The following is a 144,179-nucleotide window of genomic DNA, read 5'->3' as shown; positions in this document are numbered from 1 at the left end:
CTTTGTCATCTCCCATTTCTATAAACTCTAAGGTGGTAAAATGTTATTCTTCAAGAATGTGAGCAAATACATTCTTTTTTTTAGTGTCCCCAACTTCTGACTAGGAAACACCACTATATCCAGTGTTGCATAACTAAAATTAATTTAAAAGTGAAAGCATTCAAACTAGATTTGAGCATACATTTGAAATATGAACCCAACTATTATAATTAATATGAATGAAACACTACATGTTATAATGCCATATTTTTCATATATAAATCATAGAATTACAAGAAGCAACAAAAATAAATGTACATTAATAGCCATAAACTAGAACCCCTTAAAGTAGGTTTTTAATATAATAAAATTATTTAGCATGTCAAATATATATATTCATCCTTAAGAGTTTAGAACTTATCTAGTAATAGAGGCCAACTAAATATAGGCTCTCCATGTTCCACATAGCCACAGATCTGGTGGTTGATAAGCTTGTTGGGTACCAGAATAACAATTTAATTGACCTGCTTCAACATTTAATTTGTCAAACCAAGGTGACGTAAGATTTGAGGCGCAACACATGAAATGCCAAAGATTTTGGGCTTAACTTATGCACATCCTACTTCTAATCTACTGACTAAATTATGCAGAATCAACAAGAAATAAATCACAAAGAAAACTTTTCAACAAAATGACACCATGCCACTTTGGATATTGGATTCATTCAAGAAAAATATCAAACAAAGACTTCGATAAAAAAATAAAGCATGCCTTGCAGTTAAACTCAAAATGAAATCAAAGAACAAAATTATATCCCTGTGATCAAATTCCAATGCTTAAGAAAACAAAAAGGATTGATATTCTATCGTACTCTTAAGCCTGCTTCTTGTACTAGAAAAATCTTATTCGTGCATTGGAATAGTTGCATTCCTATACTAGAAGGAACTTGTTCGTGCACCAGAATACTTTGTTCCTGTACTTAGCACACTCTATTCCTATACTAGGAAAAATTCATGCTTGATGACCCTTCATTCATAAATGGATGTGCTATAACCAGTAAGAAATAAATTAACAATTGAAGAAGGAAAAATTTAACTTGAGCATCAGCGAAAAGAATCCAAAATCAAATGCAAGCTTCTAGTAAAAGACAAATTGTAAAGATTCAAGGAAATTCCAATACTGACAAGAATGACAAACTCTTGGATTGTAAGAAGAAATATCTATTTAAAAGATCCAAATTCAAATCCTTTTTGAATGTCTTTCACAGTGCGACATATACTCTACATAAGTACAAATTTAATCTAATCACATGAAGCCTCTAAATTTGGAAAAGTATTATTAATGATTCCTATACTTAGTATTGCTTAATTCACATTCATTGAAAGGACATTGTTATAACTTAAGGTTATAAATAGAGAAACCATCACACAGTTAAAAATTATTTTTCAACCAGAGTGCATTCACCATAAAAGGAAATAAACCTTCAAACAAATATTAAAGCATCAGAACCTGCAACCCCGACTAACTTTCAGAAATGATTCAAGAAAACTCTCTCAGAAAAGAAAAGGCATATTGCGATGCTAGGGGAAAAGAATGAAAATACTTGAACTGAAATAAAACCCACTTAATGCACACAAAGACTCTTGAGATATGAGACCACGCATAAAGAAAATACACCCACAAGAACTTAATAAGCCTATGTAATCAATATCCAAGGAAATCATTAAAAGGAACCAAGAATCATATATAAAAGGCTTAATTTAATTGTAAAATAGGGGTTAGGGTAGCATGATTTAGAATAAAGGTAGGGAAAAAGAAGACAATTATGGAAACCAACATCCCCCCAACCTCATTCCGTTGTGTGTCCTCACACAACCACTAACCTCTGCAAAAAACAAAATTGAAAATCCCTTCCTTCACTTCTGAATCTGGATGTTGATCCTTGATCCTTTTACTTTCACCTTCTTGACACGGGCTCTCTTCATGCGGTTAACCAATTTCCTCATACAAATTTTCAAATGAGCTGCATGGGATTTCCATTTCTTCATGTGTCTTTTCCATTCGGACACTGTCTCCATCAACTCTCCATTTCTGCCTTTTAATGCAGTATTTTGTTCTAATATATATCTATTTAAAACTTCTAGTTCATATATTAGCTGCTTCAACTCCTAAATTTGACTTATTCACTCATCAGAGACATAATCCCTCTCTTTGTCTTCTTCTTGCACTGTTGATTTTTGACCACTTATTCATGGGGAACATCGTCGTTTTATCCTTTCTTCTACAGCTCCTGTGTTTCAGGACTTAGAGCATTATTATCCTCGTATTTCTCTATTGTCTTCTCTTTTGTCACCTCTTGCCTTATTTCTGGTCCATGAGTCACATTTTTCTTCTTAGCTTTCTTTATCAGAGACGACAGAGGAATATCATCTTCTTCTTCATTATATCCTAGACTAAAAATTGAAACACCCATAGCTTCCATATATGCTAACATTGGAAGATTATTCTACACTGTTAAATTCTTTGCAAGAGTTTCTGTATGAGGGTTTTCTGGAGAGGCACACCCCTAAGAGCCTTAAATTACCTTGACTATGGTAGTCATCGTAAATGTCTCTTTAGTTTATGAAGCATGATGTATCTTCAAAAGACTTTATGTAAACCTACGAGAAGGCCTTGCCTTCTCAACGTTACTATGTTCCTTCTTTATTGATTTATGCTTCTTGGACTAGGTTTACCAGTCTTCAATTTCCCATGCTTTCAACCTTTTGAAGTTGTCTATTTCTCCTCTTGTCGCTGGATAAACCTCAGTTTAACAACCCTCTTACTCTCTTTCTTTGATTTATTCTTACCATGAGGTCCTTTTACAGTTCTTTTACCTTAAAACGATTTCAAAAATTCTTTACACATAGTACCACTATCTAGTCTTTTCAACTCTTTTGAACACTCTTAGAAATTTTTTCTAAACTCTTCAGTAGAAAATAAGGGAAATTAATCAGCTTACCTAATTCAAAATTCAACATAATCCAAATATGATATAGATAATTGAAAGAGTACATTCCTTCGCAGGTAAGGAATTTATGAAGGATATATAGCAAATGTCACCATTTTTCAATCACCGCATTCCTCTCCACTCCAATCTTCCAATCCATGGCATAGTCATCTTCAATTAAAAAGTGACACCATGCACCCTTTTCTAGTTCGCCTTTCTTAAACCACTTCTCCCCTGTAGTTGGTAGCTCTGTGACTTGAGAATTACAATGTTTTGTCACCTGAAACTCTAGAAAGCCCATAGTGGCCATCCTTCCATCAAAATTTTATGGGAATTCTTGAGGCATAGAAGAATCAGAGCCTTCAAACTTGAGTAATAAGGGAAGAAAACATGTTTCCTGCAACAAAGGCAAGCTACCCTCATACTAAATTGTCCTTCTAATTCTTTCCCGGACCAGGGTTCGATTTGAACTGCTTCCATGATGCTCAAGGATCGTTATTACTCCCAATCTCCTCTAAAATCTAAAGAAAATCCTTCTCAACATATAATCTATGAAATTCAGAGGGTGCACCTACGATCTCTACATCTACCAATAATTCAAAATGCATGCATCATCTCCTTAATTCATGATCCACAATGTCCTGTCCATGTGCACCGTTCATTAAAACAACTTCCATCCTATCAGTACAACAATTCGATTGGATAGGTCATGAATTGGCATAATTTCCAAGGCAAGCTGGTGATGATGGTTAGAGGCGGTGGCTGCAATAGTTAAGATTTCAAGAAATGAATGCATAGTTCACACATGATGATGGCCAAATCATTTTAAAAGGTAACAAGGCTCGGATATAATTAATAGATAGTGAAGTGACCTTTTACACATGTACCCGACCCTTATCATGACTTTAATTGGAGATGGTAGTGCTTGTTATAGTGAGGTTATCTAGGCCTATAATATTCCTGCACTTTAAACATTCATTCCTTTTAGGCTATGATAATAATGTCATTTAAAACATGAATACAAAGGTCATGGATTTCACAAATAGCCATAATATATTTAAATAAAAATTGAACTTGATCTAATGAAGCTCATCATTATAATAGAATTCTTGTACTACAACAGGGTTCTTGCTCTTGAATAAGGCTTCCTGTACTAGAATACTAATATTCCAGCACTAGAATGCTATAGTTCATGTACTGCGATTCTAGTACTACATCAAAGGATTCTTTCACTTATGATAAAACAATCTTAATCAAATTATCTTCGTTATAACAAGCTGGATTTACAAATAAATTGAAGAATTAAAGGAGTTTCTTTTATCACCAACTTTTAGGTGTCATTATGTTTCTTAATCTGATCATGTAAGGTCTTAAGATATTTTATCAAATCCTACAAAAATTCACGAGGTAAAAAAATAAGCGTGAAAAGGGAATTTAGAAAGGGAAGGAAAATTATTAGGGGCACTTAGAATTAGATAAACCAACTAGGGGGATATAAGAAAAAGGGAATAGGAAAAAAACATTCAGGGATAAGAGGGAAAATAGAAATCGAGACAAGAAGCTTATGAAGAATAGGAGGGATATTCCAATCTAGGAAAAAAAAGAGAACTAGAGGGAAAATTAAGAAAAGGGAATAAGAAGAAAGGCATAGTATTTACCTTAGACAAATGTCTCTACCAAATATTTTTGTATCCCAAATAAATTAACTACAGTGGGAGTTTTGTGTCACTTTTACAAGATTTTCCATGTCCTTTGCCCTAAACTTGGGTAAGGGCTTGGTTCTTCTAGTCATTCTGTTGCCACCAAAAAACCTCATAGAAACATGCTTCTTCTCAATGACAATCAACATTTAAAATAATCAAGTAACATCCCATTTTATTCAAAATATTGATCCACCTGCGAACATGCTGGTTTTTAGGTAGACCCTTCCATGACTATGTGAGTATGCTTATTTTCACAGTCACAGGTTTAATTTTTTATTTTTCAATTTGTTAGTTTATGTTTTCTTTTTCCTTGGAAAAGAGAAAATAAAACTCACAGTAGGTTGGTACCACCACCTTCCATCTTCAATTCTGGTTGTTGCTGGACTTATTGTATGAAGTTTTTTTTAGTGGTGGGCTGAAAGGATATTTTAAGTCTATCACCATTTATAAGGAAAACTGATTCCTGTCCATCAATGGCCTTAGTTTCCACTTTTCCATTTTCAAAGACCTTAACTACTTCATATGGCCCCATCCAGGGTGTACAAAATTTCCACTTAAAATCTTTAAACTTGGAATCATAAAGGAGTATCCAATTACTTGGTTGGAACTGCCTCTTTTTATTCAACGTGTCATGACATTTGCTACATTGTTGCTGCGTTAATATATTATTTTTAACATCATCCCTCATGATTTCATCAAGTTCATTCAACTGTAAAAGACGTTGTTCTTGTGCTTCCGAGAGATCCAACCCCAACTGGATTGTAATCCTAAAAATTTTAATATGGAATTGAATTGGTAGGAGGACCTGCTTATCATACACTAGCTCATAAGGTGTGTTGGGCTGTGAATACGACCACTTTTTAAACACTTATTTTATCCATTTTTACTCTTCTTTATCATGTTATTTATTATAATTTATTATATAAATCCATTTTATAATGATTTATGCTCTTATGGATGAATATTATTTATTCTCCTCTATTTCTAATAAATCGATGATTATGCACGATTTTATCAATGATAGTTTTAATAAATTGGTTGTAACATTATTCACCATTTTTAGCCTCCAATACAATTTCCAGATTGAAGATTTGATCATTAAATATTCCAACTCAGAAATTCGCTGGAATAAGAAGTGACAGTTTTGCAGTTGAGATTTTGGGAAAATGAAGAAGTATCTGGAAAATCGGGAACATGGGTTTTGTCCAGAATGGACCAAATTAACTTTTTAAAGAACAGTTTGCCCAAATTCGACTTGCACTAAGAGAAACACAGGGTTCTTTGAACATGATTTTCTCAGATTTGTTGTGTGGCCATTTTCCAAATCTCAGCTGCAAAGCCAAATTCGCCTTGCTCTTGTTGAAATATAGATTGAAATATATTTTCTTGTTGATCAATTGGTTAGAAACAATCCAAATTTGTAATAGAAATCATGTTGTAATTATCGTTGTTGTAACTGCTCTCTCATCTCTCTATTTAAATGAAAACAGAGATCAGAGATAAGGAGGGAGAATTGAGGATTCAGAATGGGAGATTCAAGAATGATGATGGATTATTCATGATGGGATATGATAGAATAGGAGGAAAATGAGATTGTTGCATTACCATTGTAATTCTCAAAGCTTTTGCTGTTGTAATGATTTCACAATTTGATGATTAATATATGATTTGGGAGTTGTTGTTCGTTCGCCTTATATGAAGTAGCCCATAGCATCCGCTGGCGGCTAAGGGCCCAACCTTTGGTGGATTACACTGCTGCTGTATATTATAGCTTTACAATTGTTGTCGTGTGATGGTTTGATTTAATTCCTATTCCTTTGAATTGCATTACTTTATATTTTCATGTTTTTACAGCGTGTTGTTATAGTATTTTATGAAATTGTTTTATTGCACAAGTTCAGATTGAATCACGTGGCTATTCTTTTCCATCATAACAGAGATTATTATCCTCTCCAACATATATTGTTATGTTTTTCATTTTAAATGTAAAGCTTCGTTGTTCATTTTAGTCTTTGATATTCATTATAGATTGTTGGTTATTTGATTCCATTAATTAGAGTTTGCTGTTTAGATTTATTAAATAGGATTCGTTGTTTAATTCCTTTGATTACATTTTGTTGCCTATTTACTTTGCTATTCATTTCTGATCAATTGCAAAGAGTTTGCTTTTAAAGAGTTTTCCTAGTTTACTTTCAATAGCACCTTTAGTTCAATTTCTATTTCCTTTTAATTGCTTTAAAGCAGGACTGCCAACTGTAGAGAACGTTGGTTATTGCTTCCTTGTTCCCAAATTGATTGTCTTGTTCTAGTTTGATTTCAATTGCATAAATCTCTAGAAAAATGAGTTATTTCTACTATATCCTTGATTGATGGTTGTTTGAGTGAATGATTTAGTTCAAAACATTTCAGTTTCTTACTATTCCAATTATATTTTGTTTCCAGCATTCATTTACTTTGGATTTTAAACACTATACTGCAAAACATTACTCTTGAGTAAATAGCCGCCTCAGACTAAGTACACTCTTGAAATAAAAAGTCGTCCCTGGGTTGACAATTAATGTGAAGATAATTAGGAGTTAAAAAGACACCTTTTTATCACTCAACATTTTGGCGTCGTTACCGGGGAGAGTGTAGCTAGTTTTAAAGAGTAGTGTGCATGTGATGAGTGCCCGTTATGAAAGAACTAGGTATTAAAAACGAAAGGTAAGAACCTGCGTAAGGAGCATGTAGAAGCTCTGCTCCCCTGCCTGCTTTCCAACAGAATCGTTAACAAACTTAGGGTAAATGTTTGAATTTTTGTGTGAATGATTAAAAAAAAAATAGAAACTTTGAAAAACAAATCTCATGATTTCACTTAAGTGGTGATGTAAGCACCACCCATTTCACTAACCAATTGACAGGAACATTTGAAGAAGGAGCCTCAAATAAATACATGAAGAACATCTTCTATTATGGTAAGAAATGGCTCACATTTCTACTTTTGAATTTCCTATCAAAGATCTAGGAGGAGTGACACAAATGCACATAATTCCCCCATCTTCTCTACCAAATTTTCATGGTTTAGCAAATGAATATCGAGATACATTCTTATTTGAGTTCGAACTAATTTGTAGAGGATATGATTATTGTACTGATAATCAAAGGTTGAAAGTGTTTCCTCTTGCTCTAAAAGGAGTAGCTCTCCAATGGTTCATGAGCCTAGGTGGGAACTGAATTCAAACATTGGAGGACATGAAGAACATATTCTTGAAGAAGTACCAAGACTATTGCAAGGCCAATGAAGATATTTTTGATATGATACAAGGGGAAGATGAAAGCTTGGAGGAATATGTACATCAATTTCAATATAACCTTCAAAAATAAAAACATAAGCATTTGGAAAAAGAAATTTTAAAAACACTCCTACTCAAAGGAATCAAAGATGAATTTTTAGAACTCTTAAATCTGATAGGAAAAGGTGATGTTTTTCAGTTGTCATATGATGATGTTTGTGAATTGTGCATAAGGTATTCAAGAGGAATCTCCAAGGCTGGTAAGAATTCTAGAGATGTTTATTCCTTCTTTTCCAAATCTACTATAAGAACAAGAGACATAAGAGCTGAAATCAATGCTTTATTTGAAAATTTTAAAGTTAATTTTACTAGCTCTCTAAATTCAAAATTGGATGTTTTGTAGGTTCAGAAAAATCAAGAATTTGATGAAGTGTTTTTCCCTCATGACCGAAAGGAGCATCTCATAAATAGTTGTTCTTCCTTATCTAGGATGGAAGTAGCATATCAAAGATATGAGGAAACTGCAACAAGATCAAAACCATGGAAATCATGGCCTACATGTATGGTTCAAAACACTTCTTCTCCATTCTCTTACTTGCATAATCCATTATGGAATACTCACATGTTAGAGCAGCCATGTCAATCTAAATATAACCACCACCAATCTTCTCTATAAGTTTGGCATGGTTCACCTTATGATTACATGACTAATCTCCCCTCATCTTGTAGTACAAACATATTCTCCATATTCTCCACCAGCTCTTCCACAACATCCTGCTTGCATATCAAAATCATTCACTCAACCCAATCAACCACATCATCACAATTCTCCATTCCCTACACATTTTCCTGCTCAACTCATTCCACACCCTCACCACAATAAATCAGTACAACATGCTTACAATGTTGAACTACAAAATTTAGCCACCCTTCCCACCCATTATGTCTCACATGCACCATTAGAGAAAACTTACAATGAGATTCAGAATGTTTCAAATTAAAAAATTGTAGAAGCTATGGAAGAAAATGAGGTTTCTTTTAGTTTGCATCAACAAACTGTTTTAAAAGCTCAAAAACTTCATGATATGATGGATATGGGAAATCAAGAAAGTAACGGATACATTGAAGATTGGTTTCACTCCATCATTTGTTCGCAACATCACTCTATGCTTCGACAATTTTTGGCACCATCTTTTCAAGGGAAGTTGGCTTCTCATACCCTAATGTTCATTAATATGCATTTTTCAAATTTGGGTACATGCATACATGAAGCCCTATTTCTAAAATGGTTCCACTGGAAGTACTCATATACATAGTCATATTCATTTTTCAAATTAAAATAGGTTAGTATAGAAAATAAAATAAATAAGGGAATAAATAAATGCATTTTGTTTTTTATGTAAAACTAGTTGTTTTTTGTTACAACACGCTATCGAAATCAACATCGGTGATAAATTTTTTTTAATTCATTTGTGTATGTAGATGAATTATAATAGAAATAATATTTCTACAAACACTCATATTCACTTTTTTCACCAATTTGAAAAAATGCTTGAATATCATATTTTTTTGGCTTGGGGGCTTGATGAAATTTCTAGAAAAACAGTCGGGAAAGTCATGTTTTGAGGGAAAAAGAGGGAATATTTTTAAAACCTATTTCTATCCTAATTAGCCCCCAATGTCTAATTTCCAACCCAATTTGAATCACTCAATTTTGATTTGAAACGAAAAAGTTAGAACCAAAACATTGACTAGGTGTCTCGCGAACAGCTCAGGAACAAAGTTGGGACAATCAGTTCTTGGAGGCCTAAATGACCATATTTTTAAAACATTCTTCTATGGTAGATTCCCCTATGAATATAATTTACAAGGAAATTATAATCACTCAGTTTCAATATTGTATGGGGAAGTTATGATAAAAATATTGATTGTCTGTCGTAAATCAGCACCCTTAAAACTCTTCTTTCCGGCTGTTCCTTAGAGTATTTGACCTATCAGTTCTTTTTTATTCAAAATCTATTTCTATTGGAGATACAGCTTTGAATTAGATCTCATCTAGCTTTGGAATCACTCAATTTGGACGAAAAACAAAGAAGTTGTGATTAAAACATTGTTGGCTAGTATGGTCGACCACTGCTCTCCCACAGGTGATAAATAAATTTTACTTTGTTATTTTATCTGTGGATTTGTTCTACAGAGTAACTACTTGTTAGTTTTTTACATAATTCATGGATTAGCGGAGCCTGCACATCTCTCTTTCTCCATGATTTAATTTTTTATTGCAGGTAGAAACTTGTTTTTTGCAGGTCCTAGGAGAAAAAGAAGGTCAATTTATGGACGAGCGATTCTTTAGAGAAATTTTAGTGAAACAAGGGCATTCCATCCAGTTCATTACCCAACAGATTCATGACAAGAAGAAATGAACAATTGGTTTCCACTTGAAGTTTCATGTCATGTCTTTGATGCCAAAACATTTTTCAAAGAGATCATTTTTTACATAATATCATAGCTGTTGTAATTTAATTTATTTATTTACATACTGTTTTTAAATAAAATGTTGTTTCTTTTCTGATCTTTCTTATATTTTGTGTTTCAGGTGTTGCTTCATTTAAACTATAATCCATCCTTAGCATCAATACAGTGAACAGCTAATTCATTCTTTGCGTGCTTTCATTTTATGCTTGTGGATTTTGTTGTTCCTTTTCTAAAGGGACAACATTTGTGTGCACTTTTGTTGTTTCTGCTGTTCCTTTTCCAAAGGGACAACATTTTCGTTTTTCCATTCCTTTTTCAAAAGAACAACACCTTTTTTGTCAACTGTTCCTTTCCCATGGTTCATTTTGTTGTTCCTTTTCCACGGTTCATTTTTCTGTTCCTTTTTCACGTTTTGCTATTCCTTTTCGAAATGGAACAACACTTCTGCACTTTCACGTTTTGCTATTTCTTTTCGAAATGGAACAACACTTTTACATTTTGTTGTTCCTTTTCGAGTGGAACAACACTTCTGTACTTTCACGTTTTGCTATTCCTTTTCGAAATGGAACAACACTTCTGCACTTTCACGTCTTGTTGTTCATTTTCGAAATGGAACAACACTTCTGCACTTTCACGTTTCGCTATTCCTTTTCGAAATGGAACAACACTTCTGCACTTTCACATTTTGTTGTTCCTTTTCAAATGGAACAACACTTCTGCACTTTCATGTTTTGTTATTCCTTTTCAAAATGGAACAAAACTTCTGCACTTTCACGTTTTGTTGTTCCTTTTCAAAATGGAACAACACTTCTGCACTTTCACGTTTTGTTGTTACTTTTCGAAATGGAACAACACTTCTGCACTTTCATATTTTTGTTATTCCTTTCTGAAAGAACAACACTTTCACTTTTTGCTGTTCCTTTTCAAAGGAACAACATTTTCGCATTTTTTTTGTTCCTCTTAAGGAACAACACTTTTTCACATGCATTTTTTCATTGTTCCCTACAGGGAACAACACTTTTTCGTGTGTATTTTTGCTTTTGGTGTGCATTTCCTTTGTTGTTCCCTACAAGGAACAACCCCTTTTTAGTGTTTTTACTATTCCTTAAGAAAACAACACTTTGGGAGTATTTTCGAGAGCGACACTTCCTTCCTCTTGTGGGATTATTCCTAATTCATCTCAACCATATTTTACTGATTCCCTTTCATGCATGAAGTACACTACTTTTATGAGGACAAGAATTATGGATTCTATTGAAGCAACTTAATATCATTCGTGTTATGATCTTTCACAGGATAGCTCCTTAATGATAGATTATTTTCAAAAGGGACACAATTATTTATATATTACTTTACTGCATTGTTTTCTATTGTACATGATATTGATTGATCATCTTAATACCATGCTAGTTCCACCCTCCTTGGTTATAATCTTCTCTGTCTGTAATAAATGAGATTATGGGTATATTTTTTTCTATTGACATGTTCACTTTCTTCCACCATCCCTACTCTGAAGAAGTATTGAGCCTCCCTCTTTTTATCATAAAAATGTGTAATAACAACAAAATTTTGTTCGCAGATGGAGGATAGGGGGTCTCATTACGAGCCAGCCTACGTTGTTCGTAAGGCTGTAACTAAGTGACATTCCCATTATGGCCACCACACCAGGGTTATGATCCATTGGATAGCCAAATTATCCTTGGAACAGGAGGTCTCATCACGAGCCGGCCTGATCACTTTTGCTAGATCCCAGTGAATGGCAGTGTGGTTATCTGGTTACCATGCCAACACACTGATCTCTTCTGTAGAAGAGCATTGTAACTCTCCATTTATAAATTGAGGATCCTGGCTCATATGAGTTAAAAAGTAACCCTGTCGAGGCTATGGACACCTACTGGCAGCAGAGGCTCTGCTTATGGTATTGAAGTTATATCTTATCGTCAATTATTACTATAATACCATTTGATTATTTTTTCTTTTTATCGGAGAAGTTATTTCCTTAATTTTTTTCCCCATTTCGAACCTTTATGCATGAGAAATTATTTTCTGATCAATCACATCAATTTTTAGCTAGAATACCATCAGCAAAGCATCTTTTTGGCATATTGCTGTACTTTTTCTTTTTTTGTATCACTTATCATCAATCCAAAGCATCCTATCTCTTATTCATAACTATCTTCACACACTCTGCTCTCATTATAACCATAACTCTCGTTGTCCTATCATTGATATGTGTACTCTACTTCATTCACTGTCGTATTGTTCATTCCTTTGCCTTGTCATCAACATAACACCTTTCATAGGCTTTATGGTCATGGAATCCCTTTTCCAATTGGAGGGGGGAATGTATGTATTATGGGATAGCATGCGATATGATTACTGCACTCTGCCATAACTTGTTGATTTTGACAAAATATTAGTATTGCATGTATGCAAAAGTTTTTTTGATTGAAATGTTCGCATGCACCATAATCTATTGCTATTCAAAACTAACACTATGGATTCAAGAACATTGTATGCAAAATAGTGATTTGTTTACAGGAGAACAACATGTATGGGGAGACACTCTATTCATAGCATGACCACACTATTGCAACTAAAGCGGTTTGAGCAATACGCGAATGTGAACAATTCTTCCAACATGATGTACTTTCCTGGATTCTACCTTTTACATCACTTTCAGCACCAACTCTATCTACATCAGCTTCAACAAATGCCAGTCCATATATGTCATTCTGGAGGTAAAACTTGAGGTAAAATAGCATAATTTTCTGATTTATTACAAATTTAGGAGAATTTAATGAAAATCCATTTTGAGCATTATTTATCATCCTTCATTCCACATCTTTACCACTTCCCATTTTTCAGCAGCATATTATCTTTCAGTTTTGGGGGAATATTGCTTTCATTCATTTCGTTCTTATGACCACGTCATTCATATTATTTATCATCCATTGCTATTCTTATTCATTCTCAACGCCTCCCTTATTCCATGTTGTTTTACACAAAGCATAGAATTCAACAGATGGTAGCAACCACCTCAATTTTTTCTACCATCGCATGAGGGCATGCTAATTTTTCAGAGAGGGGGAGGAATTGCTACGCATGATAGATGTTTTCTACTTTCTTTTTCATTTAAGGCATATAATTTCAGTAAAGAAATTGATTTCCATAATATTTTTAAAAACCATGAACTCAATTCTTGTGATTTTTGGAAAACACAGACGTATCATTAAAATATACAAACCCAGACAATTTCAAGTAATATTAGCTCGTAAAATTTCAGAAATCATGCACTATCACCTACAACCATTTTGTTTATATCTCATGATCCGTGCCACAAAATGATCTGATTTTTGGATCATAGAAGCATTAATATAGTAGAAATCTACTTTCCAAATTTCAGCAAAAGATGGTTTGTAAATGGTTAATGAAGGTTGATGTTACTTATATCATATTTTGTTGCAGCTTCATTGTTATGACTTCATCAAGATTGAAAAAATTGAATATTCATTAATTAAGGAAGAATTCATTTGTTCTATCCATTTCATGAGCGAGGATGAACAAATTTTTTATTGCTTGGTTAACACATGGGTTTTGTCTTTGGGTTGCACGAGAACATGCAATATATTCAGTTTTTGTTGCATGAGGACATGCAATATATTCGGTGTGGGGGTATGTTGGGCTGTGAATACGACCACTTTTTAAACATTTATTTTATCCATTTTTACTCTTCTTTATCATGTCATTTATTATAATTTATTATATAAATCTATTTTATAATGATTTATGCTCTTATGGATGAATATTATTTATTCTCCTTTATTTCTAATAAATTGATGATTATGCAAGATTTTATCAATGTTATTTTTAATAAATTGGTTGTAACAATTCGCAATTTTTAGCCTCCAATACAATTTCTAGATTGAAGATTTGATCATTAAATATTCCAACTCAGAAATTCGTTGGAAAGAGAAGTTACAGTTTTGCAGTTGACATTCTGGGCAAATGAAGAAGAATTTGGAAAATTCGGAACATGGGTTTTGTCCAGAACAGACCAAATTAACTTTACGAAAGAAAGGTTTGCCCAAATTCTTCCCGTAATAAGAGAAACATAGGGTTCTTTGAGCACTATTTTCTCAGATTTACTATGTGGCCATTTTCCAAATCTCAGCTGCAAAGCCAAATTCGCCTTGCTCTTGTTGAAAGATAGATGGAAATATATTTTCTTGTTGATCAATTGGTTAGAAACAATCTAATTTTGTAATAGAAATCATGTTGTAATTATCTCTATTGTAACTGCTCTATGATCTCTCTCTATTTAAATGAAAACAGAGATTAGAGATAAGGAGGGAGAACTGAGGATTCAAAATGGGAGATTCAAGAATGATGATGGATTATTCATGATGGGATAGGATAAAGTAGGAAGAAAATGAGGTTTTTGCATTACCATTGTAATTCTCAAAGCTTTTGTTGATGTAATGATTTCACAATTTGATGATTAATATATGATTTGGGAGTCACTATTCATTCGCCTTATATGAAGTAGCCCAGCAACATCTGCTGGTGGGTAAGGGCACAGCCTCTGGTGGATTACGCTGTTGTTGTGTATTATAGCTTTACAATTGTTTCCATGTGATGGTTTGATTTAATTCTTATTCGTTTGAATTGCATTACTTTATAGTTTTATGTTTTTACAGCATGTTGTTATAGTATTTTATGAATTTGTTTTATTGCACAAGTTGAGATTGAATCGCGTGGCTGTTATTTTCTATCATAACAGAGATTATTATCCTCTCCAACATATATTGTTATGTTGTTCATTTTAAATGTAAAGCTTCATTGTTCATTTCAAACTTTGATATTCGTTACAGATTGTTGGTTATTTGATTCCATTAATTAGAGTTTGTTGTTCAGATTTATTGAAGATGATTTGTTGTTTAATTCCTTTGATTACAGTTTGATGCCTATTTACTTTGTTGTTAATTTTTGATTAATTGCAAAGAGTTTGCTTTTAAAGAGTTTTCCTAGTTTACTTTCAATAGCAGCTTTAGTTCAATTTCTATTTCCTTTTAATTGCTTTAAAGCGGGACTGTCAACTGTAGAGAACGTTGGTTATTGCTTCCTTATTCCCATATTGATTGTCTTGTTCCAGTTTGATTTCAATTGCATCAATCTCTAGAGGAATGAGTTATTGCTACTGTATCCTTGATTGATGGTTGTTTGAGTGAATGATTTAGTTCAGAACATTTCAGCTTCTTACTGTTCCAATTAGATTTTGTTTCTAGCATTCATTTACTTTGGATTTTAAGCACTATACTGCAAAACATTACTCTTGAGTAAATAGCCACCTCAGACTGAGTACACTCTTGAAATAAAAGTCATCCCTGGGTTGACAATTAATGTGAAGATAATTAGGAGTTAAAAAGACACCTTTTTATTGCTCGACAAGGTGTATGAACCATACTATTTGTGCAGGTAGTTCTATAACCCCAAAATTCCTTTGGTAATCTATTTGCCCAATATTTCTTAAGAAGGTTAACTGTTTTGGTAAGAATGGACCCGATCACTTTATTATTAGATTCTACCTATCCATTTTCCTACGGGTGATACAATGTTGATTTCTTGTGTCGAATTTTGTATTTATCTATGATACCTTTTACCAGATTAGAAACAAACTCAGGCCCATTGTCAATAAAAATTTATCTCGGAACACCAAATCTAGTAAAAATATTATTAAATAAAAAATAAACAACAAATTTTTCAGTAGCAAAAGGAACAACTCTAGCTTCTACCCATTTTGTTACAAAATATATACTAACCAAGATATGTCTTTTGTTTAAATATGTTGGAGCTATAGTTCCTACAAAATAAATAGTCCATTATTCAAAGGGTTCTATCATGACTTTAGGACACAAAGGAATTTCATCGGCTTGACCAGGTTGGCCCATTCAATGACAACTGTCACAATGCTTGACATATTATTTGGTGTCCTTAAACAAGGAGGGCCAAAAATAGCCACTGTGAAGAATTTTATATCTTGTTCTTTTATCAACAAAATTCCCCCCACAAGGTTCATCATGGGAAACTTTCAAGATATCAACACATCTTCCTCTCTCACACATCTACGAATAATAAGATCAGGTCATGTGTAAAAGTGGTCTCCCTGAATCTATGAATATGAAGCCCTTTTCTGAATAATTTTCCACCTCTCTTGGGTGGATAGGTGAGGTGGTGTTTTACTTGTAACTAAATAATTTTTTATATCAACAAACCATGGAGAATTTTCTGACACAGAAAAAGGATGTTTGTTAGGAAATGAATCATCTACAGGGATTATTTCACCAGGATTATTTAATATAGAAATATAATTAGCTACAACATTTCATTTCCCTATCATATCAATTATTGTAACATTAAATTTCCATAGTAAAAGTAACCATCTAGTCACCCTACCACCAGTCAAAGGTTTGTTCATTAAAAATGACACAAGCCACAGATCTCTAAAATCCAAAGGTTTGTTCATTAAATATTTTATGGCAGAATGATCCATATGTATGAGCACTTCATAACCCATAATGTAGTGTCTAACTTTGTTAATAGAAAATATCACGACTAGAAACTCTTTCTCAATTACTGTTTAATTCAGTTCAATAGGCGAAAAGCTTTTACTAATGAAGTAGATGACATAGGATTGTTGGTTTTCTTCCTTTCCTAAGGCTGTGCCAATAGAAGTATCTATGGCATCAGAGGAAATATGGAATGGAAGGGACCAATTAGGTCCCCTCAAGACTGGTGCATGTACTAGATTTTCCTTCAACTGCTCAATATCCTATTGGCAAGCTTCACTCCAAGAGAAATTGTTATCCTTAGCTAATAATAGAAAAAGAGGGGTAGATATCCTAGAAAACATTTCATCGAATCTTTGGTAATAGTCCACATGTCCAAGGAATTATCTCACCTCCCTTTATGTTTTAGGTGTAGGAAGACATAAAATAACTTCTATTTTGGATGGGTCTACTTGGATAACATTGTTATATATAAGATGGCCAAGAACCACCCCCACATTGCACATCAATCTACATTTCTTATCACTCAGAGCAAGGCAAGATTCTTGGCATCGAAAAAACACTTTTTCTAAATTTTTAAGGGCTTCCTGAAAAGAATCACCAAATACTGAAAAATCATCCATGTAAACCTCTACACACTCGAGGTCAGCAAAAATAGCCAAGACTGCCCTTTGAAAGGTAGTTGGTGCATTAAAAAGTCCAAAAGGAAGCACTCAATAAGCGAATGTTCCCCATGGACAAGTAAAAGTGGTCTTGTCCTGATCCTCGAGTGCGATTCGTATTTAGTTAAACCATTAGAGTCATCTAAAATGAAAAGTACTTTTTGCCAAGAAGGGTATCTACCACCTGATCAATGAAGTGAGGGAGAAAATAATCCTTGAGAGTGGCTTTGTTTAATTCTCTATAATAAAAAAAAATATGTCATCTCCCATCTTTCTTTGGAACTATCTCCAATGGGGAGACCCAAAAACTATCAGATATAGGATAGATAGAACCAACATCTAAGAGATTTTGTAATTCTCCTTTAGAAATCTCTCTTAGTGCAGGGCTCATATGCTTTTGGTGTTGTCAAACATGTCAGGCTCCTTCCTGAATATAAATGTGATGAGTGCAAGTTTCAGGAGGGATGTTTTTCATGTCCTCGTAACTCCATGCAAATGCACCAAGATGGTATTGTAACAATCTCGCAAGCTACTCTTGTTGGGATAGGTCTAGGTTTGAGCTAATATATAAAGATTTTCCTAGACTAATCTCAACAAGAGTGGCTTTGGACTCAAGAACTCCAGTAGATGCTACTAAACTATGTAGTGGGAAAGGCTAGGGATCAGGGTTTTCCTGAAAATCTAGGCTAAATATTTGATAAAGTGAGTCAAAATTTGGCATTGGGTTGAGGTTATTTAAGAAATCTTGAGTCACACATTCCTCGGTCAAATTGTCATACTGATGAATCAAAGAAACAGATCGAGTCACCTGATCACTATTATCACAATCTAGACATAAGGTATCTCAGAGCTCCTAGATAGATGTAGTATGTGGGTACAAGGTGAATTTTTCCTAACATCTCCATGGGAAATATACATATCACCTTAGCGACATCCTATATAATAATTTGTCGTAGCAAGCCATGGTCATCCAAAAATAAAGGGATGTCCCCCAATAGGATTTTTTGGCTGTAGCACAATAAAATCCACGAGATATTCCCAAGAATCAATTGAGACAACCACATCATCCAACACACCATCTGGCTTGATTTTAGATCTATCAGCAAGTTCAAGCACAGTAGGGGTAGGACGGATGTGAACCAACCGAAGTTGTTCCATGGTCTGCCTAGTCATAACATTAATGGTTGCTCCCAGGTCTATCAATACATTGGGGACAAGGAAATCACCTATCTGAACATAAACAATTGGTTTATAGGATCAACATATTTCTCCATTTGAACACATATTGGCATTAACTTAGTTGCTCTTCTAGCAAACTGTGTAGTGTGAGGCTTTACTCTTTTCCTCCATGGGTTTTTAAGGCATAGTTCCTTAACAATTTTAGTACATATGGGGATCTCTTTAATAGCGTGAAGTAAAGGGACATTTATAAAAATAGTGCTAAGATCGGAAGCCAAGTTAGACTCAAGAGTGGGGTCATCTTCCTCCATAACGAGCCTCTCTGGAAAGGGAGGTTGGCTTGAAGAAGAAGGTAAGGGATATGAGTGTGTGGGAATAGGTTGAATGGTGACATCTTCCTTTGAATGATCATAGGTTTCCTCCTCACTTTTCTCCTTGATGATCACCATTGGTTGCTTTTGCTTTTTATTTTCTAGATTTATTACCCTTCCCTACCTTAGTTGATGTTCGTTAACCCCAACTAGCTTGGTTTGATAAATAGGGAAAGGAAGTGGTCCAATAGAATGGATCATTTGCAAAACTTTGTTAGTTGGGTTTGGTAATGGTTGTACAGGCAGTTGAGGTGGTCGAAAGGGTGGTGGTAATGGTAATGATGTCATAGCCTGAACCTTTTGAGGTAAGGCCGTTGATAATGTAGGCGACGCCATGGGCTAAGGTGCGTAAGAAGTGCGATATGACTGTGTTTGTGCAGGATATGAATAATGAAAGTGTGCTGGTCCCCTCCATCCTTGTTTCCAAAGAGGAGGTGATTTTCCATACTGAAAATGATGTCCGTGCATTATAACCAAAAAAACATGGTGCATGTTCATAAACCATACCTGTACCAACCCAAGACCATGACTTATATGCTCCCATACCATGTAATGGCTCAGGCTCGGGATGCTCTCCTTCAAATTTTGCTTTTAATCCTGGTATAGAAGGGCATTCTCCAGTAGGGTGTTTTCTTGTACATATCACACAATTATTAGCACTCTTACCATTCATGTAAAATATGCTTTTTTATACATTTTAGACAATAAATGGACAATGTCTCTTGCTCTTTTACTAATTTTTTCTAAAATTTTAAATAATATTTTTTTTACTAACAATATTCATAATATCATTTTTCATAGCATCCATTTTATTTTCCAAACCAATAATCATAACATATGTGGATCCAAATTTGTTATGTTATGTCCCTATACTACTAGTTTAGTCCCTTATTGTTATTAGTGCAACCCCCTTATTGCATTGTTGTGCCCCATAGAAGCCCACTATTGTTATTGTTGTGTCCTTACATTACTATCGTTATGTCAACTCTGATTATATTGTGACCCCTTAGACTCTTATATATAGAAAGGAGGTATTGTCATTTGTATCATCCAAGAATTGTTCATTTGTGTAATGTAAAGGAGGTTTCCCCCTCAAAGAAGCTGAATTTGAAGTCATTGATCTATCTTTTCTTCTATTTTGTGAGTTGGTTTCATAACATTTGGTATCAGAGCTTTGGATTCTAGGGTTTCACTGCTTCAACTAGGTCATCGTGGGATTTTCGCCATAACATCTTTTTATAGAAAGTTTTAGAAGCTTAAATTAAAACCCATTTGATTTGAAATATTTATAAACATTGTGTCTGGATTTCAAATCTTGGTTCACTACATTTTTGGAGATATAAGTTGAGGAATTTGGGGTTTTTGCAGGCTCCATAATTCCATCTCAAACAAGCTCATCATGGAATTTTCACTATAAATAGTTTCCTACGACATTTCAAAAGCTGAAATTAAAACCCATTTTAGCAGAAGTTGTTGTGAACTATGTGTACAAATTTCATATCTGTTGTCACTACATTTTTATAGATATGATCCAAGGAAGTTAGGGTTTTTGCAAGCTCTGAATTCTATCTCAAACAAGAGAACTTGGGGAAATCGTAAAAAAATTGGCTCTAAGAATCAGATTCAAATTTCGTAAAAAAAGAAAAGAAAAGGGATAGATTGTAATGTTTTGTGTATCATTTCAGAGCCTAAGGTCAAAACAAGGACACCTGGAGCTTTGTACAAGTTCTCTATACTAAACTAGTCTATAGTCAAGTCATTGTGGAAGATTGGGCATAACTCTTTCTTGAAAAATACAATCTTAATCATACATGTGGCATTGGAAAGAGGATTTAGAGGGATACCACAAGAAGACATTTTAAACCTTGGAGATATGAAATTACATATTTACAGTCATTTCAATATTGAGCTCCTAAAAGCAAGAAGAAGAATGATCCGAATCAAGAAAATAGAAACACCTAGTAAGAAAAATTGGAGGGATGATTTGAAGAATTGGATCGAAGCTAAGATAAATGGTTTTATCTATGGCATGGAAGAAGAATTGAAAGGAAACATGGAAGACTTGAAGAAATATATAAAAGGTTTGAAAGAAGGTTGGATAAAGTTGCTACAAGAAAGGCTTCCTAATGATGAAAAGGTAGTAGAGGAAACTCATGATGAGAAAAAAAGAAATGTTAATCATGATTTCATAAAATCTAATGTTGGATTGAATACCCACCATATTCCAAAGATATATATGGGGAAGTTTTATGGCAAGGATCCAGTAACTTGGATACTACAGATGGAGCAATATTTTGATCTACATAATGTGCAACCATTATAAAAGGTATGTATTGCATCTTTATATTTTGAACTGAATCAATTTGATGGTATAAATGGATTTCTTCTCATAAACCACTTTTCACCTGGTCAATTTGCATGGAGGAAATGATAACACATTGTGAGGAAATAAAGAGAAACACCTTATTTAGCCAATTTATAAATCTCAATCAAAAGGGTTCAATGGTAGAGCACATTGACGAGTTCCAAAAATTGAATATAAGGGTAAATGATATTCCAGAAAAGCATAGGATTGAAGTCTTAATAGGGACTTTAAAGAATAACAACCAACATTAGGTTCTCCTTTGTGAACTCGATTCATTGGAGAAGGAATTCAGATTGGCAAGAAAAATTGAAAGCAAAATTTTGGCAACAAGGAATCCTACCACTGAAAACTATAAAGATGGAAGTGTTGTTGCTCCTAACCATCCAAAACCTACAAGGTTGACACCACAAGAATTGGAAGAAAAAAGAGAAAAAGGGCTTTGTTATAGTTGTGATAGAAAATACACTAAAGGTCATAAGTAAGCTTTGAAGAAATTATTCTACATAAATTGTGAAGAGGAGGAAGAAAAGGATCAAGAAACATCAAAATAAGAGGATATACACCAGGAACCAACCCAAGAGATAGAAGAAATGAATATGACCTTATCTTGTAATGCATTGGTAGGAATTACCACTCCTCAAACTCTCAAGATAAGACATATCAAGAAGAAAAATGAATGATTTTCTTGTCTTGGTACTCAATTATCTCATAGCTCATCTTATCCTCTTCAATATAATGGAAAAATGAAGAGAGTGAAAAAATGTTTGGAAGGATATCTTCGTTTCTTTGTATCTGATAAACAAACACAATGGGCCATGGGGTTACCTCTCGCTGAATGGTGCTATAACAATTCCTTCCATACTGCAACAAACATGACCCCATTTATGACACTTTATGGATATCATACACCATCCATCACATCATCTTTAAGAGAAAATTCTAAGCTTCAAGCAGTGGAAGATCACATTGAGCATCAACAACAATTTCTCCAACTCTTAAGGGATAACCTCACTTTAGCGCGGAATTGAATGAAGCAACATGTAGATCAACATCGCAACGAAACATGTTTTGATGTAAGTAACTGCATGTTTTTACTGCTACAAACATACAAACAAATGTCCCTCAAGCAAGCTATGAAGGATAATAAACTATTACCAAAGTACTATGGTCCTTAGAAGATTTTGCAAAATATTGGTACTATGGCATACAAATTGGAGCTTCATGCATCTCCTTGAGTGCACCCAGTTTTCCATGCTTCATGCTTAAATGAGGTTATAAGTGACAAGCTCCAAGTTCAAACAATATTGTAGGAATTTTGATGAAGAAGGAAAACTCATATTGGAACCTTATGCAGTCACGGAAACAAGAACCTGATAGCTATTAAATTGATCAATTTTAGAGTATCTCATTAAGTGGAATAACCTACCTACTCAAGATTCCACATTGGAGGATGATAATTTTATGTTGAAGCATTCAAAGCTACTTAAGCATTGAGGACAACACTTTTTGAAGGAGAGGAGCATGTTAGGTCCCTATATTACTAGTGCATTCCCTTATTGTTATTAGTGCAACCCCCTTATTTTATTGTTGTGCCCCATAGAAGCGCACTATTGTTATTTTTGTGCCCTTACATTACTATTGTTATGTTGGATCTAATTATATTGGGACCCCTTAGACTCCTATATATAAAAAGAGGTCTTGTCATTTGTATCATCCAAGAATTGTTCATTGTGTAATGTAAAGGATGTGTCCCTCCTAAAGAGGATAATTTTGAAGTTTTTGATCTATCTTTTCTTCTATTTTGTGAGCTGGTTTCATAACAAGGTATTTATAGAATTACTTCATATTCCTCTATGAGATCTAGATTGATTCTATGAGAACTTCTTGCACAAGTCACAAATCTGATCAAAATTATTTTGAGCAATATCCCCTTGCCCTAGCAAGCTCAAGTTATTTCTAGCATCATCAGTAAGTCCTCGTAAAAACAAGGTTCTAATAGGATTTAGATCAAATTTATGTTTTGACCTTTGAAGGATATATAAAAATATTTCTAAATAATCTTCCAAGGCCTCTTCACCTTATGAAATAGTTAGAATATCATCTTGCATCTCCCTTGTTTTGCATTATTTCTCATATTTAGTTCAAAGAACTCTCTTCATCTATTCCCCAGAAGCCATAGTATTTCCTCCTAGTCGCATGAACTAGCGTAAAGCTGAATCCTTAAGAGTTGCCAGAAATAGTTTTAAGTTTTGGGCATATGAAGAATAATCATAACTCCTACGTAGTATATCAAATTAAAATAAAAAAGAATATAAATCTTCATGTACCTTACCATGGAAATGGGGAAGAACAGATGATGGAATATTCTTCATTTGAACTATTGCATCTGGATCCACAATTGGGAACCCAAAGGTGGACTGTTCCTCCATTGGCTAATTCTTACCAATCCCCTCAGCATGGTCCTCATTATCTGCCATTTTTCTTCCTCCGATGAGACCACTCCCAATAAAATGTGAAAGTTGACTATGGTTCAGATTGATCATTTAGGTCCCAGTAGTGTCCTTCTTTCCTCCCATCTGTTGTGAAACTCCCAAACTACTCGTCTATAGTCTAGATGAATAGTACCTGCGTGGTGGGTCTCTATATTCTTGGAGTCATTTCTTGCAATAGAAGGCCCAACATGATAATTTTTTTTTGATTTATTACAATTTCTTCCACCCTTATTGGGCTTTAGACCCCTACCTCTCCTAGCCATACATTTTAAAGAAAATCAACCAAAAATAACAAAAATGATTTTTTTTTTTTACGGAATAATTCAATCAAATGTTGTAGTAAGAGGAAAAAACAACACACAAATTAATTCGAATAGAATTCCTTCCAACAATAGAAGCACACTACGCTGGAAAAAATAAAATCAAACTTACCCCTATTGTAGAAAATCAAAAGTTTTACCAGATTTCTTTCAACGCCTCTCCGAGAACGACGCCAAAATGTTGGGTGCTAGAATTACAATTTAATTGAACTCCTTAAACACTTAATTTTTCAAACCATGGCTATGTAAGCGTCATGGCACAGTACAAGAAATTCCAAATATTTTGGTCTTAACTTCTACAAGTCCTACTTCTAATCTACTGCCTAAATTGTGTAGAATCAACAAGAAATAAATTGCAAAGAAAACCTTTCAACAAAACTACACCATGTCACTATGGGTACTAGAGTCATTCAAGAAAAATATGTTGAAAATTGGCAACAAGAAATTACTAAAAATAGAAGTGCTAAAAATAGCACTGCTAAAAATAGCAGTTTGGGCATCAGTGCTGGATTGGGCAACAGGGAATGAAAAATGGAAGTGCTAAAAATAGAAGTTCTATTTTTAGCAGTTCAATTGGGATTCCTACTTTTAGACAGGCCCTCGTCTAAAATAGGAAGTAAAATTTGAATTTCGTCTTACCAGTAGTTTGAATATTAATTAATTAATTCTCCATGAGTTAATTAGTTAAGGAAAATCAAACTTGAAGTCTTTGTGAGAACATGCAATAATTTCTCCACTAATTGGGGAATGTGTCCTCGATTTTCTCCACTGATTGAGGAATTAAGGATGAGTTCTATATTGAGAGGATTAGTTGACTTAGTTTAACTTAGTCCAGTTCAGTTAGATTAATTTAACAAATTGTTAAATTAATGAGATACAGTTTGTTGATGCTTGCATGCATGTGACAACTGTTATTTTCAGATAACTGTGTATTCACTCATGGATAACTTATGCATGTCAGTTCTGTCAGAGACCCAGTTGAGATCAGATGTGGGACATTGTACTATCAATTGGATGAATATTTTTCCTATAAAGGAAGCTCATCCATGATGAGGATTTATCTCCTTCAGGGTTGTGCAGTTAGATCAGAGTTTAGTGAGTGTTTGAAGAGGCCAATTCACACATGTGACATCACTGGACCCCAAGGAAACTGCACAAGGGAATGGGAGGCTTGGAGGGCAAAGGAGAAGGTTTGTGAGAAGCCTTTGACTGTCTATGAGTAGCAGAGGGATTGTATTGAGAGCTGGATAGCTTCCGAGCTAAGGCTTTGTGTAATCCGGACTATATTTCCACTTCTATGATAATACAAAGATGGGGTTTTAGGCAGGTGCTTTCCCCAGGTAAATTCTTCTGTGTTATGTGTAATTGATTCCTTCTTATCAGTTATATGTGTTCTTATTGATGTTGCTCATGTTTGATTAAACTTCTGCTAAATTGTTTGTAGAAGTAGATCAAGTGTTTTGCTTTAGTACATTACATTACCAGGTTGATCTATAGGTGGGAAATTTCTACATGGTATCAGAGCTAGCTGATTTGTAGAAAAAGTTCTACATAGTATCAAAGCTAGCTGATTTGTAGAAAAAATTCTACATGGTATCAGAGCTAGCTGATCTGTAGAAAAAGTTCTACATGGTATCAAAACTAGTTGATTTGTAGGAAAAATTATACAAAATATTAACAAAAAACTTTGAAAAAAAAATAAAGCATGCCTTGCAGTGAAACTCAAAATGAAATCAAAGAATAAAATTATGTCCTGTGATCAAATTTTAATGCTTAAGAAAATAGGAAGGAATGATATTATATCATACTCTTAAGTCTACTTCTTGTACTAGAAATATCTTATTCCTGCACTAGAACAATTGAATTCATGTACTAGAATGAACTCGTTCTTGCACCAGAATACTATGCTCATGTACTGGAACACTTTGTTCTTGTACTGGAAAGTTTTTTTCCAGTACTGGAACAGTTTGTTCCTGTACTGGAATGTTATGTTCTAGTACTTAAAACACTCTATCCCTATACTACGACCAATTCATGCTTGATGACCCTTCATTCATAAATGGATGTGCTATAACCAGTAAGCAAGAAATTAACAAATGCAGAAGGAAAACTTTAACTTGAGCATCAATGAAAATAATCCCAAATCGAATAAAAACTTCCAATAAAAGACAAACTGCAAAAAGTCAAGGAAATTCCAACACTTACATGAATAAAAAACTCTTGCATTGTAATAAGAAATCGCTATTTAAATCCAAACTCAAACCCTTTCTGAATGTCTTTCACAGTGCGACATATACTCTACATAAGCACAGATTTAATCTAATCATATGAAGCCTTTAAATTTGGAAAATTATTATTAATGATTCCTATACTTAGTAGTGTTTGATTCATGGTCATTCAAAGGACATCGTTATAACTTAAGGTTATATGCAGAAAAACCATCACATAGTTACAACTTATGTTTCAAGTAGTGTGTGCTCACCAAAAAAGGAAATAAAACTTCAAACAAATCTTAAAGCGTCATAACCTACAACCCCACTAACTTTCAGAAATGATTCAAGAAAACTATCTAAGAAAAGAACAAACATATTATGATGCTTCAGGAAAAGAATGAAAATAATTGAACTGAAATAACCCACTTCGCGCACACAAATATCCTTAGATTTGAGATCACACACAAACAAAATACACCCAAAATAACTTCATCAAACCTGCATGCTCAAGAATAAATAAATCGCCCTTCTTAACAAATGTTATTTTACCAAATCAGACCATCATAAAATGGGGAGAATGAGTTGGGTTGGTTGTGCTCTAGTGAACCGGCTCGTTTCCCTTTTTAACAAAAATCTGAGCTTAAATGAATGGATATATAATTATAAATGATAACGGGAACAATGGATAGAAACTTACATTAACTCCTTTTTATTCAAATATCTCTGCAAATATACATGACGAAATGATAGATCTAGCCCCAAAGGGTTAAGGCGATATAGTATCACAAAATTACACAAAATAATACTAAAGTTCCTTCATGGCATCGCCAATCGAACCTATTTAAGAACCCTAATTTATACATTATTATTCAACATTTGGCCGCAACATTGATCGACCTCCATCTTTGACATTTTCATAATGGTCCAAGCTCGATACATGCAGTGGAAAAAATCTCTAGCGATAGGTGCACGCCATTCCTATTAACAACTGTGATATTTTTGAAGGCAATCTGTAGTGTATCATCTAGTTGTCCATCTGGTGCAGGAACTATGGTGAGTACAGGAATATCAGATCCTGCACCAACCACCTTAAGTTCGATTAATGACAAATATTCATCAAGCCTTAAGGAAATGTAAAATAGATAAGTTACAAGGAAATACAAACCTAATTAACCTCTTTAATAATTAATAAGCATATGTAATCCATATCTAATAAAATCATTAAAAGGAACAAGGAATCATATGTAGAAAGGCTTAATTTAATTGTAAAACAAGGGTTAAGGTAGCATGATTTAGGATAAAGGTAGGGAAAAAGAAGAAAATTATGGCAACCAACAAATCTCAACTATAGGGTCACCCCTAAGCTAGGATGACAAATCCAAAGGAAATGGTAACCAAAGTTATCCATGCATCTATGGCCAAGTTTCCAACCCAACATTCATGTCGCACTATGCCTCGAGGTACCTCCCAGGCCATAAACTGACACTGTGTTCCCAGTAGAATTCCGTGGGTTCCAAGTCATAAAGAGGGCCAACAAAGCCTTAGAGCGGCCAACTCCCCGAGACAACACAAGGGCTCAGATTATAAACCATATGCATCCATATGGCATGGTTAACTTAATAGTTTCACCCTGGCGAGTCGAGAGTCCAACCCCAAGACTCACTAGCCATTAGTCAATCTCAAATTCCACCCCCACGAGCTCCCTTAACTAATTTCTAACCCCCTAAAGGATTAACTCTGTGAATAATTATCCAATACAAACTACGCCTTTATTTATATATACATGATCCTAACTCTCCATATGGCACTCTCTAGATCCCATTTGGGCCCTAGGTGCAACTTTCACCAAAAATACCCTAGCAATGCCTTTTTTCATAGACTTGATAACCCCCATACTCTTTATATAGATTGGACTCCATAGCCAACCTTATTTTATTAATATATAAGGATATGTGCATTTAGAATATTTACATCATTGCTTCTTTGCCCACTTAGCCAAAAACTACCATATCAACATCTATGCAACTACATGGGCACGTAGGCCAATAAGATATTTCCAGCTCAACAACCTAATATAAAATGTATATGTATTTACATCCTCAAAACAGGTGGGGGTATTACATTCCTCACCCCTTTATTTCATGCACTATCATCATTGCATCATATATACCAATATAAAAACATATACAATATTTTAGTCAAAATAGTGAGCATATTTTTCCATCATGGCTTCTTCTTTCTCCTAGGTCACATCCTCAGGACCGAGCATGGTCCATTGTACCTTTACCATGCATGCCTATGGCTCAATTTTGAAGCACCTTCACTTTACTGTCTAAAATCCACAGCGATTGAACCTAGAAATCTCCCTTGGGTTCTGCCTGAATTGTTTTCTAATCAATAACATGATTACTGTTAGGTACACATTTATTAAGCAACAAAACATGAAATATGTCATGTAGAGATGCAAGCAAAACAAACCTATATGCAACAAAGCCGATTTTGTCCAAAATCCTAAGTGGCCCATAATAACTTGTTGCCAACATGGCATAATTTCCTAGTTCTAACAAACTCTTTTTCACTTTTACTTTCAAAAATACATGATCCGTGACATTAAATTCCCTACTTATATTTTTCAGTCAACATAACATTTCCTCCTCTCTTGGGAAGCTTTTTAAATTCTTCTTTTTTTAATCATTTTGTCTTCCATGTATTCGAGCAATTCCGGACCCACCATAATTTTATCCATCGGGTTACACCAACTCACTGGAGTACTACTTTTTCTATCGTACAAATCCTCAAATAAGCTCATTTTTAATGATGTGTGGTACCTATTATTATACATAAATTCCACGATATCGAGGTAGTCCTCCCATTTGGAAGGTTCATACATTGCGTACATTCACAATATATCTTCCATTTTTTTTTACCCAATGATTCTACCCATCAAAATCAAGATGATATGTTGTCCTAATATTTAAATTGTTGTTGGGCCTCATAATTGTTATAATTTCCTTACCTATTTCCTAGTTCTTATAATATTTTTTTGAGTCTTTCTTGAATTTAGGACATGATAATCTATGTAACATGGATTTTATAAGTATTTAATGTATTTCTATTATCTTATTTCCTTTATGAACTGACTCGATCACAAAATCATTATTTACTCACGGTTGGATCCTTATTTTGAACAAGAATCTATTGATGAGATGACGCTTTATGATTTTCCTCGGATTGATCATAGAAGATAAGGTAGATTGATGTTGTTGATACCTTGTTTGGAGAAAATCAGTTAAGGACAAGCTTCTATGACGTTGGTCCAAAAATATTAATATTTTTTTTAACTTAAAATTACCATCTTGAAAATCTTCAGATTCTTAGGATTTCTCTTTATCAAAAATAGATTTCTAGTTCTATAGTCATAGTATAAACACTAGGAATTGATCCTTGAGAGAGGTTGTTCAACTATAATATTTTTGACATAAGTCACGAACTTGGGAGGACATTGATTGTAATTGATTCTCTATAATTCAATGAAAGCTTTTATTATCCATAGTCAATTTGTTGTGTTGATTTCTTTTACAAGATAGTTTGATTCCAATGATTTGGGCCCAATCCTAAAAGCAATGTTGTCTTCATTTGTATCATTAAAACCATGTTTTTTTCATTCACTTCAGTTATTCATTTTCTTAGTTGTTTTCAATTTATAATTTCCAGTTGTTTAAGTAATTGTCAAATTGCAGGTTTTGTTTTAAACAAGAATTACAATTGCTTATTGCAGAGTGGATTTACTTTAGCTAATTCTGTTTGAATTGTTGTTACTTTATTGTTCCTTCTTGGAGATCTTCATAGGAACATTATTTTCGTTGCTTAAATACCATTCTATAGTACTATTCTTTTGCTTTATATTTTTTGTTCTTTAGGTAACAACTCAATGTTTGATAGTCTTTCTTTGATGTTTCCTACAAAAAGTATTTAGGATGATTCTTTCAATGGTTTGTTTTGGTTAGAAGTAGAAGTTCTTAAAATTTTTATGGGTTGCCTACTTTATCATTGAAGTTTCATTTTATGTTAGGATAGTAATGATTAGTCATACCAGCATTTCTCTTGCATAAAATAGGTGGATAACCTTGAAATAGAAAGAGGAGACCTCGAGTTGACAATCTAATGTGTAGTAGCTATTTGGTCCTTTAGGAACAATTAATTGGCTTAACATTTTGGCATCGTTTTCCAGGAGATTGTCAAAGGGATTGTTGGTTGTCTCTCTCAGGGTTTGGTGTTAAAGGTGAAAGGTAAGAACCTGCACATGCACCCTAGTGAAAAACAAGGCTTGTGGCAGTGCCTGCCATTGGTTGATATGTTTAGGTTGTTTAATCTGTATGACTAGAAAGAAGCCTAGGGCTAGGAATTATGTAGATATAGATAAAAAATAAACTGAAAAATAAGAGGAACCAAGGTCAAGTCGGCCTTGGAATAAAAACCTTCATAGATGAAATCATTCATCGGTAGGTCCCCGGACAATATATGGGAATGGCTCTACTATTATTTCCCCTCGAGTAGTAGAGTCGTATGCTACATATAACATTGAGATTCATGATAAAAATTTAGAATTTGAAAAAACTTCCAAGATATATATTATAGGTATTTTAGTCCTTTTAGCAAGGGTTAGGGGCACTCTTGCAATCTAAGGGAAGGAAGATGTGAGACAAGTGAATCATATTCTCAACCTTCTGAGCAGAATCTCCTGTGACACCCATACTGGGAAGATGAACTTAAATTCCTAACTTGAGCAGTGCTATATGATCTATTTAAGGCCTATAACCCCAGTAGTATACTAATTGTTTTTCAGCTAGTACCCCTTGACTATGGGATTCTTGAAGGTTATTGGCAGATCTTTGATCAAATGGAAAAAAAAAGTAACATGGACAATAACCTTGACCATAGAATATGCCATTATTGATCAACATGCTAATGCACCAATCAAGGTTATCATGGATCAAAACCTCACAAATTTTCATGGGATGACCTTTGAATATTACGATGCATTTTTGTTTCAATTTGATGTTTTGTGGTGGGGATATGATTACATAACTAACTCCCAAAAATTAAAACTATTTCCCTCTACTTTAAAGGGAGAAGCATTACTATGATTTATTGGAATGAGGGGTAGTAATATCAATTCATGGGATAAAATGAAACAATACTTCCTTACTAAATACTAGGATTATTGTTGATCCAGAGATTTAAGGGAGGAAATATTCAAGATGACATCAAAAGAAGATGAAACCTTAGAAGAATATATTGAAAGATTTCAATACAATTTACAAAGATCACCATATACCACTTTACCTAGGGATGTGTTGAAAACTGCCTTAATTAGAGGTATGAAAGATGAGTTAATAGAAACACTCAATTTAATGGGGAGGGGTGATATTTCTGAAGTATAATATGATGATATTGTAAAAAAAATTATCAGATGTTCACATGGGAGTACACAGACTAAGCTTGGATCTCATGATCCTCTCAGCAAATCTAACAAAGTTGTAGGAAGAGTAGTTACACGTGCAAAGATTGGTAGTCTGTTAGAATATCTTAAGATTGATATCCTAAGTACACTGATGGAACAATTGGATGTTTTACAGGTCAAACAAAAATAGGCTAAGGTGGAGCAGACATTAGCCATTTTTTATCCTTGTTTTAGGAAAAAGTGCAGTAGTAAAGAATGTCCACTAGACAAAGTTGATATATGCACTATCTGTAGAAAATATCAGTCAATTGATCGTTGTCCCTCACTTCTTGGATTGAAAGTTGTATTCAATGAGTTTGATGAAGAACCAAATCCAACATATTTTGTGGCACAACGATGACAATGGAATAATCATTTTTTCTAGAAAATTTTCTCAACAACAGTTTCCTAGATTAACTTGGCAGGGCTAGCAACATTCTCGTACTTCCTGGCAGCCTCAGCCATACACTTTATCACCCTAGACAATCCAGTTATTTCCTATTATCTCTTGGCCAAATGAATAGTTTCATTCACCCTCATGGCAGTATTTCCCAAATAACGATACCCTCTGTAATGGATAAATAAACCTACCCAGGGGCCAATGTGGTCTCTGAGTTGGCAGGGCCCCAACAAATTGATCAATCAATCGATGGGAACGATGCCTCATCCACAACCACCATTACAACCCCCACTTCAACTACCTCCAAACACTCCACCTCCATTACATCCTCAACTACTTGCACAACCGAATATGAATCCGAATGATAGGTCTATGCAATTTTTAGAAATTATGGAAATCATAGACTATTGTCCTCCCTCTTTGTAATGTAATGAATTACATCTAAGATCTAGGAGGATGGTATCTCCAAAATATCTTCTGAATAATCAAGAGAAACTAGAAAATAAAAATATTTCTAAGGAGAATCCTTTAACAAAACACTCTCCTCCTACCGTAATTATTATTGAAATATAATAATCTAGTAAACTGATTAAACAACATGAATCTATTAAGATTACGAACATTTCTCCCGTGTTCCCTGAAATATTAGCCATTGTAAAATCACCTATATATATTGACTTTGATATCATAGGGGAACTACACAGTTTATGCATCAAAATCCCTCTCCTATAGGCTATCACAGAAATACTTATTTATGTTAAAACCCTCAAAGAGTTGCGTGTTATGAATACTAAAAGGAAAATAAAATATTCTCCTATAGTTCATGTTCTTTGGAAACTTTCTGATCTTATCCTAGGAAAACAAATACATCTTAAATATGATGATATTAAAAACCCTATAATCATCATCATGATTCAGGGGCATAACTTCCCAAACACTTTAGTGGACTTAGGAGTTGTTATAAATATTATAAAAATCGAAACTTGTGGCCTCCTTGGAATAACCATATTTAAACCGAACAAAAAGGAACCTTATTTATGTAGACTATTGGGAATACGTAATGAATTTTCTATTCCTTAATATTAAAATTAAGTTGGAAGGATAGCCTCTGATATTAGGCAGAGCATGGTTTGCCACTACAAATGAATATGTTGGGTGTCAAACTGGAAGCATGACCATTTCCAAGAGACCTACTATCAAGAATCTCATTATATATCCACCAACTAGACCTAGCATGGCCACTGAGAAGTCTAGATGGTTCACTCCTGAATATCAGGAACGTAATTTACTTTCTCCCCTCACTATTGATAAAGCTCTTATCTTTAAAAGACAAAACTGACGATGATATAATGAATGGCTTTATTAACCATCCTTCCACCATAGGAAACCCAACAATTGAGATTTTAAAAGTTGTGCTTGGAAATGAAGCTCAAGGAGATCCACTGGAGGATTTTAACAATGAGCATATACCCATGTCCACATTTCATAATAACATCCCCATTCAAATTTAACCTGGAAACACCTTCAATATTATTGCCAATTTTGATGACCTTCATTGTGAAACACTGATCCAAGTTCTTCAAAAATATAAACAAGCCTTTCCTTGGGAATATTCTTATATGAAGGGCATTGGTCCACAGTTTTTCACACACCATATATATGTTTAGAGATATGTCTAAGCCATTCACCAACCTCAAAGAATAGTAAATCCACACCTTAGGGACATAGTGAAATAGGAGCTTCAAAAGCTTATTGATGTTAATTTTATATAGCCTATTTGTGATATTCATTGGGTTTCACCACTGTTGGTAGTCCCTAAAAAGAACAAAAAATGGAGAATTTGTGTAGATTATAGATAACTAAACAAATCCCCATAGAAGGATCATTTTCATCTTCCATTCGTACACAAGTCTTTGATACTCTTGCTAGAAATAAATAATTTTCTTTCCTAGATGGATTTAGTGGGTATGACCAAATCCATATTTCTCCTTAAGACGAAGATAAACTAATTCCACATATCCATGGGGAACGTTTCATATAGAGTCTTACCATTTGGATTGTGCAATGAACCAACCACTTTTCAAAGGGAAATCTTGAGCATTTTTTATGATATAATTAATGAATGGCTTGAACTGTATATGGATGATTTCACCCCTTATAGTAATGACTTTGGTCAAGCTTTATATAATCTTGAAAATCCTCTTACATGATGTATAGCTACCAAGTTGTGCCTTAGTAATGAGAAATGCCACATGATGATGATAAAATGTGTAGTCCTGTGACACTTTATCTTTGTTGCAGGAATTCAAGTAGACCCATATAAGATCAAGGTAATTCTTAAACTCCCTACCCATCATATGCTAACAGAGGTATGCAGTTTCCTTGTTTATCTTGGTTACTATCACCATTTTATAGCGTATTTTTAAAAAAATCTAGCAGCCCTGTATGCGTTAACTAGACATTTGGAATTTAAGTGGATTGATAAATGTGATAGTAATATTAAATATCTGAAAAAAGTTGGCTTCAATAGTTCTGGTGTTACGGGTATAAAATTGGATTCTACTATTCCATATATCATCAAACACATTAGATACAGAGATAGGAGCAGTTCTAAGAAAAGAAGAGGAAACAAATCCCTATGAAATTTATTACATTAGAAAAAACCTCACACCTTTCAGAGTTGAACTATATTTTGAGAGAAAAAGAGTTTATAGTTGTCATTTACCCTGGTTAAAAATCCATGTAAAAATATATAAGACCACAATTGATGGGACACGTATTCCAACATGAATGGTGGTCAAAACATCCTAGTGGGTGTTAATTCGGTTTATAATGGCTATGGAAAATGCAGTGCTAAAGGATTTAGAAAGGCATGAGGCATTAATTGACATTTTATTTATGAAAGTAATGGAAATTAGGAGAAAAGGGAGGTAAAAGGTCACAGGTTGAATGTGAGGTGGAAAATGTACGAAAATAACGAAAAATGAAGAGAATAGAGGCCTCATTCATAAAGGCTTCTAAGGATCAATGCGTAGGCTTGGTCATTGTAACCTTTTTCCAGTTGAGTTTTGGAGCTCTCTTATTATTCTCTCTCTCATACCCTTGGATAGTTAGAGTTTTATTAGATCACTCTTGAAGGGTGTGACATACTTGGATTTTTGGAGGAAGAAGGCAAAGGAAGAGCAAGAAATCGTAAGAGGACATTGGGATCAACATCTACAATGGGATTTTCTTTTAGGTATTGAGTTGAATGTATGTTTTCCTGACTAGTTTTGGCATGCATGGCATATGCATGTGGATTTTTTGTCATGATCTATCACTGGCATGGAGGATTTTCTTAATTGACAGTGTATTGCCTAGCCTTGCCATTTCCTAGATGGCCATGGAGATTGTGGGTTTAATTCCTTGTTTTTTCTTGGTTGGTTCTCATGTTTCCTTAGCTTGGATTGAGTTACTAGTTCCTAGAGCCTTGGTTGGATAAATGCTCTCGAGACCTGTAACAACCTGGGTTGAGTTACTAGTCCCATAGCCTTGGTTGGAGAAACACCCTTGAGCCCTTGGTCAGTTGAGTTAGTAATCCTGGAGCTTTGGTTGGACAAATGCTCTAGAGCCCGACGAAATTTGTGGTTTGAGTTACTAGTCATGGGTCCTTGGTTGGAACAAACTATCTAGAGCCTTGGATGGCTGGGATATAGACCAATATGATGATGGTTTTGGTGATGTCTGACATGAGGTGGAATCATTGTTTGATGGGTTGATTTGGTTAGCCTCTAGAAGCTATGTATGGTCTTGGATTGATGTGTTTTATGAGATCCCACATTCATGCTTGGAATATGGCACGAGGGTGAATTCCTAAAGAGATATTTGGCTAAGCCATTCTACGGTTGGGTGGGGCATGGAAGTCCCATCCCGGGTTTGGATTTTGCACCATCAATATGAGGTTATTTATCCTTATATTTCTATGAGTGGTATACTAGATTATATGTGACTTATATGGGTGTGATTTCACTGGTATTTATGTTTCTATTTGGATGATTATGTATGTGTTTTATGACAATAGATATGTATGGCTCTCATATTGTTTTTACTTGTAAATTAATGGAAAATGTATCTATGACCTAATGGATGAAATGGAAGTTGATGTGTTGAGGCATCAATGCTACTTAGCGATCCTCAACTAAGCATGAGACCCCTATGCTCAGATTTATTATTACACCTGTATATTACATATTCGTGATATGTTTGACAAAATTCCTATCATGGCTAGTAGGGGTCTAGTCAAGGTCTTATATAATTAATTGAATTAGTACTTCTATTTCCATGTTATCTTACTTTTCTAAACATATCATTCAATTATGGGCAGTGACTTGGGCTCTGGGCCTAAAAATGTGCCTTAAATATCAAGGGCACTGGCCCAGAACTGAGAAAAATAGTCTCTAGACATTGGCTTGTAGGCCTATGAGAGAATCCAAAGGTCCCTGGACACTGACATGCTTATAGAATGGGAGCATCCATAGGTCAAGTGGTCCAAAATATTAGTGGGACCCAAGGGATGGTTGGCAGAAAGGTGAGTTTGGTTCCTGAGAGTCCTAATCCTAATGGTGAATGTCTGTCTGGTGTGTTTCCATCGATTCCACTTCCTTAAAATGACTTGGGAGGTTGAATCATATCATAGTGGCCTCTCGCGTGTTTACCCCAGCAGAATGGTTTCTTGGGTAGATGTGGGAGGAGGGTGTATAGAGTGGTATCAGAGCATGGTTCACCCCTTAGACTGGGTGGGTTGTGTGTTGGTCATGCATTCATGTTGGCTAGATATGTGTTTATTGTGCTTGTAGTGCATTTGCATGGTGTTGATCATGGTTGTAGTGATGTCACCATGTGAAGTTTAATGGTGTTTTTGTGGGATGTGTCATCATGAGTGTATGAGTGTATATATGAATGCATTGTCATGGTTATATTTATGCATGTATAGTAGGTCAAACATGCATTTTGAAATCATTGCATGAAATTAGGTCAATATGATGATATATGTATGTTATGATGCTAAGGTGTTGGCTGGGATAGAGCAAGAGATGTAGACCATTAAAGTGAAGTTGTAGCAGTGGACCTCAATGCAAGAGCATGTCGTCATAGAGGTTTGTATGTTAGGCATGAAAGTATGTAGGTTAATAACTATTATGTTCATTATCATTATGTGTATGTCTTTCATTCCATTGATGTTATGATTACCTACATGATAAATGCTAGTTGATTAGTGTAGTTATATGCACATGTGTTGGATAGTCATGAATGATAGTAACCTGTGGTGGTATGCATTTGTATTGTTGTTTTAGGTTAGATAACTTGATTATTAGGGTTATTACATTAAGATCTTGAAGTTATATGTATCATACTAAGTTGGATTGACCTATGCAAATGGTTAGGTATATGACATTCAGGGATGAGTTAATATGATGTGATATTATGTTGTACTAATCTAGATTGTGCAGATGTGATTATTATGTATGAATGATAATTGTTTATGAGTTTATGATGTGAACATGTTAGCTAGTGACTATTATGGATATCATGACCTTATTTATGTTTAAGTTGATTCATGCTAATCTGGATTGATTGTGCAGACAAGATAGCCTTCCTTGAGATACATTAAGGTATGATTTTGTTTACGCCATATATTTGGTGCTTGATTGTTTGATTATGTAATATACTTAATGTTTGAGTGTTTGATTATGTTGTCTAGTTGATTTATTTAACATGGTATGTTTCCAAGTTGGTTGAATGTTTGATGAATTTTATAATATGAGTATGTGTTCCAATGATATTGTTTTAAGGTTATTGTACTAGTACATATGTGTTGAGACAGTTGATATGTACTTCAGTGTAGTAGGTGATAAGTTTGTAGCATTATGTCTAATCAATATGAGTTGACTATGGATTATGACATGATTGTTAGTCTTGGTAAATGTTGATTTCAAATTAATAGATATGATTTTCTTGATATTTGGAATGTGTGGTTGACATATGTGAAGAATTGTAGGAAAAATGCTTGGTATTAGCATGACAAGGTAATAGTTGATGTGTTTATATAACTAACAGTTAGGTGATGTCACAACACATAGTAAGCCTCAATTCCAACAAAGTAAAAAGGTAGAAGAAAGGAATTGTGCAAGAATTCCTTTGTCTATGTTTGGAAACCATAATTCCAAATGAATGACTGCTTCGCATACAGGAAGTCATCTTAACCTTGATTTTGTTTGACATTATGTGGATAGGTGATATAGTCATGAACATCTATTTAACAAGTATATCAGTTAGTTTCTAGTTATGGATGGATTCGTCAAGGGAATTGGAGCCCATTGAGGGATGGAATGGACGTGTTAAGATACAAGGCAATGTGCTTGGAACAACAAGGTAAGGTAATTAGTATGTTGTTATGTTTATTTATGCACTGATAGTTATGCATTCATGGAAATATGATGCATGGGATTGCATGGCAAAGAGACTGCCATGAAATCTTGAAGAAGGCTCAGGTTGAGCTTTCCTTTAGAATCATTGGGAACCATGGGGATTTATTCATGGTCTGTATTGTTAGTCTTGTTCTTTTGGTATTTTATGCTTTTCTTGTGCTTGATTTGCAGTTTTGTTATGTCTAAGTGAATGATCATGCCATTTTGTTCTTAGTGTCGTATTGTTGTTGGTTTTCGATAGTTTTCTTCTTGTTTGCATATCTGTCTTGCCTTTATTGTTTTTAGAGTCTTGGGAATTGGTTGGGAAAGAGGAAAGTTAGTGGAGCTCGGAGAGAGCTAAAAGAAATCCAGTAAGGAATGTAAGACTCAGATGAAGCTAATGCATCTATAAAGCAAGTTGAAGGCAAGAGTATGAAAACGAGCTGGACTGGTTGGGTCCATTGGTGTAAATGGATGATGACATGACAACCATGGGAAATGTAATCAAGAAAGTTGAAGTAAATGGATCTAAGGTGTCAGATGCCTTAGCTATGTTGGAAAATGTTGTTCTCAATGTTTCACATGTGTTTCACTCATAAAGGGATTTCTCTTAACCTTGACCTTATGATATCTAGTAACTACATTGTGATCATGATTATGCTGATGTTTGTATATGTATACATGTAAGCATGTATGTATCTTGTGTCTGACAGGGTCACCATGGATCATGGTTGCTTAATGCTAATGTCAATATGTATATATATGTATGTATGTATGTCACTGTCTCACAAGTTTTCCAGGGATCATTATGTGGAGGAATGATTATTGACATAGGTGAATGGCATGAAGAGGTTATGGGTCCTATGACGAATCAATTGGGATGACTAGCCCTGATAAATCTATGAGGTTAGTATCATGTGGTTATGAGTTGATATTATTTGATTATATTATGTATATGTTATGGGCAGGCTATACTGAGGGATACATCAACAAAATTAAAGCGGTGTGGTTTGTGACATGTTGGGACATTGAGCATAGATAAGATACTGGAAGTAAGGTTGCTTGGTAGAGGCAATGTGGTTTTGGATGTGTGGTATTATTGTTGTGCATATGTTGTGTATGTTGTACATGTTTCATATGTGATGTTTTGTGCATGCGTTGTTGAGTATATATAGTTTTTTACATGTTGTTTATGCAATGATTATGTATAAGGTGGTACAAATAGTGTTGTGCGAATGTTGTATATGATGTCTTGGGTATAGATTGTGTTATGTACATGTTGGATATGCGGTATTGTGTACATATTGTATTGTGCGCATGATGGATATGCAATGTTGTGTGCATATGGTGTTGTATGCATGTTGGATATGAAGTGCTATGTACATGTTGTATGCAGTGTTGTGTGCATGATTGTACAAGTGGTGTTGTGAGCATGTGGTGTCATATACATGTTGTACATGTGGTGTTGTGTGCATGTGGTGATGTGTACATATTGTGCATGTGATGTTGTGTACATGTGGTGTCATGTAAATGTCATGCATGTGGAACTATGTACATGTGCTATTGTGTACATGTTGTATGGGTGGTACGATGTACATGTGATGTTGTGCAAACATTGTGTAGGTGGGGCTTTGTACAGGTGGTACTGTGTATGTGTTGTACATATGGTATTGGTGTACATGTGGTATTTTGTGCATGTCGCACGTGTTGTTTTGTGGGCATGCAGTACTATGTATGTGCATTGTGTATTCATGGTATTGTGACATGTGTATTCGTTATGTTGTACTATGTGTACATATATGTATAGTGTGGTGTTGTACATCAGGTATAGATGTATTGTGTTGTGTTGTATGCCAGATGTAGGCACATGTATTGTGTGGCATTGTACATCAGATATAGATGGATGTATTGTGTTGTACATCAGGTGTAGGTGTATGTATGTGTTTTGTTGTACACTAGGTGTAGATGTATGTATTACATGGTAGTGTATACTGGGTGTAGGCACATGTATTGTATTGTGTGGTACACTAGGTGTAGGAGAATGTGTTGTGTGTCAGGTGGAGATGCATGTATTACAAGTTATTGTATGTCATGTGTGGTTGTATGTGTGTGATGCACACTATGTGTATGTGGACATGGTTGATGAGAAGGAATTGGGTATTTTTTGGGTGTGGAAACTAATTTGGAGTGCGTACGGAATAAGGAAAAAAGGTAGAAGCTAAGTATTGTTTAAAGGATAAGTATCAATATTTTATTTCAGTTTATTATGCATGAGATTTATGCTTCTAGTCTATGATGACTAGATGTGATCTATGATTCTAGTTTGTGATGGGTACTTGTGATTTATGATCTTGATCTATCATGGTTTTCTTTTGAGCTAATCTAGTGTGATATCTTTATACATGATGATTTGGTCAAATATGCTAGTTTGACTTGTTGTGAAAGGAAGTAAACAAGATTACAAGTGTACCTTATTGATGAGCTACCAATGAGGTATGATTTGAAGTTGTTTCAATTTATTTTGAATCTAATGGAAATTGTGTGCTTGGTACAAGAAAGCATGAAATGCCCAGTTGGATGGTCAAAAATAGTGACAAGAATTAGCATCAACAACAAAATAAAGTGGAAAATGCAACAATATGTTGGTAGAACATTTCAGGATCAGGGTCATTGTGGCACACTGATACCTAATTCTGTGCATTAATTTCCATTAGCATGCTATGAATGGTATGGTGGTTTTATGGTAGGGATATGCTTTATTTTTGTATCTTCCAATGTGAGGAATCTTTGCAAAGTGATGGACTACCCAGATGGGGGTTTCAATGCAACTTCGAAGGTGTGTGACTGCACAGAAGGGGATGACCAGATTTCCCAAGGGCTTGTGTAGTAGAGAAGGGAAGGTTGGGAATATATTGGTTTTAGTCATTATCCTTAGTAGATGGAATCAAATTCACATTGGGAGTGCACCCTGGAATAATGAGTCAGTAACTGTCCACTGAGAGGACAAGTTGTGCAAGATTATAGTGTTGGACATTGGATGCAGATTTGACTTTGGAGTGGCCTCAGAACTTCTTAGGAAGGAGGTGAATCCTAGTATTACCTTGATGGTGGTGGTGTGAGCCTCTTGATTCCCTTGTTGTGCATGCGTGCATCATATCCTTTTATTCCTTGGTTGAGAAAATGTGCATATGTGTATATGTGTGTATTATTGTAAATATTGTATCAAGATAGATTTATAAAGCTCCATAGATAGTATGATTATTTGCTATGTTCAACAAATGTGTATGCATGTATATGTGGTTATTATTGTAAATACCATAATGAGTTGTGTTACAAAGATCTAATAAAAGATATGTTTTTCATGTGTTAGTATATGTTCATTTTAAGTACTGTAACGAGCTATGTTATAAAGCTCCATGGGAAGTATGTTTTGTTTTCAACAATCTTTTTTGTCATAGGTGTCATTGAGCACCGAGGATGATTTTCCCCCAAGGGGGAGGGTTCTGTAATAGCCCTAGTTACAAATCATTGTAAAAATCTATAAGATCATGGTTGATGGGACATGTATTCTAAGCTAAATGGTGGGAAAAACAACCTAGTGGGTGTTCATTCAGTTTATTATTGCTAAGGAAAATGGAAAAGGAATTGGAAAGGCATGAGGCATTAATTGGCATTTTATTTATGAAAATAATAGAAATTAGGAGAAAATGGAGTTGAAAGGTCACAAGTTGCATTTAAGGAGGGAAATGAAGGAAAATAATGGAAAATGAAGAAAATAGAGGCCTAATTCATAAAAAGGATTCCTAGGATCAATGGGTAGGCTTGGTCAATGTAACATTTTGTCAGTTTTGTTTTGGAGCTCTCTCATTATTCTCTCTGTCTCTCTCATACTCTTGGATACTTAGAGTTTTCTTTGAGCACTCTTGGAGGGTTTGGCATACTTGGATTTTTTAAGAAAGAAGGAAAAGGAGGAGCATGAAAGCACAAGATGACATCAGGATCAACAACTACAACGAGATTTATTTGCAGGTACCGAGTTGCATGTATGTTTCCTCAATAGTTTTGGCATGCATGGCATATGCATGTGTATTTTTGGTCATGATCTTTCACTGGCATGGAGGAATCCCTATATTGACAGTGGATTTCCTAGCCTTGCCATTTCCTAGAAATCCATGGATATTGTGGGTTTATTTATCTTTTTGTTGTCATGTTTACTTACCTTGGGTTGAGTTACTAGTTCCTGGAGCCTTAGTTGGGCAAATGCTTTGGACTCCTGTAATAGCTTGGGTTGAGTTACTAGTCCTGTAGCCTTGGTTAGACAAATGCTCTGGAGCCCTTGTTGGGTTGAGTTACTAGTCCTGGAGCCTTGGTTGGAAAAATTCTCTTGAGCTCGAAAACAGATGTGGGTTGACTTACTAGTATTGGAGTCTTGGTTGGAACAAATGCTCTGGATCCCTAGATGGCTCAGATAGAGACCGATCTGATGATGATTTTGGTTATTTCCTTCCGTGAGGTGGAATAATTGTTTGATGGTTGAGGTGGTTGGCCTCTAGAATCCCTCAATGGTTTTGGATTGATGTGTTTTATGAAATCCCACATTCATGCTTGGAATATGGCATGGGGGTGAATGTTTGAAGAGAGATTTGGCTCAGCAATTCTATGGTTAGGTGGAAGGTGGAAGTCCCATCCTGGGTTTAGATTTTGCATCATCAATATGAGGTTATTTCTCATTATATTTATACGAGAAGGGTATAAATACTATTATAAATAATGTTAAAAAATAGGTTATACAAAAAGTTGAGGAGGTTTCAAACAACCTTCCTCGTAACTAGTTAACTAACTCCAAACATAAAAGTGACTTGATGAGCAGAGGCGATGATAATGATTTGATGTCTTCTAGGTTTTCTTTTAAATCACATATTTCAACCATCGGTTTGACTTGAGGAGGTGCCCCAAACTGTGTTCTGACCTGTCCTGCGCAATTTGCATTTGTGAGAGGTGGCAGCATCTGCTAAGTTGAATGGAGTGAGCAGTTAAGGGTCATGACTTGGCTATGTGGCTTGACAAGGTATTGCCAATACACGTCCCAGTCAGTATTTGTTATCTTTGTGATTGCTTCCCTTTGGATTTGCACTCTTTCCTTCCATCTTTTATGTAAGTAATTTATATCAGGAAGTTCTTTCAGGTTTCCTTCCTTCACCAGGTTGATGGCAAAAAAAATGTGTTTTACCACCTTTACAATGTTATTTGACAACCTAGCTACTCTTGCCATTGCTAATTCAACTTGTTTGATCCTCGCATCCCAATTCGTGAATATAATGTCCTTATGTGTCTCTTCAATCTCAGACATATTAGATTTCCTTCCATCTTATGTTTCTCGCCACTCAATGAATTCTAAGATTCTTGTGTTTAGATCAGTAAATTTAGTCCTTTGGTCAATCACTTTATTCGTTAGCTGGTCACTGGTGATCAGATAAGGGGCGATATGTGACATATTCTAGCAAAACCATTCTTGCTATTTTAATAAGAGAGAATTTAGCTCTAATGCCTCTTTGATGAATTCCTCGACAATATGAACATCCTTATATCTTTCCATTGCTTGCTACAAGTCTTTGAGTTGCATGCTTTTGGCTGATATGTCTACTTCATGGCTTATCTTCAACAACTAAATGTTCTATTGCAATTGGGCTAGCTAATTAACAACCTGCCTATTCACACTTGCCTTCTCTGTTTCGAGTTGTTACTCGAGCTGGGAAATCTTCTCTTCCTTTTCCTTCAACAAAATAGATATCTTGGTAGATTTATCCATGGTGGCTATTGCATATGCCCCTATAAACTGTGACAATCTGGTCAAGTTTTCGGCTGGATTGGAAGGAATGTCCTTCCAGACTATGTCCATCGCTTCATTCCCAGGTTGGATTTCGGGTGTCTCTATCCTTCTTTTTTTTCTCTGTCTTCTTATTACAGCCTTGTACAGTGGGCTGTAGAACACATCTAGAGGAGGGATTTTAGTTACCTTTAAGACAATTTCTGATGTGGCAAAGCGAGAATGATTTCAGTTCGCTAAGACATTGTTGCTTACTCATCCATTAGTTTAGACTCTGTATTTTTCTGTAGAGGAGTTTGATACTCCATAGTTTCCTGGGTATCTATCATCTTAGGAGTGTTTTGTAGTTTTTTATTGAATTGGTCCCACTCCTATTCCAAACTACTTCTTTTGATCTCAGAACTGATATCTCTAGGTGGGTTGCTCCTACCTTACTTTTCGACTGACCTCTTGTTGGATTCAGATGTATTTTCGGTGTCTTGGGCCCTCCCTATATCCAGTGTTTTCCCTGTATCCATTTGAGACTCTATGTGAGAATTAGATTCATGTTTGTTGACATTCACATTGGGTGTAGGTTTGTCCTTGATTTTTAACAAATTCAGCGGAACTATTTCGAGCCTTTTGTTTCTGAACTCCTGAAAGCTTTAAAAATCTTCAGGACTCAAATTTGCCCTTGCCCCTTCAAACACGTGTTCGAAGGATTCAGCTCACTATAAAAGGTCTTAAAAATTATTAGCCTGATCAATATAAGGCTTGATATTTACTGCAGTAGTAATGTTATGTGCCATTTTGTTTGGATCAAATTGCCTTTTTGGCAAACTATAGAGCTTGAGGCTTTCTAGGCTTACTAACTCTTTGGTTGCATGGTTAAAATTTCTAATGAAAAGGAATCGAACCGAATAGGAAAATATGATCATAATAACTTCTTGCTTTCTTTTAGGACTTTGGTCAAGCCTTTTCCCATAGTTTGGTTGACTATTTCTCCTGCTAATAATTTATTAGAGACATACAAAGGGAGGACATGCAGGTCCAATGTACTACCAAAAACCCTGATGTATGTAAACCATTCTTCAACAAAATACTTGCCCACTACTAGAAGGTCTGTGATGGCTTCTTTGGAAAACCTGAGGGATTTCTTATTAAAGATTAATTGATGCAATGAGAAATAATGGCATGGAATATTTGATAGAAATGAGCTATGTAATGGGATTCCCAAATCTATTTATGGCTGAGATGGATAGAGTAGGGGTCTTGCAAGGTCCATTTCCAACCCATGATTAGAAATTTAGTGCAGAAACAGATGACCTCCATGATGTATGCACTGAAATAGAATGGAGGAAGGTTCTCTGCAGAGGAGGATATCTTCTGAGGATACTCGGTGATGAAAGTGGCTAGGTTATCAGATAGGATAGTGGCCTAATTCATAATGTGGGAATTGAAATAGGCATCAATCAAAGGAATTCATTCTATGGAAAACTTAGCATTATTAGGTAATCTGTATAGCCTACATAACATAGTAGCTACATAGTTGTAGGGGTTAGCCAAAGAGGCTATAGGATACATACCCGTTTTATCGAATTTGAACTTGTTCTCCAGTACCCTCCAACCTTGGATCATTTTGAATGGTTCTTTGTTCTTCTTTGCAAAGTTGTCAAGGTATGAGTTGTCATATATGTCTTGAGGGTCAAGTATATGGTACATTTGCTTCAGGTGTTCAACTTTGAATGAACCCATGAGTTCCATTCTCAAGTTTCTAAATTTCCTTCCTTCAATAGTGAGGTTTTCCACCACCCATATAATGACATCAGTATATGGGAGTATTTTCACTCTTGCTCCTATTTTGTGAAGGAAAGAACAGGTAGCGTCTTTGAATGGGACTCCCGAAGGTTTTATTGAGTTGGTTGTTTCCTTTATGAGAGTAACTTTGGGATGCTCATCCTCAAGCCTGTTGTATACGACCTCCCATGCTGTTGCTCCCCCATCAGCGTTGCAGACCATATAAGAGAATATAGGAGAAATTTCTGATAGCTTAGACTCCGTAATGCTCTCCCTTTTTTATTTCTTCATCACATTCCATAATGACATGTCTTTTGAAGCTCTCCTGAAATGGAAGAGATATATCAGCATAGACGATATAGGGAAATTAATGTTGAAAGCTCTCTGGAATTAATTTGAATCATGGGGGGATTTCAAATGAGATATTTAGCGCTAACTAGCCATAACTTGAAACATCATTACTTCTCCTCGGGCTGCTAAACATTAATTTCCCTATCAAACCGTCCATTAACACAATTACTTCCCATGCTTGGTGCTTTATTCATGCATCACAACTTTTAAATGATGTAATATAGCATGGCCTATCTATAATCCATAATGCGATTGTGATTATCACAATATCGCATTTCACGAATTGTTAAAGGATGGCACAATGGCAAGGCTTATTTATTTGTGATTTTTGTAAAGTGAGATTATGATTTTTCAAGGCATTTTGATGGGAATATCGTAGCGGCAAGTTTGATCGCATATTATAATTCGCGATTACTTAAAGGTGTTTACATGAAAAATGCAAAATGTGATTTGTGATAAGGATCCTAAACTTGGGTTGTTTTCTAAGAGTTTTCAAGGCAATTTCTTAGATTTAGGATTTATTTTTCAATGACTAAAAATTTAAAAGGGTCCCCATTTATATGTCTAATATTAGCTATTACTATATATAAATGGGGGGAGGGAGGGGGGTTGTTACATAGTACAACAAGCCCACTTAAGGATGTGAGCGGGACCATGAATTATTCTTCCATGTCAGTGTTGTGGATGGTGTGGCTTCAATTCCCATAGATGCTCAGTGTTAGGCCCTAGAGTTGGGCATGCCTTTAAGTGGGCATGCATCATGGAAATTATCTCTATCAGATCATTTGCGACATTTTGATCATAAATAAAGTGACGTTATGTGGATTCTAGTGAGTATTGAGTGGTGGGCCAATGCTTCGATGAAACCTAGATGCTGGCATAAAACCAAGAGGGTGGACAAGAGCATGTCTAGATGAGTGGCGAAAAACCAATTTTGGGTTCCACTTGGATTCATATGTTTTGAGACAATGATAACTTGGAGGCATAGGGACCAAAAGGGCATGGCATGACAAAGCACCCCAATTGAACACTTAGTTGGACCAAGCAAGGAGGAAACAAAGTAGAGTGGATCACACATTGACTTGGTGGTATGGGCGTAACAAGGGCATGGTAGGACCAAAGAGAACAACCCCAAAACTATGTTGGAATAAGTTTCCCAAGCATGGATGGGCCAAGAGAGGAAGTGCCATGTGTGGTTGAAACAAGCGAGGCTAGATTGAGTATGGAATGAGCCTTGCATTAGCAGTCATCGCAAACTAATGTAAATGGAGAGATGCTTGGTAGATGAGATGACACAACCAAAGGTGAAGGGTCACACATCCAATTCAACCAAGTCATATATATATCTATATATCTATATATATATCTATCTATCTATCTATATATATATATATATATATATATATATATATATATATATATATATATATATATATATATATATATATATATATATATATATATATATATATATATATATATATATATATCCGAGAGGGAGCACACGATGAAACAAAAAAAACACAAGTCAAAGGACTAGTGATATATCACAAGTTGCAAGGGTGAAGTAGGAGAAACTGAAATAAACAAGGAAAGGAAAAGTCAAATTAAGACATCACTAAGGAGCGAAGGGAATCTTAGTTGAGTCTATTCTAGGGCAGAAAAACCGAGTGAGTCGAGAATGGAACCGTAGGGTGTTGAAATAGGGTGGAGATGACTCAATAAGTTAGTTGGACTTGGTGGTAAGGTTTTTTTGTGGTATATAAAGTTCTATTTGGCTTGTTTGTTGTATTAAGGGTTGAGCCTTTGTCTCAGGATCCTCATGTAAAGAGTTTTTCATTGGTTAATAAAGAAGGAAGATTGAAGGGTTGCCTCAGAAAAATTGTGTAATTATGATGATGATGTTGTTGATGTGAATTCTTTACATTTGCTACTCATGACTATTTAACTGAAGTATTATGATATTAAGTTATAGTTGCACTATATTGAAGGGTTATGATATTTTGTTAAGTGACTGATAATATAGAGTTTATATATAAGTAAATTTGTTGTTAGGCATATTTCAGGTGGACTAACAATGTACTACACTAGACATTTTCAAAACTTGTTAATGTCAATGCTCCAGCAGTGACAATGTGCCAAAAAAATTACCTTGTAACCATGGAGATCCCCTTGGGTCATGATAGGTGGTATCAGAGTTACCATAGAAGAGGCAGTAAGATTACCTCCTCACAACATGTAGGTGGTATGGAATCCACCAAAGAAGAGACAGTAAGTGTAACTCTTCACTACATTGAGGTGATATCATAGCTACCACAAAGGCAATAGTGTCAAGGATAACAGCCATAACACATGTCGGTGGAATTGAAGAAGCACAACGAGAGGTTCATGCAAGGATCTAAGTAGGTGGGAAGGTTGTTGGTAGTTAGCGAAGAAAATAAGCCCAAGTCAATGGAAGATTGTAGGTTCAATTTCCTTTTTATCTTGTATGTTATTTGTCTGTTATTCATAGGTGTTATTATGCAGCAAAAATAATTCAATTATCATTCATCAGTTATCTTCAATAGCAACAGAAATAAAACATCACATAACACATATATCATATGTGGGATTGGAAACTCCCATGTAAATTAAGTATGCCCAATATACTTATAATTTTGTAAATCAATTGCTCAGAATAGTCTATAATTGTGCAACTGACAATACCTCAACTTGCACACTTCTGTACAACTCGTGCACCCACTATGCACTTCACCAACGCATTGTGCAACATTCTACACTATTCACCTGAGCTTCCAAAGTGTCGTGCAATGTTCTGCACACTTGGCCCAACTCTCCTTTAGAATCACCCAAGTTTGTCATTCAATCATAACTATTCTACCATTCAGTCATGCCTAGATCATTCGTTCAGAGGTGAACAACTCTATCACTCAGACATGCCAAGCCCTACCATTCAGATGCACCCAACTTGCCATTCAACACTTCCTAATCTTGTCATTTAGAAGTGCTCTGCATGTCATTTGGACACGCCTTGCTTGTCATTTACACATGCACAACCCATCATTATGATGCATCCTCAGCAGCGGCCTTAGGTCTGTGTGACCTGTAGGTCTGTTACAACAACCCATGACCATGCCCTACATGTTTGCCTTGTGATGTGCTCAAGAAACCCTAACTTTCACACTCAACTATAGTTCTAGTCCTACTCCTCGCACCTTGCCTTTAAGCTTTTACCCTTGCACATATCTCGCTCTGCATTCTGTTTCTTTCTACTCTTGATCTAGTTTGATGATGCCTCTCCCCATCCATGCTACTGCATATTTATATGGTTGTACAATGGCCATATCCACCCAACTGTCACATCCCTTCATGTATCCAAAGGTCGACCCAGTTTTATTTTTAAGTTGGCCTACCCAAGTTTAAAACATGTGCCCCGCCATATAAACTATATGTTGCTGCCTCCACACATCGTTTTGGTGGGTCATGGGTCGGCTCGCCCTCTCTTCCCACAACTCACCCACGTTCACCATGTCACTCATCTTTCCCATCTATGTTGCAATTCTGCATGGTCCACCTATCCACCATCGTTATGTCCACCCATCTCATCACACACTTGGGCACCTCTCTCGCCCATGTGCCCAACTTGGGTAGCCCAACATGCCCTCACACAATGACTCGCCTATCATGCCCGCTATGTATGTGTTACCGCCCATCACCTTTAAGCAACGAATTATCACACATAACCAAACATCCACCTCTGAGTCACCTTTAACTGAAAACGGGCACCCATTGTACATCTTGGGCGCACCCACACACCTTTAACTAAGATCGTTGATTTTTCGACTCTCTTGGGAATTCCCCAACACGACGCCCTGACATCCTCATGCACTCTAAAAATTTTGTGACCCTCAACAACACCATCTTAGCAAACTCCATCACTAAGACATATATGCATGTATTGGCACCAAGATAGCTCTGCTCATGACTATGGTCCGTTCCCTAATCTCATCTAACATTGCAAGAAAATCATGCACTGGATTGCCTTATGATGGTGATTATTTGGGTAGCTAATCTAACTGTTACATCCCCTCCACAATAATGCATGCATCTCACATCATCATGACTGTCATCACATCCTTCTTTCAGTGACATCCATCTCACCCCAAAGGTCTGCTCATCAAGTCATAGAGAGGACTCACTGTCATGAGCAGAAGACAATGAGCCTCATCCCCATGCTAGTCTAGAAGGAGGGAGGGGATGGGAAAGTTGAAGGCTCTCCATCCTCCTTCTCTAATAACGCAATCCATTTATCTGTATCTTCCTCCTCAAATGTATACATGTATGCTTCCCAACTCTCGTCGTGAGTCTCTAGTCTAGCATCTCTATTTTCTTCCATTGCCTCTATTATGCCTCTCAAATCTAGGATACTATTAGACAATGCCCTAATAATTTGTGCCTACTCCATTAGTTTTTTTCTCTACATTGGACAACTTCTCATAGAGTTCTTCATCCCCCTTAATTTCCTCCACATTCATCACTATCAATTTACACCCAACTATCATAGCTACCATGGTAGGTATCACCAATAGTTCATCCTCCTATCCATGATAAATATATAGCTTCTTCATATGTGGCACCATAGTAGCTTCATATTATTTCATAAATTCCATCCCCATAAGTGGTTCAGAGTCATACATCCACAAAATTGTGAAATTGATCTTCCCAGACCACTCACCAATGTGCACATCCACATTCTCTACAATGCCAATGAATTTATCTCGTGGAGAGTTCATTTCTTTAAGATGAGCTTAGGTTGGTGAAAACTTCAACACAACTTTCCTCGTAGCTTCCTTGCTAATGAAGTTATGAGTCTCACCACTATACACTATATTTAGTAGAGTGACTTGCACAACCTTCATGTCCACATACTCCAAATTATTCCTCTTCGGATCACACCTTGTGACAGCCTCCGTCACTACTACAACACCCAGTATCTTCATCATCCCAATCATTGGTTCCTCTTGTTTCTTCTTCAAATTGGCTTGTGTTGTTGCTGCCACTTTCGGTCTTCAAGGAAAATTATTCACCGGGTAGTCTTGTCTGCACAACCAACATTTTAGAGGCTTCCTCATTTTCGTCTTACCACTCAATCTTGAATTCTCCTCCTTTGTAGTTTTCTCTTTCAGTTTATTGAACTTATTTTTCTTTTGTTTAGTACCCTCATCATAATGTTCAATCAGCCTATCAACTGCAGCAAATGCCTCTTCCAGTGTCTTTATCTTTTTCCTCTTCAACTCACTGTGTGCCCAAGGTTTCAATCCTCTGATAAGTTGAAAACCCTTCCCCTTTCCACCATGTCAGGTAATTCCAAGATTGAACTCAAGAAATCCTACTGATATGCCTGTAGACTTCCTGTTTGCTTAACATACTTGATCTTTGTCCTCACATCCCAAGCCTCATGTTATGGGCTAAAGTGAGTCTACAAAATTTTCTTCATATCTTCCCAAGTAGAGATGTCATCAACATTGCCATGGGAAATTTGATCCAACTTTTGTCTCCACCACATCTTAGCATCCTTAGTGAGGAATTGAGAAACTACCTTTACCTTGTCCTCCTCATTAGGAATCCCAAAGTGCTCCAATTATTTCTCCATATCCCACAACAAATTTCCAAGTACTAGGTTTATGCTCCTCATCCCATAATAAGAATTAGGTTTCTTAACTTTCACATGAAAAGTCCCTCCAACTGGTCCCTCCGCAACTACCTTCTTTAAGATAGCAATCTCATTTTGAGCCTCCTCAAGAATTTTTGCAACTTCAAGATCTAGTACAAAACTTGACCTTTTGCAACTTCAAAGTTCTTGATTTCCTTCTTTGTTTGCTAATACTACCACTCGATGTGCTCATATCTTATCTTGAGGTTCTCATATGCTTCTTCCAACTTTGTGAATCCATCCCTAAGTTTAGGATTTTCATCTCTCAATGAAGCTATCTCTGAAGTCATTTCTTCAATATGGTCCAACACTTTATTCATGAAAATTGTCTCGGGATTCATGTTGGATTCACTTGTAACCTAAGGTTCTTCCACATTTTTTGCCATCAGGTTTCCCCTTGAATGTGTCATGAACGTATACAATCTTGTTCACCTTTTTCCCTGCAACCTGCCCCTGCCAAAATCCCTACTGTCGGACTGTGACCAACTACCCAGTGCCCAAGCTTCAATACCAACTTCAACCACTACCTATCATATTCCTTCTTCTTCTTCAATCAAAGCCTACTCTCTACAAAATGGGATTTGATACCAAATTTTACGCCCTTATCGTGGTGGTAGTATTTCAACAACATAGGTGGGTGCAGCACTGCCACACTTTTTTATTTTTACCGATACTAAAGTACTTGGACTATGCCAACTTCAACACTTAACCAATTTTATTCACAAGTGTTATTATGTAGTGGAAATAATTCAATTATCATCCATCAATTATCTTATATAGTGGCGGAAATAAAACATCACATACCATATATATCATATTTGGGTGGGAAACTCCCATGTAAATTGAGTCTACCCAATATACTTATAATTGTGTCATTCAATTGTATTAAATATTCTACAGTTGTGCATCCAGAAATACCTTGTCCTCCACACTTCTATACAACTCATGCACCCACCATGCACTGCACCAAATCATCGTGTAACATTTTTCACTCTTCACCCTAGTTGCCCAAGTGTCGTGCAATGTTTCTCACACTTGGCCCACACCTTGTTTAGCCTCACCCAAGTTTATTATTCAGTCATGCCCATGCTACAATTCAATCACACCTAGACCAGTCATTCATAGGTGCCCAACCCTACTGTTCAGATGTGCCCAACCCTTCCATTCAAATGTGCCCAACACCTCATTTAGCATTGTCTAGTCCCGCCATTTAGATGTGCTCTACCTATCGTTTGAACACGCCCCTCCTATTGTTCAAACATGCCTAACCCACCATTCAGACATGCCCTCTAAAGTGGTGTCAGGTTTGTCCGACTTGCGGCTCTATAATAGGGACCTTTTCCCATGCCCTACGGTGCACTCAAGAAACCCTAACTTCAGTGCTCAACTATACTTCCAGTCTTGTTCCTTACACTCTGCCTGTAATCTTTGTCCCTTGATCGTATCTTTGTCTACATTATGTTTCTCGCTATGCTTGATTGAGTTCGTTTATGCCCCTAACCATCCATGCCACTCCATATTTATATCGTTATGCGATGGCCATATCCACCTATTGTGGCCACCAACAACCCCCCTCCTTATTTAGTATCATCAATAACACTAGATAAGAGGGGACCCTCAGTAAAAAATTCAAAAAATTTAATTAAAACTCATGTATTATCCTCCTTAAGAAAATATCGCATCGTGCGAAGAAGATAGGACATTTCCTTGTGAGTAGAATGATAAATTGCGAGAATGTGACACGAAATCCATCGCATCACATGCATTAAGAAACGCTCATAAACGAAAACTTTAAGAAATCGCCGATGGCCGATATGCAACATCGCATATCGCAACATCGCAAAAACAACACATAACTATTTAACGAATTGCAACGAATTGCGATCTTGCGATAATGCGATAATGTGATCGGCGATCTTGCGATTGCGCGAAATAGCAACCTGCAATCTTGCGATCGATGTGATCGGCTAACCCTGCGATAACACATATTGATAAAATGCAATAACGCGATGATGCGATGCGAATCGCAGAGATCGTCCATCGTAGATTTTCCCCGGCTCAACATTCAAGAAAAATTGAATATGCGTGTTAATGAAAATTAATGAATGTATGCCAAGTGTTAATGAAAGACAATTTTGTGTTTTTCGAAGAGTTATTTCACAGCATGTGGCATGTTTTTGTACATCTGTAGAGCTCAAAGCTTTCTTGTCAATTTTTATTATCATTACGCTCTCCTTATGTGTGAACTACAAGAAGGAAAGACAGAAACAATATGAAGCAATGTGAAGGGAGCGATTAAGGAAAAAGGTAAAGCTCCAATGCTCGGAAGCAGAGAAGAAATGCCCTCATGAATGGATGCCGCATGCAACAGAGCCGTAAATTTCATAGCGCTACTGATTGCAGATCTATCAGTCAGAGCCATGGTTCAATGAATGGTTGAGCAATGCTGATATCAACAAGCGATTTAATGCTCAAGGGTAGAAGTTCACAAAAGCAGTATTTATGCAAAATTTTAAAGCTTATACCTAGTGAAGGAAAGGCGCTAAAGGCGAAAAACACACCAGAAAGGCTCGGATCAAAAAACGGAGGCAGTTTTCGATGCGCTATTAGCGCCTAGCGCTAATCGCGCATCGTTGAGAAAATTGCTCAAAAAGCAAAGTCCTTAACTACTTAGTCACTCGTAAGCCCTAAAATGCAAGAAAGCAAAGGCAGAGGCAATTTAAGAGTTAACCAAGTGGAATTTGGGTTATTACTGAGCATACACAGTAAATCCACATAGCCAGAGATGATTCTAAATCATATCTGCTATTTTGCTGGAAAGAATGGTGCCAACACTTACCATTTCTGTTTGTTTAGCTCAACTAAAAGCGGAAGACAGTGAGCCGACTCTACCTAGGCAAATATTGAATGCTCGCAACATTAAGGAGCAAATGCAGAAATAGTTAGATATTAGATTTAATTTTTAGAAATAATTTTGCTTAGAAAAAGGACGGTCATTTAAACCGTATCTTGAATATGTGTAATTAAGTTATTTAGCTAGTAGTATTTAAACCCTTCTCATCCATTTAGAGAAGGGTCCAGAAATTTACCAAAAACTTGTCCTCGGAACATGCAATTTTGCACCCTCCAAGGAGGTTTTGGTGAATGAATGAATCAAGATTTGTTGATGTTTGCATTTGATATCTGCTGCTGACGTTGCACTTCTGTACTCTTAGTAGATGTTAGAGCAAGGAGAAATAAATCATTATTGCTTGAAGCTTATGAGTAGGACCAGTCATAAATGGTACTTTTATCTCTTGACCATTTCAGCTTATATGTTAAAGTGATATACAGATTTTAGTTGTTTATATGTTATTGCATGAATGCTTGAGTTACCATCTGGCACTTTTGTATGGTGGAGCTATTTATTTATGTTTAATGTATGAATAGCTTATTATGCGATATGTTGTTCACAACTGTTTTGCCTAACTTCTTATGTGAAATAGTTCATCTTAATTGATTTCCTTTCTTATAATCGCTGAATGATCTTTATTACCAGTTGTTATATGAAATCTCTTTAGATCGCATAATAGAAGAGTTACATCTCGAGTTAGCATAGATTAGATGTGTTGTTTTTATTAGATTACCATAGCATAGAATTAGATTAAAGTTTGAATTAGAATAGCTTAGATAGTTAATGTTAGAACAGCAACATCCAATTCTACACACACACACCGATAGATTGAGAAACTGGTCCCATTATCCCCAGTCAGACCCGCTATAACAAACGAATAAGGCGCTTCCAACCAAGGTCTGGACCGGGCGGGTATCCCCCTTGTTGTCGACCCGATTTTCGGGGCTTCAACATATTTGGCACTAGAAGGAGGGCCTGAACTATGAATGGAAAGTAAATCGAAATCTGAATACCATTTTGAGAGTAAATCGCCCTCATCATCTCCCCCGACTTCCCCATTACATTTAAATCTAGAGTCAGAATTTGCTCGAGTATCAACCGCTGCTACACACCCTGATATTTCAAACCAATCTACTGTTGAACCTCCTGAAGTCGAATCCCTGATTCACAAACTTCAGCGATTTTCCATCTCCCCTCAGAGGTATGATAAATCTCAAGGCAGCGTGACTTTGCAGTACAACCCTGCTCATCCCCTGACCAGGTTAAAGAGTGAAAGGTTTGGCGTTAAGCCAACCGAATTACCTCTTCCCACCAGGAAAAGAGCAAGGAAATCACCACAAGAGTCTGACAGTGAGACTCTTTCATCCGCATCATACATCTCAAATACTTCACCGTGAAGTCAACCATCCACACCTCCACTCCAGATCATCGTTCATCCATCCACTGGAACTCCCACAACCCCTCTTCAATCACCTACGATCATAGTATCCTCATACTCCTAGCCATAGGCATCATCTTCTGCACTTTCCTCTGTTAGCAGTTCAACGATGGCCCAGTCTCCATGGAATAACCCCGGGGCAGTCTTAATGCCTACACCCTTGAGTCAAATACCGGCCCATCCTGAGAAATGGCTGCCCAAATTCAATCATGTGGCAGGTGTGCTAGCAGAAGAGTGCATAAATAACTTCATGCTTTCCATTAATCTCAATGGGGTTACTAATGAAGATGCTGTTGTTTGACTTTTTCCCTATACACTATAAGGGACAGCCGGGTCATGGTACTTTTCATTACCCTCCGGATCCATTACAAGTTGGGATATCTTCCAGGACCAATTCCTAACCAATTTTGGTGATGATAGATCAATGACAACGTTAATCAATGACCTATCCAATCTTAAAGTCGAAGCTAGAGATCCTATTAAGGATTTCAATTTACGGTTCAACAAAATTTTCAACAAAATTCCTACTGCTTCTCAGCCCAACGAAGAAGTACGATGCGAATGGTATATTACCGCTCTGCCATTGAACATAGCTATCTTCATGGATAGGGCAAATAAAACAACCTTAGTTGAAAACATGAAAGAGGCGATAGCAGTAGAAAAATGAATAATAGCCCTAGAAAAAAGATCTGCGATAGAGGAACGTAAGTCCAAAAAGGTCACCTTCAAGGAAGACTCCAAGAAAAAACAGCCAAAAGATCCTTTTGATTTAAAAGGATTGCAGAAAGTTCTAAAGACCATGTCCAATGAGATGGTCGAAATAAAAAAGCAAGTAGCGGAAACTTCTTCGAAAAAGCCCTACAGAGCTTTTAAAAGAGGTCCTTCAATGGATGCAAAGCCACCCAATGCCATTTCAAATGCTGAATCGAAGCAAGAGGAAGAGGAAATTGCCACTGAAGGGTAGACCGGTGATGAATAAGTTGTGGAATTACAAGGAATGTAGGACTTCATCCTCCCACAAGAGGAATATCAAGAAGTATTTCCAGTTAGCACACGAAGTAAAAATCAGCTTGATCCTCCCCAAACTACCTCTAAGCAAAAGAGCGCAAGCTCTACAACAAAAGATAAAGTCGCAACAAAGAAAACGACATCCAAAGTGACTCAAACTAGCCCAGTCCAAGCAGATGAAACGAGTCCACCAAAAAAACTGATAGTGTCGGATGAAATGGAGTACAATATTATTGATGACATGAAAAAGACTAGGGCTAATATCACCCTTTATGAACTGAGCAAATTGAAACATCAACAGAAGATAATGATGAAAGAATTACATGCCGTGCCAATTGCACCTTTGCCTGCCGCTGTACTTTCTCAAGCTTCCCACAACATGAGAAGACCTCCAATGAACACGATTAGTAAGATTGATCCAAATGACATCGCCTTGATTGGAGGAAGATTAAGATCTCACACTCCCCCGTTTCTCCTTACTTATGAAATCTTTAATAAAAATGTGCACACTTGTTTAGTAGATTCTGGTGCTTCATCAAATATTTTACCCAAATCTATATGTGCCAAATTAAATGTTCAACCACAGAAATCTGCAGTGCGCATAGTTCAGCTCGATCGGTCTCAAGTCGAAGTGATCGACGAACTAAATCAAGTAACCATGAGATTGTCATCCAACCCGAAAGTATGTTAGGTTATTGACATTCTAGTTGCTGACATCCTAGAATTCTATGGCTTAATCCTTAGCAGGGATTGGTTAGAGAAACTCCATGGATACTTCGCAACTGATTGGTCACACATGTGGCTGCCCTACAACGGTAAACCGAATCAAATAAAAGTTGAACGAGAGCTACACCAGAAGTACATAGAAACAGAGTTAGAGGGAGAAAATGAACTAGTAGCGTATAATAGCAGTATCATTGGCAATTACTCGGTAGATTCCTTCCTCGGCAATCTCAATGCTCATGCGTCACCTTATTTGTAAAATTTTGTTTTGTCCCAAGTTGCAAATTTTTCTCGAACTGATAGTTCGAAATGTATTAATTTTTTTGATAAACCTATAAATACATCTTTGTTTTGGAAATTATTTTTTGATGGCTCTAGACCTAACGAAGGAGTAGGAGCAGGATGCGTTCTGATTAGTCCAGAAGGAGAAAAGCTCATGCTCACATGCAGACTCGAATTGGGTTGCACAAACAATACAGCAGAATACGAGGCTTTGGTTCAAGGCCTGTACAAGGCAATCTAGTTAGATGTCAAGTATCTTCAAGTCTTTGGAGACACTGAGATTGTGGTTAAGCAGGTACGTAACACTATACATTGCTTATCAGGTCACTTAAAACACTATCAATCTTTAGTACAAGATCTGACTGAGCATTTCATAGCGTTTAATATTTCTTCAATCCCCAGACTCCAAAATGCAAGTGCAGACCTTTTGGCTAACGTAGCTTCTAAGCTTATTCCCTCCGAAGATTTTAGTCCAGATAGATTCTCAATAGAATTAATCTTTAGACCTTCCATTCCTGAAAACATCACAAATTGGAGAGTATTCAATGATGATCCAGATATCGTAAATTTCCTTACATCTGAAGGATCCTACTCCAATCAAATAATCGATGAAGACCAGCACGATCGACAATTGCAACAAAATAGCACTAATAATGCTATACCCAATTTGGTGGTTAAGTTAGAAGACTTATACGATTTGAAAGATCGGTTTAAGAGGTCTACCAATTCAAATCTCTACAGTTCAACTTTGAATTACGAATTAGTAAACCTAGGGACTAATGCTAAACCACAAAACATTAATCTAGGCCTCGGCCTAGCCCCTAAAGAGAAACTAGCATATATTCGTCTTTTGAGACAATATAAAAATGTTTTTTCCTGGAATTACGATGAGATGAAAACATACGACACTTCTATCATCCAGCATACTATTCCTATGATTGATAACGAAAAACCTGTCTAGCAAAAACTGAGAAAGATCCACCCTAATTTAGAAAATCAGATAAAAACCAAGCTCAACAAGTTACTGAAAGCCAGGATAATCTTCCCTGTCAGACATTCCAAATGGGTCTCCAATATGGTACCCGTTAGAAAGAAAAATGGAGACATTAGGATTTGCGTTGACATTTGGAATCTTAACAAAGCCTGTCAAAAAGACAATTTTCCTCTTCCACCTATGGAGCAAATACTGCAGGCGGTGGCAGGTTCAAAACTAATGTCTTTCTTGGATGGATTTTCAGGGTACAATCAAGTGTTGGTACATCCCGATGATTAGTTGAAAACCACATTCAAAACTAAATGGGGCACATATGCATATCGGAAGATGCCATTTGGTTTTATTAATGCTGGTGCTACATTTCAGAGAGCCATGGACATCGCATTCAAAGGTTTAGTCAATAAAGCTGTATTAATTTATTTGGATGATATAACAGTGTACTCCAAGAAGCGAAGCGACCATCTCAAAGACCTGAAACAAATCTTTCAACGGTGTTTAAGGTATGGAATTTCACTTAACCCAAAGAAATCTTCTTTCGCATTAAGTGAAGGGAAACTTCTAGGATTCATAGTGTCAAAGTCTGGTATTCACATTGATCCCGACAGAATCAAAGAAATTTCTAAAATATCCCTACCCCATAACAGAAAAGCCATGCAATATTTCCTTGGTCAAATCAATTTTGTAAAGAGATTCGTTCCAGATTTTTCGCGAATTGTGTCTCCTTTGTAGACCATGATTAAAAAGAATTCAAATTTTAAATGGGGTCAAGATGAACATGAAGCATTCAACCTGATTAAGCAAGCTATTATTAATGCTCCATCTTTAGCAACCCCGAATTTTTCAGAATATTTTATTTTATACACATTTGCCTCAGATAAGTCATATGCCGCGATACTAACTCAAGCGAATCAAGAAAAAGCGGAAGTTCCAATTGCATTTTTTAGCTCAAATTTACAAGGTGCTGAACTCAATTATTCTGACGTGGAGAAATAGGCTTATGCTGTTTTCAAAGTGGTCAAATACTTCAGACCTTTCTTACTTAAAGCCCATACTAAGATCATAGTACCGTTTCCAACGGTAAGGAATCTTCTAGTGCAGAAGGATGTGGGTGACAAAAGGGCCAATTGGGTTACTGCCTTACAAGAATACGACCTTGAGATAAAACAAGCAAACATTATAAGAGGTCAAGGCTTCTGCAAAATGCTGGTCAGAGCATCACAAATTTCTGAAACTCCATCTGAAGAAGTAAAAATGGGTGAGGTAAGCCTAAACGAAGCAGAATCATTATGCTGATATCATTTATTATCTTAAGAATGGGTATTCTCCTTCACACCTTGATCATACTAAGAAAAGACCTCTAAGATTGAAATCTAAACAATATCAGCTCATAAATGATATTCTTTTCATAAAAAATTATGATTCTGTTCTTCTTAGGTGTCTTGAAAAAACTGAAGCTGAAATTTTTTTGCAGGAACTCCATGATGGGCCAGCAGACAGACACTATGCTGGAGATGTTACTGCACATAAAATCTTACGCACAAGATATTACTGGCCCACACTGTTCAAAGACTCACACAGTTACGTGAGAAGATGTGAAGTCTGCCAAACTACTGCTGGGAGACAAAAGAAGCCGTCCCTACCACTACGGCCGATAAACATCGACCAACCTTTCAGTCAGTGGGGCTTGGACATAATAGGTGAGATCGTTCCTCACTCTTCTAAGCAGCATAGATACATCCTCATGGCAACATATTATTTCACAAAATGGGTAGAAGCAGTTCCGCTCAAGACAACTAATTCTGAAAATATTATTGAATTCATAGATCAATTTATAATCACTAGGTTTGGATTGCCATTTGCTTTAACGTTTGACAATGCATCATACTTTTCTGGAAATGCAATGACTGATTTTGCACTTAAAAGAGGATTCAAACTTAAATATTCGGCCAATTACTATCCACAAGGTAATGGGTTAGCTGAGTCAACAAATAAAAACCTAATTAGGATTATTAAAAGAACAGTTGATCATAATCAAAAGAATTGGCACAAAGCTTTGGTATATGCTTTATGGGCAGATAGGATAACGCAAAAAGCTTCATTCGACACTTCTCCCTTTAATTTAGTTTATGGGAAAGAAGTGGTTCTTCCAACTCACTTAGCCATTCCCTCTTTGTCTTTAGTACAATACATTAATGAAGTACCAACTTCCTCCTTAGAGCTGAGACAAATGTAAATAATTAAATTAGAAGAATAGCGAGAACAAGCTAAGAAAACACATGCTCATCACCAAGCGCTTGTAAAATCCTCTTTCGATTCAAACATAATGACCAGAAAAGATTTTCAGATGGGAGATTTAGTTTTAAATTGGGATAAGGCTCATGAAGAAAAGGGCAAACACAAAAAATCTCAAAGGATGTGGCTTGGTCCTTTTCAGATTGTTGAATTCATAGGTCCATCAACATTTGTGTTACAGGATTTAGCAGGTAGGAGGGATCCTTTGCCTATTAATGGACAAATTCTCAAGAAATATTTTCCATAGAAGATTATTGTTCCACTTTTTGTAGAATAGTTTTTCTTTTCATAATAAAACCAGTTGTGAGTGGTTACATCAGGTATTTACAAAAAATACACCTATTCTCTTTCAGATTTTGAGCTTTTCGCCTGTATAAATAGCAAATCTTTTGGAAAATTGATCTTTATTATTGACAGATACAGTTAAAAACTTTAGCCTAGATATGATATGAGTTTCAACTTCAAGGAATTTGATGAAAGCAACCTTTAGTGAAGAAATTGTTTTATATCAGCATAATGAAAGGTATCAATAACAAAATGAAGATTCTCTGTAGAACAGTTCTTTCCAAAAACTCTATTATTGTCGTCTAGGGCCATCTTAAGGAAACAATGACTTCCTCCCTACTAGAGGAAGATCACAGCTTTCATAGGGATAATCCAAGGATACACTATATCTTGAAGAATAAGAGGTCCCATCACGAGCCAGCTTATCATGATCACAGATATCATAACTTGTTGACTTTGCCAATACTATCTACCACAACAGGGCAATGACTCAAGATTGTTGCAATCAAAAGACAAGGGGTCTCATCACGAGCCAGCTTGTTCAGCAAAGTTATGAATCAAGTGAGTGACTGTGTCATAATTTGGCTACCAAACTAAGACATTGTTCTTTAAGAATAAAAAGAAAATCAAAGCAATAAGTGTAAATATGGATTTTTATTTGAAAGTTGTAGGTCACCTTAAGTAGGATACAGGATCATTGCTGGGTAACAGGTAACCTTGTCGAGGCTATAAACACCTGCTGTCAGCAGAGGCTCTACCTACGACAAATGAGCATATTTAAAAACTGGTTTACAGAGGAGACTTTATTTTATCTTTACAAGACCAAGTAATGACTGATGTAAATACAAGGACTAGCCTAAGGAAGCAAATAATGAGAATGAAAAAAGGTTGAAACAAAATATAATTGACAGCTTAAAGCATAATGTACTCTATCTTTCCATAACAAAGTTTAATTTTCTAAAATTTTTTCTGTTTTGGAAGTTTGAAAAATTCAATAGGAAAACAGAGGTAACTGGTTCTTCCAAGTGAATCGCCAATTGTTGTGGCCACCAACAACCCCCCTCCTTATTTAGTATTAGCAATAACACTAGATAAGAGGGGACCCTTAGTAAAAAATTCAAAACATTTAATTAAAACTCATGTATTATACTCCTTAAGAAAATATCGCATCGCGCGAAGAAGATAGGACATTTCCTTGTGAGTAGAATGATAAATTGCGAGAATGCGACGCGAAATCCATCGCATCGCATGCACTAAGAAACACTCATAAACAAAAACTTTAAGAAATCGCCGATGGCCGATATGCGACATCGCATATCACAACATTGCAAAAACAGCACATAACTATTTAACAAATTGCAACGAATTGTGATCTTGCGATAATGTGAACGGAGATCTTGCGATCGTGCGAAATAGCAACCTGCAATCCTGCGATCGGCGTGATTGGCTAACCTTGTGATAACACATATTGATAAAATGCGATAACGTGATGATGCGATGCTACAATGTGAATCGCAGAGATCGTCCATCACAGATTTTCCCTCGCTCAACATTCAAGAAAAATTGAATACGCGTGTTAATGAAAATTAATGAATGTACACCAAGTGTTAATGATAGACAGTTTTGTGTTTTTCGAAGAGTTAGTTCACAGCAGGTGGCATGTTTTTGTACATCCGTAGAGCTCAGAGATTTCTTGTCAATTTTTATTATCATTACGCTTTCCTTATGTGTGAACTGCAAGAAGGAAAGACAGAAACAATATGAAGCAATGTGCAGGGAGAGATTAAGGAAAAAGGTAAAGCTCCAATGCTCGGAAGCAGAGAAGAAATGCCCTCATGAACAGATGCTGCATGCAATAGAGCCACAAATTTTAGAGCGCTACTGATTACAGATCTATCAGTCAGAGCCATGGTTCAATGAATGGTTGAGAAATGCTGATATCAACAGGTGATTTAACGCTCAAGGGTAGAAGTTCACAAAAGCAGTATTTGCAAAATTTTAAAGCTTATACCCGGTGAAGGAAAGGCGCTAAAGGCGAAAAACGCACCAGAAAGGCCTGGATAAAAAAACGGAGGCAGTTTTTGATGCGCTATTAGCGCCTAGCGCTAATCGCGCATCGCTGAGAAAATTGCTCAAAAAGCAAAGTCCTTAACTGCTTAGTCACTTGTAAGCCAGGAAACGCAAGAAAGCAAAGGCAGAGGAAATTTAAGAGTTAACCAAGTGGAATTTGGGTTTTTACTGAGCATAAACAGTAAATCCACATAGCCAGAGATGATTCTAAAGCATATCTGCTATTTTTCTGGAAAGAATGGTGCCAACACTTGCCATTTTTGTTTGGTTAGCTCAACCAAAAGCGGAAGACAGTTAGCCGACTCTACCTAGGCAAATATTGAATGCTCGTAACATTAAGGAGCAAATGCAGAAATAGTTAGATATTAGATTTAATTTTTAGAAATAATTTTGCTTAGAAAAAGGGCGGTCATTTAAACCGTATCCTGAATATGTGTAATTAAGTTATTTAGTTATTAGTATTTAAACCCTTGTCATGCATTTAGAGAAGGGTCCAAAAATTAACCAAAAACTTGTCCTCAGAACATGCACTTTTGCACCCTCCAAGGAGGTTTTAGTGAATGAATGGATCAAGATTTGTTTATGTTTGCATTTTATATCTGCTACTGATGTTGCACTTCTGTACTCTTAGTAGATGTTAGAGCAAGGAGAAATAAATCATTATTGCTTGAAGCTTATGAGTAGGACCAATCATAAATGGTACTTTTATCTCTTGACCATTTCTGCTTATATGTTAAAGTGATATACAGATTTTAGTTGTTTATATGTTATTGCATGAATGCTTGAGTTACCATTTGGCACTTTTGTACGGTGGAGCTATTTATTTATGTTTAATGTATGAATAGCTTATTATGTGATATGTTGTTCACAATTGTTTTGCCTAACTTCTTATGCGAAATAGTTCATCTTAATTGATTTCCTTTCTTACAATTGCTGAATGATCTTTATTACCGGTTGTTATATGAAATCTCTTTAGATCGCATAATAGAAGAGTTACATCCCGGGTTAGCATAGATTAGATGTGATGTTTTTATTAGATTACCATAGCATAGAATTAGATTAAAGTTTGAATTAGAATAGCTTAGATAGTTACTGTTAGATCAGCAACATCCAATTCTACACACACACACCCATAGATTGGGAAACTCGTCCCATTATCCCCAGTCGGACCTGCTATACCAAATGGATAAGGAGCTGCCAACCAAGGTCCAGACCGGGCGGGTATCCCCCTTGTTGTCGACCCGATTTTCGGGGCTTCAGCACCACCTAACCTCCACGTCCCTTCATGTATCCAAGGGTCAGCTCGGTTTTATGTTTAAGTCGGTCTACCCATGTTTAACTCATCGCCCATACCATATAAAATATATGTCACTACCTCCACACATCATTCGGGTGGGTCACCTGTTGGATTTCCCACACTACCTGTTGACTCACCTGCAAAAACCATGTCACCTACTGCACCCATCCTTACCTCACTTCTGCATGGCCCACCCATCCATCGCCATTTGTCCGCCCATTTCGTCGCACCGTTGGGGACATTGCCTTCCTAGGTGGGCATCTACTTGGGTGCTCAGCTTGGGTCACCTGATGCACCCTCACCTGATGACTCACCCACGCTCTTCCATCGTACTTGTTATGTGTGTGCAACGGAACACCATATTTAACCGATGACTTCTCGTACATAACCAAACATCCACCTCTGAGTCGCCTTTCATAAAACATGGGCACATGTCGCACATCTTGGGCACGCCTTTAACCACGATCACCGATTTTTCGACTCTCTCGGGCACTCGCTAACTTGAGGCCCTGACACTTAGGGTGGAAGTGGTGGAAAATTCTTGTTGCACGCTCGCAATCTCAATGGGCTGCCAAAGGATCGAAGAGGGAAACCCCAATTGTGATCTATTTCTACTAGAGGCGGTGGTTTATCGACATGCTCGAGGCCTCTTCATCTCTGATGAGATCATGAATCGCACAAAGATGTGGAAATATTGTCTCTCATCCTTAAGGAAGGACCCAGCAGAGGTATGTGGATTCATGCATGGTATCTTGGAGGTAACTTTGTATTTATCCCTACTCAGATGTTCAATATCATTGTGAGGTCTGCTCAGGGATGTGAGCAGGACCGAGAATTCATCTTCCATGCTGGTGTTGTGGATGGTGTGGCTTCAATTCTGCTAGATGGTCACTATTAGGCCCTAGAGTTGGGCGCATCTTTAAGTGGTCATGCACCATGGAAATTATCAGATCATTTGCAACATTTTGATCGTAAATAATGCGATGTTATGAGGATTATAGTGAGCATTAAGTAGTGGGACAAGGATTCAATGAAACCTATTTGCTGGCATAAAACCAAGAGGTTGGATAAGAGCATGTCTAGATGAGTGGTGAGAAATTGATTTGGGGTTCCACTTGGATGCATATGGCTTGGGACAAGGATAACTTGGCGGCATAGGAACCGGAAGGGCATGAGATGACCAAGCACCCCAATTGAACACTTAGTTGACCCAAGCAACGAGGAAACAATGTAAACTGGAGTGCACATTGACTTGGTGGGATGGGCGCAACAAGGGTATGGTAGGACCAAATAGCACACCGCCAAAACTATATTGGAATAAGTTAGCCAAGCATGGATGGGCAGAGAGAGTAAGTACTGTGTGTGTTTGAAACAAGCGAGGGTGGATGGAGTATTGAATGATCCTTGCATTAATAGTCATCGGAAACCAAAGTGCACGGAGATATTCTTGAGTAGATGAGATTACCCAACCAAATGCAAAGGGTCACACATCAAATTGAATCAAGTGATATATACATATATATATATATATATATATATATATATATATATATATATATATATATGTGAGAGGGAGAATGAAACAAAAAAACACGAGTCAAAGGACAAGTGATATGTCACAAGTCACGAGGGTGAATGAGGAGAAACAGAAATAAACAAGAAAAGGAAAAGTCGAATTAAGACAACAGTGTCGAGTGAAGGAAGCTAAGGTGAGTCTATGCTAGGGCAGATAAACAGAGTGGGTTGAGAATGGAACCATAGGGTTTCGCAATAAGGTGGAGATGACTTGAAAAGTTGTTTGGACTAGGTGGTAAGGTTATTTTGTGGTATATAAAGTTCTATTTGGCTAGTTTGTTGTATTATGGGTGGAGCCTTTGTCTCAGGATCCTCATGTAAAGAGTTTTTCATTGGTTAATAAGGAACGAAGATTGAAGGTCATCTCATAAAAATTGTGCAATTATGATGATGATGTTGCTGATGTGAATTCTTTATGTTTGCTACTCATGAATGTTTAATTGAAGTACTATGACAGTATGTTATAGTCATATTGAAGGGTTATGATATTTTGTTAAGTGACTGATAATATAGAGTTTATATATAATTAAATATGTTTTGAGGTATATTTCAGGTGGACTAACATTGTAATACACTAGACATTTTCAAAACATGTTAATGTCAAATGCTCCAGGGCAGGGAAAATTTTAGGGGCTAATATTCACAAGTGGGCTAATTTTCCATGTTACTTCCAAAAAAAAGTTTTTCAATTTCCATTTTTTCTAAGAATGATTTGCCCAAATTTTATAGTATAAAATTATTTTACCTTTAAAATCACCAATATTTTATAAAGACTATATGAAATTATTAGAAATTTGAATATTTTTACAAACATATTGCCAAACATTTTATAGCTTGTAAATTAGGGACTAGTAATATTTGCCAAGGTTCCTAAACCTTAAAATAATTTTCCACCCTTAAAATTTTCCCTACTCCAGGGGTCATGGTGTGCCCAAAAAAGTACCTTGTAACCATGCATATCCCCTTGGGTCATGATAGGTGGTATCAGAGCTACCACAGAAGAGGCAGTAAGAGCAGCTCCTCACGACATGTAGGTGGTATGGAATCTACCAAAGAAGAGACAATAAGTGCAACTCTTCACTACATTGAGGTGATACATAGCTACCACAAAGGCAATAGTGTCAAGGATGACACCCATAACACATGTAGGTGGAATTGAAGAAGCAAAAATAGAGGTCCATGAAAGGATCTAAGTAGGTGGGAAGGTTGTTCGTAGTTACCACAAAAAATAAGAAAAATTCAGTGGAAGATTGTAGGTTCAATTTCCTTTTTGTCTTGTATGTTATTTGTCGGAAAAGGGAATTCCGTAATTGATTTCCATGAGGGAAAGAGTGTTTTGTATATTGGTTTCTAGTATAGGTTACACTAAGAAACGATTGAGTAACCCTTAGGAAGGTCAGATCCAAAGTCTAAAAGTACAAGGTCACTATGGTGAACACTAGGCCTAACCCAATGGACCATGATGAGGTGGCATTGACAAACAAGGTCTAATATGTTGAGAGAATCTTCATGAGGATGGTGGACACTATGGAAGGCCACATAAATGAGCTTAATGAAATTCGAGTGCAAATCTTGGAGACTAAGGAAACCATTGTTGTGGATTCTTACTCTACTGAATATGTAATGCAAAAGACTTAGAATCATGAATATTGGGTAAAGCACTTGGAAGAGAAAGTGGGGTCACCTGTGGCATTCATAGGAGGTTAGGCTGACATACAATAATTGTTTAATTAGGTCATAGGGAAAATTTAAACTAGTTCTGATCCAAAATGGATTTTGGATAAACTTTTAAGTCTAAGCATTCCTCAAAGAGAAAAAATGAAAGTCCAAGGATGTTCCTGGAAATAGCCCCATTGTAGAAATCTTTTCCTTCTGAATCTACTTCAACTTGAATGGGCTAAAATGGACTTAGGATGCAGAAGTTATCACAGAAAGAAGTTGCCCTTTTTTTTTTTGGCAAAAGAGGCAAAATCCCCTAAAAATGGAAAAAAAAAACTTATAAAGGGAAATCACATCGAAGATGGTCCAAGAGGTGGACTTAAGTAGAAAGGGAAGAGACCCCCGATTGTCGATCGCTGACATATCGGGTCGGAGGCAGGCATGTGAAAATAACATAAGGAAAGGACTCGGGCTGACGTGACATTTGCGATCACCGATATCAACGATTGACGGATCAATGTCGGTGATGCCATGAGGCAAGGGAAGCACCCTTGGGGCTATGCAACATGAAATTTCAATATATCGCATTGCAACATCGCATCGCAGTGATATAAAGGGGCAATAACATGTTGGACCCGATGGATTTTATAAGTGTGGTCCAATAAATTTTGAGTTCCGATATATGTCAGGTTTTCTGTGTATTGATGCATTTCGGGATAAAAACCAAAATACAAAGGAAAAACACCCAAAGCGATAAAGCGTGGACTCGAAGGGGAATTATAGGTGCAATTCATAAAATTTGAGTTCCGTAAAGGTAGGATTTTGGGTGGGCCTTAAGCATAAAGTGGTATTGGGCTGGCTCCGCCCGATCCCACACACTGGTTAACACGTGGCTGGTGGAGGAGGGAGGAAAACCACATTTTAGGGCGGGTAAACTTCATACTCCTAAGCCGCCCGAAAATGGATATCGACCATTGGATCGGAGATCCCGCAGATCAACAGTGGGGATTTCGATAGTGGCCGAAAGCGGACCCGATGTAATATTAGGGCATATGCAATAATATTTAAAGTCCAATAGAAGCCATTTTGACGGGTTTTTCATTGTATATCTCGTGTATTTGGGATTTTGCCCAATATGCCTATGTGATGCGATATGCTGCCTAATGGCAAACCCGATTGGGTTTTTAGGGGCAATTTAATGGAATTTCACATCTGGAATTCACGCCCAATAGTGTATTTTCCAGAAAAAACTTCGTGTAATGAATTTTCTCTAATTTCCAGTTTTTCCTAAGGAAAAGCTTCAAAACCTTTGTAACCGCTCCAGATAATCATGCCACACAACAAGAGGGAATTTTTATGGGCAATGATGCATTTTGAAGCCATAGAGCCGTAGAGCTAGATGGCCAATTGAACTGACAAGGACAAGGGAAGCCGCAAAGGTGCAGAGAGATGATGATATATAGAGAAATGGTTGGGGGAAGCCGAAAAGCCAGAAAAGTACCTCAAAAGAGGCAGAGAGCTCAATCGAGAAAATAGAGAGCAGAGAGAGTGAAAGCTAATGCGCAGAGCAACTGAGGGAGTCGCTTAGAGGTTATGTGAAGCATTGATGCACACAGAGGCTGAGAAAGAGCTCAGAGAAGTTAGAGCTGAAGAGCCAGAGCTGTGAGCCAGAAAGCCGAGAGCTTCAGGACCAGGGATGAGATGGTGTTCTAAGCCCATTGTTTCTATGTGAAACAGTGGAGTAGATTGTGTAGCTTGTAAAATAACTTATACCATAATCCTATAGAGCCTAGTCAAGGTGACTAGAGCTCAAAGAGATGTAGCCTAAGAGTTTTGGGTGAACTCCAAATTAATATTGTTGTCCATGTGTTTGTTTTATTGTCGCATTATCTACTGTTATATGTATTTACATATCAGCATAAGCAACAGAACTTAAGGCCTTTGGTTAGTTAAAAGTAAACATAAGCATACACCTATTTTCAAGAACATTATTATTTCCACATTGGTTAATCAATAAATCTTGGGAACATTTAAGCTTTGGAACTGGGAGAGGTTCTTATAAGTTCATAAGAAGCCTTTTAGTGCCCCATTCTTAGATCAGGTGGTATCGAAGCTTTAGATTGATTAACCCCACCTTCGAAGAAGGTTATATCAGAATGCTTGATTGAAAGAGAAAATATTGCTTGTCTGAAAGGTGTTTAGGTAGTCAAGGATTGATTGTATGCTTTTTTGCAGACTGACTATTGTTTGAGTTTGCAGAGGTGAAGGGAAAGCTATTAATAGCTCAGTCCAGGAAGGACAAGAAGGAAGAAGGGTTGAAGGCATTCTTCTTATCCCAAAGGACGTTAAAGTAATCCTTGAAGCATAACAGGTTTGTTGCAAAAGGTTTCTTGGATAAGCTCTTTGTTAATCTTTTTTGAAGTTTTTGTTCATTGGCATAATGACAACTTCTACAAGTGAGTCCTCACATTCTTCTTTCTTCACAAGAGTTTTTGATGAAGACATGAAGGAGGACTTATCGACCATGATGGAGATGGTGAGATAAATGTATGAGGATGGAAGGAAGAGTAGCATACTTAGAGAGTAGTTGAATTCCGTGGAGGAAGAGATGCAGTTGCTTTCTAAAAAATGGCAGGAAATGGAGAGGCAACATCATATTGAAAATATGAACCTAAAAAGGATGCATGAGTTGGAGTCACAGTTCTTTGTTGCCAAAGAAGCCTTAGTCAAGTATCAGCTTGAAGAAGAGGTAAACCATTCCTATTTGTCTTCAAGTTCTTCTAAGAATGCTTATATTGGTTCTTTTGAAAAACATACCAAAGGCAAGCTAATGTCCAAGATGGGCTATGAAGGAAAAGGCTTGGGTAGACATGCACAAGGTATTTTTGAGCCAATAATGATTGAGGAAAGGCCTAAGTATTTGGGTCTTGGCTATGGACAAGCTTATGGAGAAAGTTTCAAAGTTGCCATGAAGACCATTGAAATTGTGCCAAGGAGTTGCATGGCAGGTCTTCCACCTCAAGAGTGTGAAGATTTTATATAGGAGGAATGGAATATCTTGAAACATCATTTGCAGGATGTAGGTGTTCAGAAGAACACACTTGAACCAGAGAGTTGTGGTAACTCTAACAGCCTTGAAGAGGTTGATGGTGTTCCAAAGGGAGACACTTCTTCATTTGATTCACCTTATCATGAAGGCAATAAAGGTAAAAGAGAAAGGTATAAATATAGTTCTAATCATATTCCTTTTGATTTTTCTCAACATGGTAAATTTCCATATAGATATGGGAAAAGAATTGGATGTTCCTTTTGTGGTTTGGATAACCATAATGTTTCTAGATGTTGGACGAGAATGGCCACATACAGAAAACTTTTGAAGGAAAGGAAGCAAGAATCCAAAGGTCCATTGGACAAGGCAAACCATGTTGTCAAGAGGATGAACATGAAGTGCACTTACTACCATAAGCAAGGACATCTTACTGCAAAATGTTGGACTTTGAATCCAACAATGTTTCCACAAAAGCTAAAGAAAGTTGAAAGAGAAGATGGTAGAAATGGAAAGGAAGATTCCATGATTGATGTGTTTTAGGATGATTCACATGTCGTTGCTGATGGGTAGACAAAGATAGTACCTTTGAAAGGGATTGGTGAGAAATGGTTAGTGTTCTTATCTAATTAAGATTGCATGTCTATTGATGCATCTATTTGCATTTCTTTGTTAATGGAATGCAAGTTGTAGGATTTTACCGAAGGTGAATGGAGAAGTTGAGTAGGAGACTCACTTTATTGCTGCAACATTATATTTCATTTCAACTTCGAACGTAAAGTGTGCTTAAGCGAAAGTTGAAGGATGAAATGTATGCATGAGCTTGATGTTCATGAACACAGGGATGCTAATGATTTCCTTATATTTGAACATGTATGTGTAATTAACTTGAAGGCTTGATTGCTTTGTTGTAACATACATGTAATGTTGATGTGGGAGAAGTTAACTTGGTCTCCAAGATGGAGATGATAATGAAGTGTTTCATCTTTTGAAAAGAATCCTTGAGATCTTTTTCTACATGCTTGACTTGAAGGGTCATTTGTTTTAAATGCATGTTTTGTGGGTTTGTTATCTAGTCCATCATTTGGATGCAGATGTAAGACATGGAGGTATTCACTAGATGTGAAATCCATTTCTTTTGTTGAAGCAGGAGTTTAGTCCATTTAGTTGTTGTCTGTATTCCTATTTATGTTAGCAGTTGTTGTTGACAGCTTGTCAAACAAGTACAAATGAAAGTTTTGTGGAGTAGATTTAATTCACATTTGTTTGAGCCACATTGGATCAATGATCAAGGCAGAGAAGTTCAAACTACCTTCTATGACCATTTCAGCAGCAGTTCTGCATGAAGTCAAGGAGGAAAATAGTTCTTCGCATGAAGATCAACACATCCAGGAAGGAGAGGAGTCAAAGGCTTTGGTTCAGAGACACTATGCAAGGCAAGTGTATGGAGGCTAAAGGAAGAGGATGTTGCTACTCTCATTTATTGTTCAAATCAGTATATCAGTCTTTTGGAGACCAAAAGTTATTTTAGTGGGAAGGCATGATCCAAAATGGATTATAGAGAGACTTCTAAGTCTAAGTGTTCCTCACAGAGGAAAATTAAAGTCTAAGGATGTTCCTGGAAATAGCCCCATTGTAGAGATCTATTCCTTCTGAATCTACTGCAACTTCAACGGGCTAAAATGGACTTAGGATGCAGAAGTTATTGTAGAAAGAAGTTGCCCTTTGTTTTTTAGAAAAAGAGGCAAAATCCCCTAAAAATGGAAAAAAAAACCCTTATAAAGGGAAATCGCATTGGAGATGGTCCAAGAGGTGGACTTAAAGAGGAAACAGAAGATACCCTCGATTGTCGATTCCTGACATATCGGGTTGGAGGCAAGCATGTGAAAATAACATAAGAAAAGGACCTGGGTCGATGCGACATTGCGATCGCCGATATCGGCGATCAACGGATCGACGTTTGTGATGCCACAAGGCAAGGGAAGGATCCCCGGGGCTATGTGACATGCAGTTGTGATATATCACATCGCAACGTCGCATCGCAGTGATATAAAGGGGTGATAACATGCAATACCCGATAGATTTTATAAGCAGGGTTCGATAAATTTTGAGTTCCGATATATGTCGAGTTTTCTGTCTATTGATGCATTTCGGGATAAAAACTAAAATACAAAGGAAAAACACTTGAAGTAATAAATCCAGACCCAGAGGGGAATTATAGGCACAATTCATAAAATTTTAGTTCTGTAAAGGCAGGATTTCAGGCGGGCCTTGGGCAGAAAGTGGTATTGGGCTAGCTCCACTTGATGCCACACACTGGTCGACACGTGGCTGGCAGAGGAGAGAGGAAAACTACTTTTTCAGGCAGGTAACCTTCGTACTCCTAAGCTGCCCGAAAATGGATATCAACCATTATATCGAAGATCCTACAGATCAACGGTGGGTATTTCGATAGCGGCCAAAAGTGGACCCGATTCGATATTAGGGTGGATGCGATAATATTTGAAATCCGAAAGAAGACATTTTGACGGGTTTTTCAATGTATTTCCCGTGTATTTGGGATTTTTCCCAATATGCTTACGCGATGCAATACGATGCCTAATGGCGGACCCGATAGGGTTTTTAGGGGAGATTTAATGGAATTTCACATCCGGAATTCACGCCCGATAGTGTATTTTCCAAGAAAACCTCTGTGTAATGGATTTTCTCCAATTTCAAGTTTTGCCGAAGGAAAAGCTCCAAAATCTCTGTGACCACTCCAAATCATCATGCCATGCTGCAAGCGAGCATTTTTACGGGAAATGATGCATTTTGAAGCCATAGAGCCACAGAGCCAGATGGCCAGTCAAACTGACAAGGAGCAGGGAAGCTGCAAAGCCACAAAGAGATGATGATACACAGAGAAACGACTGGGGGAAGCCAAAAAGCCAGAAAAGTACCTCAAAGGAGGTAGAGAGCTCAATTGAGAAAAGAGAGAGCAAAGAGAGTGAAAGCTAATGCGCAGAGAAACTGAGGGAGTCGCTTGGAGGTTAAGCAAACCATTCATGCATGTAGAGGCTGAGAAAGAGCTCAGAGATTCTAGAGCCAAAGAGCCAGAGCTAAAGTTGAGAGTTAGAGCCAGAGCCGAGAGCTAGAGCCAGAGTCGAGAGCCAGAAAATTGAGAGCTTCAGAACGAGGGATGAGATGGTGTTCTAAGCCCACTGTTTCGAGGTAAAATAGTGGATTTGATTGTGGAGCTTGTAAAATAGCTTATACCATAATCCTAGAGAGCCTAGTCAAGTTGACTAGAGATCAAGGAGACGTAGCCCAAGAGCTTCGGGTGAACTCCAAATTAATATCGTTGTCCATGTGTTTGTTTTATTGCTACATTATTTACTGTTATATGTATTTACATATCAGCATAAGCAACAGAACTTAAGGCCTTTGGTTAGTTAAAAATAAACATAAGCATACACCTATTTTCAAGCACATTATTAATTCCGCATTGGTTAATCAATAAATCTTGGGAACATTTAAGCTTTGGAAGCGGGAGAGGTTCTTGTAAGTTCACAAGAAGCCTTTTAGCTCCCCATTTTCAGATCAGGTTCAATTATGAGGGTTAAATTGAAGGAGCCATAAATGTACGATGTGACAATGATATAAATGGAAAGTGGTTTCCAACCATGGTATTTACCCACGGTATTGAATGATGTATTTCCAAGAGGCACTAAAAATACTATAAATAACGGGCCTCACCTTCCAAAAGAACATAATATATCTCGCTATGTAGTTGTACAAGGTTATTTTTCTAGTTAATACAAAATTTAGTTTTTATTATATTTTCTTGTTCTCTCTCCTTATTTTTCAATGTTGTTAAATGTTTTTTTGGGGATGTATTTAGTTCACAGTTTCATTTATCATTGTTCCCATGCTTAGTTTCATGGTAAGAATCTTCGCATTCAATCCTCCCAAATCTTAGCCCCAAAAAATCTAAATCAATGCTTTCAAAGTAGGTTATGATTTCATAACAACTATGGTTTGAAGTATATTTATATACAAATTGTTTTAGAAGTAAACCCTACCGCCCAAGATTTAGTCCTTCAATCACTGTGTTCTACCCTTAGAGTCTCAACGAACTCCCAACTAAAGGATGAGCAATAATACACACTTGTGGTTCCCATCACTCCATGACAAGTCTTCTTTCTCTCATCCAAACTCAAAACCTTTTAGGTAGAGCATCAATTGTGGCTATCAGAGATAGTAGAGAAAGAATCCAAAGAAGAGACACATGGATTTCTTCTGATCGAAGTTCTAAGGTTTAAACCTCTCCCTATGACATGAAGCACTCATTGCCAAAGCACACCATAATCACCGATGAAGGGGCCAACGTGTCCAGAAAATTTAAGTAATCACAATTATTTTGTTGCTCTATGGAGTCACCTAATCAATTTGCATCGCTTTCAGGGAAAAAAGGGTCGACAATGAAAATGACCTTTCATGTAGCTCTCTACAGGTAATCAATATAATTTTCTTCCAAATCATGATAAGCAAGAGACAAAATTGAATTTCATCCACCGATTACTGTCCAGAATCTATCTACAAATCTCAAGCATCAAGATCCATCACTTGATAAACGCATAACACCCTTGGTGGCTCAGTGTACCATGAATGCATAACAGATTCAACAAGGGAATTCGATGGATACCATTGATCCATACATCGATAACGATCATGTATTATGTAAATTTCTTTAGAGAGATGTACTTATACCATCTTTATGTGTGGTTGTCCCCAAATCTGATGTATTGGGTAGAATCTTGGGAAAATTACTGTAACCTTTTTAGGGTCATTGTTCATGTTCTCGGTAACATGTAGTTGTCAAATCAATGGCTCTAGGATATGCTCAATGAATTTATCTATCAGTTCCAATTATTTTTTCAATATTGTGTTGAGAGCTCAAGAACAAGACTTAGCAAGAACTCGCTTTTCTATGGGATTTCGATGCATGTGATCATTTCTATTATGGAGCCTTGATGGGAGTAGAAGGATATCAAACTCCACTTATTGGAATCAATATATACTTAGACCAAAGTGTAGTTAACATAACTCGGCGTGCGGTGAGAAATATGGGTGCATAAACATGCTTGTCAATTTGACATACAACTAGGCTTCCTTCATCATAGTTTCCCTCCCTTAACTATGAGAAGGGAAGATAAGGAATCCCAATAGAATATTTCCTCTCATCTTCATTCATTCTCGAAAATGGGGAGACACAGAAACCATAGTATAAGTAGAAGCAAGAGCAGGAGTTACATCTCAAGAAGAAGTTGAAACCCCATCCCTCTTCCACTGATGCGTAGCAACAAACATGATAAGAGTGAAAAGTTTCAAGATCAATTCCGTACTCTTCCTATGAGTCTCCTTATTTGAAACATTTCTTGTGAAACTAGGCCAAAGGATATTTGCATTAAATCTAAAGGATTTACAACATGGAAGGACATCTACCTTCCAAGAAATTGTTATATGGAAAAGCCTAGAGGATTTGGTTTTATCAAGTTTGCATGTCCTGATGATGTTGTAGAAGCTAAACACCAGATGAACCATTAAGTAATTGATGGGCATGAGATTGCTTTTTTCATTTCCAAAGAGTACAAGAAAATCCATTTTGAGATGCATCTAAAATATTGAGGAAGTATATATGGTCAAGGTGTCTATAAGAGATGTCATTCCTACTCATGTTCACTACTCATGGTGGCTAGAAGGTGACGATATCATTCCTACTCATGTTCAAAATCCATATCTCATGATTCTTCTCCATACATATCTAGATATCATGACTATCCTCCATTTCAAAAGCAAGTCACATACTCCACTTTTCCCTAAAGGTGATTAAATCCAATATTACATTCACATAGGGGTAATTAAATCCAATATTACATATAATCTTTTAGTTGTTTATAGGAATAACACATAATGGAGGTTATACAATTCATTTGCTAAGGAAAATGTACTGAAGTCTCCCAACAACTTGGAAACACTCCAACATATGTTTTTGTTGAGATGATTTATGATAATAGGATCAAGACATGGCCACCACTTGATGCAATTTAGACCATTTATTCTTGGGAGGGAGGGGAGGGGATTGATCTGAGTTGAAAGTGGTATCCACCCATGTTATTTACCCATGGTATTGAATGATATATCTCAAGTAGGCACCAAAAATACTATAAATAATTGTCCACAAATTTAAAAAAGGACATATTATTCCTCACAACGTAGCTGTAAAAGGTTATTTATGCAAAGAATTAATGATGGATCTTTTATCATATTGTATTGTTTTCTCTGTTTCTTTTTTATGTTGTTCAATGTTCTATTGGGGATTTATTTAGTTCTTGAATACATTTCACTTTTTTTTTGCTTAGTTTTATGGAAAGCATCTTGGCATTCAAGGCTCCCAGATCTTAGTCCCCTAGATCTGGATCACAAAAGAAGTTCTAATGTACTTGAGAAATTTTGTTGGGATGTAGAGTATATGTTGGAACAGATGAAATAATGTTCAAAAGAGATAAAGGTTAATGTAAGTTCCATGCATCTCACAAGTACAATGATGTTATGGCATCTGACCTCAGTGGAGGAATTAATAGTTGATTGAATCATAGAGAAAATTTTGACTAGAAAAGAGATGAAGAAAGCATTGTAAGTGTAGTTTGGATAAGGAAATCAAGAGTGGGAGGCATGAGATCATCTCAAGGTTTCGAAACATACCAGGAAGATCTACATCAACGAACTTTTAGGTCAAATGCTATAGAAAGTAGATGCATGATAACGACATGATGTATAACCTTATTAGAAATATCCAACCATGGGATAAGATGGAAGTCATGAAGCACAATGTCCAAAATATTGTAGAGGTTGTCACCACTGTAGAGAATCTTTTGGGCTAACAGATAAATGCAAAGGACAAAGTGGAAGTGAAAAGTGATAAAGAAAGGATAGAAAAAGATTAGGATAAGGTAAATACCTCCAAGGAAGGAAAAGCAACATATTAAGCTAAGAAGAAGAGGCCCATATCATCTTGGATCTGTGGGAAAAATTATTTGGAAAGGAATTGTGGTATTCCTATGTATATGTTCCCCCCCAATTTATTTTCATAATTCATTTTATCACACAAATATCAGTCATCTTGATAGTGTTTCCTTTCCTTCTTGAGGTGTGTCTTGCTACCAAGAAGGTAACGTCTACTCTAAATGTGGTAAGTTCCATGGCCTTGCCTTGTAATCATAATTCTATCAATTTAATTTATTTTTGGTTGCATGAGTCTTCCAGTCCCTAAACCATTTTATACCCTTCAACACATATAATCATCCAAAACCCTAAATGTTCCTAACCCTTAGTTTAATTTCATCATTATTTCCTATCTTTGTCACAACACAAACCTCCCTTTATAAACTACCATTTCCTAGTGTAGTACAATGCATTCCATGTACCATTGATATGTTATGACTCCACATTACATCCTATCCTAGCATTTTTCTACCCTTCGGCTAGAAAAGCATAGTTCACTTTGCATACTAGTTCATTCAATTGTGCAATGGCACATCCCACATATGTGGAATATATTGTGACTTTGCATTGTGCCATCTCGACCACTGCACAATTACACTTTCTAGCCTTCCTAGTACCAATGTGCAATGGATCATTTCCTTCTCATTTCTTTCACTAATGAGTTATGGTGTGATATGCCTTATCACCATACATCTATTATCATTGTGGAAAACCTCTTCCTAGTCTATATCCTACCATTGCACTACAACGCATCACTTGTCATTAGAATATAATAATTTTTTGTGTTGCATAACTAATTATTCTTTTTTGGATAATTAATTTGTCACTATGAACATATATGAGATGTCACATACAATAGAACTTAATTTTTTTTAATAATCTCATTATCATTATGAGAGATGGCACCCCCTAAGAAGAGACTGAGAAAAATGATTTCAGAAGAGGGGTCATACAAAAGTTCTATTACCTTAGTTCCCATGTATAAAGACATATATTTTTTATCAACAAATCCATTATGATAACCTAATCAAAAATATATTAGTTATTTTCCCGAAAGGAGAGCCTTGTTGATCAGGAGTACATTGAAGTCTACCAAAATGTCAATACATCTTGCTTGCAAAAGGTTACATCACCTTCAATAGTCTTCCCTTTTGGAGATACTATAGAATGGATCATAAAGTGCATTGATGTAAAATATATGGACATTTGAGGCAACCATGGTCAAGGCATAGTTTCATATACATACCCTTGCATCATTGAACACTACAAACAGCCCAGATATCGAGTGATAGTCATGGAAAAATGGTAAGACAATTTCAGCCTAAGTAGCAAAGATATCCTAAATACTTGGTGGCAAGACCCTAATAAGATTCCAGTTAAAGTTGATGAGGTTTATAAGACTAAGGTACCAAGGAGAGTATATTGTCTAATCATGGATATGTTTCAAACTCTATGGAAGAACTACTGGAGATACATTTAACAAACATGGGTGTTGTAAATGTACATTGTGGCCAAGAAGGAAGTGTATTTAACTAGGTTGAGATTCTAGCAGCTTCTATTCAAACTAGAGTAAGAGAATCCCAAACTCTAGAAGTGGGAAAGCAACCAAAGTTTCACATCGGATCATGTCTTCTTGATTTTGTATGATTTAAGTTTGAATTTTAGTTATTGGGATGGAGGTGGAAGTTCTCTCTATAGACTCATCTAATACACATCTATTGTGGGGATTTATGGTAAAATCATTAAATACGATGTTACACAAGAATAGTAGAAGGTTTTGTATTGCCATTATTTTTCATTCACATCAACAATGAATCACATTGCATGTTTGACCATGACAAGGAAAAATTTTAATATGTGGTTGATTGGTTCACACCATTTTATGGCACACATATCAGTGTTCAGAGAATACAAACCTTCCCACTAACTCTAATTATTTGTCATAGACAAATTTATTCTATAAGAAGTAGCATATTAGGTTCCCATGGAATTTGAAAGCATGTTAGCATGAATGAAGAAAGTGCCATGACCTACCTACCCGTTCTATGTAGGTATATACTGATTAAACGGTTATATAGAAGAGATTACCAAAGCTGTAGAATTGGAATACTTAAAATTTAGAGAACTTGATTTCCATAGGTATGATCTAAGAGACATAGTAGCGACTAATTACTGTTAGTTGAAATATAATTGGCCATACACGTCGAAAACCAATGAATACAAGGAGAAAATCAAGAATTTCTATCATGTTTAAATGGTTGTGGATGTGCAAAAATGGGCCAATGGTTCTCATCCAACAGAGTTTTTTGAACCCACCAGTGGAGATTCATCAAAGGGGAAATATGCCAAAGATAAAAAGGCTTCCAAAAGGGTGGAAAGAGAAAATAAAGAAACCAAGAAAGAGAAGAAAATGGAATTCAAGGAAGACCAAGGGCTCAAGAAGGAAATGGAAAGAAAAAAGCCAAAGGTTGGGAAGAAAGCTAAATGAGAAAGATAAATTTCTCAAATGGAGGAAGAAGAAAGAAATAGGTATAAGGATGAGAGGAGGAAGCATGAAGAAGAAAGGTTGGCAAAAGAGAATGTAGAGGAATGAGTTGAGCACATAATGAGATAGAAAGTGCAGCGAGATAAAGAAACACAAGATGTAGGACATAGTATCTCTCCTAGCATGGATGTGGACCCATAAAGTCCACTCATAGGAGGCCATTTACCACTAAGGGAGACAGACGGTTATCAAATTAGATAAATAAAATCAAGTCTTAGACTTGGAAAGCTTCATATTTGATCACAGCTATAGTAATATTGTCCAAGAAAGATACAAATATTTATCTCAAGAACTAGAAAGACTAATCTCTGTCACAACTGAACAAAACATTGTTTCTAATACATTAGACAATCCAGTAGCCATCACTTCAGCAAGAGAAACTTTCTCTTCTACTACCGAGGGAAAAGTTAAAGACTTGATGGAAAAGGTCAATGAACTAGACAGAAACCTAAAATAGACATAATTGGAAAACATGAGGATTCATAAAGAAAACAAAAATATATTCCACTCAAGCTCCAATGATGAAGACTCACCAAGAAATTCTCAGAGAAGAGATGAGATAAGAAAATAAATATATAAATTAGAGAGCATACTAGTCATCTGATCCTAAGAGAAAGTAGGGAAAGCTATAATAAGAACTTTGAACATTTACCAACATCATAACATGGTGGAAGTTTTGATCAAATCCCATAAAATAGTTCCCATCATAGCACGTGGAAATGTAAGGCCAAAATAAGAGATCCAATGAGAAATATGATAGATGATAGATGCACATAATCTATCCATCACCTAAAAGAACAAAAATCCCACATAAGAGGCACTATAAAATAACTTGGTAGAACCATACAAGTTAGACACAATGCTCACTACATTGCTCCACTAAGTCCAGTCCGATCCTAAGAAAATATTGCTAGTATATTCGAGTGTGAATTCACTAACAAGTGGTTGATATCAAGAAAATTCTTGCCCATATTTTCTAACTACAAAGTTTAGCATGCTCACTTCACTCAAGATTTACAAGTTCAAACACTAGCCTTGTCCATATTGGAATTAGTTTGTAAAAGTTGTTTATTTTTATTATTTTGAAATTCAATGTAATTATGTGAAACGAAAATAGCATTAGAAAGAAAGAAAAATAGAAATTAGACATGAGGGTAGATGAAAGGCCATGGAAGGTGAAATTCACCCCACTTTATATAAATATATCCTCCAGGCTTGTAAAATGGGACAATTAACTTTTGGACTCTTGAAGCACATTTGGAAGGAGAATATCTTGTAATTACCTTGAACATCAAGTCTCGGTTTTGTATTCCCACTATTGGTTATCATGGAGATGTCGTGTGATTGTGCACGGAATGTTTCAACATCAATATTAGATGCCTTATGGGCCACAAAAATCTTGTTCTCTCACATGTAGTTGAATGTTTTCAGACAACGCTTTGTTGTTATTTGATTGTATGTGATTGCTACCCATTATTGGAAAGTTAATGAACTATTTCATTAGTTGAAAGATTGTACTTATCCAGGAATATCTTGTTGATTTATATATGCTTTAAAGCCGATTATTAGTTGCAAACTATTTTAGAGTTAATATCTAGTATATTTCTAAATTCATATATCTTGATTAATTATTTCTAACATTCTTTCTTTGAGATTCATGCTCTCTTATAAATTTTATGTAATGTTTTTTGTACTATTCACATAGGTTATTTTCATAAATTTTTCCTCACTTGTATGGCACAAAGGGATTTATATGTATTTCCCTTTCTCTTTTCTTTCATCTAAAATCTATTTTCCACACAATAAGATATGACAATTGGGTCAACATTGTCGATGGGAGTCTCATATGAAATTATGTCAAGTCTAATTGGGACATCATGCCATAGAGATCCCCTTAGACTATAATTGATGCATCTAGCTCCATCAATAGTCAGTCAACATGAGATTTAGAGGAACCCTAGTTATAGGAGTGAGACACAATGCTGATAGGGTAGAGTGATTGCATGATGGAAGGGGTGATGCTAAAATAATTGAGGCGAATATTTTTCAATGATGCTAAAGGGATAATAGGATTTGGACAGTCCTATATGGAGAAAGAGGAAATACCAAAGGTAAGCGGTGAACATGATGGAGAAGACCATGGTACAATAATGAAACAAAAGTAGAGAGGGGAACTATTTGGAAAAAGGTCTTCCTAGGAAGAAGGTTAACCCACCAAAAATAATATAAATAATAGTCCTCACCTTTTAAAAAGGACATTCTTCACAATGTATTTGTAAAAGGGTCTTCTTCCAAATAATTAATGATTGAGCTTTTATCTTATTGTCTTGTTCTCTCCTTTCTTTTTCAATGTTGTTCAATGTTTTGTTGGGGATTTATTTAGTTCATGCAATCATTTCAATTTTTTTGGCTTAGTTTTTTGGAAATAATCTTAGCATTCAAGGCTCCTGGATCTTTCTCCCCTGATCTAGATCAGACGAGAAGTGCTAAATTACTTGAGAAATTTTGTTGGGATGTAGAGTAGATGTTGGTATAGATGAAAGAATGTTCAAAAGAGACAAAGGTTAATGCAAGTGCCATGGATCTCGAAAGTACAATGATGTTATGGAAGAGGAATTGAGTGGAGGACTTAATTATTGGTTGCATCACAAAGAAGATTTTGACTAAAAAAGAGATGAACGCAACATTGTATGTGTAGTTTGGGCCAGGAAATCAAGAGTGGGAGACATGAGATCATATCAAGGTTTCAAAGCATACCGGGAAGATATAAACCTAAAACAATAAACTTTTAGGTCAAATGCTAGATATTAGGGAGATTCATGATAACAACATGATGTATAACTTTATTAGAAATATCCAACTATGTGATAAGAAGGAAATCATGAAGCATGATGTCCAAAATATTGTAGATGTTATCACCACTATAGAGAATATTTTGGACTACGAGACAAATGAAAAGGACAAAGAGTAAGTGCAAAGTGATAAAGGAAATATAGAAACAAATTAAAAATAAGGGAAATACCTTTAAGGAAGGAAAATAAACATATTAAGCCAAGAAGAAGAGGCCCATATCATGTTGGATTTGTTTGAAAAATCATTTGGGAAGGAATTGCACCATTAAGTAGAAGGTGGATTCCTTGGAGTAGTAGGATGTAGGAATGGTAGGGATGATGTAGATAGTGGGTACCTCAAATATTCGAAGAAGATACCCAACTGTAGTAGTGAAGTCGAGGATGAGAAATAATTTTGTGGAGTTTCATTTGGATATATGATCAACATCGACACAGAGTTTGTTCTATCACAACATGTGCATATACTTAACACTCTAATTGACAGGATACAAAAGTTAAAGGATCATGAGTAGTTTAGAGGAGATTTTGAAAAGTGAGAAATTCAAGAAGGAGACTATTATGGCATCAATGGTTTAGAACTATGACTAGGGAGTCTGCCTTGTTATCTTGAGGCAAAGGAAGGAGATGGTGCATCCATATTGAGCCCAAATGTATGCCTTGTTATCGGGAAATCTAGTGTCCATGCAGAGCTGCTAGTCCCACTAAGACTGGTAGCTATCTTAGAAACAAACAAACTAAAACCACTTTCGTTTTCCTTTATGAGAAGTAGATAAGAGGGGAATAAAGGAGACCAACCTCTGTCTTGTGCTTGGTTCCTTTTTTGATTCCTCTCCCTTCTGATAGATCTTTGCCACTCGCTTCCTCGTCTACCCATCTTCAAAGAGCACCTGTGGAATCAAAGCAACATAACACTATCCAAGAATAGAGATCCACTATCATAAACAATATAGGACCAGATATATATTTATCACACAAAAGCATATATCATCAATCATACAAGAATGTGGAGGAAAACTTGAATAGCTTTATTAATATCAAGAATAGCAAACAGGATTACAACCAATTGTTCTGACCCAACGTCATCCTATCAGCAAGAAAGCCCTTCTTCACCTCATGAAAAGCTTAGATCACCCAACACTATGATGTTACACCAAGAAACCAGTAGAGCTTCCTTACAAGATAGAAAATTCTAGCCTCTGGATCTCTGGGATGAGGGATCCATATATAGATGATTGCAGGGAGGTGAGTCAGCTTCTGAGATTTGATTAGTGTCCTCTCTCTGATAGTTCTTGATTCCACTTGGAGATTGATGATCTCTTACTCATCCCTGGGCGAATGCAGAGAGGCAAGTGTCATAGGAGAATTTTTTGGAAGATTCCATGATCCTCCACCTCGCAAATTGACTCTGCCATTTGTCCACTCTAGCCCATCGCACCCCATAGAAGGGATTTTCAGTATGCATCGCACCTCCCGTGTGCATTTAGGTGGGATGCAGGGCACTTTCACCATGGAGCTGGTGAGATGGTCCAACTTTGACCAGTTCTGAGTAGTTTTTCATGGAGAACATCTGGGAGATGATGTAATCAGTTGACCTTGTTCTTTTAGGGGTTGGAAAAACACTTTTAGGGACTTAGGAGTCCTTGGTTTATGGACATGTTTGATTGGGGTTGTAGTGCCCAAAAATGTTTATAACAGTTGCCCCCTAAAGCATGAGGTCGTTAATCTTTTGATGTCGGGTGAAATGCTTTATCATGAGGATCCGAAGTTTTTTCGAGCTGGAAGGCAACTTGTAATAAGATACAATACAAATCATTATCTTCATAATATTTTCATGATCTAGCCAAGGCGGGCATTCCCATGCTCAGCTTTATAAATTCATTTTCATGTACATAAGACAGACAATCGTCTGAGTGCAGACAGATGATTATGGTAGAGCCATCATCCCTTAGATTGGATGATTATCTATGCAACAATGATGTACATTTGATGTCTTTATTTTCCTGAATATATATCGCAGCCCAGATGGATGAAACTAGATCTGGGGTCTTCAATATTATTCGATCTTCACTCAAAGTACAAGTCGATCCATGTGAGAGATGTTCTGGGGTCGAACATGGAACGACATCACCTGATTACCAGCTAGTGATGTAAGTTGTTAACAGGCGTGAGAGGAATCACCGATAATGATGATACCCTCAAGGTATGATAGTACAATTCACATGGTGTGAATAAGGGATTTGGCGTCGAACACCACGCAAAATCTTTCAGTCGAAGGCCATTGATGTAAACCAGTCACCGGAAGTGAGAAACTTGCCATTGAGGCATGCAAGCTTCAAAGTACTGAAAGGGTTGTTCCTAGATCGACTTCCTGGATAATGAGCTGATGTCGAAAAGAAGTGATTCGTCATAGGAGGGCCTTAATGAATCCCACATCTATGACATGGAACGGATCAAATGATATTAATGGAGGTGAAAAAATCTGATGATATAAAGTTCAGGGTGGCGGTCATGAAAGAATGGAGCGTAATGTATTGTAGTGGATGAGACACAGGTGAATTCTCTGAGCGACTTCTCTTGAACATATCGGTGACACTGACATGATGGATTGGTAGCGTTAACCCCAAATGTGGATGGTGTGATGGACCAATGGTGATATGACTAGTGAACGGAATAACCCAACCCGACTCAGATGCGGACTGAAAGTGTCATTTTCAAGGGCGACTTGCTACAAATAAAGTTTCTTCAAGTTTTCTTCCCAATTTTTCCCCAGTCATTGCTGACCAGTACCTCTTTATTTTTGTCAAGCTTGAGGAGGATAAAATATCCTCGTTCTATAATTTTTTATGTTTTAACGAGCTTAGCGATAGTGAAACTTGTTCTTGTTTGTATAGACAAGTTTCTCGTTATTCGGTTTTAACGAGTTTAACGACAAAGATAACTTAGTCCTTTTCAATTTTAGAGATTCTGAAAGCAACGTAAAGAAAACTCCAATAATCATTTTTCATCATATAATCCCTTAGGTCTGAAAAAGTATTGAATAATACAAAAGGGATGAATTTTCGGTAATTTTAACTAGCCGAATAAAACAAGCGCTCAATCTTTTTGTGTAATAATCCCTCAGGTCCAAAAAGATTAAAATCTAAAGGAGGGATAGCACTCCTGGTCACTTTAATGAGCTGGAGAGGCCAATTACTCGACAATATTTTCATGTTTTATGAGTTAGATGAAAAGAGCTTAAAGGAGACTCGTTTTTCAAGGAACGAGTGATAAATTCGGGTAGCAGCTAATTCCAGGTAAGGTTTGGAATTTTCTAATCATGGCAGTGTCACAAGGATGGCTAACAGGATCACTCTTTGCAACTATTGCTCAAAAAAGGTAAACAATCAAATGGAGGTGAATGATTGGCCAATACAGAGTGGAGGTGATGATGAGAACACGACCAAGGCTTCAAAGGCTGATGATAATGCATTCATGATGGTTATTTACCAGAAATTGGTTCTTTTTTTAATGAATGAGCTTAAACTCTGGGGGGGGACATTTTCTCATTGCTTATGTTTAATTTTTAACGAGCTTGAACTCCACATAAAAATTGCTCGATATAATGGTCATTGATTACCTTGATTTTATCATTGACAACTTTGCTCTTTCAAAGGTTGTATTGCCTACTCAATTGCTTCATCAAACTAGTTAGAAACGAATAATATATGCTTGAAAAATGAGTCAAAACACTAATATTTTACTTGAATTACGTGAAAAGTAATTTAAAAGTTGTTTTTACCTCTCATTTTACCATTTCATTTGAACTTTGGTTTGTTGGAGCTTTGCAGGTGCTTTCCCCCTCAATTTTCACTAGCTGATTTAGGGAGATTCTGTGGATGATTCTTGGCGCCGTCTGGACCAGGTAAGAGCTAAACCTGAGATCTTCAGTTTCATTCTTTCCTTTTTGAATTCTGAGCATGTTTCCTGGTTTTTCTAAGCCCCTGGGGTTTGAAGAATTCGTCTAGGCCCCATCGCACCTTTCCTATATCGAAAGGTACGATGCATGCTGGCTTGGCCATTGGCCAGTCAGCATGCATCCCACCCAGTACACTGCTGGGGGTGCGATGGGTACAAGGAGGGAAACTTGTGCACAATTTTTCATGGAATTTTTTGCCTGTTTTGCACCAAATCAGGATCATAACTCTTCTCTTGTTTGTTTTCAGAGATTCATCAGAGCAAAATGCCTCTTACATGGTGAGAACGTGAGCATGAAGAAGAGGAAATGCTTGCTTTACATGATCCGGTTATGGTAAATGCACTGTGGAACTGTGGCCTGATCAAGTTTTTCCGCATCTCTAGCATGGGGTAAAAAATCAACTTGTTGCAATATTTTCTCGATGCATGGGATCCTACCATCTAGGTGTTCCAGATTAGGGGAAAATCCATCCCCTTGACTATTGTGGACATCTATTTTTTGACCGATTAATCAAGGCGTGGTGCCCCTATCTCATTATCAGGTTCGGCCCATAGGGGTGAATCCGTGAGAGATTACATTCACCAGTATTGCAGAGAGGGATCTCAGCCATGTAAGGATAGCAAGATAAATATCTGAGATGTCACTAACAAGCCCTTGAGGACCATTCTGTTCACTTTTGCTAGACTGGCTGGTAGTGCGGCTCTTCATGTGGCCAACAGTTCTTATATGCAGTATGCCTTGGAATGCCTTGAACCAAAGGTGTTTAACTGGTGTGACACAGTACTCTCTGTGATGAAAGAGAAACTGACCAAGGTGAAAAGCGAAAGATTGAAGAACTTTGGTTATCATTCCATTTTGACCACTTTTGCCTTGGAAAAGGTCCCACTGATGCAGCCACAGTATATTCCACTTGGTTTACCTCCACCGACTGAGCCACGGATGTAGAGATGGGTTGACTTCATGGCCCGACATGGGTCAGTCCCGGATTTCTTTCTCTGATACCTTATTTGAGTGGTTCAACCATCAAAATATGGTTTTTGCCAAGTGTCCATATGCTGGTATGGATTTCCGGGGTGATCCAGATTTGGCACTACCGGCTGGTGAGCAGTGGGGTGCCATAGGTAAATTCTCTGACCATATTCTTGTTTATTGCTTTTCATAATGTTCATACATTTTCTTTACTCAAGACTAATCAAAACTCATGCACTCATGCAAACATTGGACCAGTCCGACCAGCAGTACGTGAGAGAGCGCCAGCTGCTGCTCCGATAGGAGAGGTTGTGGGGAGGGCCATCCTTCACGACCTTGACGTGGCCGAGACTCTTTCAGCATTGCAGGATCAGGTCGAGGGTCTCACTCTTGGTATTCCGGATGTGAGGACCAACGAACTGCCTCTTAGGCTGTAGCGACATACTACTGGCGTGCCAAGTCGATGGACTCGGCTTTTACGCATGATTGCACAGGCAGTGACTTGTTATCATCAGCACCATTAGACTAGGGTGCCCCCCAACATTTTTGAGTTTTGGGTCATCTGACCAATTTTGTCTTGGTTACAGAACATCATGTGTAAACCACAAACAGTTATATATATATTTTTGATTTTCGGAGTTTTATTTTGGTTAAGTTACATGATCCTGATGTAGATATTGATGAAATGCTTTTTTTATAAATGTTGCAAATGCCTATCTAACACATAATTTGCCAATGAGTCTGTTAATGTGTTTAAGTTTATGGAAATATGCTGATATTGAATAGAATCAAACTGTCTTTCCAAAATCTTGACCCTTAGGAACATGCGATAGATAGCTGGATTTCGGACGGAGTAGATACCAGTGAGTTGTAGTATGACGAGTTGTGAGTCTAGCCTAACGACAAGTCGGCGTATGCCATGTGTGATGGCATCATAGAGGAGTTCTATCAACGCGCTATATTCAGCGATGTTATTTTTTGACCGACCAATACATACCCCTCTGAAACTTATTAATTCGCTGCTTGGATCAAAAATGGCCCAGGCCGCAGAAGATAGGTTCCGCGAACTATGACTCGCTCTGTCGCATATCCAACAGAGGATTCCAATAGGTTCGACATCTGCAACAAATGTAAAAAAATGGATTACCTGACCAAAACAATTACCCTTAGCGAAAACAAAAATTTACCAAAAGCATAGGGGTTACTACACTGAATCATGTTTAGTAACGCTTAAGATATAACCCGTTACGGGGTTGCGCTAGTGGAATACCATCATAATCCACTAACTCGTAGGCTCCTTTTGCTAATACACATTTAACAATATAGGGGCCCATCCATAAGGATTTGAATTTACCTGCTCCCAATTTATCGGATTCCTGGTCGTAAAGTAAGATGAAGTCACCTTCTGAGAAGACACGGGGTTTGATATTCTTATCGAACACCACCTTGACTTGTTTCCTATGGGCTTTGTTAGCCAAAGTGGCATCATGATGGGTTTCATCTAATTGCATTAGTTCCAAGAAACGAGCCTCATCTTCTGAAGTTCAGGGGAGAAGGTCAACTGCGAGTTTGAGGGACGCGATTTCACTCTGAACTGGTAAGATTGCTTCTAGGCCATACACTAGTTGAAAGGGTGTAAACCCGGTTGAATTCCTTACCAATGTTTGGTATGCCTACAAGGCTGAATACAGGATCAGGTTCCAACTACTTTTGTGGACTGCAATCATCCTTTGCAGCATCTGCTTCAGGACCTTGTTGATTGCTTCAACTTGTCCATTGGCCTGCGGGTAATATGGAGTAGAGCTGTCGTAGGACAACCCCAATTTGGCAGCTAATTCAACCATCATGTGATTGCGAAAATGCGATCCATGATCTGTGACTATGGCTTGTGGAACGCCGAATCTGGCGACTACATGATTGAAAAAGAAAAGGGCAGCCATTTCGCCAATGTTGTTTAATGTAGGCATCGCCTTGGCCCATTTGGTAAAATAGTCTACCGCGACTATGATATACCCATGCCCCCTGGTCAAGGTGGGGTTACATGTCATGAAATATATGCCCAATTTGGCGAATGGCCCAACAACAACTACTGGTTGTACGAGTGTGGGTGGTCTTCTGGTTTTGCTATCGAAAATTTGACATGCATGGCAACTTCTGACTGCTGTTATGCAATCTTTGAACATTGTTGGCCAGAAGTATCTTGCTTGTAATAATTTTTGCGCCGTAGCATAACCAGATTGATGCCCCCCACAGGTGCCTGAATGGCAATCATTCAGGACTTTTTTGGCCTCCTCATGGGTGAGGCATCTCCTCAGAACTGTATCGACACCATGATGGTAAAGCGTATCATCGACAATCATGTAGTCTTTTTATTGGTATCGAATACCTCTTTGTTCCGAGCGAGAGGTATTAGACTGATATTTTTGGGTTTGGAGATAGATGATTATATCTCCATACCACGGATTGCTTGAAGATATCAGAAACAAAGATTCATCCACGATGGTTTCTTCGGATGTTTCATCGTTGGACAACGTTGGGAGATTGCATAGTAATTCCACGAAAACCAGGGATTTTTTCGATTTGGATTTTACAAATTCCATATCAAACTCTTGAATAATTGCTATCCATTTTGAATATTTTCCCCCCAGCAGTTATCACGACAATATATAAGTCATGGGGTTGCAATCTGACAAAATGGTAGTTTTTCGAAAGAGTACATAGTGTCGAAATCTCTGTATCGCTTGAGCAGCTGCGAGAGCCATCTTTTCAATGTAGGAATATTTGCTTTCTGTATAATTTAAGTTTCTACTTAAATAATATATAGGATTTTCAATTCCAATGTCTTCTTGAACTAAAACCATTGCGATGGTTGTATCCGCTGCAGCCAGATACATATTAAAGTCTTTTTGATAATCAGGAGTGTACATTAATGATGCTTTCATTAGGGATTCCTTTAAAGCATCAAAGGAAGCTTGCGCGACCTGATCCCAGACGAAGGGTACTTCTTTTTTCAACAGACGTGTATAACCTTTAGCAAGTTCAGTGTAATTTGGAATGAACCTCCTCAGAAAGTTTGCTTTCCCTTGGAGTTTCTGAATTTGAAGCAAATCTGAAGGTGGAGGAAAATTTATGATTGCCTGAACCTTACATGGGTCGAGACGAATCCCGTCCTTTGAGACTACAAAGCCAAGAAAACAATGAGAACTAACACAGAACACAAATTTGTGCGGATTGAGTCATATCTTGTAGTGTCGGCAATGTAGAAATATCGCTCTCAAATGCTACGGATGATCGGTCTGCTTTCACGAATGAGCCGGAAGGTCGTCGAGATATGGTTTAACGATGTATTTGATGTCATGGAAGGCATAATTCATTGCCCTCTGAAATGTTGCCCCTGCGTTCTTCAAACCAAAGGGTAACTTGTGATATGCAAATGTGCCCCACGGGCAAATAAATGCAGTCTTTGACTGGTCTTGTGGGCGAATATTTATTTGATTATACCCGGAGAATCCATCCATAAATGAAAATATTTCACATATGGCACATTCATCAATTATCTGGTCAATAAAGGGTGTAGGATAGTTGTCTTTTGGAAAAGCTTGATTTACATCCCTATGATCGACGCACACTCTAATCGTTCCTTGTTTTTTCATTACAGGAACAATGTTTGATACCCAATCGGTTAGAGGAACTGGGTAAATAAAACCAGCATGGAGAAGTTTTTTAACTTCTGCCTTTAAGGTAGCGGATTTCTTGGGGTGCACCTGCCATAGCCGTTGTCGTACTGGTTTGACATCTGGATACATCTTTATTTCGTGTTCAACTATACTCGAGTCAACGCTTGGCATTTCATCATATGACCAAGAAAAGACATCTCTGAATTCACAAAAAAGGACTTTGTATATTTCCAGTTCCGAAGGAGAACAACATTTGCCAACATAAATATTCTCTACAACGTCTGTTTTGGTCAAGATATTTATGGCGATAGTCTCTTCGATATTGGACAAGTTTCGCTCGGAATCCACCGTGTTTACAGTATTTGATAGGAAATCAAAAGCTGAAGGATGATGAAGGTCATCAGTAGTATTTTATTGACAATCTGGAAGATGGGAACGATGGTGGTAATCTTCCCATGGCACCCCGTCAATCATCATTGACTGAACAATTCCTTCGTCGGTGTAATGCATTTGCGACCAAGGATCTGAAGGGGTGCCATATTCCTTAGACCTATCTATCCAAACACTTGATGAGCATTGATTTGGGTTTGCCTCCCATGCCAAAAACATTGATTGCTACAATATTTCAATTGGGCTTGGAGGCAAAACCTGCAGATGATCCATGCTAATATCATTTTCTGAGATCTTTTGAATAGAAGATATCATATTGCAGGTTCCTACCATTGCCACTTCCGCTAGATTGATTGGAGGTGGGAGGGCAAAAGTCCCCATTAATATAAGGTCTTTTAGTAGGCCTACTCTAATATTTTGAAGCGAATGGGGGCTTCCATGGATCATCGGAATGCTTCCCGTAACTTGGGAACTATTGGGGAGAAATGTTTGTTGGTCGACAATTGTAATCCCCCCTTGAAAGGGAAATGCAATCTTCCTAAAGTAGGTCAAAACAACCGCAGCCATAGCATATAACCAGGGCCTTCCCAGTAGGATGTTGTAATCAAGGTTTCCGTCGATTACTTCAACATCTATTTCTATTGTCTTCCCCCATAGTTCAACTTGCAATTTACTTAAAATCCCATATGGGGTATATGTTCATCCATCAAATTCTTTTAATGTCATCGAAGATCGTGACAAGGTTGGAGATCCTAAAGTTTTCTAGCAACTCATCGACATAATACATGTAGATGCCCCCTCTTCAATAATTGTTCGATGAACAGTTTTGTTGAGGGCTTTCACTTGAATGAGGAAAGCTAGTTGAGCTGGTAACTGAGGATCATATCCTTTGTGATTAAAGGACACAAGATTAGAATCCTTTGGGTCAGTCCCACCTATTGGTGATAATAAAGCCTGCTTTTGGGAGGGGAACTTTTGCAGTACCTCAAGTGTCAACATAGCGGATGGCGATTGGGCCAGATCTTCCACTATATTATAATGTTGTGCTGCTCTGGCATGAGGATTAAATGTTGACTTGTGTACTACTCCCTTTGGCTGTTTTATTGTTAGCTCTGGAATGATGAGCGGCACAACTTTTGTCGAATTTGTTCTCGAACTACTAGATTGATCTTTATCCTTGTTGTTCGACAACTGTGGATTCCCCTAATATTTATTCCTTGTCATTATCAAAGCATCATTTTGTTGTTTCGAAACTGACAACATAAACACTTGGGATGGGGAAGAATTATCATTGGCAACTAGATTTCTTCCTAGATTTGGAAACAGATCAGTTAATACTGCCGAGGTTTTTGAATTCTTGAAGAATTTTTTAAGCTCAGCTTTGTATGGACAATCTCTTATCCAATGATCCTCATCACATATAAGAGATGGACAATTTGGTTTCTTATCTCCAAAAGGGTTTGCAGAATATTTTTCAGGTGATGATTCCTCCTATTTCTTCTTCTTGCCTTTGTTTTCCTTCTTGCGTCCTAGTTGCTTGGTTTCTTTCCCTTTGTCTGTTGAGACGGCATTTACTTCCAAGGCGAGAAGTTTTTCTTTTGCATTTTGACTAGAAATATTATGGGCCTTTTTAGATGTAGCCTTTTTTGATTTCGTGTCTGTCGTACCAATCACAACATCACCAGAATGAGAGTCATTGTTCGATTTAGGATGAAGAGGAATGAAAAATTCTGGTCTGGGAGCGTCAGGGATTTTATCATAGAGTGTACCAGACTGAGTATAAATCAAGTCTAAATATTGTGCACAAGCAATAACTTACTCTTCGGTGACGACTCCTCCCTTTGCCACATCTTCTGTAATGGAAGGTAGTAATGACTTAATAAACCATTCAGCTAAAAGCTGATCAAGAACGTATGTTTTTACCATTCTACGACAATGTCACCACTCATGAATATGATCGGATAAGTGAGTGGTCGTCCTTTGCTTAAAATTGGTAAGAAGTTCTATTCTCGTTTCGTACCTTATGGGTAATTGAAAATGGCTTAAAAAGGTTGTGGCTAGGGTACTGAAGTTAGTAAACGAAGCTCTAGGTAATTCGATATACCATTTTGCTGTTGGACTAGTTAATGTTCTCTGAAAAAGGCGAAGCCTAATCGAATCATCATTTAGGGTGTTTGATGAGCACCATAGATGAAAGGTCATCACATGATTCGACAGGTCTTCACCCGCATTTCCATTAAATTTAAGAATATCTGATGGAAGTTTATGTGGAATCGCTGGCCACCAAGGGGCGTAAGCAATTGGATCGTTCATTAGCCAATTTAGATCTGATAACTCTAAAGTCACCATGAAGGGTAACTGTTGATTCAGGTTTGGCGAAGCATACCCAGGATGAGATGGAATTTCCTGAGCAGTTGGTCTTTGCATACCAACATAATGCATTTGATGCTGGTAACTTTGGTAAGGTTGATGGGCATAACCATTATAGAGTGGTTGATTTTGACCGTTTTGAATATACGGCTGCCCATTATTTGCAAAGATTTGTTGCTTAGATCCTTGGTAAACTTGTTGGAATTGTGGTTGTTGATTTTGCACAAGCCATGGTTGCGAAGCCATGTGCTGTTGTCCAATACTGGCTGTTTGACCAAGATGAGGGGCAATTGTACCCGTTTGGGCCTGTGTCATTCCACTAGTTGGTGATTGTGGTTGATTCGCAGGGATAAGAGGTTGTTGCATTACGACCAGAGAAACCTGAGGTTGGCATACAACAGGAAACGCTTGTACTTGCGACACCATCACAATAGCCGACATAGTTGGTATATTTGACATAGGTAGACATTGTTGCATCGAGTATACAACTCTTGGTTGTTGAGGCAGTATTGGCACCCAACCGCTAGATTTAATTCCAGTATAGCCTGAATTTTGTTGTGAACTCTCGTATGGTTGTTCTCCTAGAGGAGACAATGAAAGGGCATATTGCCCCCCATAAGACAGTAATCTGGTACTTAAAGGAATGATTTTCCCTTGAGGACCAGACTACCCAAATTGACACCGTGAAAGATCAATTCGCTGAGACTCAACATAAGAGCTTCCGGATATTACTCCGGATGGACAAACGGGAATGGACCATACTGTTGAAATAGCCCCTGAGTGGGCCCCATCTAGTGATTGAGAGCTAGTTGGGACAGATGGTATGCCGGCGAACATTGTTGGAGTGACAGCAGGAAGTTCTGTTGTCCTTGTGTCAGATGACATAGTCCTAGATGTCAACGGTTGTTCAGACATTTCTAGTATATCCAAAAGATTTCCTAGTGATTCTACAGGAGCTTCCAATAACGGTAGACTAATTTCTGATGAAGAAGGATATAGGGTGATCTCGACTCCAAATTGTGATGGAGTACTAGATGGAGGATCCTCCACAATCTCTTTTATAGCAATCAGACCAGGTGGAAGAGGTAGACCGTCAGGTCCATAAAATATTTCCGGTTTCGAAGAAGGTATAGATTCTGCAGTGATAGATGTTTGGGTAATAACACCTTCCGAATAAGCTATAGATGGAGCTGGTTCAGTAATACAAGTGTTTACCTTCACACTAGGATCAGCTCTACTGTCCTTCGATGGCTGCGGAACTTCTTCTATAAATGTATGGATACTAGAAACGTTTGGAGTAACCGGAGTCTCCGATGGTGTCAGAACACTTGTTCTAACTTTACCAGGGGATTTTGAACCAGTTAAATGAGTTCGCTTCATCCGTAACAGTTTTGACTCTGGAGACAAAGACGGTTGACTCGTAAGCCTCCGCGAACGACGAGGTTTCAATTGAATTTCTTCCATGATTGCAGATTACTCGATCAACTAAAAATCAAGGGGAAATATGTTTCTGAATTAAATGAATTTTAGATGCTTTGACACAACTTGTTTTTTCAATTTTTAAGAGTCGTGAAAAAACAAAAGATGACTCTATTCACCTTCGATTTTTAATGAGCTTGAAGTGACAAGTGCTCAGATGGACCTTTTCCTTTAAAGAGTCTAAAAAGGAATGAAAGAGACTACTCTGGAAATCTAGAAAAAGGGATTACCAAACCAATCGCAAAACTGCAGAATACTTTTTATGGTATGATAGTCAATCTTCCCAAATGTTGTGTTCAGTGCATTGTGATCGACAGGGCGGCAGACACGACTTCCTATGGATAAAGGATATAGCTTATTGTGGTCTCCCAATATATGCTCGACGGTATGTGGGAGCACAAGTCCGTATTGGCACTTATCGTCTCAAAGTGGAGGAATCACCCAACCAGCAATGGAAACAATAGTTACCAGGCTTTACGATGCCAGAATATGTCTCTAGCCTAGACTTCTAAATGTTGTGCGTTAGGTTCCAAAGCATTTTTAGATTCATTAAATTTATTTTACAGTTGATCTTGTTTAAGAAATTTTCCTTTCAGGTTCACCGCGTGATGTAGATATACAATTCCTAAAATGCAATCTAAGATGATAAACAATAGTTTAATCTTCTTTTTGTAATGAAAATCCTAGCTACTAAAGAAAGAGAGATGATATTATTTCAACACAGAGCAGAGAGCACACACTATATGAACTATCCTAAATCAAACCAACAAACAGTCTAAATGCAAATGCACATGCATGTATTTGTTTTCAGCCTTCTTAATGTGTGAATGATAAAAAGAAAGTTAAGCGCAAATCTGAATTATTTTTCAAAGCGACATTACTAACAAGCTTCTTTTCAAGAAAAAATGAAGACAATGGCAACACTTTGTGATTTGGAATTGAAAACTTGCTTTCGACACTTGAAAAACTTCTAATACAAATCAAATACAAGAGTAACAGTGTAATCGACTATCAAGAACAATCGGATTCTCTTCTATGACTGAAAACGGCACTTGCGACACTTCCAAATTAAGAAACGACAGTTCAATTACGCTACTTCCTTCTAAAAGAGAACTAAAAATGGCTCACAATACATAAAAACTTTTACAGTTATTTGCACAATGGAGGTGGAATAATGGCAAGTAAGGGGGTTTCCAATAGAGGTATACTGACTACAGACAGCAAAAATCCTGAATAGAGCTAAAAAGAGTGAAGAAAAACCAAAGTCTGGAGGCAAAATTAGCCTTCTCTGATCAGCGCACCTGTTACACAGGGATTCCAGTATGCATCCCACCTACAGCACACGAGAAGTGCGATGCATACTAATATCCTTGAAGAGAGGGTGTGATGGTATAGTGTGAGACTTTTGATCCAGTTCTTGATCACAGTTTGCAGCACAGTTCAGGGATTTAGGCCGAGCAAGTGATAATCAGTAAGTAAATCACAGGGGTAGATCTAAGGAGGTTACTAGAGCCACAACAAGGGCAATTAGAGAGCTTGAAAATCAATTTTTCAGTTCATAAACAAAACTCGGAGATAGACTGAAGTAGCATTGATCTACTTTGCACTTGCATAGAAGATACAGTTCGAAGGCTAGCTAGCTTGATTTCAGGCTCCGTCTGTACGTTTATAAAGCAAACAAATATAGACAAACAAACAATCTATTCACTCCCCAGCGGAGTCGCCATTTTGTTATCGAGAAATCTAGTGTCCATGCAAAGCTGGTAGTCCCACTAAGACTGGTAGCTATCGTAGAAACACACAAACTAAAACTACTTTCGTTTTCCTTTATGTGAAGTAGATAAGAGGGGAATAAAGGAGACCAACCTCCGTCTTGCACTTGGTTCCTTGTTTGATTCCTCTCCCTTCTGATAGATCTTTTCCACTCGCTTCCTCATCTACCCAGCTTCAAAGAGCACCTGTGGAATCAAAGAAGCATAAAACTATCCAAGAACAGAGATCTACTATCATAAACAGTATAGGACCAGATATATACTGACCACACAAAAGCATATATCATCAATCATACAAGAATGTGGAGGAAAACTTGAATAGCTTTACTAATATCAAGAATAGCAAAGAGGATTATAACAAATTTTTCTGACCCAGCGTCATCTTCTCAATAAGAAAGCCCTTCTTCACCTCATAAAAAGCTTAGATCACCCAACACTATGATGTTACACCAAGAAACCAGTAGCACTTCCTTACAAGATACAAAATTCCAACCTCTGGATCTCTGGGATGAGGGATCCATATATAGATGATTGCAGGGAGGTGAGTTAGCATTTAAGATTTGATTAGTGTCCTCTCTCTGATAGTTCTTGATTCCACTTGGAGATTGATGATCTCTTACTCATCCCTGGGCGAATGCAGAGAGACAAGTGTCACAGGAGAAGTTTCTAGAAGATTCCATGATCCTCCACCTCGCAAATTAACTCTGCCATTTGTCCACTCTCGCCCATCGCACCGCATAGAAGGGATTTTCAGTATGCATCGCACCTCCCGTGTGCATTTAGATGGGATGCAGTGCACTTTGACCATGGAGCTGGTGAGATGGTCCAGCTTTGACCAGTTCTGAGTAGTTTTTCATGGAGAACTTCTGGGAGATGATGTAATCAGTTGACCTTGTTCTTTTAGGGGTTGGAACAACACTTTTAGGGACTTAGGAGTCCTTGGTTTATGGACATGTTTAATTGGGGTTGCAGTGCCCAAAAATGTTTATAACATGCCTTGAGATCCTAAATTGGATATATTAGTTGGGGAGGAGGAGGGTAGGTTTGGTTTGTATCAAACATTCCTAACCTAAGTGAGAAGAAAGTTTGGAGTAATTCTTCTAGGTTAGCATATGAGAGATGTAAGTGGTGGTCATTATGACTACCACGCCTTTTCATCACAATGATCCATGAGTAGATGGCTCATTGTTATGGACTGGAAGGTGGGCCAAGAAAATGGAGGTTTCCTTTGGTGGTAACTCTACAACAAAAGTATTTACGTGAGATCTTGGATGGTATGAGGTCAAGGACACTCAACTATCTGAGATATAAGCTCTTATGGAACTTGATGAATGACTAGCCTAACTAGTTAATTATATGAGTGAGATAAGGGGATCCAAGACATGGCGACATGTAGGGGTGATTTCTATGGATGCAATTAGAGGAAACATATATAGGAGCTATATATCATCATGATAATATCCATTGAGAGATGGCCAAGAGGTTGTGGTTGGACTATTGTTTGGATGACAATACTTTTCAGTGAGGGAGGATGTTAATCCCTAAAGTTGGGCATGCCTTTAACCAGGTGCAACCAAGGGTGATATCCCCATCACACCATTTGTGTCATTTATATTTCAAATAAGGCAATGTTACGATGATTTAGTTGAACGTTAAGCAACGAGCCAAGGGTTATGCAAAACCAAGATGGTGAAGTAAAATCGAGAGTTGTGGGCAAGAGTGTGCCTAACAGAGTGGAAAAAAATTCATTTGGGGTTTCCACTTCGACGCATATGGTTTGGCTTGGGGATGGCTTGGTGGCACATACGCCAAAAGGGCATGGCATGACCAAGACCCCCAACTAATCACTTAGCCTACCCAAGCAAAGAGGAACTAGAGTGGAGCGCACATCTAATTCATGACACACATGCCACAATGATGCAACATGACTAAGGAGTGCACCCCTAAAATGAAACTGAAATGAGTAAACTGAGCTTTAATGTACCAAAGGAGGAAGGATCTAGTGTGGTTGAACTAAGTGAGGGTCAAAAAGTATGGAACGAGTTGAGCATTAGGTGTCAGCCCAAATCGAAGCACATGGAGAACCACTCAAGTAGACAAGCTGCCCCAACTGAAGGTGAACAGATGGACATCCAAATGAACAAAGTGGAATTTATATATTTGTGTCTTTGTGTGTGTCTGAGAGAGAGATAGAGAGAGAGAGGGATAATGTGATGGAACATAACAACACAAGTGGGAGGACATGTGATAATTTGGAAGTTGCAAGGGAGAAGAAGTAGCATCTAAAATGAAGAAGGCGAGGATTCACCCAAATAAGACAGAATCAAAGGCCAATGAGAAGCTTAAGTGACTCTTGACCAAGGAAAATGAATGAAGTGGGATGATAAGAGAACTATAGAGTGTCACAGCAAGGTGTTGCACAGCCCAACAAGTTGTTCGTAGCAGGTGGAACACTTTTTTGTGGAAGTAAAGTTTTCTTTGGCTTGTTTGTTGTAATTAGGGATGAGTCTTTACTTTAAGACCATCATGTAAAGAGTTTTTCTTTGATTAAAAAAAGGAAGGCCATAGGTTCTTTTAATAAATGTTGTGAAATTGTGATGATGATGTCGGTGATGTTTAATTCCTTACATGTGTTGCCCATGAATGTTTATCTGAATTGCGTTGATAATACATTATTCTTGCACTATATTCAAGGGTTATGATATTATTATAAGTAAATGATAATATAGATCTCATATAATTAAACATGTTGTGAGGCACAATAAAAACACAGTAGCACTATACTACATAAGGTAGTTGCAAAACATGTCAATTCCAGATACTTGAGCAATCACGGTGCACCCAAAAAGTGCCTTGTAAATATGTCGAGCCCCTAGGGTCATGAAAACCATAGATTTCCCAATTTCCACATCAAGGTGTGAAATGTCTTGTTAGACTTGCCTTGCTCACAAAAAATGTTGTGGGTGTTTGTGGATGAGCAAAAAATGCTTGATTTGACTATTTCTTATTTCAACTCCATGGAAGCTCCAAACACGAGGCTAAACACTTTTTCCTTGCTAGAGAAAATGCTCCTCTTCAAACCCTCTCGAGGTTATATTGGTATCAAAGGCATTAAAAACAATTCAATTTTTTAAAAATTGCTTATCAATTATGGAAAGACAATTATAAATTTTAAAATAAAAATTACATTTTTATAACCCATTAATCTCCAACTTTTCTACTCTTCAAAACATCTGTTGAGGAAAGTTAATTACCTATCATTTAATTGTCAAACCGGGGGTTTCGTAAAACTTGTGAAGCATGTGTGCACTATATATGCTAGAAATTAACTTCCAATTTAGATCAATCTAACTACAAAACCAAATAACGACAAACCAAATTCACCTATTCTAATTCAATAATCAATTTAAGAGAAATTATAGTACAGTTCATGAAATTGAAATCTTAATCTATCATACAAGCAGGGATTGAAAATCACACCACTCTTTCATAAATCAAATTACATGAAATGAGATCTACTCTAAGGGATCATGTGTGCTTTATCAAATCAGTATCCTATGAAATGAATAATCAAACCACATGATATGAAATGAAAGAAAAAACAATCATTCTTAACCTCTAGATATGAAAGCAAATAAAAACAATCACTCTTAACCTCGTACAGGAAAAGATATGAAATAAATAAATCTTAATCTATGAAACCAATAAATCTTAATCTATGAAAAACAATAAATCTTAATATATGAAAAACAGTAAATCTCACACATTATAGATGGCCAATACAAAAACATGAGGGATGGAAAGTTGAGAGGCTCCAAATGCAAGCATAACCAATATCAAAGTGAACATCACTCATGAGCATGGTGCCAAATCCAAATTCTATATTCAAAACATGAGCATTTCCTCAACTTTACACATGCCTTTGAAAGGAGGAGGCTCTCCTATTTATAGAAAAACATAAGAAGCTACCTCATTAATGGAGGTCCATTATTCTCTCCCTAGATCCCTAGAAAATCTCATAGAGTTACAACTTAATTAGGTAATGATGAGACACATATCCTCTTTGACCTTTATCCAAATCTTCTTCCATATCTTGAAGATAATTCGAATTTGAGCATTGGAGGGCACATAAGGGTGCCTTGGAAGCTTCCAAATGACCTACACATGTCATGAAACTCGAACCACTTTTAAGTATTAGCAAGTATATGCCATTTTTCTAAGTTTTAGCCATTTAATTCACTTATAATACTAGAAATCATTAACTTTTGGAAAACACAAATGGAACCCATATAATTATGAAAATGGATGCTAATGAAGGACTATATGGCTATGGAGTTGTGACATATGAGTGAAATAGTGGTGATAAAGGTGAAAGTGTATAATATTTTGAATACATTTTGGAGACTCTATATACCCCCCAACTGACGTTATTACATGTCCTCATGCAATCTACTTCATTGTTTAATCATGATTTTATTTTGAATGAGCTTGGCTTATATCATATGTCCTTAAACTTTGCATTTGATAGCATTTGACAATTTTATTTCATTTTGCAAAGTATTTGTTATCATATATTGAATTGTAACATGTTTGGTTGGTTCTTATGTGACAACCAAATCTTAATTGGTATTGGTTCTTGTGTTTCAATGCCTTGTTTCATTTTGTTGCAGCAAGATTCATTGAACGTATTTAAGAATTCATCTTTAAATCAGCCAAATAATATGCTCATCATTTAGTCTTTATTTGAAAATCACATAACATTTGAAACATAATGCAATCTTAATCATTAGGACAAGTATTTTAGGATGAAATGAAGTGATATGAAGAGTGATCATAAATGGATGTCCCTTCCCCCCAACTAAAGGTGTTTATGAATTTTTTTTTTCAAATGAGAAAGGAAATATGGTGAAGTATTTTTGAAAAATTATAACTTTAGTATTCAAGGAGTTCTATGATTAGAAGCTAGAAAAGAACATACCTTTACTTACCTAGGAAGTGGACAAACTACCATATGTAGAGAAGTTGTAGCCACTGCTGGATCATGGAATAGAATGTAGAATTTCATCTACTTCTTGGTTTCATAAACAATGGATGAGGTGGTAAAAGTGGATTCTTTATTGATGCAACTAAATCTATTGTATCTGCTGCAAAATGTTGAAATTGTTGGCATTATGACACAGGTTTGCCACGATGACATAAGTGTTGTCCTTGATGGCAACTCACTCAAATAGCAGATCACAAGTTCAGGCTCTCAAAATGGTAGAAAATGAGATACCCACAGGTTCCTATTCACAAAGCTGCAGACATTGGCAGGTTCCACAGGTGCGCCGAACAAAAAGTGCCGACATATTTGCAGGTGTACCAAACAAAAAGTGCGGTCGTAAAGTACACGCACTTTCATGCATGTGGGAAATCTTATGGTTGGTCCATGGTATTTAGTCTGACATTTTTGATCCTATGGTTTTGGTCCATGGTTTTTCTTCTAAAGTATTGAACCCAGGTTTTGGGTCCCTAGTATTGGATCTCTATGGTTTTGGACCATGGTTTGAGTAAGGCCTAGCCTATAAAAAGGAAAGGAGATCATTTGGCTGGGCACTCATGTGTTGAATATCTTAAGAAGAGCAAGATCTAAAATACTGGTGATCAGTTGGTGAGTTATAGCTGGACCTGAATCAAGGAGAAACCTGAGCATTACAAGACGGATCTACTGATGGGTCGAGATCTCTTTGACACATGATCAGATCTGTAAATCTGATAGTCTGGGGTATACTTGAAGTACGATAAATTATCTATAACCGTAGGTCCGCAGGTGCGGAGATTTGCAGGCTAGACACAGCGCAGGTGTGGATACCCGCAGGCTAGACACAACGCGGGTGCGGAGAACCGCAGGCTAGACATGGCGCAGGTGTAGAGATCTGCAGGCTAGACACGGCACAGGTGTGGAGACCCATAGGCTCGACACAGCGGAGGTGCGGATACCCACAGGTTTCTATTGGTGAAGTTACAAACTTTTCTTGAAATATGTTTTAGCTGTTTTTGTTTATTACTACAGTGTTCAGGGTTCTAAATTGGTGTCTGGTTGTTGTGTGTTGAGAAGTTATTGATTCAGTATTTGTACAAGGAAGTTGGCTGATTGTAGATCTATTTGATGTTTGATTGATATTCATGCATCCAGTCTAAAAATTTATGAAACGTGGTCTCTCAAAGAAAAGAGAAGGTTGTAGCCTTATGCAGGTTGAAGCCTGCGTGCTGGTATAAGACTGCACTAGTATAGAATCATTGTAAGAAGAGGTTTCTAATTGAAAGAAGATAGAGACATATTGTAGCAGGTGGTTTTCACCCACATTAGGTTTCCACCTTATATCTTGTGTTCTTTGGTGTGATTATCTGCTCTATTTTTCTTATTCCTGTTTACTATTATATGGTTCTGACACACAGATTAATGATCAACATCTGAAGAATAAATTAAATTATAAGTCTGGAAGGTATACACAAGTTTCATTAGTCAGATCTGTAAATGTTTGTATAAATTGAAAAAGAATTTGATAATACCGATTCACCCCCGCCCTCTCAGTATTATTTCCAACAATTGGTACCAGAGCAGGTCCTTCAGGAAAAGCTTGATAGCTTGAAGGAAGATCTATCATCATGAGCAACTACGAAAAGGAAGCATCTATCAGGCCACTGATTTTTGATGGGAGCAACTTTGTCTATTGGAATGTAAGAATCATTGCCTATCTTCAATCTCTTGGTACATAAGTTTGGGATATTGTGGAAACAGGATACACATTTCCATCAGCAACTCCTACAGATGCAGCTGGTAAGAAGCAGTATGAAACAAATGAAAAATCTGTCAATACTCTATTAAGAAGTCTATCTCAATCAGAATTCGTCAAGGTTATGCAACTCAAAAGTGCAAAAGAAATATGGGACAAGATCGTTCTGAGCTATGAAGGAGATGAACAGGTAAAACGAGAAAAATTACAAACTCTTATAATTCAATATGAAAGTCTCAGAATGCATAATGATGAAAGTTTGGCTAGCTATTTCCTACGAATAGATGAGATCGTAAATTGTATGAAAAACTTGGGTGAGGAAATAAAAGAAGTTGTTTTGGTTGAAAATGTTCTAAGATCTTTGTCTTCTAAGTTTGATTCAAAAGTTTCTGCCATAGAAGAAAAGTAGAATCTACAAAGCCTTACCATGTCACAGCTGCACAGAATTCTAATTGCTTACGAAATGAGAAAAGGATGACCATCAGATATGACAGAAGCTGCATTCAAGGCTTCAAGAAAAGGAGATTACTATGAGTCAGGACATATGTCAGAAGAAGAGGAAGAATCAAATATTGTCAAGAACCTTCAACAGGGAACTGGAAGATTCAGAGGTAAGCTGCCTTTCAAATGCTTTTCTTGTGGAAGAGTCGGTCATTGTGCTGAAAAATGTCCCCATAAAGATAAACTAGACGAAGGAAAGGAACCTATTAGATGGAATAGAAAATAAAATGTAAATAAGAAGAGCTATTACACGCGTGAAGATAGTGATGGATTGTCAAATAGTGATGAAGATGAACATGGTAATGATGATAGACTTTTGATGGATTTTGAAGATGATGATTTCTTGGATGCTATAAATGAAGAAGGTCTCTATGAAGAAATTTCTAAACTTAAAGTTTGTTTAGAGGAAAAGAATATGATTATAGATACTCTAACATTCCAACTTGCTGAAAAATATAAACACAATGAAGAGTTAGAATATGAAATTGTGGGACTCAAAAAAGAAATTGAGAAAACAAAAGCCCTTAATCTCATATTTGCTAAAGGATCTGAAACTCTAGAAGAGATCATCAAAGTGCAGCGGTCTCCTCTAGTCAAGACTGGTCTCGGATATTCTGAAGAAGTATCTCAAGCTCAGAAGCAAGCACAGAAGCCATCCTCATCCAAAAGTTATCTTAATGCAGCAAGGAGAAATGAACAAGTTGAAAATCGACAGCAAAAGCATAATGCAGATCACCAGTTAAATCGGGGACAATTTGCTTCAAGAATGATCAAAGATTATCAAGTAAATCGGGGAAAATCTACTTTAGGGATGAACAGAAGCCTCAACTGACCATCGGTAAATCATTCTCAAGTTAGCTCAAGAATGGATGGAAACTACAATCATATGGCTGGTAGATTTGATAGTCGCAGGAATTTCTTCAATGACCATTGTTTCTCTTGTCATAAATTTGGTCATAAAGCTGCTCAATGTGTTGCCTACAAGACCATCATGACTAGGGAAGCTCGAAAACAAAGGAGTATGACAGGAATCATGAAAAGAACCTACAATAACTTCTATGCTCTTGAAAATGAAATAGAATGTTCTATCTGTAACAACTTCGGTCCTGAAGATTCTGAATGCAGAAGTAGGTTTCAGCAAACAACTCAGAAGGAGCAAGCTGCATTGAGTTCCAAAACATGGAAAAAGAAAGAAACAAAACCGGAAATATGGGGGATATCCTTATATGCGGAAGGACAGGAAAATCAATGGTACATCGCCAGTGGATGCTCAAAACATATGACAGGTAATAAAGAAAAACTTCAGTCATATAGTGCCTTAGAAAAGGAGAAGAAGGTCTCATTTGGAAATGACACCCTCATAAAAGGTAAAGGCTCTGTTCGTTTGAAAGAAAAGGTCAGGGTTGGAAATGTTATGTATGTTGATGGCTTAAAGCATAATCTATAAAGTGTCAGTGAGATGTGTGATCAAGGAACTAATGTAATATTTTGATCAAATGGATGTATTGTTCGTGAGCCTGATACAGGAAAAACAGTGATCAGAGGCATAAGAACTCCAAATAATTTATACATACTCAAGGGAGAACATCAACAATGCTACTTAAGCAAGAATGATGAACACTGACTATGTCATAGAAGACTGGGGCATCTTGGCTTCTCCCAAATCAAGAAAGCATGCAAATATCAGGTAGTTCATGATCTTCGAGACATCAGAATTCTAGACAATACAATATGCAAATCATGTCAATTTGGTAAGCAAACCAGAACTAATTTCCTTGAGAAGGAAGGATCAGCTAGCAGGTCACTTGAACTTGTTCAAACTGATATATGTGGTCCAACTAGGAAGAGGTCACCTTGAGGAGAAGAGTATTTCATATTGTTCATTGACGATTTTTCAAGGATGTGTTGGATAGGACTCATGAATTATAAAGATGAAGCTTTCGAAAATTTCAAGTCATTCAAAGCTTTGGTTTAGAATGAATCTGATCGCAGAATCAAATGCCTCAAATCTGATCGAGGAAGGGAATTTACCTTAGATGAATTTTTCGATTTTTATGAAGAACATGGAATAAGAAGGGAATTCTCTGTTGTAAGGACTCCTTAGCAAAATGGAGTAGTGGAAAGGATGAACGGAATGGTTCAACAAATGGCCCGTGATATGCTTGATGAGTCTGGAACTCCCACAACCTTTTGGGGTGAAGCCGCATTTGCTGCTGTTACTATACTCAACAAGACAAATGTCCAGGTAAATAGCACCCATACTCCTCATGAACTTTGGTACGGTAAGAATCCCATGGTAAAATACTTCAAAATTTTTGGAAGCAAATGCTACATTAAAAGGACTGATTAAAATCTTGGCAAGTTTGAACCTAGAGCATATGAAGGAATTTTACTTGGCTACTCTCCCCACAAGAAAGCTTACAAATGTTACAACAAAAGACTTGGTAAAATTGTTGAAAGAATTGATATAGTGGTTGATGAAGAAGGAAACACTCCTAGGCAGGTAAAATCTGAAGATTTCGAAGAAGACTATCCGTCAACATCAAATCAGATTCATGACGAAGAAGAAACCCATGAGGCACCAGAAGAACAGATAAGGATAGAAGAAAAGACTCCATCCAGATATGTTCAGAAGAATCATCTAGAATTTCAAATTTTGGGGCAGAAAGAGGCAGGTGTGCAAACAAGAAGAACCATTTTAGAAGCTTCAAGCTATCTAGCATTGCTCTCCTCCACTGAACCGCAAAATGTAAGAGAGGCTTGAAAAGATGAACGTTGGGTCAAGGCCATGGAGGAAGAACTCAAGCAGATTGAAAAGAATAACACTTGGGAGTTGGTTCCTAGACCAAAAGATAAGAATGTCATAGGGACAAATGGATTTTCAAAAATAAACTGAATGAAAATGGGGATGTGGTTAGAAACAAGGCAAGACTTGTTTTTAAAGGATATGTGCAACAAGAAGGCATTGAGTTTGAAGAAACTTTTGCTCTAGTTACTAGGCTTGAGGCTATAAGAATGTTCCTTGCTCTCTCTAGCTTTCAAAAGTTCAAAGTATTTCAAATGGATGTAAAATCTACCTTTTTGAATGAAGACTTAAATGAAGAAGTATATATTGAACAACCAGATGGGTTTATTCTTGGAAATTATCCAAAACTTGTATGCAGGCTCAAAAAGGCTATCTATGGCCTTAAACAGGCACCAAGGGCATGGTATTATCAGTTGGATAGGTACCTCCATCAACAAGGTTTTATAAAAGGATCAACTGATAGCACTCTGTATATAAAAATTGACAATGATAAGTTGATGATACTTTTTGTGTATGTTGATGATATCATCTTTGGTAGCAATGAAGAAGACATGAGTCAAAATTTTACCTTGGTGATGTAGGAAGAGTTTGAAATGTCCATGCCTGGTGAGCTCACATATTTTCTTGGTTTACAAGTCCAACAAAACAAAGATGGCATTTTTTTATCACAAACCAAATATCTCAAGAAGATCTTGAAGAAATATGGGATGGAGGATTTGAAACCAGTATGTACCCCTATGGTGACAAGATGCAGCCTCAGCGCAAATGATGAATCGGAAGTAGTACATCAACAAACCTATAGATCCATGATTGGTAGTCTGCTTTATCTAACAGGTACCTGTTGGGTCGCTATAATACTAGTGATTACCCCATTACCATTGTAGTTATACCCCTTATTTATATTGTTGTGCCCCCATTACCCCCATATTGTTATTAATGTGCCCATAGAATCCCTCTATTGTTATTTTTGTGGCTTTATATTATTATTGTTAGGTCGGCTGGATTATATTGTGACTCCATAGACTCCTATATATAGAAAGGAGGTTTTGTCATTTGAATCATCCAAGAATTGTTCATTTATGTAATGTAAAGGAGGTTGTCCCCTCGAAGAGGCTGAATTCTAAGGCGTGGATCTCTCTTTTCTATCTTTCTGTGAGCTGGTTCCATAACATTTGGTATCAGAGCTTTGGATTCTAGGGTTTCGCTGCTCCAAATAGGTCATTGTGGCATTTTCGCTATAACTTTTTTTTCTGTGATGTTTCAGAAGTCGCAAAAAAAACCCATTTGAGAAGAAATTGCGCTGAACCTTGGGTCCGAATTTCAGAGCTTTTCGCGCGATATTTGCGGCGATATGATCTCAGGAAGTTGGTCTTTTTGCAGACTCCTGAATTACACTCAAAACAGGTGACCTGGGGAAAATCGTCCTAACTTTCTTTCTGAGCATCGGATTGAAATTTCTTAAGAACGTACAGAAAGAGGACGGACTGTAGTTTTCATTTATATATTTTTCAGAGTCAAAGGTTGAAACAGTGACACGTGGCACTTCATACAAGTTCGATCTACTGAACTAGTCTATAATCAGGTCACTGCGGGAGATTGTGCATAACTCTTTCTTGGAGAATCCAATTTGGTTCAGACTAGTGGCATTGGAAAGAGGACACAGAAGGCTACTATAGGTCACAATGTAAGAACTGGATGATTCGAAATTACAGAGATACATCAGATTCAATATCAGGCTTCTACAAAGTAAAAAAAGGTGTGTAGTTTTTATTTTTTATTTTTGCATAAGCTTGGTTTGAAGGAATTCAAAGGGCATAGTAAAGCATTATTATCGGTAACTGATGCCCCGAGGAAAGAAAATGCAAACACCTAGTAAGGAACCTGAAAGCTCTAGCATGACTGATGAAGAAGAGGAAGAAATGCTACATGATATATCAAAATTACAAGAACAAGTGCAACAAATGTCACGCTCACAAAAGCTAACAGATGCTAAGATAAATGGCGTGGAATCTAAGATAAAGGGCATGGAAGCTAAGATGGACGATTTGAAGATAGATTTGAAGACAGATTTGAAGAAAGACATGGCAAATTTGAAGACAGATTTGAGGACAGACATGGCAGATTTGAAGACAGATTTGACAAGTTTTCTACAAGAGATAGTTACTAATGGTGAAAAGGTTGTAAAGGAAACTCATGATGTGAACAAAAGTAATGTTAATCACGATTCCATAGATTCTAATGTTGGATCGAAGACCCACCATATTCCAAAAATCGATATGAGGAAGTTTGATGGCAAGGATCCCGCCACATGGATATTACAGATGGAGCAGTTCTTCGATCTCAATAATGTGCAAAACACACAAAAGGTACGTATGGCAACTTTATATTTGGAACCAAATCAATTTGTATGGTATTAATGGCTTTGCTCTCGTAAACAATTTATCACTTGGGCAATTTTTACGGAAGAATTGATAGCACATTATGAGGATACAAAAAGAAACACTTTTTTTAGCCAATTGATAAGTCTCAAACAAAAGGGTTCAATAATGGAGCACATTGAGGAGTTCCAAAAATTGAACATAAGGGTAAAAGATATTCCAGAACAGCATAGGATTGATGTGTTCATAGGGTCTTTAAAGGATAATATCCAACATGATGTTCGACTTTGGGAACCTGATTCATTAGAGAAGGCATTCAGGTTAGCAAGAAAAATGGAAAGCAAAATTATGGCAACCAGGAAGCATACCACTCACAACTATAAAGACGGAAGTGCAGTTGCCCCTAGTCTTCCACAACCTACAAGGTTGACACCACAACAATTGGAAGAAAAAAGAGCAAAAGGGCTTTGTTATAGTTGTGATAGCAAATACACTAAAGGTCATAAGTGTGCTGAGAAGAAATTATTCTACATAGATTGTGAAGAGGAAGAAGAAAAGGAGCAAGAAAGGTCAAAAGAAGAAGATATACTCCAGGAACAAAGCCTAGATGAAGAACAAATAAATCCAACCATATCTTGTAATGCATTGGCGGGAATTACCACTCCTCAAACCATCAAGATAGAAGGACAAATCAAGAAGAAAAAGGTGATAGTGTTGATTGATTCAGGAAGCACCCACAATTTTATTCATTGTAGGGTAGCAAAAGAATTGAATTGCTTCCTATATCCAGCACCAGAGTGTCAAGTGATGATTGCAAATGGAGGAACAATAAATTGCTCTGGAAAGTGCCATAATATCAAGCTATCCATGGGAGAATATGTATTGACTAGCCCAATGCTTTCCATTCCAATGGGAGGTGCTGATGTTGTACTAGGAGTCCAATGGCTACAATCCTTGGGTACAATAGCTTTTAATTTTCAAGAACTTTTCATCAAATTTTCTGTGGAAGGAAAGGAAGTTGAATTAAGGGGTATTGCAGGGAAACCAGGAAAGATAATCAGCTCTAATGGTATGACAAAGCTTCTAAAAAAGGAGCAAAGGGGTGTAATTGCACAATTATGTTCGCTAGATGTTTCCACATTAGAATCATCTATTTCTCCAGATCTCAAAAAAGTCCTGGACAATCATTCCAAGGTATTTGAGACTCCCAAAGGTCTCCCACCTATGCGTGATCATGATCATGCTATTCATCTGATTCCAGGAAGTGTTCCTCCAAACATCAGGCCGTACAGATATCCCTATGTCCAAAAAAGTGAAATTGAACGTATGGTTGCAGAAATGCTAGAGGCTGGTATAATTCAACCGAGTCAAAGTTCTTTCTCTGCTCCAGTAGTATTGGTGCACAAGAAGGATGGATCATGGCGCATGTGTCTGGATTATAGGGAGCTCAACAAGCTCACTATTAAAGATAAGTTCCCCATTCCTGTCATTGATGAATTACTGGATGAATTGCATGGATCAATTTACTTCACCAAGTTGGATCTTCGTTCAGGATATCATCAAATCAGAATGAAGATTGAAGACATTCCGAAAACGGCATTTAGAACTCATGAGGGTCATTATGAATTTTTGGTCATGCCTTTTGGCCTTACCAATGCACCTTCAACATTTCAAGGTTTGATGAATTCAATTTTCAAACCATTCCTTAGAAAATTTGTGTTAGTATTTTTTGATGATATACTAATCTACAACAAGTCTTGGAAGGATCATGTTGAACATGTTGACAGGGTGCTACAACTATTGGAAGAGAAACAATTATATGCAAAAAGATCCAAATGTTTCTTTGGAGTCCAGGAGGTGGAATATTTGGGTCATATTGTATCTCATGAAGGAGTTAAGGTAGACCCTAGCAAAATTAAAGCCATTAAGGAATGGAAAATCCCCACATCCATAAAGCATCTGCGAGGATTTCTTGGGTTGACAGGGTATTATCGCAAGTTTGTTAAGAATTATGGGAGAATAGCAGCACCTCTAACAACATTATTGAAGAAGTTGCATTTTCATGGACTCTGGAAGCAACAAAGGCCTTTGAACATCTTAAAGAGGCAATGTGCCAAGCACCGGTCTTAGCTACACCGGACTTCACAAAAACCTTTATTGTGGAATGTGATGCTTCAGGAAATGGAATTGGTGTTGTTCTAATGCAAGATGAAAGACCCATTGCTTTTGAAAGTCGTCCAATCAAGGGAAAGTTTTTAAGAAAAGCTATTTATGAGAAGGAAATGTTGGCAATACTCCATGCACTTAAGAAATGGCGACCCTACCTAATGGGAAGACACTTCAAGGTAAAAACAGATCATGATAGCCTTAAATACTTTTTAGAACAAAGATTATCCTCTGAAGAGCAACAAAAGTGGGTCACAAAGATGTTGGGTTATGACTTTGAAATCATCTACAAAAAAGGGAAGCAAAATGTGGTGGCAGATGCACTCTCAAGAAGGATGAGGATGTGGAAGCATTGTTGTGCACTATTTCTATTATCCAACCAGATTGGATAAATGAAGCAAGGGAGGAATGGAAGAATGACGAAGAAGTGTGGGCACTTATTCGAAAGCTACAACAAGATTCCAGTACGTCTGATACATTTAGCTGGAAAAATGATTCGTTATGGTACAAAGATCGCTTATACCTCTGTAAGAATTCCCAGCTAAAACAAAAGATTCTTATGGAATTGCACACTTCTCCCTTAGGAGGGCACTCAGGATTTTTAAAAACTTACCACAGGGTTAAGAAGGAATTTTTTTGGGATGGCCTTAAATCAGATATTCAAAAGTTTGTGGCAGAATGTTTGGTTTGCCAACAAAATAAAGTTGAAACAATTAAGACACCAGGTCTATTACAACCTTTATCCATTCCAAGCCAACGTTGGGAGGAGGTTTCAATGGATTTTATCACAGGTTTACCCAAGTCTGAGGGAAAGAGTGTCATCATGGTGGTAGTTGACAGACTTACCAAGTATGCACACTTTTGTGCATTATCACATCCATTTAAAGCCAGTACAGTTTCTACTGCATTTATGGAAACAATTCAAAAGCTACATGGAAACCCAAAGATTATTGTAAGTGACAGAGATCCCATTTTCACTGGAAATTTTTGGACACAATTATTTTCTTGTCTTGGTACTCAGTTAGCTCATAGCTCATCTTATCATCCTCAATCTGATGGGCAAACTGAGATAGTAAACAAATGTTTGGAAGGATATCTTCGTTGCTTTGTATCTGATAAACAGACACAATGGGTCAAATGGTTGCCTCTGGCTGAATGGTGGTATAACACTTCCTTTCATACAGCAACAAAAATGACCCCATTTATGGCACTTTATGGGTATCAACCACCATCCATCACATCATATTTAAGAGAAAATTCTAAGGTTCAGGCAGTGGAACATCACATCGAACATCAACAACAAGTCCTCCAACTCTTAAAGGATAACCTCGTGTTGGCACAGAATAGAATGAAACAACAGGCAGATCAACATCGCAGTGAAAGAAGTTTTGATGTAGGTGATTGGGTATTCCTACGGCTACAACCATATAAGAAAATGTCCCTCAAGCAAGCTAAGAAGGATAATAAATTATCACCAAAGTATTATGGTCCGTACAAGGTGTTGCAAAAGATTGGTACTATGGCATACAAATTGGAGCTTCCTGCAGCTTCTCGATTGCACCCAGTTTTCCATGTTTCATGCTTAAAGAAGGTTATAGGCGACAAGCTCCCAGTTCAAACAATATTGCCAAAACTTGACGAGGAAGGAAAAATTATATTGGAACCGGAAGCAGTTATAGAAACAAGAACTCGACAGCTACGAAATCGATCAATTTCAGAGTACCTTATCAAGTGGAAGAACTTATCTGCTGAAGATTCCACATGGGAGGATGAGAATTTTATGCAGAAGTATCCTGAACTACTCAAGCGTTGAGGACAACACTTTTTTGAAGGAGAGGGGCATGTTGGGTCCCTATAATACTAGTGATTACCCCATTACTATTGTAGTTATACCCCTTATTTATATTGTTGTGCCCCCATTACCCCCATATTGTTATTAATGTGCCCATAGAATCCCTCTATTGTTATTTTTGTGGCTTTATATTATTATTGTTAGGTCGGCTGGATTATATTGTGACTCCATAGACTCCTATATATAGAAATGAGGTTTTGTCATTTGAATCATCCAAGAATTGTTCATTTATGTAATGTAAAGGAGGTTGCCCCCTCGAAGAGGCTGAATTCTAAGGCGTGGATCTCTCTTTTCTATCTTTTTGTGAGCTGGTTCCATAACAGTACCCGACCAGAAATTATGCATGCAGTGGGACTAGTTGGAAGGTTTCAGGCAAATCCAAAGGAAACTCATCTTCAGGCAGTTAAGAGAATTTTCAAGTATCTTCAAGGAACTCAAAACTATGGCTTATGGTATCCTAGAGGTACAGATCTCACAATTCATGAATACATAGATGCGGATTGGGTAGGAAGCGTGGATGAGAGGAAAAGCACTAGTGGTGGTGCATTCTTCATGGGTCCTAGATTAGTATCTTGGTTCAGCAAGAAAGAAAGCTCTATTGCATTATCTACAGCTGAAGCAGAATATGTAGTTGTTGCATCTGCTACACACAACTCCTTTGGATGATGCAAACATTGCAAGATCTTCAAATCACTTGTACTCCACCTATATCTATTTTTTGTGATAATACAAGTGCAATTAGTATTTCAAAGAATCCTATCATGCATTCAAAGACTAAGCACATACCGATCAAGTACCATTTTCTCCGAGAACAAGTGCTTGAACAAAAGGTCAAATTGGAGTATGTTCCCTCTAAGGAACAAGTTGCTGACATCCTCACCAAACCACTGCCCAGGGAGACCTTTGAATACCTTAGACAAAAGCTAGGGGTAGTTGATGCATCATCTTGCTGTTGAATCTTGTCTGGTTCAGAGATTGTTGTACGCGAGTTTCATATGGGGTATACGCGTACATACGCTGGTTTATGTGGGTACATTCGTGTATATGTTGACTTGAAGAAAAGCAAGGATGAGAAGAGTCTGATATGGGTCTGTCAGAGACCATCTGGCACAGGTTCAGGGGGAGCATATATTCTTCTAATAATGCATTGTTGGCATTATCATAGAAGATCTTGGTTCAATTCTTCAGTTGTTTTGATTTCAAGAGGAGCAAGTGCAGAAGGAGATCATGGATTCTGATCTGAATAATGTTTGACAGATGCTGCTGATGTTTTGTCTCTATGTCTTATATTTCTTTTGTCAAGGTCATGTAACGGCCTATCTTGGTTGCCCCACTATGCCTGGGATGGATAATGTGATGTGCTTATTATATCATGTATCCCCACTTGGTTGGGAGTTGTATGTATGAGTCTTTGGTGTTAGGAAGCTCAGTTATGATGTATAAAGTCAGATTTCTTTTTGAACATCTTCTTGCAGATCTTGTCTATATGTCAGGGGGAGCTTGGACAACACAGCAGAGCAGAAATTTCAGCATGTATTCAGGGGGAGCATAACCCTTTGCCCTTGATGTCAAAGGGGGAGAAAGACCTTGAGTGACTTTGGGTTGCCATCAAGTCCAAAGGGGGAGATTGTTGGCATTATGACACAGGTTTGGCACAGGTTTGGCTCGATGACATAAGTGTTGTCCTTGATGGCAACTCACTCAAATAGCAGATCACAAGTTCAGGCTCTCAAAATAGTAGAAAATGAGATACCCGCAGGTTCCTGTTCACAAAGCTGCGGACATTGGCAGGTTCCGCAGGTGCGCCGAACAAAAAGTGCAGACATATTCGCAGGTGTACCGAACAAAAAGTGCGGTCATAAAGTACACACACTTTCATGCAGAGAAAAACACACGCACGTGGGAAATCTTATGGTTGGTCGAAGGTATTTAGTCCAAAATTTTTGATCCTATGGTTTTGGTTCGTGGTTTTGCTTCTAAAGTATTGAACCCAGGTTTTGGGTCCCTAGTATTGGATCTCTATGGTTTTGGACCATGGTTTGAGTAAGGCCTAGTCTATAAAAAGGAAAGGAGATCATTTGGCTGGGCACTCATGTGTTGAATATCTTAAGAAGAGTAAGATTTGAAATACTAGTGATCGGTTGGTGAGTTATAGCTAGACCTGAATCAAGGAGAAACCTGAGCATTACAAGACGGATCTACTGATGGGTCGAGATCTCTTTGACGCATGATCAGATCTGTAAATCTGATAGTCTGGGGTATACTTGAAGTCTGATAAATTATCTATACCTGTAGGTCCGCAGGTCTGACACAGCGCAGGTGCAGAGATCCGCAGGCTAGACACAGCGCAGGTGCAGATACCTGCAGGCTAGACACAGTGCGGGTGCGGAGAACCGCAGGCTAGACACGGTGCAGGTGCAGAGATCCATAGGCTAGACACGACGCAGGTGCGGAGACCCGCAGGCTCGACACAGCGGAGGTGCGGATACCCGCAGGTTTCTATTGGTGAAGTTGCAGACTTTTCTTGAAATATGTTTTAGCTGTTTTTGTCTATTACTGCAGTGTTCAGGGTTCTGAATTGGTGTCTGGTTGCTATGTGCTGAGAAGTTATTGATTCAGTATTTGTACAAGGAAGTTGGTTGATTGCAGATCTATTTGATGTTTGATTGATATTCATGGATCCAGTCTGAAAATTTATGAAACGTGGTCCCTGGAAGAAAAGAGAATGTTGTAGCCTTCTGCAGGTTGAAGCCTACATGCTGGTATAAGACTGCATCGGTACAGAATCATTGTAAAAAGAAGTTTCTAATTGAAACAAGATAGAGAGATATTGCAGCAGGTGGTTTTCACCCACATTGGGTTTCCACCCACATTGGGTTTCCACCTTATATCTTGTGTTCTTTGGTGTGACTATCTGCTCTATTTTTCTTGTTCTTGTTTACTATTATATGGTTCTAACACACAGATTAATGATCAACATCTGAAGAATAAATTAAATTATAATTCTAGAAGGTATACGCAAGTTTCATTAGTCAGATCTGCAAATGTTTGTATAAATTGAAAAAGAATTTGATAATAGTCTTCACCTACTTCAAAAACCGATGGTACAATGCTAGTCATGTGAATAAATGTGTTTTTTTTAGCATGAAGAGAAGTCATTGTATTACTCGCCATTAATGAATGTCATAAACCAATGCGAGGCAAACTCGCCATTAATGGCAACGAGTGCCAAGGTACCTAAGTATAACTTGCAAAGTGTGAATAGATGAGCTGATGTCAAACCACTTGCAAGATCTAATGATCAAGGGACATTGATGTATTCTTATGGTTGTCAGCGAGAGAACTTGTCATTTATGCATACAAGACTCAAGGTACTAATAAGGACTCTAGCCCTGAACCTAGATAATATGCTGATGTCAACAGGCCAAGACTTGTTAGAAGGGAGGCCTTAATGAATCCTCCATCATCTAACATGAGCATAAGACAATAATTTTGAAGGACTATGGATGAAATTTTTTGCAGTGGATCAAGGTTTACTTGAAAAAGTGAAAAGGAAAATGGAATGAATCAGCTTTGTAGGGGAGCTAAATGGTTTTATTGTTGGGTTTAAAGTTTAGTGAAAGATAGGCAAGAACGTATAATGACTGTGAAGGAAAATGAATAGTGGATCAAGATTTTATTTGAAAACATGAAAAGGAAAATGGAATGATTTTTTTTCTGACTGAAGAAGTGGAAACGAAATGAAGGTTTTATTTACTCAAAAAGGAGGAATGCAATGGTGAGACTGGCATTTGAAAGCTCTCAAGTGTTGGATCTTGTCTGACATCATATGCTCATGCTTTGATGTTTCATCTTTGATGTTTCTTTGATCATGTTTTTGTGAAATAAATGTGGTCTTTGAGAGAGACACTGTTCGATTATGGTCATTAATTCTTCCTCTTGGAACCTACAAATGAAACTAGTACTTATTCTACAATGGAATGTAAGATTATCAAAAGAGAGAGGTGATCAATCTCTCTATTAATGAAAATTATAGAAAAAACTGAGAATCGGTACTAATAAAACAAATTCATGAAAGAAAACCAAATGAAGTTTTACTTGTATCCAAACTAGTGCCTCAGATTACCTGTTGTGTGTTGTCAACAATTTATTCATTCTTTTTCTATTTCAAACTCTGACGATAACTTTCTCATTATGTAAATATCATGGAGATCTTTCCAATGATGCTTGAATTGCCGAAATTTGATGTCGTATGAGAAAGTTAGGTTGATTTGAAATTTGGGTGAAACAGTGGAGATTTTCATGAGGTTTCTCAGTTGCAGGATTGTGCCCTTCTTGCATCTAAAAGTCCTGTCATTCTTCTTCAGCTGAATCGTGACATAAAATTTTCTTGTTTGTGACGTTGTTAACTTTTGTACCTACAAAACTCAAAGAAACATGATCATATACAAATAATTTATGAAATGAAAACGCATGTCTACAAGATTCAATCTTCCATCTATAGGATTCTCTTCAAGGTATTTTGCGAAACAATAATCCTGTAGATGAAGCACCCTTATCATTATTATTCTTGATCCATTTTCAGTGTTGAAAAATGAGCTGGAAAATGGAGGGTGATTGTGTAATAGTGATGTGGCAGTGGGTGACATGACAAATAGATGATGTGACATGTTGACTGTTTGACTGATGATATGATGATGAATGTGCAATATTAGCCAATGTTCTGTTGTCATGTGGTGGCAAAAATGTTGTCTAATTAATGTTGTGTCAAAATTGTAGAATAATTAACAAATTTCAATCCACACAAGATTTGAGCTCATGACCTCCATTACGCAATTTGAATGACTTACCAATAGATCACAAATCACATTTATGAGTTTAATTGAATTTTGGAAATTTTAATTATTCTAAAAATGAAAATTGAAACAATAACTTGACAAATGGTCAATCTAAATCCAAGATTTTTAGGAAAATATGATTCCAAAAAATTTTCCAAATCATTTTTCATATCTTTTTAATTCTCACTTTCCAAGATTCTTAGGAAAATGGGATTCCAAAATATTTGCCAAATTATTTTTCATATCTTTTGAACTCATCATTTTTGCCTAGAAAGTGGTTTTTTTAACCAATTTTTATTCTATAAAAGCATGGGAAATGTTTATGAATTTTTTTATATAATTTTTTGTTGTTGTAGGTTTTAAACATGGAGAAAATGTCATTTTGGCCTTGGTGGTTGGCTGTTGATTGCATTAATTGAAAACCGTTTTTTCACACAACCTCACAAATAAGGCTCTAAAGAACCCTACCAATATCTCAAATAGTTACCAATTTTGAGGAAATATCCAGTGCCAAACATAACTCACCCTGTTCTAAGAAACAACCATGTTTTAGATTTTTGAGATTCATTTTCATTTGATCACAAAACGCATTTTACAAATGACATTTTAACTTCTGCGTATTTGGCCTCTGCTCAGGTAACTGCCGAGCGAAATTTGGTTTTTTTTTCAAAAATCAGGAGAATGTAACATTATTTTGCCATCCAGCCAGAGCTCAAATATCAAAGGGATTTATATTAAATGGTTTATTTGCAAGTCTAACGGAGATGAAGCCTCAACAATGAAAAAAAATAATTCCAAATTCAAGAACCCCTTGAGGTTTTTTTTTCCTTTTAATTGATTGATTTAAATTTGTTTTATTTTCATTTTTGTCTTTGTTTTTTTATTTATTTATTATTATTTTTATTTTTTTTGTTAAATTATTAAAATGCAAGAAAATAAATACAATCTAAAAATTCTAAATTCTAAATAAAAATGCAATTAAGAACTTAAAAAAAATGCAATCAAGTTTGATTTTATTTTTCCTAATTTATCTACTTGAATTTTTTTTATTTTTAAGTATATGAATGTTTCCAATGGAACCATGTGTGTAACAAAATGATAGATATGCTCATATGCAGGTTTGAAATATATTATTTGATACGTACCCGTGTATGAGAGACCAACTGTCTTGATTGAGATGATGTCAGAAGATACTAAAGAATGGAATACTAGGATCCAATGATTGTCTTGAACCAAGATTCAATATAATCTTGTCTTCCTTGGCTTCCTTCTATCATGTCATGCAAGTCCTCAGATATGTGATATCCATTCATACAATTTGTTGATAGGCATGCATGAAACGTTTCAATCTTAGGTTCCAATAACTTCTCTTTATCGATGAACATCCATGATTCATGGATCTTATCTGAATATTCTTCTTCTGGTTGTTGTTTCTCAATGACATCTGGTGAATCATTTTGTAATACCTCAACGTTGTAAGTGGACTGAGGTGTTTTATTGTTGAGGATTCGAAATGGTTGTTCAGGTAGTGGAGCGGGAATGGATCTTTGGGGTGTTTGTGTGTATGGTAATGGGAATGGTTGAATGGAGATTAACTGAGGGTGAAACTGATGTTGTGGTGGAGGTGAATGGTATGGATAACATTGATATTGGTATTGAGGATAGTGAGTGAAAGATTGAGTATATGATAGATTTCCTCTATAAGTCTCTTCCCAACCCTGTTTCCAAGATTGGTTTTGAGATTGGGATTGAGATGGCCAAGGTTGCTAAGGCAAAGGTGTTTGCCAATTATGTTGTGCATAACCCTGAAATTGTGCACAAGGATATTGCATCATATTGCTTTGATGAGGCTGCCATGGTCCTCTTAGAGCTTGATTCCCTCCATTATCCTTTTGGTAAACTATCTTTGACCCTGGTAATGATGAGAAATCTTTAGTAGTATGTGCTCCTGCACAAATTTTACAAATTTTAATGTTATCAAGTGGACATTCATGCAAATCAACATTTTCAAATTTTTTCTTATTTTGCATTCCTAGCATCTCAATTTGTTCATTTAAATTACCAAGAATGTTTAGCAAATTTTTAAGTTCAGTTTGACTTACAAATCCCGTTGTCAACTTACTATCCCTTGCTGTAACTAGATCCTGAGGAGATCTTCCATACTTTGCTTTTCCTATTGATATGTTCTTGCATAGTTGACAAATCTCTTGAAATGACAATTAATAAACGTCTCCTCTTGCCACTAGGTTAAGAAGATCAATCCATTCATCCTTTATAGCATTTAGTAGGAAAGTTTTTAATATGTATGATCCTAAATTATGCATTTTTAGATCTTTTAATATTATAAGTAAATCTCTCCACTAGGTCTTCTAGATTTTCATCCTCTTTTTGGTTCATCTTAAAGACTTCATTTCTAAGGTCATGGTGTTTGTAATGATTCTTATATTTTCCCAAAAATACTCTTTTCATGTCATCCCATGTCCTTATAGAATTTGTTCCTAAAGTCATAAACCATCTAAGAGCTTTATCCTTCAATGTTGTTGGAAACAAATTCAATTTTTGAATGTGTAGTGAGTAGCCATAAGGTCTACAAATGATTTTGAATTCAAAAAGGAAAGTTTTTGGGTCTTCTGATCTCATATCTTTGAATTTAGAAAGTAAGTATGGGGATGTTCTTCATTCGATCATTGACATCAGTTTCTTGAATGGGAAATCCGAAAAGATCTCCATCCATTTCTTCATCATCCTTTGTCATCTCTTCTACCTACAAAAATAGGAATTCATGATGTGGATGTGTGCTTCTTATTGCACCACGTGATATAGTGGGGGTGGTAGGTGATTGAAGGTTTATCTATATATATATATATAAGTGATATTCCACTAAATGATTTATGCATCTACATGCTTTAATCATGCATCTAGAAAACACTGAATAAAAATAAAAATAAAAATAAAAATGAACTCTAGACTGAAAGCTAGTTCCTATGCACACTTCCCCAACAATGATGCCAAAATGTTTAATTACCTATCGTTTAATTGTCAACACAGGGGTTTCGTAAAACTTGAGAAGCATGCATGCACTGTATATGCCTTTTACTAACTTCCAATTTAGATCAATCTAACTATGAAACCAAATAATGAAAAACCAAATTCACCTATTCTAATTCAATAATCAATTTAAGAGAAATTATAGTACAATGCATGGAATTGAAATCTTAATTTATCACAGTTACAGGGATTGAAATCTTAATCTATCATACATGTAGGGATTCAAAATCACACCACTCTTTCAGAAATGAAATTACATGAAATGAGATCTACTCTAAGGGATCATGTGTGCATTATTAAATCAGGATCCTATGAAATGAATAATCAAAACCACATGATATGAAATGAAAGCAAAAACAATCATTCTTAACCTCTAGATATGAAAGAAAATAAAAACAATCACTTTTAACCTCTCACACAGGAAAAGATATGAAAGAATAAATCTTAATATATGAAACCAATCAATCTTAATCTATGAAAGACAATAAATCTTAATCTATGAAAAACAATAAATCTCACACATTATAGATGGCCAATCCAGAAGAATGAGGGATGGGAAGTTGAGAGGCTCCTAATACAAGCATAACTAATATCAAAGTGAACATCACTCATGAGCATGGTGCCAAATCGAAATTCTATATTCAAAACATGAGCATTTCCAAAAATTTACTCATGCCTTTGAAAGTAGGAGCCTCTCCTATTAATACAAAAACATAAGAAGATACGTCATTAATCGAGGTCCATTATTCTCTCCCTAGATCCCTAGAAAATCTCATAGAGTTACAACTTAAATAGGTAATGATGAGACACATATCCTCCTTGACCTTTATCCAAATCTTCTTCCATATCTTGAAGCAAATTCGAATTTTAGCATTGGAGGCCACATAAGGGTGCCTTGGAAGCTTCCAAATGACCTACACATGTCATGAAACTCAAACCACTTTTAAGTATTATCAAGTATATGCCACTCTTCTATGTTTTAACCATTTAATTCACTTATAATACTAGAAAGCATTAACTTTTGGAAAACACAAATGGAACCCGTATAATTATGAAAATGGAGGCTAATGAAAGATTATATGGCTATGGAGTTGTGACATGTGAGCGAAATGGTGGTGATAAAGGTGAAAGTGGATGATATTTTGAATAAATTTTGGAGACTCTACAACATCAATCAAAATTGTATCTTTCAGATTGTATGAGGATGGACAAGATATAGGATTTGATATCTATTATTTTTCATTCGCATGTAAAGGCTAAAAATCATCTCTATTTTTGTTGGCTCTCATCTTTTCCTTAATATGATGTACACTTCCAGAACATAAGCACCATAAAAAAACTCAAACCTTCATAATCCACCATTTTGAGTCTCACTTATTGTAATTTTGCAAAAGAAACTTGACGTAGACCTTATGTTTTTGAATCCCCAATTTAATTCATTTGTTAAGTAGAATGTTTTTATCCTTGTAGATATGATAATTGATATGAATTTTAATATTCATAATTTAATGTGTTAAAATGTCTTTGTCATCATGTCTTTGTCATCATAATGGCATTTCCTTTTTCATCCTGTCCTACTTTCTTAACTTTACAAAAAAAAAACAATTTTATAAAAACCAAACACTTGGATATAGATTATGGCTGTAAATTGTAATATCAATACAAACTTATTAATAGGATTAAGTAGAAGTGTAAAGAGAAAAACTTACACATCCACTTAAACGAAAAAAAAAAAAAAAAAAAAGGTCATATATAATTTTTCATGTCCATATAATATTCCATTTCTCTAAAGCATTTAACATATTAACAATTCTAACATAGTTATAACATTGCTTTATTATTCTCTAACAATTTATTATAATTTTATATTTTTGGGCCACTCCACCTCTTAATATTTAATTTATGGAATATTCATTATGGAAATAAATACTTAGGGAAAAAGAACATAATTAATACTTGAATAAAAATCTCTCAATGATCCACTCATCTTGTTTAGGCTTGGTCAAGCTCATCATTAACATAATGCATAAATTTTTATTTGTTGCATAGAGAAATATGTTAAAAAATATATTTAGAATAAAAGACACTATTATATGTTTCATTTCGCACAAAACTATGTTAATAATTTTATTTAGAATAAAAGACACTATTTTATGTTTTGTTTCACATAAATCTCTATTAATAATTTTATTTATAACAAAAGACATTATTTTATGTTTTCAATTAAGTTTATGTATAAACCTACAAGAAATGGACACAAAAATGAGATTACAACAATAAGAATCGTGATAAATTTTATGCATCATCAATTCCTTAGTATGTTCATCCTTCTTTACCCAAATTTATGCATATTATCTATCATGTAGTTTCTCTTTCTTATTCTTCTCTCTAGACATATTTCCATTAATCTGACCATACATTAAGAGTCAAATATTTGAGAATGCTCGCTACATCTTTGTCCCTTTTCCTTAATGCAAGCCCAATAGCATTAAGATGTATCCTTTAGAACATTAATACTTAGAGAAACATTTTTAATGTTTTGATGAGATTGTCATGTAAGATATGGAGATGCTATGGTAACATAAATCATGCTATTATGAGATCCATGCAATAATGGTTATAATTAAAATCCACTATCATACATTATTTTTGGTGTCAAAGATAATGTGAACGATGAATGTACTCAATAAGAATAACACTATTGGTGGTCTTCATTAGTAATTTCCTTTCACTTTGTGTTTGTTTTGAGTTTAAAAATAATAGGGCCTTAATGCATAATTTGAAATAAATGGAAACATACTGTATTTACATGTCCCTAGATATTTATAATGCAAGAAGGCTCTATTCATGGTTTCTATAATGTTTTGATAGAGTTACCACTTTTTAATAAAAACCTAAATATCTATAACAATTTACCTTTTTTCTAATGGAATTTCTAATGGAATTTTAAAGACACGTGGCTTTTATCGTTAAGCATGATCGTGATATAATTGAAATATTAAATTAAGATGGAGTGTGCAATCATCATATGGATACACAAAAGAAATCCCCTCTAATATGGGTGTCACGAAAAAATTTCATTATAATATTGTATGTAAGGATTTACATTGTAATTTTAAATACGTTGAGATTCCCTTTAAGAATATATATAGCTTATCATTAACGATTTTTATTTTTTTTACATTAATTTTAAACATCGAAAATTAAAAAAAATATATTTTTTTTAAAATATTTTTATTTTAATATGTGTACTTTATTTACTCTTTCCAAAAATAATAAAAAGTGTTTTTGCAACTTTCCATCCTAGAATGGTTCGATGAAACTATAAGCTTCAAATAAACAATATCTCTTCAAATTTAATCATTCCCTGCCCTTATGACTTTCAGTTTCCTTTGTATTATTCGATGTATTATCATTGAGTGAGACTTGCTGGGTGGTATGGTTATAATATTTTTAAATAAAAGAATTTTTCATTAGTCATTGAGTTATACTTGGGTTGTGAAAAAGAAGAAGTAATTATTAATACCTAAAATTAAAAGTCGAAGATGTTATTGTAAAGTGAAATTGCATGTTTCTGGATGGCTGTTTAAATAATCCCATATCACGAGGTTATGAGAGATATATGTGGAAATTGTTTTCCAGCACTTTAGAGGAGATTTATGATCTTGAAATTTGACATCATGCCTTAGATAGTTCAAGTGTTAGTGGTACTAAAAATTTGGGTCACTTGAGGAAGGCTATGTGTTTCTGAGGAATAGGTGAAATAGGTGAAAACCTAATAGAATTTTTAGCCTCCAAGATTTCGATGTGGTTAGAGATGTTGATAAAGACGTTATTTGATAGAGATGGACGTTATTTGATAGAGATCTACAGAAGTCCAAGTACTACTAGGAGGAGATTTTAAGTATTGATAAACTTCCAAGCCACCAACATCATAAATGAGTAGTGAATGCTATGTTAGCAAGGAGGAGGTTAGTCCATGAAATAGATTCCCAAAACTTGTGGTGGTTAATCCAATAATATAACGCACTCGACAAGAACTCCAACAACTGGCCTAATTAAATTTGTCCACGAGACAATGATGGACTAGAATCAATGCAAGGATCTAGATACTTCTACACTAATCCAATCTTTCGCGTAAAAGTCCCCGCCAAGCAATTTCCCTCTCTAGCCTGAATGAGCTCTTACCAACATTCTAACGAACTTACAGTGATTATGATTAATGCTAAGAAGGCGGTATCCCTTGTTTTCTGCGTCCACCATGAACGGCAACGACTCTGAATGATCTAGTCATAATGCAATAGATGACTAATGTAATAGGCAATTTATTTCCATTTTAGTACCTACTACACTGAATGTGTGTTAACAACACATCGAAGGAAGCCCATTCGTCACAAGTAGCAACTCAATTTTTCATTTCCTTCACTTCCCTAACATCATAATCATGTTATTAACCCTACATAGCAGATTATCATTGGCCATTTCATTCATCATTTATTTATCTAATTCCTGATCATGTCATTAATCAATTCATTCATCATTTACTTCTCTAATTCTTAATCAAATTTTTAATGTGTCTTGGTCATTTCATTCACCGTTTATCTCTCTAATTCCTCATTGAATTTGGAGTTGTCTATAACGCGACTTTTTGAAAGCCTTTCCGGCGGGTTTTTCCGGTCGAAATCCGGCAGGAATTTATTGGAATTGCAAGTTTGATAGCTAGTTTCTGCACAATGAAAGCGTCCCAGGGGTTTTCGAGGGTGCTTAATCCAAATATGCAGTTAAAAAACCATTTTAACTGCAAGAAATCAAGATTTAACCTCAATTTCTTCCGCTGGATTCCGTCACCGGAATCTCCAAAAAGTCGCATTATAGACAACTCCATTGAATTTTACTGTTGTACAATAAGTCCTTGCATGTAAAGTACAGACTCCATTGAATCATTAATATACTTTAACTTTAAAATTTTTAATGAATTATTTTATTTTCATTAATTTTATTTTATTATTAATATTAGTAAAAAAATAAAATGATTATTTATATCTCACAAAAAAATATTACAAATATTTTATATATTAATAAAAATAATAATATTTAAAATCAAATATATATATTTTATAATTTTTAAATAAATTAGAAAATAAATAAATAAATTACTTATATTTATGACAAACCTCTTAATAAAAAACATATAACAAAGGTTGAAAAAACTAAGCACAAAATATTTCCCTTTACTTTCAGTGCAAATTTGTCAAAGTCATTTGCACACAATGTTACAAAAATTGATGAGTCATAGTTATGGCATTCTGGGTATGGTCATATTCCCTTCAAGAGTCTTAGTCTAACATTCTATGGCCATTGGTCTCCTAGTTGTGAATGAACAAGATTGTTAATGTGAAATTGGTATTCTTGGAAATCATATAAGAGACAACTTTCCCACATCTTCCGGTAGAGGAAAAGAACGCTTAGAGCTAGCCCACACATATATATGTGGACTAATGTAAACACAATCCATCAGTGTCAGTATTTATTTTCTGACCTTTATTGATGAGTATAGTAGGAAAATATGGATTTATTTTCTTCAAAATAATTCTAATACTTTCTAAAGGTTCAAAGAAGAAGAAAAAATGCAAAGAGACAAGCTTTTGAAAGTAATCATGTTAGACAAAGGAGGAGAATAAAATTCCAAAGTTTTCATGACATTTTATTGACAACAAGCTAACGTCATTATATAAAATAGAATCATATACACTCCACAACATAATAGATTAGCAGAAAGAAAAAGCCAATTAATCATGAATATGACAAGATGCTTGGTTGAATTTGTTTATACTATAGTACACGTTCTTAATAAATCTCTGACCACCAATATTAATGATATAGTACCTCAAGAGGCGGGGATGGTAAGAAGGTGAATGTCACTCACTTTCTCATATTGTGTTGCATGACATTTTCACATGTTCTAGAGAGGTTGTGAAAAAAACTTGACAATAGAAGTGAAAAATGCATCTTTGTAGGCTACAGTGAACAATCAAAAGCCTACAAACTCTACAATCTACTCACTAAGAAATTTTTGTTAAGTAGAGATGTTAAGTTCTTTGAAAATAAATCTTGGTGTGAGAAAATTGATGAATCTTCATATCAACATGTTCATCCACCAAGGCTGCCAAGATTGTAGGTACAACAAGAGCCACACCACTTTGAAATGGTACTTCTTCCAATAATGAATCATCATATTTAGAAGACAATTCGAACACGAGAAGAATTTGTGATATATATAAGCAAGAACATGGTTTCGAGCAGCAAATTTTTTTTTCCTTTCTTTCTTACAACCAACCCACTTTGAAGAGGAAGTAAAAGAGAAACATTGGGTTGATGCAAAATCAAAACCATATGTAATAACAAAACTTGGGAATTGGTTGATCTCCCAAATGAGAAGAGCAACATTAGTGTCAGGTGGGTCTACAAGACCAAATTGGATGAAAAAAAGGAAAAATTGAGAAACATAAAGTAATATTGGTTGCCAAAGAATTCTCTCAATAGCTTGGCAGAGAGTATGATGAAACCTTTGCTCCCATAGCAAGGTTAGATACAATCAGAACTCTTCTCACCACCGCAACTCAAAATAAGTGGCATATTTTTCAACTGGATTTCAAATCGTCCTTTTTAAATGGCACATTGGAAGAAGAGGTTTATGTAGAACAACCACCTAGTTTTGAAGTTTCAGAATAAGAACATAAAGTGTATAAGTTGAATAAGGTGTTATATGGCATGAAATAAGCTCCACGTGCTTGGTACAATCAAATTGACTCATACCTCACGAATAGTGGATTCCACAGAAGTACCCATGAGCCAACTCTTTATGCAAAAACAGATCATGAATGTAAAATTGTCATTGTTTTCCTTTATGTTGATGATTTTATTTGTACAAGTGATCTAACGTTAGAAGAATTTAAAGTTTCTATGCAAGCAAAATTTGATATGAATGATCTTCGACTCAAGAATTATTTTTTGGGAATTTAAGTTCAACAATCAACAAATGGTAATTTTGTTTGTCAACAAAAGTATGCCACTGACATCCAACATAGGTTTAGATTGATAAACTACAAACCACTTGACACTCCAATCGCTATAGGTACAAAGCTAAGAAAAGAAGATGAAGGACCATCATTGATTCTACTTTATATAAAATTATAGTTGGTAGAGTCTTGTATCTCATTACAACTAAACCAAACATCATGTTTGCAACCAATTTTGTTTCCAAATTTATGGAATCACCCAAGCATTACCACTACAAAATTGAAAAACTAATTTTAAGATATCTTGTAGGGACACTAAAATATGGCTTACTCTACAAGAATTCTAAAGATTGCTCACTCTCAAGCTACATTGATAGCGACTATGTAGGAAACTTAGATGATTAGGAAAGCACATCAGGATACACTTTTCACATGGGAACAAATATGATCTCATGGGCATCGAAGAAACAACCCATTGTTTCAATATCTTCTGCAGAGGCAGAGTATGTAGTTGCAACTTCTGCAACTTGTCAAGCAACATGGTTGAGAAGGTGATTGAATGATCTTTCACATTTTTAAGAGGAGCCAACTCCTATTTTCTCTGATAACATTTCCGCCATTACCTTATCCAAAAATCATGCATTTCACAAAAAAAAACATATTGACACATGCTTTCATTTCATTCGAGAGCTTATCAATAATGGAGATATATTTCTTTATTTGTGTGCATTGTAAGATTAGCTTGCAAATTGTTTTACAAAACCATTGGGAAAAATTGTATTTGAATTTCAAAGAGAGCACTTGGACATTGTAACCGTTGAGATTAAGAGGGGCGTTGAGATCTTTAATCTCATTGTCCCTAGCTTGTCTACTAGCTGTCATAGTTAGTTTAATTCAGTTCAATCAGTTTCAGTCTAGTTGAAATCTAGTTTAGTCTTACTCTAATTATTTATTGTTGATCTTCCCTTCTCTCCTATATATTCTATTTAACTATTACTCAATGATAAAAAAAAATACTTTTACTCAATTTTTATATTTGAATTTACTCAATTGTTTTTCTCTCTCTTTCTATCAATTCTTGTCATAGTGCACAACAAAATAAATCTACAAAATAATTTTAAGAACGTCAAATTTAGTTAAATCCAAATAGTGAAATAGCAAATATTTGAGTATATACAATGACACAAACGAAACAACATTTAATTTTTGAAATAATCCAATTTGATGATGAAATTATAAAAAAGATACCATAATTATAGAATTATATAAATGAATTTGGTGAATAAACATACTCGAAAAAATAAATTAGATGAATAAGAATACTCAACCAGAAGTGATAGTTAATTGAAATGGGATGGGAAAAAATTATTTAAGAGATTTGATTAAAAAATTAAAATGGGTTTCGATGGACTTGAGTTATGTTAGAGGTTTTAATAGTATTATACATATAGTTAGGATTTGGATTTTGGTTTTTTTTGGTAAATATTAACATAGTGTAATTAATAAATAAAATGATTTTGTTTTGCAATTTTATGAGGTCAATTTTGCCAAAATTAAATAGAGAATTTTAAAATTTATAAGTTTAAATTTTATTTTTCAAAATTCAAATTTTTTGAACTTTTTCGACATATTCAATCCATTTATACATTGAAAAAATATATTTTAAATGGAAAAAAAATCACAATATTCCCCAAAAATATATAATTGACTTTTGAAAAAAAAATCATTTTCTCTATTAATTAAAATGTACAATTAGCATTTCTTTTATTTTACAATAAGCCCAACAATAAAAAGTCATATCTTCTTTCACAGTAAGTAGAATATATCTTCAACCAAAAATTTGCATGGAGCCTTAAATAAAAATTAAACATCAATCAACTAAACCACTTTTAGATTTGTAAAATGAGCCTTTAAATCTTTGATAAATGGTTTTAAACCCTATTATATGTTTAAGAGTCAAACCATGCCCCTACTTTCACAAGTTTTTTGTAAAACGCTATTTCAAGGAAGTCAACAACTTAATAGTCAAACCATGCCCCTACTTTCACAAGTTTTTTGTAAAACGCTATTTCAAGGAAGTCAACAACTTATACTTATTTCATAATGGAATTGTTTATAAGTAAGATTTTTTTGAGTTTTTCTAAGATTTATGGTTAGAATTCCACGAAAAATTGATTGTATATATGAATTTACCACTCTCAAAACCCCTGGAGCATTTTTATTGTGAAGAGTTCATTCTTCAAACTTGTGATTTCAATAAATCCTTATTGGATTATAGACAAATTAAATACGAAAATAGACTAGAAAACTTTTCGAAAAATCTCACTTATAAACAAATATTTTCATAACAAAGAAAAACATGACACTAATGATTTCATACTACTCGTTAACACAAGATTTTCCCATTTTAATTTCATAATAAATTTTTAATTTAGTTTTTTTCTAATGTATATTTACAAATTTTACATCCTTATATAGCATAAAATTTTCATATTATTGTTTTTCATAATATAAACCTTTTAACACATTTATACGTCAAAATATATATTTAAAATAAATAAGAAAACTAATCATGATCTATTTGATGATAGTAGAAAATTATTAGAAAAATAAACTTAAATTTAAATTATAACTAATAATAAATTAATTAAACATTTTAATGGAATCACATTAGTTTGTTTGAAACGTGGACCAAATCTCAATATTGTGATTAATCTGAAAAACAATCTTATGAGAAATTATAATAATTTTATGCTAATACATATATTTATATGTAAAAGAGTCTGTTTGATTTTATAGTTTTGTTAATCCAATATCATGTATATATTCAGGATGTAATAAAAAAATATTTTCATTGGTCAAAGTTTAATGAAAGATTGCGATTAATGTTATTATTTTGTTTTGATTATATAAATGGAGGTATGTGATTATTTTTATTATGAAAAAAGAGAAAAAATAGTCATATATCTATCTTTCAATCCTATATTTGAAGATTGTCTTTCTTAGTTGCATAAATGTCCTTAGCCTATCCACATCCATCAACCTTTTAACTTATATGGCAAGGTTTCTAATAAAACAATTAAAAAAATCCCAATTTTTTCACAATCCAATGTAGATATTTCCAATATTAAAGAATTAAAAATTAAAAATTAAAGTTGTGTATTTAATATAGCAAAGTTGGTAGAATTAGAGACTACTAGCTAACATGGTTAATTTTTCTCAAATATAAACACCAAATTAAATAAAATTTGATAACATAAATAACATTGAAATTTTTTGAGCTTAAATAGGGCCGTGTGTTGACAGGAGGGCCTACGGTTAGGAGCTTTTCGATAGAAATGTGACGTGGTTTTGAAGGTTGTTAGAGGGTGTCAGAATGGCTGGTCAACATGTAAGGTTTTGGTTTCGATGTCATTCTCCTCCCACTGACCCATCCCCCCTCTCGGTTTCTCCATTTCTTCGTGTTTTAGGTGGGTGACTACAATATCTAACATAGGTAGGGTCTTGGGCTTGGAGGCATAATGGAGAGATGAGAGATAAGGAGGTAAGTTTGAAAGATTTTCACTATGGTAAATATGGAAGGTTTTGTTGAGCTGGATCTAGATCCATAGGATATATGGGTGGTTTGGGGATTGGAGCTGAAACAACACAATCATGAAAAGGTGAGGCTTCCAACTAGCACTCCACATGTTAGAATGGCTGAAAAATCGTTTTGTTTCAATGTAGGAGAGGTCACTATTTTCCTAGAAGTAGGTCAGGTGGACAATGCATGGTTGGAATTTTAAACCATGGTGAGGTCCCAGGAAGAGGGAATTGTTAGCCCATCCATGGTGGTAGAATGATCTAGTGTTCTAGTTGTTGAAGGCCTGACTCCAGGGAGACTTTTAGGGGTTAATATTCGTAGGTGGGCTAATTTTCCATGTTTTTTCCAAAAAAATATTAACCAATTTCCATTTTTTTCTAAACTGATTCGACCAAATTTCATATTATGCCATTATTTTACCTTAAAAATTGTCAAAATATTATATCTTCTAATATAAAATCATTGGAAATCTAAATATTTCTACAAAAATAACATTTTAATTCTTTTGAGCTTAAATAGGGTCGAGTGTTGAGAGGAGGCACTACGATTAGGGGCTTTTCTATAGAAATGTGAGGTGGTTTTGAAGGTTGTTAGAGGGTGTCATAATGGTTGGTCAACATGTAAGGGTGTGGCTTCGATGTCATTCTCCTCGCACAGACCCATCCTCCCTCTCTATTTCCCCATTTCTTTGTGTTCAGGTGGGTGAGTACAACATCTAACATAGGTAGGGTCTTGGGCTTGGAGGCATAATGGAGAGATGAGAGATAAGGAGGTAAGTTTGAAGGATTTTCAGTATGGTAAATATGGAAGGTTTTGTTTGGTTGGATCCGGATCCATAGGATATATTGGTGGTTTGGGGATTGGAGCCCAATCAACACAATCAGGCAAGGTGAGGCTTCCAACTAGCACTCCACATGTTACAATGATTGACAGACCATTTTGTTTCAATGTTGGAGAGGTCTTTGTTGCCCTAGAAGCAGGTCAAATGGACAATGCGTGGTCAAAATTTTAGACTGTGGTGAGGTCCCAGGAAGAGGGAATTGCTAGTCCATCCATGGTGGTAGAATAGTCTAGTGTCCCAGTCCTTAAAGTCCTGAGTCTGGGGAAAATTTTAGGGGATAATATTTGCAGGTGGGCTAATTTTCCATTTTTTCCCAAAAAAAGATTCACCAATTTCCACTTTTCTCTAAACTAATTCGCCCAAATTTCATAGTACGCCATTATTTTACCTTATAAATTGTCAACATATTATATCATCTAATATAAAATCATTCAAAATATAAACATTTCTACAAAAATAACATTGAACTTTTTTCTAGCTTAAATAGGGCCAAGTGTTGATAGGAGGCCCTATGGTTAGGGGCTTTTCCGTAGAAATGTGAGGTGGTTTTGAAGGTTGCTAGAGGGTGTCAAAATGGATGGTCAATATGTAAGGGTGTGGCTTCGATGTCATTCTCCTCCCACCGACCCATCCTCCCTCTCGATTTCCCCATTTCTTTGTGTTTCAGGTGGGTTAGTACGACATCTAACATAGGTAGGGTCTTGGGATTGGAGACGTAATGGAGAGATGAGAGATAAGGAGTTAAGTTTGAAGGATTTTCACTGTGGTAAATATGGAAGTTTTTGTTGAGTTGGATTTGGATCTGGATCCATAGGATATATTGGTGGTTTGGGGATTGGAGCCCAATCAACAAAATCAGACAAAGGTGAGGCTTCCAAATAGCACTCCACATGTTACACTGGTTAATAGATTGTTTTGTTTCAATGTGGGATAGGTCTCTCTTGCCCTAGAAGCAGGTCACGTGGACAATGCCTAGTCGAAATTTTAGACCGTGGTGATGTCGTAGGAAGAGGGAATTGATAGTCCATCGATGGTGGCAGAATGGTCTAGTGTTCTAGTTGCTAAAGACTTGAGTCCTAGGAAAATTTTAGGGAATAATATACATAGTTGGGCTAATTTTCCACGTTTCTTCCAAAAAAAGATTTGCTAATTTCCATTTTTTCTAAACTGATTCGCCCAAATTTCATAGTACACCATTATTTTACCTTAAAAATTATCAAAATATTATATCATCTAATATAAAATCATTGGAAATATAAATATTTCTACAAAAATAACATTGATTTTTTTTTCAACCTAAATAGGATCGAGTGTTGACAAGAGGCCCTACGGTTAGGGGCTTTTCCATAGAAATGTGAGGTGTTTTTGAAGGTTGTTAGAGGGTGTCAGAATGGCTGGTCAACATGTAAGGGTGTGGCTTTGATGTCATTCTCCTCACACTGACCTATCCTCCCTCTCAGTGTCTCCATTTCTTCTTGTTCCAGGTGGGTGACTACAACATCTAACATAGGGAGGGCCTTGGCCTTAGAAGTGTAATAAAGAGTTGAGAGATAAGGAGGTAAGTTCAAAGGGTTTTCACTATTGTAAATATGGAATTTTTTGTTGATTTGGATCCAGATCCATAGGATATATTGCTTGTTTGGGGATTGGAGCCCAATCAACATAATCAGGCAAAGGTGAGGCTTCTAACTAGCACTCCACATGTTACAATGGTTTACAGATCATTTTGTTTCAATGTAGGAGAGGTCTCTCTTACCCTAGATGTAGGTCAAGTGGAGAATGCATGGTCAGAATTTTAGACTGTGGTGAGGTCCCAGGAAGAGGGAATTGTTAGTCCATCCATGGTGGTAGAATGGTGGAGTGTTCCAGCCATTGAAGACCTAAGTCTGAGGAAAAATTTAGGGGATAATATTCGTAGGTCGGCTAATTTTCCATGTTTTTCCAAAAAAATATTTGCCAATTTCCATCTTTTTCTAAACTGATTTACCCAAATTTCATAGCACACCATTATTTTACCTTAAAAATTGTCAAAATATTATATCGTCTAATATAAAATCATTGGAAATATAAATATTTCTACAAAAATAACATTGAATCTTTTTTTAGATTAAATACAACCAAGTGTTGACAAGAGGCCCTACGGTTAGGGGCTTTTCTGTAGAAATGTGAGGTGGTTTTAAAGGTTGTTAGAGGGTGTCAGAATGGCTAGTCAACATGTAAGGGTGTGGCTTCGATGTCATTCTCCTCCCACTGACCCATCCTTCCTCTTGCTTTCTCCATTTCTTCATGTCTCAAGTGTGTGATTACAACATCTAACGTAGGAAGGGTCTTGGGATTGGAGGCATAATGGAGAGATGAGAGATAAGGAGGTAAGTTTGAAGGCTTTTCACTACGGTAATCATGGAAAGTTTTCTTTAGTTGGATCTGGATCCATAGGATATATTGGTGGTTTGGGGATTGGAGCCCAATCAACATAATCAATAAAAGGTGAGGCATCCAACTAGCACTCCACATGTTACAATGGTTTACAGATCATTTTGTTTCAATGTAGGAGAGGTTGTTGTTGCCCTAGATGCAAGTCAGGTGGAGAATGTGTGGTCAGAATTTTAGACCGTGGTGTGGTTGCAGGAAGAGGTAAGTGCTAGTCTATCCATGGCAGTAGAATGATCTAGTGTTCTAGCCGTCAAAGACTTGAGTACAGGGAAAATTTTAGAGAATAATATTCACAGTTGGGCTAATTTTCCATGTTTTTTTCCAAAAAATGATTCGCCAATTTCCATTTTTTTCTAAACTAATTTACCCAAATTTCATAATACACCATTATTTTACCTTAAAAATTGTAAAAATATTATATTGTCTAATATAAAATCATTGGAAATCTAAATATTTCTACAAAAATAACATTGAATTTTTTTTTGAGCTTAAATAGGGTCGAGTGTTGACAGGAGACCCTATGGTTAGGGGCTTTTACGTAGAAATGTGAGGTGGTTTTGAAGGTTGTTAGAGGGTGTCAGAATGGATGGTCAACATGTAAGTGTGTGGCTTCGATGTCATTCTCCTCCCATCAACCCATCCTCCCTCTCGGTGTCTCCATTTCTTCATGTTTCAGGTGGGTGACTACAACATCTAACACATGTAGGCTCTTGGGCTTGGAGGTGTAGTGGAGAGTTAAGTGATAAGGAGGTATGTTCGAAGGGTTTTCACTATAATAAATATGGAAGGTTTTGTTGAGTTAGATCTAGATCCATAGGATATATTGGTGGTTTGGGGATTGGAGCCCAATCAACACAATCAAGAAAAGGTGAGGCTTCCAACTAGCACTCCACATGTTATAACTATTTACAAATCATTTTGTTTCAATGTAGGAGAGGTCTTTGTTGCCCTAGAAGTAGGTCAGGTGGAGAATACGTGTTCGGACTTTTAGACCATGGTGAGGTCCCAGGAAGAGGGAATTGCTATCACTAATGGAGATGTCTCGATGAATTCTTTGGGGGATTTATGTATCAATTGGGAATATTTAACCCAGGTGATTGGTAATGAGTATGAAATAAATAAGAGAAGTGGAATTTCTCATTCAATTTCTCTAGGAGCTACCCTTGAGTTAACCTTGGAAACCCTATAAGAGGGAGTTATCATATTTAGGGGGAGTTGAGGTTTATATCGCACGGGTTTTTGTCACCGGAAAAGGGAATCCATGATGAGGATGAAAATTTCTTGGATTTAGAGAATCTAGTGGTGTTCCAACAGGATGGTATCAATTAGGAGTGTGAAACCCTTGTTGTGAATCTCCAAAATGTTTATCAGGGAAATCGATTGATTGATCGGGCCACTGAAACTAGGAGTGGGGAGATTCAAAGGGCTAGTCAAAAGTGGTAGAAAGTAAGTGCATTATACCCAAGTCAGAGGATCATAGTTTAGCTTTTGGAGAGGACATAGAATATAATTACCAATGGAGGCTTCTAACCATATTCTAGCTGGAATATCCAAAGGGAGATATTTTGAGGTGGAAGGTACTAGTAAATGTATTAGGAAGTCATAGAGATATAATTTGGATAAAGTGGTAGAAGTCATAATTATGGTCCACGAATATTTTATATTAAAGTTTGAATCTCCATATGCCGCATTGTAGGTTTTAGCTCAAAGTTATATTATTGATTCATCCCCTATTCTTTTGAAGAGATGAAACCTATTATTTGATGTGACACGTGAAACATTGGAAGAGGTTCTAGTCTAGGTGAGACTCCCAGCCCTTCCTCCTCAAAGGTCGACTAAATATGTGTTTAGGGTTATCAAAAACAAAGTAGGAGAGTATCTGGAAGCAAATGTTTCCTTCAAATATTCTAGGTCCAGAAAGGTAGCACAAATCCTGGTTAAGTTAGACCTATGAGAATGGTTGTTTGAAGACCTATATTTCTCATTCCATGGGCACAAACACATTCAAAGGCTTGATTATGAGGAATAACAATGTAAACTTTGAAACGAGAACTGATACTGTTACCCGTTTCGTAGAGATAGCAAAAAAGTGACCTGATTTTGAAAAGGGGTGATGCAGAACGCACATGTTTTTTTTAGACCATAGTTTTTGGCACTTTATTTTTTTTTTTAATGTACATTACGTGTTAGAATGGTAGTGATTTTCATGCTAATTTAAAGAAGTGAGTATTCTGCATCACACCCTTTTTTTAAAAGACCTGTTTTTTGGCTTTAAATTTTTTAATGTATAAAATGTAAATAATTATTTTGTAAATTTGATAATTTTTGAAGTGGTCGTTTTCTTCACATTTTCTTGTTTTTTATTTTAATTTTCTTTTTTTTTTAGTGAGGTTTCTATTGTTTTGCAATTTTAAATTAGAAGGTCGATATTTAGAACTTTAGATATTCTACATATTTATACATCCTTAATTAATTTTTCAATCCACATGAAATAATTGTTTCTAAAAAACAATATTTTTTAACAATGGACATAAAAATAACCATTTTGAACATAAATATAACTAAAAAACTACACGTTTTGATAACTCTTTGCTAGAATTGACATGTCAAAATCACAATTTTTATATGATAATTTTAACTAATATTCTTCGCAATATTTTATTTCCTATTTTAATAAAAATAGTAGATATAGTTTGGAATTCCTAACCTCTTTAAATTAATAAAATAAAGATACTTATACTCTTTCATTCTGGAATAAAGAAAGAACCAAATTTTATTTACCGACTCAAGTAACAACATAAATCCACCTTCCAAAGACTAGCAAGTTGGAAGCACAACCATGGATCACATGTCGAGTTGACTTTGACCAATGGGCGTGGACAGGATCACCATTAGTATCACCCTACTCGGCTTACTAGTCAGGGTGCCTTCATTGACTAATGTGTTGTTAGCTCTGAGAGATAGAGCATGGAGACTCCATTGTGTTTGATCACTATTTTCTTGGCACTGTTAATTATGGCTGTAATGGAAGGTGCGGTCATCTCAGACATGCAGATCCTATCTGGCGCCCTAGTGCTGAGCTACAGTTGTGAAGGAAAATGTTTCTATACCTACGAGTCCTTCATTGGGCAATTTTGAGAATCCTCAGGTGACGCCACCCGGAGATTCTTAGAATCTCCCCATTTGCTACGAATCACCCCAAACAATTCTTACGGGGCATCCAATACGATATTATGTAGGGTTTGAACGTAAAATTATGTTAAATTAGTTTTCCATACTGCTATTTAAATTGATAAGGGGTTTCATAAAATAGAAATCTAAATATCACCCTTGTTATTTATTTCTGCAGACATCGACTGTGCTTCCGGTTTGAATATTAGGATGCAATTATCTACAAACTAGTCATACAATTGTAGTTAGTGATTCCTTACGACGCTAGTTATGGTGGTTTGAAACTTTGAAATAAGCAGATTTGTTTTTAGGGCTTCATTGCCTTTTGTCCCTCGCAGCCATCTTATTACATCTACTATTAATGTTTATAAAAACATTTTACATATAATTTAATCGCATTATAATACGATTATATATATATATAAAATATGTATTGCATATATATTAATGACATCATGTTAATCTATCAATTATGTTCTATATAATTTTAAAATATTTGTAATTAAAATATTATATTGTATATTATGTATACAATATTCATCGTATTTAAGTACATTATAATTTTAGAATCTTTGTAATTAAAATATTACATTGTATATTATGTATACAATATTCATCGTATTTAAGTACATTATAACTTCATAATATTTGTAATTAAATATTTTTTGTAGTTAAAATATTACATTTATAATCTTTATAATTAAAATATTATATTGTATATTATGTATATAACTTTGGAATCTTTATAATTAAGATATTATATTGTATATTATGTATACAATATTCATAGTATTTAAGTACATTATAATTTTAAAATCTTTGTAATTAGAATATTTCATTGTATATTATATATATACAATATTCATCATATTTAAATACATCACAAGCTAAGGACAAATGCTCGCAGTAATTCACTGTCATCGAACCTCAACACATCACACTACGTTCTCACAATGCTCGCAGTAATTGACCATCATCGCTCGAACCTCAACACTTCACACTACGTTCTCACAATGTTTCTTGGCATATTGGTAATCTCACAGAATATATGAAAGTTGAAAGTAGAACGCAGGTCTGATGTCCATTTTAACGATGTTTTGAAAATGATGAGACATGATTTTTCAAAAGAGCAGCTAAAGCCCACTCACCTTCAATCACATTTTCAATTTCTCAATGCAACGGGTGACCTGTTCTGCATACCATTGCGACAATGTAATGCTCAACAATTACATGAAGAGGTGAGCCACAATTCTCAAAGTTGGACGGAAACTTTCCATCATAGAAGAAGCCGTTATCTCCCGAGTTATCACACCAACTATGCGAATTATAATGGCAATTATCACTAGATACGTGAAGTTTCATTCGATATGCGAGTTATCACCATTTTAAATGTGATCTGTGAAGGATATTCCAGCTATCAAACATTGTTTGGAGTGATTCTGAGAATCACCGGGTGGTGGGACGATTCACAGAATCGCCCTGCCACCGCCCCACCACCGTCGAAATTATGGGTTGTTGCCGCATTCGCGGTGATTCTATTTATGAGCAGTGCGGGTGCACACACAACCAAATTATGAAAAATTACATTTTGATTTTGGGCATACAAAAGCATAGTTAGTCGCCGGGTTGTGGGGCAATTCTCAGAATCGCCCCGCCACTACCCCGCCACCCGGGTGGTGGTGGTGGGTTGGTGGCAGGGCGATTCTGAGAATCACCCCACATCCATTTCTGTCAAAATGCAGCTCTTGTCGAAATTATGGGCTGTTGCCGCCCCCCCACATCCATTTCTTTCAAAATGCAACGCTCATCAAAATTATGGGTTGTTGCTGCGTTTGCAGTGATTTTATTTATGAGCAGTGCGGGTGGTACCTCGAGGGTTCACCAAAATGAAAGGTAATGGAAACTATTCTAGTTTTCACACACAACCAAAGCTCATGAGAAATTACATTTTGATTTTGGGCATACAAAAGCATAATTAGTAACCGGGTAGTGGGGAATTGTCCCGCCATCGCCCCGCCACGATTCTCAGAATCGCCCCGCCACCCCCATCGGGCTACTAATTATTCTTTTGCATGCCCAAAATCAAAATGTAATTTTTCATGAGCTTTGGTTGTGTGTGAAAGCTAGAATAGTTTCGATTACCTTTCATTTTGGTGAACCCTCGAGCTACCACCCGCACTACTCATAAATAAAATCACTTCGAACGTGGCAACAGTCCATAATTTCAACGAGTGCTACATTTTGACAGAAATGGATGTGGGGCGGCAACAGCCCATAATTTCGACGAGAGCTGCATTTTGACAGAAATGGTTGTGGGGCAATTATTAGAATCGCCTCGCCATCGCCCCACCACCACCACCCGGGTGGCGGGGTGGTGGCGGGGCGATTCTGAGAATCGCCCCCACAACCCGACGACTAACTATGCTTTTGTATGCCCAAAATCAAAATGTAATTTTTCATAATTTGGTTGTGTGTGCACCCACACTACTCATAAATAGAATCACCATGAACGCGGCAACAACCCATAATTTCAACGAGCGCTGCATTTTGATAGAAATGGATGTGTTGAATGCAGTACAGAACCACCATCTATAATCTTCTTTTATAATAATAGCCTGTCCCCACTGCCTCTAACATCATCATGGATTCAGTAATCAATGACCGAAAAATAACAACTACTCCACTGCTTATCATTCATGGCAGACAATGGCTACCTGCGTTGTCACAAAACCAGTTAACAGCAAAAATGGCGTTTGATAAGTGACATCATGCGGTTTCAATTTCTGCAATCTACCTTAGAATTTGGTAATGCCAAGATTGTTGAAATTACAAATTGAGCTTTGGGTAGAATTAATGTACTCCATTTTTACAATACTAATCATTTGTTATTTGTTAAATTCTTGCATGCAGCATACCGCACACCACAAAACGTTAGTTGCTACTCCACAATTACTTATCATTGGCTCATTTTGTACGTGCTTTTCCAATTTGTGAATATGATGAACTTCAAATTTATATGTCCATAAATCTAGAATGCTACACATTAAAATTGATTTGTATTAACATAACATTTGTTGTTCTTCCTTTACGAGCACTATGCGTTCCTTTACGAGCACTATGAGTTTTCATCATGCGCATTAAAAACCTTTCAGATTTATATTTTAAGCGGTAGCTTTTTTAAGTAAAACTTTAGACATAATATATAGGTTTCATAAATTTGTTTTACTAAATAGATATTATTTTAATTTAAGTTTTTAAATGTAAGGAAGGTGGTTGCAGAGGTGAGTCCGAAATTGAAGGGTAGCCTTGAGAGAATTCGAGGTGTGTAAATCTTGCTCACGGTAGTTTTGTAGGATCTTCAACCGAGTGCCTTGTACAGCAAGAGCTCGAGGGATTGTAGTGATCTGAGTTTATTGACGGTATATGCCTTCTATGTCTGTTCTGTTTCTCTCTCTTTGAAGGAGATATCTAGGCACATTTAAAAGATGCAATATTTCGTTTTTGGTATAGGAGTATTCCCATGGAGGAAATCTTTGACACGCTTTAG

Source organism: Pinus tabuliformis, chromosome 5_2, assembly GCF_031772625.1.
Source record: "Pinus tabuliformis cultivar Carrire ecotype Pingquan chromosome 5_2, CPIR1, whole genome shotgun sequence".
NCBI lineage: Eukaryota > Viridiplantae > Streptophyta > Pinopsida > Pinales > Pinaceae > Pinus > Pinus tabuliformis.
The sequence above is the reverse complement of the archived record's forward strand: the minus strand, read 5'-3'. Positions refer to the sequence as shown.